At 31.8% G+C, this 144,179-nt stretch overlaps 11 protein-coding genes, 1 long non-coding RNA gene and 1 pseudogene across 16 annotated transcripts in view; 5 read left to right on the top strand and 8 right to left on the bottom strand.

The window, feature by feature from the left end:
* Window positions 1-4,152: 4,152 nt before the first annotated feature.
* Window positions 4,153-4,729, bottom strand: LOC133815716 (protein RALF-like 24). Its single transcript, XM_062248525.1, has 2 exons — window positions 4,366-4,729; window positions 4,153-4,178 (listed from the first exon to the last, which is right to left on the bottom strand). Exons 1-2 carry the CDS (start codon window positions 4,727-4,729, stop codon window positions 4,153-4,155), a joined length of 390 nt encoding a protein of 129 aa, XP_062104509.1.
* A 6,640-nt stretch (window positions 4,730-11,369) lies between these two features.
* LOC133819876 (heat stress transcription factor A-5) lies at window positions 11,370-14,869 on the bottom strand. The gene is made up of 2 exons (XM_062253249.1): window positions 14,418-14,869; window positions 11,370-12,912 (listed from the first exon to the last, which is right to left on the bottom strand). The coding sequence occupies exons 1-2, from the start codon at window positions 14,640-14,642 to the stop codon at window positions 11,680-11,682; spliced, it is 1,458 nt and encodes a 485-aa protein (XP_062109233.1). The 5' UTR covers window positions 14,643-14,869; the 3' UTR covers window positions 11,370-11,679.
* A 5,520-nt stretch (window positions 14,870-20,389) lies between these two features.
* On the bottom strand, window positions 20,390-22,489 carry LOC133819877 (probable xyloglucan galactosyltransferase GT14). The gene has a single exon (XM_062253250.1). The coding sequence runs from the start codon at window positions 22,017-22,019 to the stop codon at window positions 20,553-20,555; it is 1,467 nt and encodes a 488-aa protein (XP_062109234.1). The 5' UTR covers window positions 22,020-22,489; the 3' UTR covers window positions 20,390-20,552.
* Window positions 22,490-27,921: 5,432 nt separating this feature from the next.
* LOC133815717 (probable glucan endo-1,3-beta-glucosidase A6) lies at window positions 27,922-29,163 on the top strand. Its single transcript, XM_062248526.1, has one exon. The coding sequence runs from the start codon at window positions 27,937-27,939 to the stop codon at window positions 29,161-29,163; it is 1,227 nt and encodes a 408-aa protein (XP_062104510.1). The 5' UTR covers window positions 27,922-27,936.
* A 5,348-nt stretch (window positions 29,164-34,511) lies between these two features.
* Window positions 34,512-43,198, top strand: LOC133819878 (probable acyl-activating enzyme 16, chloroplastic). The gene is made up of 18 exons (XM_062253251.1): window positions 34,512-35,020; window positions 35,717-35,908; window positions 36,397-36,511; window positions 37,213-37,300; window positions 37,741-37,952; window positions 38,081-38,199; window positions 38,386-38,535; window positions 38,904-38,971; window positions 39,056-39,161; window positions 39,491-39,649; window positions 39,989-40,042; window positions 40,130-40,210; window positions 40,589-40,726; window positions 41,283-41,442; window positions 41,983-42,062; window positions 42,156-42,301; window positions 42,559-42,616; window positions 42,843-43,198. The coding sequence occupies exons 1-18, from the start codon at window positions 34,769-34,771 to the stop codon at window positions 42,933-42,935; spliced, it is 2,271 nt and encodes a 756-aa protein (XP_062109235.1). The 5' UTR covers window positions 34,512-34,768; the 3' UTR covers window positions 42,936-43,198.
* A 3,115-nt stretch (window positions 43,199-46,313) lies between these two features.
* LOC133819879 (pentatricopeptide repeat-containing protein At4g14050, mitochondrial) lies at window positions 46,314-48,700 on the top strand. Its single transcript, XM_062253252.1, has one exon. The coding sequence runs from the start codon at window positions 46,377-46,379 to the stop codon at window positions 48,210-48,212; it is 1,836 nt and encodes a 611-aa protein (XP_062109236.1). The 5' UTR covers window positions 46,314-46,376; the 3' UTR covers window positions 48,213-48,700.
* Window positions 48,701-49,420: 720 nt separating this feature from the next.
* Window positions 49,421-64,594, bottom strand: LOC133819882 (selenium-binding protein 2-like). 5 transcript variants are annotated; one of them, XM_062253256.1, is made up of 8 exons: window positions 64,417-64,593; window positions 62,176-62,371; window positions 61,197-61,424; window positions 60,854-61,085; window positions 60,546-60,653; window positions 59,485-59,511; window positions 59,239-59,373; window positions 49,421-50,024 (listed from the first exon to the last, which is right to left on the bottom strand). In XM_062253256.1, exons 1-8 carry the CDS (start codon window positions 64,556-64,558, stop codon window positions 49,743-49,745), a joined length of 1,350 nt encoding a protein of 449 aa, XP_062109240.1. In that variant the 5' UTR covers window positions 64,559-64,593; the 3' UTR covers window positions 49,421-49,742. The 5 variants fall into 5 exon arrangements, with proteins under 5 accessions (XP_062109240.1, XP_062109241.1, XP_062109238.1 ...); XM_062253257.1 differs by lacking the exon at window positions 60,546-60,653 and having other exon boundaries at window positions 64,417-64,594; XM_062253254.1 differs by having other exon boundaries at window positions 59,239-59,511.
* A 4,216-nt stretch (window positions 64,595-68,810) lies between these two features.
* Window positions 68,811-75,933, bottom strand: LOC133819881 (selenium-binding protein 2-like). Its single transcript, XM_062253253.1, has 7 exons — window positions 75,746-75,933; window positions 73,562-73,757; window positions 72,469-72,696; window positions 72,120-72,351; window positions 71,480-71,587; window positions 71,067-71,339; window positions 68,811-69,385 (listed from the first exon to the last, which is right to left on the bottom strand). Exons 1-7 carry the CDS (start codon window positions 75,888-75,890, stop codon window positions 69,104-69,106), a joined length of 1,464 nt encoding a protein of 487 aa, XP_062109237.1. The 5' UTR covers window positions 75,891-75,933; the 3' UTR covers window positions 68,811-69,103.
* A 3,041-nt stretch (window positions 75,934-78,974) lies between these two features.
* On the bottom strand, window positions 78,975-90,956 carry LOC133819883 (selenium-binding protein 2-like; annotated as a pseudogene).
* A 3,426-nt stretch (window positions 90,957-94,382) lies between these two features.
* Window positions 94,383-97,656, top strand: LOC133816797 (uncharacterized). The gene is made up of 3 exons (XR_009885472.1): window positions 94,383-95,646; window positions 96,339-96,417; window positions 97,132-97,656. It is a non-coding gene; the product is annotated as an uncharacterized LOC133816797 (long non-coding RNA).
* A 14,622-nt stretch (window positions 97,657-112,278) lies between these two features.
* LOC133819884 (selenium-binding protein 2-like) lies at window positions 112,279-118,187 on the top strand. Its single transcript, XM_062253259.1, has 7 exons — window positions 112,279-112,499; window positions 114,520-114,715; window positions 114,906-115,133; window positions 115,381-115,612; window positions 115,809-115,916; window positions 116,038-116,310; window positions 117,731-118,187. Exons 1-7 carry the CDS (start codon window positions 112,370-112,372, stop codon window positions 118,010-118,012), a joined length of 1,449 nt encoding a protein of 482 aa, XP_062109243.1. The 5' UTR covers window positions 112,279-112,369; the 3' UTR covers window positions 118,013-118,187.
* Window positions 118,188-140,961: 22,774 nt separating this feature from the next.
* LOC133819885 (uncharacterized) overlaps window positions 140,962-144,179 on the bottom strand; it is a 10,216-nt gene continuing 6,998 nt past the window's right edge. The window contains exon 10 of the mRNA XM_062253261.1: window positions 140,962-141,173. Within this exon, the coding sequence (XP_062109245.1) occupies window positions 141,143-141,173 (31 nt within the window). The 3' untranslated portion in view covers window positions 140,962-141,142. The remainder of the gene's footprint in view (window positions 141,174-144,179) is intronic.
* Window positions 142,909-144,179, bottom strand: part of LOC133819886 (uncharacterized) — a 1,565-nt gene continuing 294 nt past the window's right edge. Inside the window, exons 1-4 of the mRNA XM_062253265.1 lie at window positions 144,090-144,179; window positions 143,669-144,015; window positions 143,314-143,487; window positions 142,909-143,237 (exon numbers count right to left, since the gene is read on the bottom strand). The exon at window positions 144,090-144,179 is cut by the window's right edge and continues 294 nt beyond it. Coding sequence (XP_062109249.1) covers window positions 143,129-143,237; window positions 143,314-143,487; window positions 143,669-144,015; window positions 144,090-144,101 — 642 coding nt within the window. The 5' untranslated portion in view covers window positions 144,102-144,179 and the 3' untranslated portion in view covers window positions 142,909-143,128. The remainder of the gene's footprint in view (window positions 143,238-143,313; window positions 143,488-143,668; window positions 144,016-144,089) is intronic.

Genomic DNA, 144,179 nt, shown 5'->3' on the forward strand with positions numbered 1-144,179 from the left:
CTCCTAAAGAAGTTGACACTTTGCCACCACTTAATGATGTGGTTGTGCCAACCCTAGCCGATGTTTATGCTATAACAAGCTCACCTCCTAATGTTCCAGCCATGCCAATCGCATCAGTCACTAGAAGAAAGTTACAAGTATCTTTCTTTCTTAAATTGTTTCTTTCTATTGTGATCTTGTGTGAAATTTTAATGGTTGTTTTTTGTTTTATATTCTACATAGGTGAAGAAGAGTGGTCAAATAAAAGCAGGGTACCAACAATTTTCTCCATCCATTGGCTCAACTTTATCCACTCCCGAGAATGTTAATCAAGAAGGCTAAGAATAAAGAATGAACTTTAATCATGTATTTATGAACCAACAATGAATGTAGATTTGAACCAAACTTTTGTGTTGTTTGACTACTTTATTTATTTTTTTAATGTTTTATATGTTAGAAAAAAATTTATGATTGTCACAGCTATTTGGGATAACTTTTTGAGCCATATGGTGGTTAGGGTAGTTGTTTTGGATATGTACTTTTGGAGAAAAAAAAAACATCACAAATTTTAGTGTATTAAACCATATTCCAAATATATCAACTCAAATCTTTTGTACCTATTTTTTTTATTTCAGTAAACATTGACCGTTTCTATTTGTTTTAGATTTTATATTTTACCTCATTATCTATTTAGACTCTGTGTTTTGATAAATTATTTTTTATACATGTGTTTTGTAAAATAGTTCAAATAGACCCCTAAACCTGATTTTGATGAACAAAAAATTTAGTATAACAACACAGTTCTTAGGCAGAATAACTGTATTTTTGTTCTGAGTTGTTAATTTAATGAATTATTTGTGATTTTAGTTCAAAAAACTTTGAACAAAATCAAATTTAGGGATCTATTTGAACTATTTTATAAAATACAATATTTAAAAAATAATTTGTCAAAACACAAAGTCCAAATAAATAATGAGACAAAACACAGAATCAAGTATAAAACTTTTTTTTTTTTAATGAAACCAAATGTAAGCCATAAGTAATATAACTAAGCCCCGAACTAGTCAACTACCATTTTTACATGTGACTCACGACGGTTGATAGTGTTTGGGGACTACATTGTTATGAAATTAGAATTTTAAGTCCTTAATTGCTAAAATTGGAAATTAAGAGACCAAATCGTAACAACAAGTATAGTTTAGGGACCAACAGTGCCAAATAGGTACACCATTTTTTAATGTAATTTGTTGAAATATGAAGGGTAAATGAGTAAATCTGTAGCAATGATTAAGACAAGAGAATCAGCTATTTTAAGTACTTGACTAGTTCAAAGGTGTTATAATTAGGGCTATAGTGCGCAATGTGCCCAAACTTCTTACCAAACTCATCACAAAGATATCTTATGATATTTGCAATAATTTTGTGCACCAAAAGAAATAAAGAGATCTCCTTCTCTACCTCAAATCACATGCATAAAGCTAAAATAAAACTAATAGTATGTTAAGAATCATGAGTTTAATCTTTATTTTTAATGGAGTATCTCATATTTTTTTAATCGAGATACCATATTTTAATATTTACCTTAAAATTTGTCTATTTTAGCTTACTAATCTTAAACTGCCACATCACTGATAACTCTTTTTTAGTTTACTATTCGGATCTCACGTGTCTTTTGCATTATGCAAATCTCAAGCAACTTTTTTTTTTCATTCTTTACTTTAAAAAAATCAGTTTTTTTGGTTAAATGGGCTCACTACTTGCACTTAGAGTGGATAATGTTATGCTTGACTATAAAACTCTAGGGATAAATTAGAAAATACTCACTTTTAAGACTAGTTAACCAAAATTAGCCCATAAATAAATTAAGTTTAATATTACCCAGATTTATAACCACATTTTCTACAGTACCCTTACTCAAAAACCCTACTCACCTTCACGTAGATCACTGCCATTAACTTCTCCCTCTAAAATAGGAAGGATTTGGGTTGGGAAATGGAAAATGATGGGTTAGTGGAAGGATTGAGTGGGAGAAAGATTAATAAAAGGGTATAATGGATAGATTTAATGAAACATTAGGTATAAAAGTAAGAGTATTAGAAAGTAGTTAGAAATTAAAGTCTCCATCTAATTTCATCAAAAAAACTCTAATACCATATTAAGAATCAAAAGCAGTAAATTTTTATAGCTGAGGATAACATGGACCCATATACAGAGATACACATCCAAACCCTTGTGATTTTGTGATTTTTCAAGTCAGAACTTGGATATTTATATGAACCTAACATAACTACTGATGTTCTCTAGTTCAGGAAATGGCTATACAGCTTTCATACAGACCTTTTTATCAGGAATCTGTATAAGGGTGATTGAGACCCATAAGTAATTGCAATCCTATTTGTTTCTTTAAATGATCATAAGTTTTTCAGGGTGGCAATATACAAACATGTATAATTAGCTCTATAAAAAATTCCAATCATGAATATCAGAAGAGATTTCCAGTTTAGAACTAGGGTCAAAACTTAGAAAAGCTGAAGATCAATGTGACTTTGTCTAACAGTATATGATGCATGATTATCTAAGATGGTCATTGCTAAATCACCCTGCAGATTAACTAACATTGACAGTTCAATACCTCAAGAAAACCAAGATAATTCAATATAATGTTGTAGAACTCAGCGCTAATGAAAACGGTCAGTAGAAGATTCTAAAATGCAGGCCTTTTTCACTTCCAAGAGATGCTTAGGAGTGAAAGATCTGTTTGCACTGCCTGTAGATTGATATCCTTTCTTGTCATAAAAAAAAACTCCTCAAAACAGCTATAAATAGTTAATTGTAAAGAAAATTCACACCAAAGAATGCAACTGGCTAAAATGCATGATGTTATGAAGTGATAAAGTACAATGTCATACCGCCGAAATCTTAGGACAATTTGTATCCATAACAAACAAATTGAAAATTGCACCAATTGCTGAAACAAATTCTAGTACATGCATTAATTATGTCATAGAAAGAATTCTAGTTTGCTAAGGCAATTATTATTATGTTGCTTGTAATTGCATTTCCTATGAATCAAAAGTCAACCAGAGCATTTACATAAGAAGTTGCCAAACCTTATTACTATGTTATCCCCATAAAACAGCCTATAAGAGAATGAATAGAAACACAAAACTAATCAAGAAGGTACAAATCTGTTCTTCATATATGCAGCTAGTGGTAGGAGAAAGGTTTGCGATCGCATCAAACTATGGCTTGATGTTCGAACACCGAATGAAGAATGTGCCACTAGACAGTCGATACATCCTCGCATCAAAATGGCATGTGTTACCATTTACCAGGTACAAGCTATCTCATTCCTAAACAATTATCAGTCTTGTAATGAACTTTTACACATTATCAAGACAAGTTCTCGTCCATGGAGTTTTGTTCTTCGTTAGCCAATGCTGACAACTATTAGGAAAAAGGAAAAAATAGAATCCATTTAGAAGGATCAGATACATAGGAAAGTAGGATATGATAGCAGAGACATCCCAATAGGAGTTTTGTGTGTTTATAAGAGGACAAGGCTTTGCTTTTTAAGTTAGATTGACCTGAATATATAGGATAGAGGTTTATATGTTGATAAAGAGTGCTCACTTGCACTAATGCAGTCCTATTTCCATTGGGATGCTATTCCTTTCCTTACAAAACAGATTCAGATCTATCTATTTTAAGCAGGAACCTACATTTATGAAAACTCAGCTCACCAGCTTCTATTTCTAAAGTTCTAATGTACTGTTCAAACAAAGATAGAATCTCTAGAAATCCATGATTTGGTTCATACCCATTAACACTTAAAAGTTCTAATGAATAAATTCAACAAAGTAACCTTTAGAAGATAGCTAAAACAAGAACTCTATGTTAAAGAAAAGGAAACCTAGATCCCCTTTTTGAAAAAAGCAAATAAAGAGAAGGGCATACACATTCATGCTTATTTCAAGAACCACCCAAGATCTCTGCACAAATATCAAGTTTAAGCATGAGTGGATTTTCCATTACAGAGTTTGTGTCTTAAGTTACAGCCATCACAGCAAAATTCCCAGCAGCTAAACATACCAACAAAGAAAAAGAAGGGTAACCCATTTTCCATTTCATACATTATAGCATAAAACAATAATCTTTCTCAAATATTCATGCTTATTTCAAAAACCCACCCAAGATCTCTGCACAAATATCAGGTATAAGCATAAGTTGATTTTCCATTACAGAGCATGGGTCTTAAGTTACAACCAAAATCCCAGCAGCTAAATGCATCAACAAAGAAAAACAAGGCTTACCCATTTTCCATTCCATTATATATCATAGCATAAAACAATAATCTTTCTCAAGAATTTATGCCTTTGATAGTACCTCTACATCCACTGATAACCTCACAACCTCTACTATAAGGATTGGCCGGTCCAACATGACAATTGTAGTAGGGAGCACCTGGTCTACCGCATGGAATCATGTCCCTCTTTAGCGTTTCATAGCTTATATACCTCTTTTGCATAGCCAAAACTCTTCTGTTGATCTCTGAATCCATTTCCAGATCACCCAAGCAGTCTCCGACCTTCTTCTGGGAGCAAACCCTTTGGTGCATTCTATCAATTTCATTCATTTTCAGTGAGTTTAGGTCTAAAACTGTGACCCCATTAGAAACTGAGAACTGGGTTTGGATTAAAATCAGTGCTAGGTAGAGTAAGATCATGGGATAGCCTCTGAGTTTCAACATTTTCTAAGCTTTTGGTTTCTGGGTGTTTTTTTTTTTTGTGGTTAAGGTCTGTGAAAGTGAGATCCTTTTGGGGGTGGGAGGAGGAGGAGGAGGTGTCCAAAAATGGGCCACCACTACCAACATTACTTGGTTTCAATTTCTGCTTGTGACAAGCTTATATATAGTCAAAATAATTATGTTATGTAGGGATGAAAACTATAGCACATACCATGAATCTTCATACACAGATGAATTTGAAAACAACTTGAGCTAACCTAAGCTTGTGCACTTAATTTTATGAGTTCCATGTATTTATTGATAGTATATATAGAACTTCAGTGTATGTATGTATGTATGTACCTAAAAAATTATTCATTTATATACAGACACACAAACCCCTTGTGAAACAGTGTATATATTTAATAGCCAAAACCCATTACAGGAAGTACAATGCTTATAAAGTAAAACTAAAACTTTAGACTGTTTGCTTTATGTTCAGATAAATATTTGTATTAAATCTTTCATTATTAGTTCTAACATATGTGCACTATCTTTATTTGTTCTTCAAAAAAATAATAATGAGGAGGAGAAAACATTGATGTTTTTACAAGCAAGTAATTCCAAAAGTTCATTATGCTCACAATTTGATTGAATTGTGTAAATTGTACAGTAATTAACAAAAAAAATTTGAAAAATTTAATAAAATACTAATTTTCTCTAAAAAAAATTATGTTTTTACCGTCAAATGTTTTTTTTTCAATTTTATGGTTTTAAGAAAATTTTTGCATTTTCACGGTTTTGTTTATTTTGTTATTGTTTTCAAGTTGTTTTCACGTTTTTTTCTTTTTGTGTTTACACGTTGTTTTTAGATTTTTTTTTATTGATATTTAATTAGTCCAGTTAGTTGCTTTCAAGCTATTTTTCTTAAAATTTATATTTTTGTAATTATGAAATTTTGAAAATTGTATTTTTAAAACTTAAGTGCGTATTTTTTTTTTTAAAAAAGCCATAAAAAAGTAAAACAAAAAAAATATGTATTTAAGAAAAAATCTTTTATTTTTATTTTTTCTTAATCATTTATGATACAATACAAACCATAAGATAAGAATATGAATGTCACCAACCTCTCTCCAAATTTTTTTATTTAAAAAGAAAACTAAGTGATCAACTTGATAAGATTGTGGAAGGAAAAGATCATAAATGGCCAGCTAGTGACTTTTTTTTGTACACATTAGAGAAATATATGACTAAAGATAGAAATAAATGAAGAAAATTGGGTTACAGCCAAAATAAAGGAAAGGAGACATTATAGGAATAGGAGTCACACTCTCACCTACTCTACTTGACAGGTGTATGGGTATTTTTGCAATTATGGCAGGGACCAACCATCATTAATGGAAATTCTCTCAACAAGCAAACTAGATATTTATAGGAAAAAATTGGTGAAAATGATTATTTTTAAGTGAATTTGTAGTCTTACATACTTTTGATAATTTTTTCAAAATGATTTAAAATTTGATCATTTTGCAAAAAATTCGATTAGTTGTCTAAATTTTTCAATTAGTTGTTTAAAATTTTCAATTAATTGTTTGAATTTTTCGACCATCTGTCTAAATTTTTTACTTCTAAATTATGAAAGATTATTTTGTAAATAATTATTAAAATTGGACCAGAGTACAAAATAACTTTAAAAAATATGTCATTTTACCAATCATCCTATTTATATTTATATACATATTTTCTATTGGTGATTGAATAATAATAATCTTATTGTGGGTATTTTAGTGGAGAGTAATGAAATCATAGAAGGTGAGAATAAAAATAGAATAACATTAGTTTATCTTCTTAGATTAGTTTCTGTGTATCATGACTAGATTTGTTTATCTTCTTATATATAGTCAAAATAACTATGTTGTGCTTCTTTTTGTTTTATTTGTATACAATTAGATTAGTGATTGTTGGTCATCTTTTGGAAAGATCTGTATTTATTTCTTTGAACATCTTTTATTTGTATTAGACTTTGTTTCATATTAACATGTTAATGAAATATTCTTTTTTTCATAAAAAAAAATTGATTGAAAAAGAATTTTTAAATTTATTTTGTTATGCATTGGAATTAATTTTTTACCTATTTTTTTATAAAAAAATTATTCTACTAAAATAATGAAAAAAAACTATACTATTATAATTTACAACCAAACAAAACAAAGAACAAAAATAGATTTTATATCTATTCCATTATAACCCCAACAAATATATCAATTATTCATACATTAGTTTATAAATAATATGCATTATACATAATATGCAATGAGACTAGAGTAAAAAAAACATACAAACAAACTATGGAACATATATTCCTATATGTCATGTATGTATTTATATATTTATTGCAAGTTGTACTATAATGTATAAATAGAAGCATCAATTTATAACAAATGTCTCTAATTTTTACAACAACATGATGCATGTAATTACTTTTGGCCTAATATTTGCATTAAATGTCATGAATTATCTTTGGTGAGAAATTTAATTATTGGCAATACTCCTTCTAGACACCCTTTTGAAGTAGGCTTATTGTGACTTAAAGATTAAGATAATAATATTACAAAGCATTATAAAAATGATTTGCTTTTCATGCATTATATAGTTGCTTACCTTTTTGTATATACATTCTTTGAATTTAGTATTGACTATTGAGACAAAAGTTTATAAATGGAGTCTTTAGGAAGTGCTGCAAAATCCTTTTTCACACTAGATTTTATTTGGGTTATCATTAAAATATAAATATATATAATGAGATATTATACTTGGTGCATGGAATGAGATATTGTGCAGGAAAGGCTAATACTCTCATCTGAGTGGGGCTTATATGAAAATCAAATTTTGGAACTAGCTTATATAACTATTCAAAAATCGTTGTGCTAATATGATATTTTGATTATTGCGATATTCACGGCATAAATATTTAAGTTTTTGTTGTACTTAAATATCTAATTTATTTTTTTAACGGCATAAATATTTAACGTTTATTTTTTGTTATAACAGTTACTTTTTCCAGTTAAGTGGCAAATACCAAACTTTTTAATTAGGGATATTAGCGGCATAAATACATAAGTTTATGTCATTTTTGTACTTAAATACTTAACTTTCAAAAAAATCAATTCTTAAAAATTAAGTATTTAAGTGCAACATTTACATAAATTTAAGTATTTATGTCGCCAATATCCCTATTTAAAAAGGTTGGTACTTGCCACTTAATGGGAAAAAATAAAAGTTACAACAAAAAATAAACGTTAAGTATTTATGCCATAAAAAAAAGTTAAGTATTTAAGTGTAACATATTTATAAACTTAGGTATTTATGCCGCCGATATCTCTTTTATTATTTGATATTTAATTGTCTAAAACTAATGTTTTACTTTCTGAATTGAATTTTAAGATGGAAAAAAAATGATTTTTGGTTCTAATCATATTTTTTTTTCATTGTAGCCAATAATTCTACAAACATCTCTTCTTCTTTTTTTTTTACAAAATATGGATCATAAATTTTCATGTCATGTTGTTGGATGAAAAAGAACATGAAAAGAAAAGTCACTTCATTCAAAACTTACTCTGAAATAAAGGAGAATCAATTATTCTTTTTCTTCAGTGATTAACATTGTTAACAAATGCAAATGGTGTTCATGATAAAAATTGTCAGCAAAATGTATATTAACTAACCAATTACAAATCATAATTTTAGTGAGGCAAGTGTAGTATTTCAAAAGCAAAAAAAATGGGGATTTTTTTATAAATATGACTTTTATGCTATTATTGTATAAAAATATAATGATTATACTTTTTCTAATTTATATGAAAAAATTTATTAAAGAAAAAAAAAACAAAGTATGAGAAACATAATTGCTAACTAATAAAATATGAGAAACTTGATTAAGAGTAAAATTATGACATAAACTAACTTTTATAAAAAATAAGTAAAACTAAACCCACAAAATGAAAATTCTTAGACAAAATCATAGAATAACTTTTTTTTTTTTTTAAATACATATTTTTGCAAACTATATTAAAAAACCTGTAATTTTCTCAAAAAAAAAAAAATTGTCATATAATAGGTTGAGAAAAATAAACACAGACGCTTGTGGTATTTTAAAAGTTAGTTTTTTCTACCCTACTAATTAAATTGATCAATATTAGTTAAAATAGGAAGTACAAATGTACATGTAAGTCCTCTCTAAAATTTACATTAATAACAATAAGAAATTTAATATATTATATTGAAAAATAAAGTTATAGCCAAAAAAAAAAAATTATTCTTGTTATTAGTTAATTTTGATCAATTTAATAGGTGGGGGAAATTTGTTTTAATTATTAGAGCCAATTTTTTTGTCCTAATCATCTCTGTTCCACAAATGAAATATTGTGGCACCATTAAAAAATCTTCTTATATTTATTGCCAACTGATTTGTTTGAAAAGGTTTTATTATTTTGTACTGATATGACCATAATTCATTGGTAGGATAGAAATGAGACCATAAATAAGACATAAAATTAAATGTCAAAAAGAATTTTGGTTGTTTCAAATTTCTTTTCTTTCTTCTTTTTGTTTCGAGAGCTGGTATATGTTACATTAAGCTTCTCAATACAATAGGAGATGATACATTATGGTTGGTTAGCGATATCTCATAATATTTATTAAATTTATATATGTAGAATCTGATATTAGATTGCGCCAATAGCGATATGTCACCTTAGCAATTTTATTTTGTTTCCCATAAAACATTTGTATTAGTTTTTATGAAAACTTATCAAATGGAGGGGAAATTTTCTCATTGGTAATTGCCACTACCATTGTTCCTATTGAAACTCTACTTTAGACATCCAATAATAATAATTTCTCTAAAAAAAATACTTTTAAGTTGGACAATATTTCATTTACTCTGAAATTTTATAGGCTAGCTTTTGGAACTTTATATGAATTATTAAAAAATGAAGTGCCTTTTAGCTCATTCCAACCCAACTGGAAAACATTAAATTTGTGTTAATTTTACCCAAATTGCATCCCAACTGAAGTGTATAATGTGTATCATATAAGGCTTGGTATAAAATGACTTAAAGGGTGGGAAATGAAGTAAATGTTCATATTTTTAATTTTTAGTAAAATAGTCTAACAACTTTTTAGTATTACATATTACTAAATATGTCATTTAGCAAAGTTACTATTTTATTCTAAATATTTTAATATTATGGTATATGTATATTAATTTTGTTTAATTAGTTTTAATTTTAAAGTTATTTTGATTTTTTTATAGATTGTTGAATGATATACCATGCCACAAAATATATATACTGAGTTGAAAAAATAATATACTAACAAAACTTACAAAATTATTACTAAAAATTGTATATACTATGCTAACAAAATTACATGCTACCATTAAAATATATATACCATGATACAAAATTATATATGTTATCCCTGTTTTTCCCCCGGACATGTGGCACGGCACACTGGGTCCATGGGCTATTTTAAAGAGAACTAAGGCCCAAACTGAGCCCAATGGATGGGAGGAATAAGTCCTGGTGGCCCAATTACCAGCAAGCCCAACATTGTCCACTGGGCGCCCCCACACGAGGGAATCGAGACCATGATGTGGGCATAATTTGTCTTCCCGGATCCAACCTAATGCATCATCCGAGATGCGATTAAGGGTGATGGACTCAAGTCTAAGAATGGACCGGGACGATAGCGGATGAACCCGAGCTCTGGTAAACGAGCCAGGGTCCTGGTAAATGAACCCGGAGATTGTCCCCGACACTGACATCACCCCGAGAAACACGGAGTTTTGTTTCCTCAACTAACCTGCAGAAGAGGTTACATATGGAATGTACGTCGTCATTCAGAACAGTAGCACCACTACTCTGACAGATCCTGTCCCCAGGATTCCCTTGGCACCCCACGCGGACCAATCTGAAGCAACGTATTGTTGTCAGCCGAAAAGCTGAGATAGGCTCAAGCTGGCCCAATGGGCTCTGATTAGTGTATTTTATTTGATAGAATCCTTTGTATTAAGCCTTCGTTGGTGAGCAAATCATTTGATAGAATCCTTTGTATTAAACTTTCGTTGGTGAGCAAATCATGATTATATCCATAATGGGCCCAGATTAGTCCGACCCAAACCTAGTGCACCAAACTGCCTATATAAATAGGACCAGCAGTGCACTATGGGGAGTAATGAAATTTTCTCTTTTAAGCACATACTCTACTCAAACTTACAAATTACTCTATTGCTAAAGCTCTCTAAACTCTAATACAATAAACTTGTGGACTAAGGCTCTTTAACGCCTCAACCACACATAAAAACTCTTGCGTGATTATCTTTAAATCCTTTATTTTAGCTCTCTTATCTTTCATAATTCTAGTTTCCGAAAAACTCCGTAAACAATATACTTCCATTATGTATAATAAGATAGAAACTAAATATCATCTTAAAAAAATGATATACCCTACCATAAAAAACATATACAATAAACTCGTAAACTAAGACTCTTTAACGCCCCAACCACATAAAAGCTCTTGCATTATTATCTTTAAATTATTTCTTTTAGCTTTCTTATCTTTCATAATTCTAGTTTCCGAATCAAGTATCAATTAGAAAGTATTGTAGAATGGAAGTGACGGAAATACTTATATATGTCATCCCTAATCATAGAATTAAAAATTTACATCATAAATTTAATAAATTTGTACAATGCTCGTGTCAATGCTATACTTCTAAAACATTCTTCTTCTTAGTACAGTGGCAACCAGATGGCCTTGAACACAATCTATAATAGGACCAAGAAATGGATTTTAAGTTAAAAACCAAACAAATTAGGCAATGTGTTTGGCATCTAATTATGAGTGAATCTTATACGTATGAGAAGAAGTAGGAGACACCACCAATCGGTCAGAAACTCCTAATTTAGTGTTCAGAGTGTAAGCTGTTCTACGTTCTTAGAACTTCTTGATAGTCCATTACCTAATCTTCCATCGTTCAGATCATCATACGCACTTGCACGGTAATTAGAGCTTGCCTCTTCATTGTCTGAACAGCCTGGTCTTTCGGTTAGAAACTGCTCCCAGAACACGTCGTTCACTTTACCCGGAGCAGCTACTGACCCTTGATTAGTAGTTGCAGCCTCTTGGGAAGACGGTAGATTTTTTCCTCCATCGGCCACAGTTTTCTTCATCGAAGAGAATCTAGTTTCAGATTCTCTTGGATTGGCACCAAATCTTAATTCCAGGGGTTTCCTGATACCCTGACCTAGTTGGGGCATGCCAGCTGAATAAGGATGGTTGTTTACTTCAAATGGAGAAGATGCTAGGCTCAGATTTAATAGACAGGAAATTTGGCCATCGCCTTCTTCGCTAGAAGTCAAATTTGTCTGCAATGAGCGCAATCCGGGGCTTCCATTAGTTGGCTGTTTTCGTGACAAAGATGAATCCATTTTAAATCCAAACGATGTCCCTGTATCTGAAAGCTCTAATGGTTCGGGTGCAAGGAAGAGGCCTTCTGCTCTTACACGCGCACCTCTAAGTTCTGGCTCAGATATTTTCCTGTGCAAAATTTCTCCATCTTCATTGGAACTCTGGGTGCTATTTGAAACCAGGTGCATATCTGAAACAGCTGGTGATAGTTCCAATCTCAGCTTATTTGAGAAATCTTGGTGGAAAATATTCCCAAATTCGGCTCTTGAACTACTGTGGTTTTCCACAAAACCATTTTCAACAACTGGCTGTGAATATTCAACTTCAGGCAGTCGCCTTTTCTTATTATATGATCCGAAATCCATAGATTCAATCTTCTGAACAAGATAATCTACGAAAGCAGGATCTTTAACAGCTTTCTCTAAAAAAGAGTGCAAATCATCTTGCCTTTTCTCTATACCATTCACCCGCTGTGTTACGATTTCCAATTGAGGCTTTTCCATTAGCTGCTGTTTGCAATGAGAAATATTTTCCTCGAGCACAGATTTTTCACGTGAAAGCTTCTCTAATTCTTCATCAAGAGTTGCTCTTTCTGAATCGGCTAAAGAACCTTGAGGATTACTGTGGCTATGAATTGGTTTTCTTCGGTGGATATTCTTAAGAAGATGCTTTTGATCTTTCACAAAATCCTCATTCTGAAATTCCCATTTCTCAGGGTCAATCTTTCGAAACCCCTGTCACCAGAATAGAACTCATGTACTCAGCCATACAATACTGTCCACATATTTTTAAATACCAAATGAGATCAGAGACACCACAAGACCTAAATATCTTGAAAACATTTTATGTGTTTGGAAAAGATATAGAAAAGACATTTAAATGCATGAGAAATAAGTAAAAAAACAAAAACAAGAAATAGGTTCTGCTGGAAGTCTCAAGGAGAGTGGAGATACAAAGAAAAGAAACATAACAATCAGCTTTATGTATGGACAGAATGAATACAATCCAAACACAGAAAAAATAGATACAACTAAGATTTCAAGTATTGAAAAAATTAACATTTGCTTTTGTTGTTTACCGAAGTTCCATTTCATCATTTCAGTCTTGATACTACTTCAACAGAGACGCAAACACACATTTTTCATTGATTTAACAAGAACTGAAGCAGAATCTCAAGGTTACAGCTAGCATGGTAGCTGCATACAATATACACAACGAGGTTGAGTTAGACTTTAACGAGGCTAATTTAAGGCTTTCTCCCTTGAGAAGTTTCTGATTGTTCTGTGCTTTTAGTGGCTAAAGTAGTTTTCATCAGAATGCACAATAATGTCTTTAAAAATAATCCCTAGTACCAAAGTACTACATTTTTTATAATTCCTGCTACTGGTCTTAAGCCAGCTCAGGCCTTTTTGTCATCTATCATATAGCACCTTGTAGACACAAGCATTTTACATAGCTCCATATCCCACCTTATTGTTGAAGTTTACTGATGCAACAAACTTATTACTTCAGAGCCCAACTTTAGCAGCTAACATCAACGAAGCCTATTTCATAGGCATACTATGCAAGTAACAGAAACTAGAACTCGAAAAGTATCAAACAGACATCAGCTATGTCCCTCTCTTGCCAACATTCAACATTATACAAATAACAACTCGAGGGCTTTAATTAGCTTCCCTAGCAACTATAAAAGATAAATTTAACTTTGTTCAACATTCACAAGAAGTGATCACACTTCCATTCCTCTTATGTTCAAACTACAATTAAAAATAAAATAAAATATATCTTTCTTTTTTATCAAATAAAACATGATATACAATACAGTAACCTCACAATTTTCATTCCTTTCTCTAGTTCTCTTACATATTTTACATATTTTCTTCCTACCAGCCCTTTTTTCAGCCTAACTTTCTTTTAATATAGAGAAATCCCTATCAAAAAATGACTACAGAAATATTCCCAGAAGAAAATCATGTCCAATTTCATTTAACTATTTCCTATCATACACATTGTTAAGAACATCAACTCAATATCATTAACAATCCACAAAGAAATCACGGAAAACACTCAATTAAAAGCATGAATTTCATAATCAAACATTTTGAACACGAAACTAAACCTTCAAAACTCAATTCAATCAATTCTTAGTGAAAGATGCCATTAAAGCTCATAAAGCAATAAATTTCACACAAATTCGAAAAAAATGCAATCGAATCCAAAATAAAAAAAAAAAACTCACGTAGGTGTTGAGCTGACGAATGAAGCTGGAGAAATTATTGTGCTTGAAATACGTTGGAAGGAGAAGGCGACTGAACTCCGGCGGATTCCAAACCACGAAGCTGCTCTTGCTTGCGCTCCACGAAACGATCTCGTCCGTGGCAGAATCATCCACCATATCGTAAGTTTTCAACAAGAACGGCGCCGGACCACTCCCGCCGGAAGCGGCCGCCTGAGCTCCTTCCATCGCGATCGTAAGGGAAGGAGCTTGTGGTTTGGGGATAGAGTTTGAAGCGAATTTATGGTGGAAGAAAGCTTCGGAGAAGAAGAGGGATTGGGGGAAAAAGAAAAGAAGTCTAAATTGAGTAAACTCTACAGAAATGGAAGATTCCAGCTATGGGTTCCGGCAGCCATAGTTGACTCAATATCTGTATTAGTATTAGATACGGTTAGGAATGGACAGTGTACGGTTTGGTAGAAAATCATGGACAATAATCATCCCTAAATTAGAGTAAATATAAGATTTTTCTTATTACCAAAATTTATAATTAAGTACATTGGAATATTCTTATACAGGGGTGACCCTTTTGTTCGAATGGGCAATTTTTATTATAGATGCACACGGGTTAGATTTTTGGATTTTGGGTGCATCGGGCTCGGGTGGAGAAAAATAGTACAGAAATCGATCCGAAAAATTCGTGTTTTTGTGAGGTTTCGGGTTTGTTCGGGTCGGGTTGGACTGGACCTATTGAGTTTTGGGCCGAAAAATCAAATTTTGCAAAAATACTATTTTTTTTTACACTTTTTTTCAAAATACTATTTTTTTTTTCAAATTTGGGGTTTGATTTCTAGTTGAACTGGGACTATTGGGTTTTGGGCCGAAAAGCCAAATTTTATAAAAATACCATTTTTTATACTTTTTTTCAAAAATACCATTTTTTCAGATTTCGGGTTTGAACCCGAACCCGAGTTTAAAAAATTTAAAATCGAACCCTACCCGAATTTTTTCAGGTTCGGGTCATATTTTACCCGAATCCGACGGATTTTCTCAAAAAACGTGTTTTCGGGTTGCGGGTCGAGCGGTTTTACGGGTTTTTCGGGTCAAATGTTCACCCTTAATTTTTATCACCTTGAGAAATTATAATCTAATTTTTTTTTCATGATGTTATGCTAATTTTTTATAAATTTCAAATAATTTACGGTGCTGAAATCAAAATTCAAACATTGAGTTGCATGCGTGGCGAATTTTTTTATATATGCGTAGATAACAGACTATTTGAACTTTCATTTCGACAATGTAAATTATTCGAAATTTCTTGAAAATTGGCGGGATGCCCACTATAACTATCATGTATGCAGTCATACAAAAAAATTGGGTTATAATTTTTCTAAGTAATGAAAATAGAAAATGCACGTATGATATGGGTAAAAGTAATGTTAATTGTGGCTTTTTTGCTCCAATTTATATGAGATTTTTGAGGTAAAAGAATATGGGAGTGTTTGTGGTAGGGTAGTTTTTTTTACTCTATTAGTAGAGCACACTCCCTCTATGAACATAAGGGTACGTCTTCATTCAAATTTTGTTTCTTCACGAGGGTGTTCAGTGTAGTTATAATGAGTTTATTACAAGTTTTTGAGAAATTCTAAATAATTTACAGTACCGAAAATAGAGTTCAAATAGTTGCTTTTACATGCGTATAAAAAAAATAGCACGCATGCAACAAGTTGTTTAAACTTTGTTTTTTGCACTGTAAATTATTCAAAATTTCTTGAAAATTTGCAAAAAGTTCACTATAACTACAATAAACATACTCATAAAAAAAATGGAATAAAAACGCCCCCATGTACCCATATAGGGAGCATGCCATGCCGGTAGGGTAAAAAAGACTACCCTACCATAGAACTTCCCTAAGAATGGGATTTTTTTATTTTGTGAAGATTGTTTTCCAATTCAACATAGTTTTAATTTATATATATATATATATATATATATATGTGTGTGTGTCATATTACGTAGTATCACTATTTAAATAGAAAAAGTACAATTTGGTGGAATAGAAAATTCAAACCTTAAAAGCTTATCATTTAGTCTAAGCGCAATCTAAACCAATTCATAAGCAGCATCATAAATACAACGTAATATGAAGAAAACAACGGAATATAATCATTTGGTACTCTATATTTTTGCAAAGTATTATTTTGGTACTTTATGTTTTTGTAAAGTATCATTTTGGTACCTTCTGTTTTTTGCAAAGTATCATTTTGGTACTCTCTGTTTTCAATAATGCTCATATGATACCCTGTATTTTAAAATCGTACATATTTGGTACCCTAAACTCAGATTTGATAGATAAAATTTTGTCAATTTAATCAAACTGCTGTCAATTATATAAGTTACAAATTTAAATTTAATTACATAATTACAAATAACTGATGATAGTTTGATCATATTGACAAAATTTTATCTATCAAATCTGAATTTAGGGTACCAAATATGTACGATTTTAAAATACATGGTACAATATGAGCATTATTGAAAATAGAGGGTACCAAAATAATACTTTGCAAAAACACAGGGTACCAAATAAGTATATTCCCAAAATAACAATTTATAAGAAAAAAGAAATTAGAAGTCTACAACTTTGAACCAACATTCCCACAGACAAGCTAATAATATAGTTTTAATGTCAAATTTCGTTTTGTTAAAATATAGGTGTAGTTTGGTAACACTTAAAAAATTAATTTTTTATTTAATTAATTAAAAATTTGACAATTAAACATAAAATAATGTTTAGTAATTCTATTTTTATTTATTATTTTTAAAAATTTTAAATAAAAGTCATTAAATTTTGAAAATATAATTTTTTCACTTTTAAATTTTTTAAAAACAATTTTCGACTTTTTTTTTTTTTTATTCTCTTTTTCAAATCAACATCTTAACCCAATTTATATTATTAAACAAAAAATAAAAATAAAAATTAATAAAAGAATTTTTTATTTTTTATTTTTAAAAAATAAAAATAAAAATAGTTACCAAACATAATTTTATTTTTTAATAATAAAAAAACAAAAATAAAATAATATTTCTATTTTTGAGTTTAAAAAATTCAAAAACAAAAATTTTACCAAACACAACTATAGTTATAATCATTTTTAAGATTGATTTTGTAGTTTTACAAGGACAATTTCATCATAATACTTCTTTTCAAGCTACTTGTATTTTCTTTACTCTCTCACATTTTAGGAACGAGATAATTGTTTTTTTTTTTTTTATAAATCTCATTTTCTTTCAACCACTATTTTCTATTAGCATTTTTCAATTTTCTTTCCGCAATTATTATTCTTTCATTACATTTTCTTCTACAAAACAATGACAAAAGATGTTGGCATAGAAGTAAGTACATGTTACCACTTTGGTAACTAAAAAATAATAGAGATAATTCCTTGGTAGGGGCATAGAAAATGCCCCTACTGTAGGGGCGTTTTCTATTTTTGGTATTGGAAAAATTATAACCTAATTTTGTTCATGAATGTATATATTATAGTTATAACAGATATCCCACAAATTTTTAGAAAATTCAAAATAATTTATAGTGTCCAAATCAGAGTTCAAGCAGTAAATTGCACGTGTGACTAAGTTTTTTTATAGGCGTAGAAAACAGATTGTTTGAACTCTGATTTGAATACTGTAAATTATTCGAAATTTCTAAAAAATTGATAGAATGCATGCTATAACTTTAATATACACTGTTGTGAAACTAATAATTGAGTTATAATTTTCCTAAATACTAGAAACAGAAAATGACCCTACGGTTTGGGCATTTTCTATGCCTCTACTTTAGTAATAACAACTAGTTATTGTATCATATTTTTTGGATTTTAGCAAACTAGTAACCACCTTGAAACTGAAAAAATGAGTAACTAATTATTGTATCGTGTTTTTTTAATTTAAAAATAAAAAATCAATTTTATATTCAAAATTTAACTCAATATTTACTATAAGCCTTGTTTCTTTTACTATAACTAGACATTTGTTGATTATGTTCTTATACACCACAAAATTAACAAATCGCGATTGATATGAGAACATTAGTAACATGCATTCTTATTTTTTTAGCTTTGTTACAAACCAGTAACCATTTTAGTTACTACTTTGAAACTACGATAACTAATTAATGTGTCATGTTTTTTAGATTTAAAATAATAATAATAATAATCACATTCAACATTTAACTCAATATTGATTGTAAATCTCGATTCTATTATTAGAATTTCAGATTGATTGACTTTGTTCTTAGATATCACAAAATCAATGTTTAAATTATGTATTTTTTGTAGTTTGAATCTGTATAGTTATGAGAAATGCTTGTACTTGATGACAAAATATTTAGACAAAGATTATTGCCAAAAGATCATAAGGTGGAATATTGAAGTAATTTATATGCTATTACATATTTTATTTGACTAATGATAACATGTTATTATGACATTTTAACCTGATGGTTAGAGCATTGCTATAAGGCACCCTAGGGTCCAATACCCTACGTCGTGTAGTTTAGTTATCAGGTATCATATATTTTAATTTAAATTTTATTAAAATATGTGAGACCTAACAATGAGTTGCACCAATAAAAGTATAAGATGTTGGACTCTCGAGGGTGGTCTTTAGCATTTCTCTTATACTTATGAGATGATTATATAATTTTATATGAAAATTATTGTATTTGAACTCTTTTTTACATAATCCTTAGAATTCGGTAGTTCAATTACATTTAGCTTGTTTGTTGTTAAGGAGTAAAATCACCCAAGGCCTGATAATTATATGCAAGTAATGATGGGAGTTGAAATTGAAAGAGTACCCGAGTACCCCCACCCTCTATCACTATTGGTACAAATGAATATGAGATCTTGTGTATTTTAATTTAAATTAATTTAAAATAAAATATGTGAGACATGCTAGCAAATTACATCAATCACGATACATTATGCACCCTAGAGCGGAAATGAGAAAGATAAAAAAAAATTATTTGACTAGTAAGTGACTATGAATTTGCCATACTAAGGTTCCTTTCCAATAACATAATATTTGTGAGATGCCCTAAAATACTTAATTTGAATGTTGACAAGAATAGACAGTTTGGTGTGGCAGCAAAATTATCATCAGTTACTTGGGAAGTCTGTCACATTTATTGTATTTCGTTTTTCTGAAATAATATTTATTATTATTATTATTATTATATACATAGATAAAAGAGTATGTCATGTATACTAATAAGATAATTGCTAAATAGTACTATCAGTGTCCAACACTATAATAAAATGACATACTTTTATTGGTGTAATTTAATATTGGATCCTATTTATTTAAATTTTATAAGTATTATGAAGTATCGTTAACCACTCATAAAGTGTCACCTCATGTGTTATTGGACACATTAAGGAAATAAAAACCACCGCTCGTAATAATAATAATAATAAGTAGCATATATTTTTTCTGCCGACACTTGAACAATGGACACAACACAAAACACAATAATGTCAGCATGTGATCTCCGACCCCCAACACCCACCAAAGTACTAACTTAACTTAATTACATAATAAAGAGTTACCATATGTAATGCAAGGTCACTCCCTAGTGCTAGTGGCCAGTATTTTACGCCTTAAATTGTGTTGTGACTTGTGAGACTCCTCTGCCTCTACACCTTTATTATTTTCTTTTTCCAAAAGCTACGACTAAAGTGTGGCCAAACTCAGCTTTCTAAGACGACCCCCCAACCCTTTTTTGACCATTCCTTAAATCCACATTCAACTTTTCATACTTTGGTTTAGTCCAATCCCAATTCTCACGTAACTTTAAGCTTTACATAGTGACAAAAATGAATATTATAACTATAAGAAAACTAGAGAAAACAACTCTCTCTCTCTCCAAGTTTATTACACTATGATGATTCTAAAATGAGCTGCAAAGGATCAAAGTTTAAGACATTAATATGTAATGACTTATAAATAGTAATAATAACATTGAGCAAAATGACAAGAAATTTACATTTATTAGTGTGTACTCTCCACTGAAGTAATTTGTTTTTTTTTTTGTATAACTGATACAAACTTGTACTTAAAACTCATTTCTATATTATCCCACTTAACCAAATAAGCTCATTCTAAATAATGAGAAAACGTATACTTATAACTATCTTCTTCTGCAAAACCAACACTAGGATCTTTACCATCCTTAATCACTCTCCTAACTTCCTCAACTCTCTCAATCATTCCCTTAACTGATAAATCAAATGCATCTTCAAGAGTCTCCAATCTCGACCTGGGATCTCCATAAACTATGTTTGGTATAAGCCTTATGACCTCTTCTCTCATACTCATTTCCTCATCCTTGGAAATGGCAAGTAACACTTGCTCAATGCCACCTTCTTTTAAGTCCTTCATGACATCCCTGACTGGAATATACACAGAATACTTGGTATGATTCTTGGGAAAATGCCATTTATATTGAGAATAAGCGGTGCCCGGATGGAAAAAAACTGGAATACAACCAGCTAAAATGGAGTCGAAAATCGACCTTCTTGTGTATGAATCTCCAGGAGGCTGCAAGCAATAGATTGAGCTTTGAAACACTCTCATTACACTAACTGGTTTGCTACAACTATTCTCAGCAGAACCACAGTCAATGAATTTGCACGACTTTGATGTTTGGCACTGATCAATAACCTTTGCTCTGATCGAATTGGTAAGGTCTGGCCTTGGTGCACCAGCAAAGGTGAACAGATGTGGCCTTGGCCGGCTCTTCATTCGGCTTTGCCACTCGAACACCATGCTATCTTTCGAGGGATGAAAGTAAGTGGGGTATGGAATGGCATAGTCATTCCTCCATGAACTTGCTTCCACTGAAAGCATTGACATGTTCATGGACTCAGGCAGAAACCTCAGCTTGCTACCCCAATCAGTAGTGTTATCAGTTTGCCTTCTAAAGTCCCAAGAAATTCTCCCAGCCACCATGAAATGGTCTCTCCCCCACATTTTCTTCCACTCGGGTTTCTTGGAAAGACACTGAAGAAGATCACGAGCAGAAGAATCTCTCTTTGAAATGTTGGAATCCCATAAACGAAGGCTGACATCAAGACCTGCATAAAAGGGTACAAATATAGCAGAAGCCATTGAAGAATTTTTTGTCAAACACCTGTAATGCATCATCTTGTTATGAAAAATCACTTCCAACATGAACTGGTTAGTGTTAAACCAACTGTTGTTAGACAAAAACCCTTCATAATCTTCAATCAAAGGGCCAAGACCCTGGTTTTCAATGTACGGACACATCGAATTCTCTGTTCCTCTGGTTAAGAGCCTGCAATTCTTGAGCAAGTCAGAGTTGAATCTACTTGGAAGATCTTGAATATAGATGTATCGACCGGCGCAGGGATCAGAAACGGTCTCAGTAGAGGGAATAACAAGTGGGTTTTCTTGTTTGTTGACTGAAGGAGCGATGACCCTCTTGTCGGCAGCCATTAAAGTCGAGTAATCAAAGCAAGACATAACGAAAAACAGAGCAACACAAGTGATAATGGCAAACCACATTTCTTGTGACCACTTTCTTGAAACTGGGTTTTCCATTGTTGTTCTTGGTAAGAAATGGATTCTGAGAAAGAAAGAAAGAAAGAAAAAAAAACTAAACTTTGCAGAGGAAAATATGGAAATGGAAATCAACAAGGGAAAATTGGTGGGGAAGTATAAAAATTTGATTTTTTTTTTTGGATTGTTTTGGGGAGTGAAACTGTACTACATGCATAATCAATATCCCTTTTGTGTAACATTTTGAAAATAAATTTTTGGTCTTTCTATAATTGTGTCCATTGGATTGTTTGGAATGGTGAGAAAAAGTTTTACATGGAAGAAGGAGGAGAAGGAGGAGAAGGCAAAATGGTCAGTTACTTTGGGAGAAAATTAAAAGCAGTATCATTAATAAGGAGGGACACATGTCCCCTATTCATCAACCAAAATCCTCTTTTTTTTGTTGGGATTCCTTGATTGAAGAGCTTGGGATTGCCTTTACATTTTTGTACTTTTTTTTTTATTTTTTTATTATTATTATTATTTTAAAGGAGTAATTTTTCTTTCGGCATACTTCCACCCAAAATATATACTTAAATATTATACATAGTAATGCGATAGTTTATCTTAATTAATTATATTTATTAAAATTAAAATTCATTATTTTAAAAAATAGTAACACATCACTATGTGTAATATTTGGTACATATTTTGAGTGGATATATCATTACTGTTTTTCTTTAAGGAGAAAGATAAGGTAAGCGGACTGGTTTTGTATGAGGTAAGCTAGCTAAATTTTTAAAATATAAAAAAGAATGATAAAAATGAACTTTTAACATATCAGCCAAATTTCAACTATTTTACATATGTTTTACTTAATGAATAATATTACTTCATATATAAAATAATTATTCATTGAGTTAAAATTAGTTTTTTTTTCTATATTAATTATATTTTATTTTATTTTGTTTTGTTTCTTTCTCTTTTTTACTATTATAATGAATAAAAAAAATATGTAGATGATGTGGAGAAAATATAGAGAAAATGATATATGATGTAATGTAAATATTTGATGTAAAATAAAATAAAAAAATACAATTTTAGTGATGTATTTAAAAAAAAATAGAGTAAAGCATTCATTGGAAATGATAGTAGTGGGTAAAAAAAATTTGTGACCAAAATTTACACATTTAATATGGGTTTGAGTTTAATTTTAAGTTTGTTTTACCACAATATTTAAATTTTGTGATTGGAATTTGGAACGGAAATAAGGGAAGTTAGAGTTTGGGACTTTGTAGTTATGGGCCTTATGCAATTGACATGTTTCAACTGCGTAAATTATGGCTCTTTTTTTGTTTTGTTTTGTTTTGTTTTGGTATTCTAAGCAGAAAATGGAGTCAGTCCAAAACAGTGACAAGTTAAGGAAGAGATATAAATTTAATTTCTTTCTTTTTTATGGGCAAATAGTATTAAGTAAGGATATGTGCACCTAAAATATGTACTCAAACATTACACATAATGATGTGTCACTGTTTTTAAAAATAATAGATTCATGTTTTAATAAATGTGATTGGTTAGGCTAAACTGACACATCACTGTCTGTATCTGTAATGTTTGAGTGTATATTTTGAGTGCACATATCATTAACCAATAGTATTTGGGGTCTCAACTTTAACTATTATTTAGATCCTAATCTTTTTTTTAACAATTAGATCCCAATTTTTACATTTTGAGGTCCGTAATGTTATATTTTATTTAATGCAACTTAATTTATAAGGTTAAAATGAGATTTTTAACCAAGATAAAATAAAATTATTGAAATTAAAAAAAAAGAATTTAAAGAATGTCAAAAAAAAAAAAATTGAGAAAAAGTGTTAAAATTAAATGGTGTGTCTATATATATTTTTTGGGTGTAGATATAATACCCTTATGTTTTTTTATTTTTTATTTTTGTTAAAATCCTTTCTTATCCTTATAAATTAGAATTCATTTTAAAAATATAACATTGATGGGATATGAGATATGTGAAAAGTAAATGTTGGGATCTAATTACTACAAATAAAAAATAAAAAATTTAGGACCAAATTAATACAAGAATTAAAACTTGGAACTGCAAGTGCCATTTACTCTTCTTTTATTCACACACCTATGTGTATGACTATTTGAGATTTCAAAAGTGGGTTGGTCTAATCAAATCAACTCAGACACAATACAACACAACACATTTGTTGTTGATGGTGATGTCAACAGGGGAAGAACACTTGATGATGGTTCCCCATTAACATGCTCATGTCCTTGTCTTCATTCTTGATAATCTTGGGCACTTAGACCATCTCCAATACAAAATATAAATTTTGTGCTAAATTGATACAAAAAATGAGTCGGAGTTATATTTAGTTCAATATTTACAATTGTGCCACAATGTATAAGATGCAAATTAACTAAAAAATGTCAATAATTATTTAATATTTATTGATAATATATAAAAAAGTAACTATTTTTTTATTTTTTATTGTAAAAAAGTAATTATTAATTGTTAATTAGTAAATTAGTAGCAATATGGTACATAAAAAAATGACATTGATTTTTGTGTCAAACTTGTCACAACTTTTAACATGTGTCAAATTTGACACACATTTTAGAATATCATTATAGTAATAATTTTGCTAAAATGTGTTAAATATAACAATGTACCACATTTTTAGCACTCCATTGGATATGCTGTTCGTTGCTAACTTAATATTTGTTCATCCTTGTTGGTATTCTATCTAATTATTATGTTTAAAACCAGTTAGAACTCACCGTATTTTGTTACTTATAAGAAGTAAAATTATTTAGGGCCCATTTGAAGACGACTATGACTACGAAGGACATTGTAAAGACCCTTTTTTAATTGTAATGTGAATTGATTTTTATGCTTTTGCTACACCTTGAATTATGGTTGGTTATTGTTTTGTTTATCCTAGGGGGTGTTCATATAAACCATATATCGTGGTTTGGAACCCAAATCGCACCGCACCAAACTGCCAAAAATCGTAACCGGTGAAACCGTTTCTGATGGTTCGGTTTAACCAGACCACTCAACTTTAATGGTTTGGTCACAGTTTCTAATTTTTTAAAACCAATTAAACTAGGATGGACCGTGATTTTTTCTAAAAAAAATAATTTTTAGAAATGAGGGTGCAAAGATTTGAACCCCTACACTTGAATTAATATAAAATCTACCAAATTATCCAAGTCAAACAATTTAATTGTCTAAAATATGTTTTTAGTAGTATTTAATACATGCATAAGTTTCCAAAACTAAAAAAAAGATAAATGTAAAGTCTCACATTATTTAGAAAGTAAACATTTATTTTTCCTACTTCTATAAAATGATTCAAAATACTTACACTTACAACAACAAAGACAATAAGCTTCTTGTAGACTTTTATGGTCTTAAAAGTAAAGGTAAAATTATAATTATTATTTAAATACAATTATTTAGTTAATATTTATAATAAAAAAAGTTTAAATTTCAATAATTTAATAATATGTTAAAACCGAACCAAACTGATTATTTATGGTTTGGTTTTTTAATTTTAATGGTTTGGTTTGGTTTTTCGTTTTGAAAAAATCGCACCAAACCAAACCATGTACATCTTTTGCGATTTCTATGCAAAGGAAATGAATGTATTAAGAAAGTTTATTTGTCAAATTAGGTTTTTTCTTCTTAATTGTTTCACTGCTACCAAAGTAGCAAGCTGACACCAAAAAAAAATGGTGGATTTGAGGAGGCTTATGACCAACAAGGCACAAGCAGTGGAGTCAAAGAAGTTTTCTCCCATGATAACAAACAATCAATCTCAAAATTGATCAAATAGCAGGGATGTAATGAGCATCCAACATGGTGGGATTAGCTACCATTCATTTGTAAGCAAAGACATTATAGTAGTTTCAAGGGTATGAGGTGTCTGTTAAAGAGACAAAGTTGGAAGCAGTTTTCTACTGATTCCATTGAGAGGTTTGGTTGGTCAGCTTACTAATTTAAGGCAGACTTCAACAGCAAGAAACTACCAAGAACAGTTTGAAGCGCGCTTATGGCTAGAATTAGAACGTGGTGATTCCTTGAAGAAAAAAAAGTACTAATTCGAGAGTCGGTCATTATTGGATGCCTAATTAGCAAATCAAGTAACTAATTAGTAAGATAAAATTCTTATTATAGCGTGTTCAACAAACTGTTTGATGATCTTCACAAGCTCGTGTATCAAGCATGATTAATGGCCTTCTCAAATGACTATTCCCATAAATAAGTTGCCAAATAAGTCAAGTAGCTGAGCAAATTCCCATAAGATGCAACTCGAGCACTATCTTAATACAGCATTACTGATGAGATGTAAAAAATCATTGTCTTTACTACTAGATATTGTTGTCACTAGCATTTTATAGTGTCACAAGTGTCATGAGGGTTTTTTTTTTTTAAAAAATTAGTATTGCACAAGTGTCATTGTCTTTACTACTAGATATTGTTGTTACTAGAAATTGTTTTCGGTATTGTAAAGTATTCGGAATTTTTTGAAAATTTGCAGAATGTCTTAAATGATAACAATGTACACTGTCCTAAAATGGTGCAATCAAAAAGATGGCTGCACCGAAATGCTGCCCTAAAATTTTATTAATTATAATAAAGTACGAATAAAAATGTCCTCCTGAAAAAAAAAAAAAAAGATCAAAATCAAGTAAATTGTCAACTTCTGTTTGTAGATTTTACATAATAAACCCTTTCTCTCGAATTATTTGATACACATGGTCAGATCTAGTATGTAGGTAAAAAGACATGGACTAAAATAGTATTTTCAATTTTATAATAAAACAATAGTAATTAATGTAAAATTCTCTTGTTTAAAATGTTATTTTGACCCCTACTAATCATCCATTAAAAATCCAAATTTCATAGTGGAAACGCCACATATATTTTCTTCAATGACCAGCCTTTTGAACTTCTTTTTCATCTGGCTATGAAGGAGTTTAAGCCGCTGTCCAAAATAAAGAAAACAAAAAGATTTTAAGTACATATAAAACTCTAAAACTCATCCAAATAAAAGTACATAAAAATATAGCTAAATGAAATCTCTTTAAGGCTTCAAGTACTAAAAACAATCCTTTGAATGTGTTTCTAACGTACATGCAATGCACCCTTTCTACATTTGAATTTGGAATTAGATAAACACAAAACAAAGGAATCATAGAAATATAACCCTTAAAGAGAAACCCACTTTCTATGTCTTCATGTCATATTCTTTGCCTTATTCCTCTACAAATACCACTCATCAAATATTTTGTCACAATATATGACATAGAAAACATCTCACTTTCTTTTTGCATCCTTGAAAAAGAACAAGACTGGACTTTAGTAATTACCATATATTATATAGAATCAAAAGATGCAACATCTTGCATGACCATTAATCTGATATCTTTATTCCACTCATAACCATCTATATATACAAAAACTAGATATCATTCCCATTACTACTTTTTACCTCATTCAAAGATTATATCAGCAAATCAAAACTCATAACAATATTTTGTCATGAACAAGATAGCATGACCATTAATCTGATATCTTTATTCCACTTATAACCATCTATATATACAAAAACTAGATATAATTCCCATTACTACTATTTACCTCATTCAAAGATTATATCATCAAATCAAAACTCATAACAATATTTTGTCATGAACAAGATAGCACTAGCACAAATGGGTCATTTTGGTTTCTTTCTTATCATGTCTCTACTTGGTTTCTCAAGTAAGTTTCTCATATTAAGTGCAAATTATGCAAGACGTACCATTGTTTAAGCTTGTAATTAGTGAAGGCCTTACTTGTTTCTTCATTTGAACAGGTGCAAAGCTTTCGAGCAGACTCGGCATAAACTACGGCCAGCTTGGGAGCAATCTGCCATCGCCATACCAGTCCATTGAGCTCATCAAAACCATGAACGCAGGTGGAGTCAAGCTCTACGATGCTAACCCAGAAATCCTAAGACTTCTCAAGGGCACAAACTTGAAAGTCTCGATCATGGTTCCAAACCATGAAATCTCCATTTTAGCTTCGAACCAGAGAAGAGCTGACGAGTGGGTCCAAAACAATGTTCTTCCTTACTACCCACAAACTATGATTCGATTCTTACTAGTTGGAAACGAAGTCCTCAGCTACTCTTCTGACCAAGATCGACTATTGTGGTTCGATTTGGTGCCCGCCATGAACAACATCAGAAGCTCTCTTAGAGCTGTGAATATTAGAAACATCAAAGTTGGAACTCCTCTTGCCATGGACGCTCTCCAATCGACTTTTCCCCCATCGAACGCGATTTTCAGGCCGGATGTTTCTGAGTCTGTAATCTTACCCATGCTTCAATTCCTCAACAGAACCAGATCCTTCTTCTTCATCGACGTTTACCCTTACTTCCCCTGGTCCGCCAACCCAACTAGCATCAACCTCGATTTCGCGTTACTCCAAGGAAACCCCAATTCGCACTACTCCGATCCCGGAACCGGGTTGATCTACACCAACCTGCTCGACCAAATGCTCGATTCCTTGCACTTCGCCATGGTGAAGCTAGGGTTTTCGAAAATCCCTCTTTTGATTTCGGAAACAGGCTGGCCAACCGCCAGCGACGTCGAACAGCCAGGAGCGAACGTCTTCAACGCCGCAACCTACAATCGGAACTTGATTCAAAGATTGACCGCCAAACCCCCGATCGGAACACCAGCACGTCCCGGGATCGCGATTCCAACGTTCTTGTTCGCTCTATTCGACGAGAACCAGAAGACCGGGCCGGGAATCGAGCGACACTGGGGTTTGCTCCGCCCCGACGGGACCCCAATCTACGAGATCGATCTCGCCGGAATCCATCCGGCGCAGGGGTACAAGCCATTGGCGGCGCCTGATAACAACGGCAGATACAAAGGGAAGGTGTGGTGCGTGGCGGCGAAGGAGGCGACCACGGCGGAGCTTCGGTCGGCGATGGAGTTCGCGTGCGGAGCGGGGAACGGCACGTGCGAGGCGATCGAACCGGGGCGGGAGTGTTACGAATCGATATCGGTGAGTCAGCTGGCGAGTTACGCGTTCAGCTCGTACTGGGCTGAGTTTCGAAGTGCGGGAGCGAGTTGCCACTTCAATGGAGTCGCTCGGCAGACCGTCAGAGATCCCAGTAAGTAAATTAAATTCTTCTCTATATATATGAATTGAATCAACAATGATTGTCCGCGTTGGCACGTGTCGATGTACACGTGCAAGCGCGACAGCACGTGTGATTGATTTGTATATTCACACGTGATGAAAATGTAGGAAGCATAACCAATTTCATTTGCATCCTGTCATTATTCACAATATATTACTAATAAATTTTTTTTCCATTTTTAGTTAGTAAAAAAATTAGAATGATGCCATGTTAATAAATAGCTCAATTTTTTTTTTAAATAATCAATCTTTTTTTTATAGCACAGTAAAACCTTTATATAAGAAGGTTTGGGACCAAACTAATTTTATTCTAATTGATAGATTATAATTTAATAGAATTGTTAGTACAAAAAATTTCTAAACATCTAAAAATATTAACTTTAACAACAATACCAATAAAACTCGCTAATAATAACAACTATTACATATTTAAAAGTTACTTAAGTAATTCAAATATAGAATAAACTATTAATTTTGTGTACAAATAAATGACATAATATATTTATATGACTGTATATATAATTATTATGTATATTTTCTTAATGCTTGATTTAAAAAACTCATAACTAATTATATTTTAGAGATTATTTTTATTTATAACTGATTCAAATTAAGAGCAAATATTTTTATAATAAAATAGAGATTATTCTTATATAGATGTTTTACTATAAATAATTGAAATTAAGTAGTTCAAAATCTTGGAACCATAATCCACAGTATCAAATAAATTAGTTTTACTTTTAGTAAATTTTACCAACTACCTAAACCATTATATTTTTGAACACTTAATATCATCTATTAATTTTGTATGATATTTTTCTCGAATGAGTAATAAAATTAGTGGTCCCAAGTAAACTCGATTTAGTTATCATTTCCTATTTTTAATATAAACTTAGAGTTTGTATATAATTGTATTTATTGGCCATTGTGGAACCACTTGGAGACAAAGAGGGACTTTTCCTCACTTTTTTTTTCAATATAAAATTTTAAATTTATGCCCCGAAAAAAATATGTTTTTTACTTTTGTTTCTAGTGAACAAATTTGTAAGGATCGTCATTATTTACTAAAAAATAAATTAAAATAATAAATAAATATATTATTCTTTACTAGAAGAGAGAAAATAAATGAATATCTTATTGAATGATGAAAACATAGCTAATTTAAGATTTTAATTTGAGATTTATACATTTTTAGATCATGTGTTTTGTCTCGTTATTTGTTTGAACCTTATATTTTGATAAATTATTTTTTGGACCTTGTATTTTCTAAAATAGTTTAAATAGAGCCCTAAAGACGATTTTGATCAAAGTTTTATGAACTAAAATCATAAATAATTCATCAAACTAACAACTCAGAACAAAAATACAGTCATTCTGCCTAAGAACTTTGTTTTTATATTCAATTTTTTGTTCATCAAAATCAAATTTAGGGACCTATTTGAACCATTTTATAAAACACAAAGTTCAAAAAATAATTTATTAAAACACAGGGTCCAAACAGGTAACGAGGTAAAATACGGGGTCTAACAAGGTATAAACCTTTAATTTAAGTGGATTAAACTTGAAAATTATAGGATTTTGTAGGGTCAATAAGTTTTTGAGTGTTTAGTTGAAATTAAATGTTTTATGTCTTGATTTTGATATAATATGATGTGTAGAGATTTCATAATATTGTTGTATGAGATTATTAGTTATAAATGAGTGTGAATTTGGAATTAATTTTAATTTTAATTTGATTGAACAGGTCGTGGTAGTTGCAAGTTTCCAAGCGTGGTACTTTGAGAGAAATAAGCTTATAAGGATTTTTGATGCTATTATATTGCACAACCTTTTTATAGCAAGAAAAATATATATTGTCTTAGATAAGTTATTTATTTATTCATGAATAAGTAATTTATTGATAGATAAATATGTATTATTTTTTAAAGTATTTTATGTTTGAACTACTTGCATTATTTAGACCAAGATTCATTATATGAGATTAAAAAAATAAATAGAGGTGATTGGGAGTAATTATATAATATAAAAAATTATCATTCATATAATATCGTGGTGTTATTTGCATCCCAAATTTTTTTGTAGGCAAGCATTAAAATAAACAAGTATAAATTATATTATTTTTTCCATTTATTTATTTAGTTTCACTTTTTTTTATATAATTTTAATCGCAAGATTTAAACTATATAAATGTGGTTAATTTTAGAAAGTGTTATATCATATTTGGTTTTTAACATGATAAATGAGACTGTTATATAAATTAAATCTGACACACTTCGTTACAAGAAAATAACACTCATATAGCAAAATTAACCAGCATAGACTTACCAAGCTATTTACAATGATCAATAGAAGAAACCAAGCTTCTAATAAATGTGAAGTAAACTAGGTTTCCTCATATAGGCAAATGATAGATCAACCCCACCAATGACTATTAGCCAATGAACTTCCAAAAGAAAGTGAGAAATAATAGCTCCCTTATTTAAACAATAAATAAAAGATATAAAACAACGACCAACCATGCATAAGAGCCCCGACACTAAAGCTTGGGATACCACATAACACGTGATCAATAAAAAAAAAAGAACAAACCCCTGAGCTAGATCTGAAGAAGATCCAGTCGAATGTTGTCCAACATATACAAGCAGTTTAGATCTACTAAATAGGCACAACAAAGTATTGTCAAACAAGCCACAAACCTCATTACTGAGTCCGTGAGACGGTAAGTGCAGAGCACCATTATTACAAAAATCAAAGACATTGAAATATGAGCATTAAAACTAGAAAAATCATAACAAAAACATAGTAAAATCATGTCGAATCCAAACACCAACCCATCCTTGAGATCTCCTTATCTTCTGGTCACAACTACAAACCCCAGAATCTATTCTCCTGTGACCCTCGAGCCCCCACCCCCACCCATGCAGGCCCGAAATAGGGGCCCACCCATCTCATACGAGAAAAAATGAAACCCAGCCACCAGTTGTGAGAGCGAACCCACATATATGAACTAGTCAGATACAAACCCCACGCGAAGGAGCTTGGATGCACATGTCAGAGAGAACCACATGCAGGCCACCAGGATCTAAAATAACGGGAGATGCAAGCCATCAAAAGAGGGAAGGAAAGCATGGGAGAGAGGATAGATATCGCCCACAACGCCTCCCGACTAGAGCCACACCTATACCCTAAATAAGGTCGGCGAGCCCTGGCTGAAAGAAACTCACGAAAGCTGGTGGCGAAGGTCTATGAAGATGAGAGAAAACCCTAGTTTTCTCGAGAATATGAAATCCGTTAATGTTAGATAAAACTAAGCTTAAAAAATAATGCCTTATAAAATATTAAGGTGTCAATATAATGCTTCTATAATAATAATAAATTGAATCTCATTGTTTTGGTTGAACATAAAAATCTTATTTATTTTGAAAAATTAACCTAAAAAAATTAATAGAAAAATTAGTTTAATAATTATTTTTTAAAAAATAATTGTACATAAAAATAAAATAAATAATATAAATGATTATTATAAATATATATTTTTATTAATAAATATAAAAAATTATTATATTTCTTGATTAATTATATATGGTATTATTTTTTAATTAAGTATGTGTGAGTCCCACTGAGGGGAATATTTTAAACCCACCCATTTAGTAGGATTTCAAATTATCCTCTTATGAAGTAAATTGATTACCACTAAATTAACATTTCTAAGCTTACAAAAAAAACCTCATAAGAAACATGAAAATATTAAACATTACATTTCCCAAATAAAAATCACTCCATACCAACCCGTCCCTAAATGTAATTCTTACTTTGTTAAAAATTAAATTAATATATAATTCAATTGAGATTATTAATATATTAAATATATATTTTTAAAGAAATAAATGTATATTTAGGGCAAATTGCAGCAAAAATTCATAATTATTATACACATCTTTTTCTTATCCATAAAAAAATAGTACCTACACATTCAATAAAAGAAATATCTAAAGTTGATGAATTAAATTATTCAACCACTTATAGGGATGAGCATTCTCATTGGTACTTTATAACCATACTTTATTAAATATTGATGATTAAATCAAATCATATCACATCAAATCATATCATATCAAATCAAAATGATATATCAAATCATATCACATCAAAATGATATATTATTTTCTTAAAAAAAACTTACATTGTGTAGACATGTGATGTTTTTTTTTCTATTTAAAAAAGGAATTAAACCATGACACGACAGAATTAAAATTTTATTAATCATTGATTGAGTTTACTTACAAAAATTATTGAAGAATTAAATAAGACTTGAAAACGACATTTATTATTATATTAGAAATTTCACTTTCTATACTTAACAGTGCTAATTAAAATAATTGTTAGATATATTTAAGATTTTAAAATAATGTTACTTGGTATTCTACAAAAAATATTCTACAAAAAAATATTCTTATGTCTTTCCTTTTCTCATTTCTTTCTTCATTTTCTCTCTCGGTTCACTATCTCTCACCTCACGGCACCACCACTACTATCATACTAAATACTGTATTTCGAACAGATCTTGACATGATTTTTAGATTTTTTAGTGATTTATTTTTGTTCAAATCTAAAATTCTGAAATCTGCAAAAAATCGACATTGCTCGATGGTGCTCAATGCCAACTTGATGGGCAGCATACCAAAACATGTCTTAAACATGATGCATGCTTGCATTTTTGTATTTTTTTTCTTCAAATGTTACACTTCACAAATGTGCGTAAGAGCATGTCAAATATGTAAATCTTAAAAAAAAATACCCAAATTAAAAAAAATCACCCCAAATGGACACCCGAGTGAACAATTATGTGTCTTGCAAGAATCACATCGAGTCCATCAAGCTGCCATCAAACTACCATCGAACAAAGTCATTTTTATCTTCTTCATGAAAATCTTGATTTTGACGGTCCCATCGAGCTGACATTGAGCACCATCGAACCACTATCGAGCAATGTCAATTTTCTGCAAATTTTAGAGTTGAAAAAATCACAAAAAAATTCAAAAATTATGTTCAAATTCATTTGAAATATAGTATTTAGTGTGATGGTAAAGTTGGTGGTGTCGTGAAAAGTGAATCGAAAGATAGAAAAGGAAGAGAGAATTTAGAAGAGCGAATACATGAAAATATTTTGGGTATAGTGACATCAACACTATTTAAAAATATTTAATATGCCGTGCATATTTTTTAATTAGCACCTATTATTAGGTCGGCATTAATATTAAAGAATATAAATACATAAATGTAAAAAAAAAAATACATAAATGTCGTAACTACCGCTAATCGCGGTAGAAACGAGACAACTTAGGATTTAGACTCTCAGACTGTGAAACACAACACAGTTCAACAAAGCATACATCAACTCTCTCTGACTAACTCTCCATGCTATCCATACCAATACCCACTTCACCAAATATTAAGAATTTTTCTGGAAATATCCATTTTCGAAAGTCAACCCCTTAAAAAAGTCACAAGGGTGGTAATTTTGACACACAAATTAAGATCGTATCACCATCATCATCTTTGAACAAGATCACGATAGTGTCTGATGATGATGATGAACCGTAGTCTGAGTCTAGTCACACCTTCTTCTTCTTCTTCTTCACTGACAATGGAAACTGGTTCCTTGAGGTCGAACCTCATCTGGGTCGGTCACCGTCCCAATGATCGTGGGCATTCCCTTCAGTTCCTTCTTTCTCACCATAAATTCACCACCAGAAGCGTTTTCCTGGGAAAATGGAGTGGAAACGGAGATGGGTCTTTTCGTAATTGTCATTTTCGAGTTAATTGCAAAATCCAGGTGATGTCTTACACACCCTTTTGATCAATCAATTCATTTTTCGTTTTTAAGCCTTGGACGTTCGTTCCCTGGTCCTGATTTTTTTGCTGTTTAATGATGTTTTGTGCCTTGGAAATATTGTTTCTGTCTTTAGTTGTACTTGTTTCACTGCTTGAGACTGTGTTGAAAGTCTTCAAGTATATTGCTTTGACACCATACATGAATTTTAGCCTTAATGGAATTACTTCTTCATTTCGGAACACCTATATTAGGAAATACAAATGGTTGTAACTCTTTCATGTTTGAATTATTAAAGCAACATATTTTGACACATCTGATCCTTTTATGTCATTATATCATATATCAGGTTCTCATAATTTATATGAGAATGGCATTCCATTTCCCTCTGGTTCCTCATGTTTCTACTTAAGTGTGCTTTGTCTCCTGAGATAATGATTCAACTTTAGACATTTAGAAGTAGATTATTAATTATTGTGAAACAGTGGATTTATGAGATAATGAATCAAAGAGTTCACAATTGAAGATTATCATGACCATTATGATACTTTTGTAATTGATTGGTTCATTGACCTTGAGTGTATTTTATAAAAAACTGAAGATGGTTGGCGTTGAAATTATTGGTTCTTGTATGATATGCTGTAAGAGACATGGCTAAAGAGTGCTAAAATCTTTTTATGTCCAATACTTTCTGTATAGACTCAAGAAATGCAGATAAGAAGGTGTTCGCCTATTCTTGAAAGCTCATTGCTGTCACGTAATGGCGCCTTGGTGTCAGATGAGTGGAAAGCTGTTCCTGACATTTGGAAGACATCAGCTGAGAAGTACGGTGATCGGATAGCAATTAGGGATCCGTACCATGATCCGCCTACAACTTTGACTTATAAACAGGTGCAGTTTATGTTCTATATGTAAATGTTCTTTATCGACCACTCTCATTGTTTCTTTCCTTGAATGGATGTGTCGAATTATCTTTACCATAATTTGTCCTTGAGCTATTAGTTTGTGTTGAATATATTGGATTGGTAGCTAGTAAGGTGTCTCAGTAGGATATGTAAGAATCATACTTTAATAGGTTTACATCAATATCAGAACAAGGAATGGTTTTAGTTTTGGTTTTCCTTGTGTACTGACATAACCGAAACCAATTCTGATGAAATATATAGGTCAATGGAATGATTTTCTGCTAAATGGATTTTATAGCAAAACTTTAAATCATCTTCTAATTATGTTCTCTTGTTAATGTTCTGTTTAATGATCTGGAGCCACCTGTCAATTTCATTCTCGGGCCAATTTTATGGGAGCAGTAGGGTTCCATTCCTTATCTATAAGTTAACACTAATATTTGATAACTCTCTTTTGTTTCTTTCAAATTGCAGCTGGAACAGGAAATATTGGATTTCGCAGAAGGTTTAAGAGTCATTGGAATAAAACCAGACGAAAAGGTTGCACTATATGCAGACAATTCACGCAGATGGCTTGTTGCAGATCAGGGTAGGCAGATATTATCTTCCACATTGCTGTGGGGATGATTAAGGTGTTTTCGTTCGATTGCTTACATTATATGGTGTGGTGTTGTTTCATTTGTCAAATGTCTACTTTAACATACATGTGCTGGTAAATACATAAACATCTTAAATGTTAAAAAAAAAAGAAAAAAGTAATTTAGGATTGAACCATGTTTTAATCTTTCTTGACATTACGACCTTTACCACAACGATGCTGTCTATAGATCAAATTATTTAACATTTTCATTCAAATTTAAAAGGAGCGATTTAATTGGCTTGAAATTGAACTTAAATTTACATTTTGTCTTTCTTAATTACAAAGCTAAAGTGCCTCTTTATGTAGAACCTCTGGGAAATTCTTTGTTTTACTCTGTCTATATGCTCATATTTCATGCCAAAGGCTCATTACTTCTTTATGCAACGAGGATGCATTGCGCAAGTGTGTGTGTGTATAAATTGTTTCCATTTTGAGGACATTCAAACTGCTCTTTAGAAGATGCAATGTTTGACAATGAAGAAATGTTATTTTAAGAAAAATGCTCCATGATGACTTTAGTATTTAATGTATATTTATATATTAATTCATCTCGTATTTGTCTTTAAATTTTTGTTTATGCTTTAACTTGTCGACACACATTAGTTCTTGGATAAATTTAAGGCTCATTTTCTGTTCTCATATTATCCTAGGGATGATGACTACCGGAGCAATCAACGTGGTAAGAGGTTCGAGGTCATCAGTTGAAGAACTATTACAAATATATAGTCACTCTGAAAGGTTTGGAAAGATGCTGCCCTTAAGGGCAAGTTCTGTTTCTTTTACTCCCTCTATATAGTAACAAGTGTGTGATTTTTAAGCTGGATAGTCTGTTTTACACATTAAGTACTATGGACTTGATGTGGCTCGTGTTTGCCTTTGTGATTTCTTATAACTTGTTTGTTCCGCTCTTATTCTTTTTATCACTTTCATGCACGTACTGACAGTAAGTAGTCCGTAACACCTTGTGGCAGTTTCATAGTAAAACATGAAATAAAAGTTTTCAAACATGTTATTTATCTACTAATAAGCACTTCTTTTAGCTTTATATCTTATAATTATGACTTTAGTTTCTACTTTGATAAATGCAGTTTTAAGTTTGACTAGAAATCAATAAGATCTATATGGTAATGCATATTTGACAAATGATGATGTGAAATTAATGCTTTTTGTTACTACAGTGTTGGACTTGCTGTTGACAATCCTGAGTTGTTTAATCGGATTTCAGAAGCTTTCCATGCCAAGGCTAACATGCGCTTTATTATTCTGCTTTGGGGGGATAAATCAAGTTTGTCTAGCAAAGGAGTTCAAGGGATACCTGTTTTTGACTACCAACAGATTATACAATTGGGACAAGAGAGTCGTAGGGAAATCTCTGATTCTAGTGATGTTAGTAAGTCACTCAGCTCAGCTACATGTCTGAAAATTTTGAAATATTAGATAACTTTATGTCTTGTACATGTTTTGTAAAATATGACTCGAGTGATAGATGCAACTTCTAAACCAACTGTATTCCTTCAGGCGAATCCTATATATATGAGGCCATCGACTCTGATGATATTGCTACGCTTGTATATACTAGTGGAACAACTGGAAACCCAAAAGGTGTCATGCTTACACATCGGAATCTGTTGCACCAGGTTCATTTTCTTTTCGGTTTCCTCTGCATGGTTCTGGCCCTCTCTTTATTCTCTATTTGATGCTCCTGAGGTTTTGAATTGAATCTTTCTTATGAGGAAAAAACTAAATATCTTGGTCAATTGTTACGAAGACGAGATTTTTTCATTTCTATTGAAATTTCGCTTCTCTGTCAACTTTTTTTGTAGATACATAACTTGTGGGATATTGTCCCAGCTGTAGTTGGAGATAGATTTCTCAGCATGCTTCCACCTTGGCATGCATACGAACGAGCTTGTGGATATTTTACATTTACACATGGTGTTGAGCAGGTGTACACAACAGTGAGAAACTTGAAGGTAGTGATCTACTGATTTTGATTTACCATGTTCCCATGATATTTTATTTTGCATAATTTTGAACCAAGTATGAAGATTAGAAAGATCATCTTTTGTGATGAAGGTAGTGTGACCGTGTGACTCTTGTTAATTTGTGATGAAGGAACCAAGTATGAAGGTAGTGTGACTGTGTGACTCTTGTTAATTTGTGAAAAAATTAGCAGTTTAGTTTATTTTTCCCCCTAAAACTTTGATATCAACTACAAATTATGTATGTATATTTGTATATTTCGATTACATGTGTGGAAGTATATATATAAAGAGTCATTTGTTCCCTTCCTTTTTACATGAATATTAATAATTAATAATTTATTTATTTGTTTTGATAGGAGGATTTGCGACAGTATCAACCGGAGTACATAATTTCAGTTCCTTTAGTATATGAGACACTCTACAGGTATGGTCATTTTAGGAATTTTTTTTTTAAAGTAAGCTGTTTGTTTTTAGAACTTGCAAATGATTCTTTCTATTCTATATGCAGTGGGATTCAAAAGCAAATTTCTACAAGCTCAACAGCTCGTAAGCTAATTGCACTTACATTTCTAAGGGCTAGTATGGCATACATGGAGTTCAAAAGGATTTATGAGGTTCGGATTACCAAGCTATATATATTACTTATTTTATGAAGCATTTTCTATTCTATAGATTACCACATTGAATTGATTACATTTTCTATTTCTAAGGCTTCGTTTTAAATTTCATAGTGATAACTCCATTGTTTCAGTAATTAGGTTCCCTGACTTAGTTAAATGTTGTAAGCTATGAGCTTGTGTAAGCTGACCTCTGACCATCATTATTTGTAGTTCCTTCTATTTGTAGATGTATTCTAATTTCAAAACCAAGACTGGAATAAACATACTTGTTCTAGCCTCTATATGTATCTTTGAAAATTGAGTTTGCTTATATAATTTCGTAGGGAGCATATCTGACAAGGAACCCGAAGCAACCTTCATATCTTTTCTCGTTGTTTGACTGGTTATGGGCAAGAATCATTGCTGGACTTTTATGGCCAGTGCATGCGTTGGCAAACAAACTTGTCTATAGCAAAATTCACTCTGCTATCGGGATAACAAAGGTACTAATGTACTTTATGTCTTTTATTTCTGGAACATCTATGTTCCTATACTTGTGTTTGATATTTGCAATTTATTCGAAGAATAGAAGTTGTGGTTGATATCTGTAAATATATTCTGGACCGTCGAATGGAAATCTCCATAATTCTCACGATTTCTCATCACCATCTGGAGTTCTATACATTTTTGCTTGTATGCAAAAGATTGCTGCACCTTTTCAATATAATTTATTGTTCTTGCTTCCTTTATTCTTATATCTATCTTACAGACAAAATTAGAGAAATGGCTTTTGATTGGCAAGGGACTAAAAGTGACAAACTTTTGTTTTCTTACTCATGCAGGCTGGTGTAAGTGGTGGCGGAAGTTTGCCATCACATGTTGACAAGTTCTTCGAGGTTATATATACATTCCTATTTAGCTACTTCAAATGAATTTTTCTAGTTTCTTGCTTCTTACACTTATCTCCATGTTTTACATGTTAGGCAATTGGTGTGAAAGTTCAGAATGGATTTGGTTTAACAGAATCCTCCCCTGTTGTTTCTGCTCGACGACCAAATTGTAACGTAAGAGTTGTTTTTAATTGAGAAAATTGAATAATTTCTGAAACCATTACTTATTTGCTGTGTACTGGAAAAAATGTATGTGACAATACAGAATATTACACTCCTTGCCTTATATATGTGACCGAATATTATGTTTAAGAAGATGTACAAGAGGTTCCTTCTGAGATTTCAAATCTACCTGAGATAATTGAACGAGTTTTATGAAATTGGAAATCTCTTAGTCACATCAAAGTATCCCAACTTTCTTGTATTTACTACATTCATTTCTTTTGAAGTCTTTTTCTTCCCAAAGGCTTGTTATTTTTGGTTTCATTCATATCTTATTATCCACAAATTGGCACATTATATGACAATTTCATAGATGTAACCTTTCTGAAGGTTCTTGGCTCAGTTGGTCACCCAATCCGGCATACCGAGTTCAAAATTGTAGATTCTGAAAGTGGTAGAGTTCTTCCACCCGGTGAAATCGGCATTGTGAAAATAAGGGGACCACAAGTGATGAAAGGTTACTTTAAGGTATAATAATTATATTAGCAAATTCATTGAAATAATTCTTTAATTTCTGAAAAAAAAATATCAAGCTTTTGATTTATCCCCATCTACATGCTTATCATGATGTCATAACTAAATGATTGGTTTGGTTTACCAGAAAACTGTTTGAAGCCTACTTGAGTGAAAAAGAACAACATAAAAACACAAACTTGAAAAATTCCTTTTAAGGCTCACTGGCTAAGATCTGTCTAGCCAAGTCTCGTATAGTTTTAAGTGTGAGACTGCCACGAATGAAATAAACTTGTACAGCTCACTCTCGGTCTCTACTGCTTTTATGTTTTTATTTGCTTTTCCCTAAGATGTTTACTGCACTTGCTTCAAGGAGCTACATTTTTTCAATGAAATGGGTTTGTCATTTATTTGGCTAACACAAAAATGTGCCATCAAGTCTTGATTTCTGTTCAAACTGTTAACAAATTCTTCATGAAACAAAATAGAATCAATACCAAGTTTTTTTTTTCTAGTGTAATGCATTGCTAATAGTAGTATGTTGATTTCTTTATTTTTAATGTTGGAGTAGAATCCAGGGGCTACAGAGCAAGTTTTAGATAAGGAAGGTTGGTTAAATACTGGTGATATAGGTTGGATTGCTCCTCACCATTCGAGGGGCCGAAGTCGTCTATGTGGAGGAATAGTTGTCCTTCAAGGACGTGCTAAGGATACGATAGTTCTTTCTACAGGTATAATAAAAAGCTCAATTATCTTTTGTAAACCAAGTGTTGCACAATGGATTTCAATATATTTTCATCCTTGGAAACCAAGTGTTGGTATAGAATTGTTAGGCCACATCCAAATGAAATTTTTGTTATATACTATTTTGGCTAACAGATAAATAATATACAAGGATATTTTAGTAGTTGAGTCACTTTGATTCCTATTCCTAGATTGTTAGTAGATATGTGAGCACTAGAAAGAAAACTATGTTGACTCCATCCCCTAATAGATAAGTAAACACAAGAAAAAGAAATCAAATTCAGCACATCTGAAATTGACATGACAAGGTTCAAGGCTGCCATTTCTTTTTCCCAAGTGAAATGTTTAGTTTTCCACCTAAATTTTTCTCTTGTCGATTATCATTTTCTTTTTGGCGGTATCATTCTGCTCTTGCATATTTGCAAGAAATCTTTATGTGTAATTTTAAAGGCTTCTACTTCCTCATATCCAACCTTTTTCTTGGATTTTTCTGCAATGGACTAATTAAATTAGTTTTGAGAAATTAGGCGAAAATGTTGAACCTGTGGAGCTCGAAGAAGCTGCATTGAAAAGTTCTGTAATTCAGCAGATTGTTGTCATTGGCCAGGTAAAGATCAACAGCTTTGGTTTCAACCACTGGTTTGAACCTTTTTCATCTTCTGTGATAGTTTTAAATATTGCATTGCTTTAACTCATGCAGGATCAACGGCGCATTGGAGCTATAATCGTTCCTAACAAGGAGGATGCTTTACTGTTAGCAAAAGAGTTATCTATTGTAGATTCTAACACAACTGAGCTAAGTCAGGAAAAATTAAAAAGCATAATATATGACGAATTACGAAAATGGTAAAACTCCTTCTGACTCTAAATGCATTTCTATCCATCTGGAGTTTTCTACAGAGAAGTCTATAAAGAGCAACATATTTTGTTGAAGTAGAACACCATTTTTTCTAAATCTGCATTTTTCACACTCTTATATGACTGTTTGTTTATGGTTCCCTTTGATTTGTTTAACCTTGGTTCTTTGTACTGCTACCAATCCTTAAGCATATTTTTTTGGAGGAGAACTAGTGTTTTACTTAATGGATGCTTGCTCTTCACAGGACTAAAGCATGTTCATTCCAAATCGGACCAATCCTCGTGGTGGACGACCCCTTTACGGTGATGTTTTAGTGGTTTTCAATGCCATAATACTTAAATACAAATATTCTGTCTCCAAACTACACGTTTTCACCCACTTCTACTACTCGAAATTTGACAAACCAGTTATTTACTCACATATTCTATCAAATTTTAAGTGGTGGGACAAATTGACAAAGAGGAGATAACGCTTCCTTTTGGCCTCTCGGCGTGCCTGTTTTTGCTGATTAGGCCCCTTCTATTGCAGATCGACAGCGGTCTAATGACTCCCACCATGAAAATTCGGCGGGACAAGGTGGTAGCTCTGTACAAGGAACAAATAGAAAATCTCTATAAGTAAACATCTTATTCAGGATAATTAATATTTAACTTCCATAAGAAAAGAGTCAAGTTTGATCAAAGTTCTCTGCTATATAACTTTGTTTCATGCTATTATGCTAAAGTTTTCTTCTGTTGTAGTTTTGCTTAGTAGAAATAAAGGAAAGCAGTGCAAATATTTGTAAGACAGCATGCATAATTGTATATAGTTGCACAATCAAGTTTTAATGCTATGATAGATATTTCAAAACTCAGCAAATCATAAGTGGGAAATTCTATATTACATTCTATGCGCACATATGATATTTGGATATTATTCAATTATTTTATATTTTAAAAATATTATAAATTATTCGTGGATATACATGTCATTTATTGATTCAAGAGATTATAATATAGAATGCATTTCTCAATGGTCATCGGTTAGAAAAGGAGCTTGAAACTGCATCAGGCTCGACCCTAGGCATAGAGGAGTCAGACCTATGCTTAGGGCCCCCACATGAGGTCCTAAATTTTTTAAAAATACTATTTTTTTACATACACAAAGACCTCCAAACATTTGAAAAAATTATTTTATATATAATTTTTTTAAAAATAGCATATTTTGTATAGGGTCTTATACCACTCACGCTGGTCATATTCTGCATGTTTAAGTGGTTCAAAGTACAAACATCAACATCATTGCTCTCCGAAATGATTTTTTTTCCCTTACATTTTGTTTAGTTTTATAATTTCAACAATGAAAACAACTTGTATTTTGAAAAATAATTCAAGAATAACAAAAATGTGCTTGTAAAACATTTTTCAGTAATTATAGTTAATAGAGCACTTTTATATCATCTAATCATTTAATGTCTTCATTTTGTTATTAGAAAAATAAAATAAATAACACACATTTACTTAAGCATTTAATTACTTCATTGTCCATTTGTTTTCCACTCATTTTATGAGGTGTTCCCTTTCCAAAATAAATTTTTCATAAATTTCTTTTCACTTTTTAAAAAAAAAAAAAAAAAAACTTGATACAAAATTGCTTATTAGTAAATATAATAAAATAGCTAACTAAACGGATCGAATCAACTATTGTCAGAAAAGTATCATTGGAAAAAATATTATCATAAAAAAGAGAAAAATAATTATCATTAGCATATGAATCTAAACATTGAAAGAAAGATAGAAATCATTACCATACAATCCATAGTAATGAGAGACTATAAGAGTTATCACCATTAATGAACTTTTTAGGTATCTCTAACTCATAATACTATATAGAGATAAGTTAAAAATTAGCCAGTTTAATGAGTTTTTAACTAAAATTACCTCCTAAATATTTTTAGTTTAGTTCTACCCATTTTTATCATAGACAATTCCAAAAATACCTTTGACCACATGATACTCTTCTAAAAACAGTATCCACCAATTATAGAGGGGTATAATAGGTATATTGATTGAAATAGTAGGTATTATACTAAAACTTAAAAATTATAGATAATAAAGAAATGACTTACCTAAAAGTGGCTACTGAATATAATTTATACTACTTACTTTATATATGGTATTGCGCTAACACCAAAACTAAAGAATTTTAGCACTATATTTTTTTTCCATTTCAGCAATACCAAAAATTACACCAAAAAATATATTATTTATTATTATATTATTTTTTAATAAAATAATATATATATAAGATATAAATATATTTTCAAAAAAAAAGATATGATATATATATTAAAATAAGAAAAAGAAAAAAAAAACTTTTGCTAGGTGAACAGTGCACAACATATATATCGTGGCACTATTCACATACGGCTAAATGATGTATAATATGGAGTTGGATTGGAGATCATTTAAAAGAATATCAACATATATATACACTTTTGGGATTGGGTTGGAGTTGGCCTTAGCAAAACATATTCTATTTTAAATAAATAAATAAAAACAATAATATGAGGAACAATACTTTAGAATTTTGTGATAAGACTAATGTCTAGTTTGGTTGATGATAATGGAATTGAATGAAATTCATTCATTTGTTTTGTTGTAATTTAAAGCATTAGAACCTATAATGAAATGACTTATCTACTAATTTAGTATAGTCATTCTTTCTAAAAATATAAGAAAATGTCTCTATTTTCATTTCTATATGTATATTTTCATTATTCTAATCAAATGTATCATAAAAAGATCATGCAAAATAACGTACAAAATAGTCAATCGGTAGTGTACAAAGTTCTTGTGCCGAATTAAAAGATGATTTATAATTATTCAACTATAATCAATTTCTTTAGTTACCCCTTTATAAATGAACTTCACATTTATTTATACTGAAAAATAATGGTATGTTCGTGAGACTTAGAGATATTTTGTAAATATATTCATTTGTTACAAAATAATAAATATTAAATTCAACTATTTATTAAATAATATATCTTCACATCAATTTTTTGTCTCGTGTTGTTAAGCGTAATTTTTTATCACACAATAATGCCTAACAATCTTAAATTTTTCTACACATGATGATATGTGAAAATATTAGGAGAGGTTATAATATATTGGAAATTTTTTTTACAGGGACTTCACTTTACGCTTTATTGGTAGGACTTTTAGTGTTTTTCGACTCGTGAACAGTTTTCGGCGCGACCTTTTTCATGACCGTGTATATTGTAGTTATTTAGAGCATCTTGCAAATTTTCAGAAAATTTCGAATAGTTTACAATACAGAAAACTAGGTTCAAACATGTTGTTTTCCACGCGCATAAAAAAAATTAGTCACGCGTGCAACATGTTTGAACCTAGTTTTCGGTACTGTAAACTATTCGGAATTTTTTGAAAATTTGCCAAATGCTTTAAATAGCTACAATATACACGGTCATAAAAAAAATCGAGCCGGAAATTGTTCACGGGTTGTAAATACTGAGAGCCCTACCGATAGAGCTTAAAGTGAAGCACTATTGGAGAATTCCCCATAATATATATATATATATATAAATATGACAATTCTTCTACATGAGTTTCACTTTAAGCCCTACCAGTAGGGCTCTCATTGTTTTTTGACTCGTGAAAAGCTTTTGGCGCGACTTTTTTTTATGACCGTGTATATTATAACTATTTAAAGCATCCTGTAAATTTTCAGAAAACCTATAAGAGAATTCCCTTCTATATAAATATATATATAAAATTAACTAGAAAAACTTTATTTTACTATTTTTAAAACTAAAAAATAGACCAACCAACAAGAGCTTAGGAATAAGAAGTCTTATATACTAAAGAACTTTTATATAATTTATTTGAAACATTAAATAAGTGCGGATTTTGGAAAAAGAAATTTTTTTATTACACTAGTGTCTTATAATTAATTATATATATTTTTGACAAATATAAATAATTATATATATATATTTTTTCCATATGATTTTATAAATAAAACAGAGTCGTTTTTTAGTTAAACCCCAACCCGTGATGAATGCTAACTTCTCATTACCTTCACCAACTCAAGCTCTGTGCCAAAAGCCGAACCCCTTCTACCGTCAAGAAACTCCATGCCCAACTCATCAAATCAGGGATAGACTCATGGGAGCCTTTGCCCAACACCCTTTTGGATGTGTATGGCAAATGCACTCTCGTCAAAGACGCCCTCCAAGTGTTCGACCAAATGCCTCAAAGAGACCATGTTTCATGGGCATCAGTTCTCACTGCCCACAACCAGGCTAACCTTCCCATTCGAACAATCTCAATGTTTATCACCATGTCCGCCGTTGATGGATTGCAACCAGACCATTTTGTGTTTGCAAGCATTGTCAAAGCCTGTGCTTGCTTAAATGATGTTAGACTTGGAAAACAAGTTCATGGGCGATTTATGTTGTCGGCTTATTGTCGTGACGATGTCGTGAAGTCTTCATTGGTTGACATGTATGCAAAATGTGGATTGGTTGGTGATGCTTATGCTGTTTTTTGTTCAATTTCTTTGAAAAATTCAGCTTCTTGGACTGCTATGATTTCCGGCTATGCTCGTAGTGGACAAAAAGAGGATGCTGTAAGATTGTTTGAGAGGATGCCGTTTAGGAATTTGTTTACTTGGACGGCATTGATATCTGGGTTGGTACAGAGTGGGAATGGGACAGATGCCTTTCATTTTTTTATTGACATGAGAAGAGAAAGAATTGATATAGTTGACCCTTTAGTTCTTTCAAGCATTGTGGGTGCTTGTGCTAATTTGGCTGTGCTGGAGCTTGGAAAGCAGGTTCATGGCCTGGTTATATCTCTGGGGTATGACTCTTGCTTGTATATAAGTAATGCACTAGTAGATATGTATGCTAAATGTAGTGATATTTTAAATGCAAATGAAATTTTTGGTAGTATGCAACAAAGGGATGTGGTTTCTTGGACATCAATAATTGTTGGGGCTGCTCAGCATGGGCGAGCCAAGGAGGCATTGGCTTTGTACGACAAGATGCTTGTGGCTGGAGTTAAGCCAAATGAAGTTACCTTCGTTGGTTTGCTCTATGCTTGTAGCCATGTTGGGTTAGTCAACAGAGGACGAGCTCTTTTCAAATCAATGATCAAGGATTATGGAATTACTCCCTCTCTTCAGCACTACACATGCTTTGTGGATCTTCTTAGTCGATCTGGACACCTCGATGAGGCTGAGAATGTTATAAATTTGATCCCCTTCGAGCTTGATGAAGCCATATGGGCAGCTTTGTTAACTTCTTGCAAGAATCGCGGAAATACTCAGACGGGGATTAGGATCGCGAATCATCTTCTGAGTACAAAACTTGAAGATCCTTCTACCTATATCATGTTATCTAATGTCTATGCTGGAGCTAATATGTGGGAAAATGTGTCAAAGGTGAGAAAGCTGATGGCTTCTCTGGAAGTTAAGAAGAAACCAGGTTATAGCTCCATTGAGTTTGGAAAGGAAAGGCAGGTGTTTTATGCTGGAGAGACATATCATCATCCCATGAGGGATGAGATTTTCGGTTTGCTCAAGGAACTAGATGAAGAAATGAGGAGAAGAGGCTACATTCCTGACACTAGCTCAGTTTTACATGACATGGAGCAGCAGGAGAAGGAGAGGCAACTGTTTTCGCATAGCGAGAGGTTGGCTGTAGCTTACGGGCTGCTGAAGGCTGTACCGGGGACAGTAATCCGGATAGTGAAGAACCTTCGTGTTTGTGGAGATTGTCACACTGTCTTGAAATTCATAAGCAGTATTGTGAAGAGGGAGATTGTTGTTAGAGATGCCAATAGATATCATCATTTCAACGAAGGGAATTGCTCGTGCAATGATTTTTGGTGATACTACTAATAAACATAGTTGCAAATCTTTCTTAGCTAAGAATGTCTTTACTTCCATTACTTTTTCTTTGCACCCTTTATTTATGTTTTTTCTTTTCATATTTATTTTATGTTTGTTGAGGAAAACAGGGATGGATTATTATGGAAAATACAAGGGATTGAGAGGAGAATGAAAATTATGTTGTTCGGTAAATTAGGAAGAAGAAGAGAAGACAATTCTCCTTGCCTTTCTTTGGTGTTAAAAAAATGGTTGTTTTTTGGCACCACTATAAAAATTAAAGAATGTTGTATTTTACAACGACTGTTAAGAGTGCTCTAAGCAATAATATTTCTCGACACATTCATGGGTGTTTGGTGTGGGGTAAAGTAAAAGTGGGAATACGAATTTACATCACTTATTATGTTTGGTTCAAATTTTAAGTGGTAAAGTTAATAATTTGTGTGACCTCCATATGTATTTTAAGGGTAAAGTGAAAACTTTTGTACTTCCATTCTAAATTCCTTTACAATTTTCAAGACAACTCAACTACTTAAAACAAATACTCATCAATGCTACTCTTTTATAGAGGCATCCACTCAATTCAAGTGTACACAAATTTATTAAATTGTGTTCAGTATGAGCTTTTAGGATTTGTTGTCATCTCTTTAACTCAAAATTTAGGGAAAAATCCATTATTTATTTTATTTTATTATTTAAAGAGAAATTGGTGAAAATGATATCTTTTTTTAACTGATTTTACATTCTGGCTTACTTTTGATAATTTTTTGCAAAATGACATTTATCTAAAATTCGACCAGTTGTCTAAATTTTTCGATCGGCTGTTTGAATTTTTTCGATCACCTGTTTAAATTTTCGGCTAGCTGTCTAAATTATGAAAGGTCATTTTGCAAAAAATTATTGAAACTAGGCTAGAATGCAATATAACTTTAAAAAATAGGCACTTTTGCCAAATGACCCTTATTTAAAAGCAAAAAAGCACTAAGAGCTAAAACATAACAATTAGGCATACCAAGTACTACACTACACCTCTATTTCTTTTTTTTTTTTAGAGAAATTTTGGATAAAATGGCTAAAATTTTATTTTTGGAACCACTTTTGTCAACTCCACTCCATCCATACTTCTTATTTTAAGTAACATAGATTAATTTAATACTTTTTTTTACAAATATTTCTATTTATTATTAAATAAATCATACAATAAGATAAAATTTACCAAATATATATTTTTATATATAAACATTAATAACAAGTTAGGAAGCTCTCTACATGAGATAGTCCTTTTAGCATTCTCCATTTTGAGGAGTAAATATACAAAAGTTATCTTGAAGAGCCCTTGAAGATGCACTAATAGATTAGCTAAAATACATATGTTTTACACAATGCTACATCAACTTCTTCACATTTATATGTTACTATTCATTCTTTACAAACTAGAAACACTTGATTATTTGACTTTGGTAGAAAGATCAAAGATGTCAAAGTGAAGGTAACCAACTTATTGTAAAGATCTAATAAAGAGAAGTTTAGCAATTAAACCCATATATCAGAAGTGCAGTCACCTCCTGGATATCTCATTTCATGGGCAAGAGAAGGGCCATCAGGTTCAGCTCCAAAGTCCACAAAGAAATTTGGGTTGATAGCCAAACCTCCATTCTCTGAATCAACATCAAGCTGCAACATGTGTGAACCTTTCTCCATAATCTCAGGATAGAATTGGCAATCCCATGAGCTCAAAAGTGAGTTCGTCACGTAAAGTCGCTTCCCATCTAAGCTCATCTGCATCCTATGTGGTCCACCTCTCAATTTCTGTCCCTGAAGATTGTTTTGAAAAAAGAAAGAAAGAAGAAAACACCATTTTTAATGTCACTATTACAAATATAGACTTTTTTTCAACCTTAAATAAAAAGTACAGATAAAAAGTTTGAATGATTCTAAAATATCACATTTAATACCGGCCTTAAGAAAAATACTATGATATTGTGGTTTTTTAAAAAAAAAATAGGCAGTGTAAAGTTTTAATTGAGAGGCGGGGAGCACTTTTCTCTGCGACTTTTTTAGAAAAACCGCAGAGAAAAGTTTACCACCGTGGTTCTACAATCGAATACACTGCGATTCCCACCTATTTTACAGTAGTGCATCAACAACAATAAAAATGAGAATAATAGAAGTGATGATACAATATAGAAATAAAGATGATAATGTAGAGTCCAAGAACTTTACTTAGCTAGTTAGATAGTAGTATTATAGTATTAATAGTATTATCTTTATGACTGTGGATTTTTGGTTCAGACCGGGAATTATTTGGACACTCATAGTAGTACTTGTAGATTTTTTAAGTTTAATCTATAGTTTAAGAATATTAATTTTAACCTAAGGTTTGATTAATATGACTGATATTGAGGATAATATTTATTATACTATAAGGTTTAGATAAGAACCAATGGGATTTTAGCACATGTTGTGTATGGGTTATTAATGATTAAGTATTTTGAGGATTTAATTTATTAAGTTAAAATTTGAATACTATAAGGTCAGTCAGCAGCTTTGAAAACATTTAAGGGCTTAGTCAAGGCTGTTTACTCAATTCAAATTAAGCTAAAAATGTGTAATTTCGTGTTTAAATAATCAGCGTATGCCGATATATCGTAGCTATAGGGGGTGATATATCGCAGCACGTAGATACGGAAAACACGAAACGATGCACGTTTGCCTCGGGCATAATGGTCCAGGCGATATATCTCCTATAGGGGGCGATATATCGCCTCCTTCAGCATATTTTGAATGCTTTTGAATTCGTTTTCCATTCAACCATTCAACCTCTTGATAAGTCCAGCACCTTTCTGAACGAGTCTTCAGCCTCTGCTGAACGATAATTCAAATTATTTTCACTTAAAAAGCCATTATTTTTATTCAAGTTAAATTAAGATCCTTTCATTCCTAAACTCTATAAATAGGACCTAGTACCCAGCCATTATTTATCTTTTGCTCTAAGTTCAGAGGCTGCAAGTTGCTAGGTGAGTGTGAGAGTGTAAACACTTGGGTTGGGAATCATAAGCTTATCAAACACTTGGGGAAGTAAGGTTTTATAGTATTTCGGTTCGAGGTTTAGATTGGTCTACAAGTCTTCAAGGTATTTCCACACCTTAGTTCATTGGTATTATTTTATTTTAAGTTCTCATAGTCTTCTACTCAGCCTTCTAACCTTAATCTTTATTTTGGTTAGGAAATCCAAGAACTTGCACATAAGTTTTTGGTAAGTATTTTCTCAATGGTTTAGTCCTTCCATTCCTTTTATTTCTCTTCTTCACTATACTCACTCTTTTTCAAATGGTTCTTAGGAGTGTTCCAAAGTCCCAACTCTGTCCTCTTATCCCGGTAATTTTGGTAAGGAAAATAGGATAGAATTCATATGTTATATGTTTTATATGTTATCTTATGTTTTTATGTTATGAAATGTGTTATGGTATGTATGTATGAGGCTTGGGCATATGACCCATATGACTAACAAGCCCCAAACGGATTATGGGCATATGACCTACTTAGCTAGTAGGACCCCACTAATCTAATGGGCATATGACTTGTTTAGTCTATGGGACCCCAAGTAATAATGGCCATTATAGTATGTGTATGATATAAGTGTTATGTTATGTTTTTATGTTTCTTATGAAATTTATGTATATGAACTATGTGTTAGATTTTCCTTGCTGGGCATTAGGCTCATTCCTTTTTTATATGTGCAGGAAAATAGCTATAGTGGCGGGTAAGGTTCGTGGATGCTTGCGAGAATGTGTATCGGTGATGAAAGGATTCAAGGAGTCGAGAGTTCGATTTCGAGGATGTAGTCTTTTATTTATGGTTTATGTGTAATTTTTCCGCACCTATTTATGTAATTTCTTTTCATTTTAATTAAGATATGTTTTCTTTTTAAAACAATGGGATCCCATATCTTGCTTTGAGTTATGTAAGTTTAAACATTGGTACTTTCAAGTTTTTAATAAAGTATGATCTTTTTCACTTGTAAGTTCTATTAAAGATTATGGTCTATGTATAGTTTTCGTTAATGATCCAAAGTCTAGAGTAGTTGGGTCATTACAGATAAGTTCCAAAAGACCTTCTCTCCATGTTTAGTATAGTTTTACTTCTACTTCTTGACACTAGAAGAGGAGGATAGTAGAAGAAGAAAAATAAAAGCTCAATGGGATGTTTGGTATAAGGGTTTTACTTGGTGAAATTAAGAGGGCACTACACTAAAATACCCATTTTGTGTCAGTCAAACGCGCCAGTCAACGCAGTTGATTGACGCCGTTGACCGAGAATCATCATTTGTGGCAGTTGAGCACTGCTACAAATGCAAGGGCATTTGCATCAGTGTTATCGCTGATGCTGTTAATTGGCGAAGTTTACGTCAATGGGCAATTGACGCTAACGACGTGTTTGCGTCAGTGGGGCTCTGACGCAAACGGTGCGCCCAATATTAAATCCCAGCCATCGACCCTGAGTCCCTCATTCTCCCAAATTTGAAACTTAGGTTTTCTCCCAACAACCAGCGGCGCCTCCAACTTCCTAGACCCATTTTGGTGAGTTTTTTTCATTTTTTTAAAATTTTAAGGTTAAAATTGATAAATATAATATGTTTATGAACCTTATGCATAGTTTTTTTTATAATTTTTTGTATAGATTTTTTATTTTGAAGATTATTGTTTGAAAAAGCAAAACCCAAAATGTAATGCCCCAAATTTCCTAATAAGGTTTAAGACTTTGATTAGGAGGTCGGGAGGGTCATAATTGATTTATTATGCAATTTAATGATTATATGCATGTTTAGGTGTATTAAATATGCATGTGAACCAATTTCTAATTAATTGAGTGATTTTCATATTTTGGCCATTTTGGGCATATTTGGCATATATGTGATACGCGTGTGGTGCTTTGTTATTATTTGGTTATGATTGAGTTACTCAGCACGAGACGATCCTAGGAGGTAAGCTAGTGGAATAGTCACAACGAGATTTATTCTTGACTTGGGGTGAGTCAAGGGGTATTTAGCACATTACCGGGTTATTGGGTAATGGGAATAAATATTTGGTGATAAATTGGGAGTTAGTAAGATCAGGGAGAAATTCTAGAGGTTTTGACTATTTTGTCCCCGGGGGCGTTTTCGGGACCCCGAGCATTAGGATTTGTTTGAGGCTACATAAGCTTGAAGTAACCTTTTAAGAAATAAAAAGAACGTTTAAAACGTTCTCTCTCCCTCAAAGTTCCATTTTCGTCTCCCGATCGCATTTTCAAAGGAAACTTGAGTTCTAGGACTCGGATTTAAGCGAGGATCGAGGCATAGCGATCCTAGGGAAGATTAGAAGCTTATTAGTCGGAAGATTTAGTTGGGAACAACTCAATTGGAGGTAATTCAAGTTTTAAGTTCTAATTTTTTAAAGTTTTTAAGCTTGAATTGGATTTTATGTTTTGATGAGTTTTTGTTAGATTTGAGACTTGGGTTTTGGATCATGGGGATGTTTGAAAACTTTGATTTTTGAGTTTGGATAGGTTTTTGGAAGGTTTTAAAAGGAAAAAATCGGGGTTATGGCAGTTTTCCCAGGTGGGGCCGCGACCCTGTTCTTGGGTGCCGCGACTCGAGCATGGTGCTGAGGGCGGTGGCTTTGTGAGTTTTGGGGGCCGCGGAAATGGGTAAGGTGCACTGCGTCGCTTGCCCCAGGTGTTCTTGTTTTGGCTGGGGGTCGCGGCTCTTGAGGGTTTTTATGGCCAAAATGATGTTTTGAGCTTGGGAACTCAATCCTTAGGCCTTAGGATCGTTCCTACTACCTAGATTAGTGGAATTCGATATCTCGGAGGCTAGGTCTTGGTTCTGGGATTGTTCTTAGAACTTGAACTCATTGGATCACCGTTTATGGTTATGACTAGGTTATCACTAGAGGCTTGGAATCAGGATCGTGCTTGTTGCTCGTTTATTGGTAACCTATGCTTGGACCAAAGGGAAGAAAACTGCACCCTGTATATGACATGCATGGTTATTATTGAGGCATGTCGAGTGTTTAAATATGATGCATGTGATGCACGGGAAACATGTGATTAGGGCATGCCATGAATGTTGAATATGAGATTGTTCAGAGCTTGAGTCTCTGTGATTGTGCATGATCCTAATTATGCTAGCAATTGTTAAGTAAGCATGCTAATTGCCCTGTATTAAGATATTTTACATATGATATATGCTTGGTAGCATTGCTTACTTGTGTGTGGCACTGACTAACTAGTCAAAATCGGCAATGGTGTCAGATCCGTCTGTGAAGCTATGACTAACTAGTCAAGTTCACAACGATTTGAACATTGGTCGCGTGTTACTGACCTAAGAGTCAGAAACGGCATAAGCGTCATGAACGCAGAGCCAATAAAAGATTAGATCTAATCGATATCAGCATTGAATGACTCATATGGAGTATTAATGCTGGATCGACCCTAAGTTTGATGAAAATTATAAGTGCTTGACTAGTCTATGACTAGTTACTCAGAGCCAGGGCCAAAGGCCTAGGTGACTGCATTGTCACATGGCTAAGGGAGCGGTACCCATGGTTGTGACTCTATGGTCACTCGGTAGGTTTATGTTGGCGACTATTCCATCAAATGCCTACCTTGTTTAAGCTAGTGAAAGGATCACTTATTTGTAAAGCCCAGGTGACCCTATCGTCACATGGCTAATGGGGACGGAACCCACCTTAGTGACTTTTGCAACTGTCACTCTTCTATTTAGGGCTATAAGCCCCGCGTGGTTATCGGAACCACTAGTGTTAAATCACTTATCTGATTAGGATTGACTTGATAGTCATCTACTCAGGAGGGCAGGATTCCTTATCCTGGATACCCATCATTACGTGAACTTATTTGCATGCGTGATTACGACTGTTATTGCTAGGCATGCACTTTATGATCTGATGACATGTTATTATTGTTCATGAGCATATTGAGTTTTCTTGCTGGGCTTCAGCTCACGGGTGCTATGTGGTGCAGGTAAAGGCAAAAGAAAGATGAACCATCCTTGAGTTAGAGAGCTTAGGTAACGATGTGTACATATGCGGTTGCTCGACCGCCACGGCTGAGGGTTGAAAGAGGAACTAGGGTTAAACTCTGTTTTGCCTCTTAGATCGGCTGGTTGTAATTATTTTATTGTAATAAACCTTTAAATTATATTTTTGGGATCCCAATGTATACATTAAACGTTTTAGTGAAACGTTATATCTTGTCCAAAAATTTTAATCCCTAAACCGCTAATCATATTTAGTTACACGTTTATGGTCAAATGACTCGATTAGCGAGTTTATAACTGTTTATAATGTGCACCGCAACGGTCCCTGGAGTTTAGGGCGTTACACAAAAACCCTTTTCTTGATTTTTTTCTCTAACTGGGTTTGCATAGGTCATGTATGTGGCTGGGGTTGCGGGGGTCGTGGGGGGTGGCTGGAGTCACAGGGGTTGAGAGGTGGCTGGCTGGGGACTGGGTACAAGGGGGATGGGGTCACATGGGGTGGCTGGGGGCTGGGTTCACGGGGACGGGGTTCATAGCGTTTTGTTTTTGTTTTTTTAATATAACATTTGCGTCAGTGCCCAACTGTCACAAACGTGGCATTTGTGACAGTACCCAACTAACGCAAACGTGCATTGACGCAAATGTAAGGCTGATTTGCGTCATGGGATTCTGCGTCAGTGTCAAAACTGACGCAAAAAATCAATTGTGGCAATTATGAACTGTCACAATTGACATTTTTTTGTTGTAGTGGGGGTTGAGATTAAGAGAATTTCAAACTCAAGTGTCCCAAAAAAATAAACTAAAAATAGGATTCACACAAACATAAACCTTCCACTAAAAATCATACCAAATATAGATTTGGTTTCACATTCACATCTAAGAACCCAATCTTCCATAACAAATATTCCTTAAGTTTTTTAGTTATAATAATAATAATAAAAGCTTTTCAAATAAAAAAAATACTATGTTTTAATGTAGTTAATTTTTTTATTTGATTAGAATAAGAATAAAATGGTAAATCTAGTATAAAACTTAAAATAGCTTTCCATGATTTCTCAACAGATCTTCATGAAAGAAGTTGGTAGAGACTTACTAGGAAGGATTTTAAAATACAAAAAGCATTTCTGAAAAATTATTTAAACATTTTCCAAAGTAACACGCTCTAGAGGTGTTTTCAAAGTCATGCCAAATAGTAAAATAGTATGTATGACAGTGGAACACTTTTTACTAAGAGAATTGCTAAGGGTATCACAGGTGCCTAACATCTCAAGAAGGTAGCATAACGTTGTTGGTGCAATCCAATATCAAGTCCTACATGTAATGCCCCGGATTCCCTAATGCGGTTTAATGGCTGGATTAGTAGGCCGGGAGGGCCATAACTGTTTAATTATGCCATTAATTGATAATATGCATGTTTATGTGAATTATATTATAATATGATGTTATATGCATGCATGTGGGTCCACATTTCATTACAGGGGTGTCTTGGTAATTCGGCCCGTTGAGAGCATAATTGTATATTTGTATGCATGTCGGTGACATATTGTTGAGACCACATTATAATGTGGGTTTGTTCGAGCTATTCGGCATGAGACGATCTTGGAATATTAATTAGCGGTCTAGACATAATAGGTTTAAGTTCGGGGCTCGGGGTGAGTCTCGGGGTGATTTTAATGATTAGAGAGTTGCCGGGAATTAAATGGTAACGGGATGTGAATTATTGGTGTTTGAGATTATCGAGAATAACGGGAATTGGAGAGCGTTAATTATGATTAATGAGATAGGAGGGAAATACCAATTTGGCCCTTGGGAGCCTTTAGAAACCTTTAATTGACCTAGGGGTATTTTGGTCTTTTTACCCCTAGGATAGACTAAGCCATTGAAGGCTGTAGAAAGGTAATGAAAATAGAGTATCACTTGAAGCTTCTCCCGTCCCTTCTTTCCTTCAGCTCTCTTTGTGATTTTTGAGCCATTCTTGAGGATTCAAGCTTGGGAAGTAAGCCTTGGGAGTTTGGGAGTGTGTTCCACCATTGAAGAGCACCATAAGCTGAGCTTGGGGTAAGTTTCTAGCCATTGAATTCCCTGGTTTGCCTTGTTTTAGTTCTGTTTTTCAATTGAGAATTCTAGGTTAAATACTTGGTTTTGTTGGGAGATTTGGCTAGGGTTCTTATGGTTGTCATGTTTGGGGTATGTTAGGATGGATTTTGGGTTCATTTGGCACCAAAAATGGGATTTGGAAGCATTGGAAATAGGTTAGAATCGAAGGAGTTGAAGAATGAAGTTTCAGGGGAAAGCTGGTCTGGGGGTAGCGCTACAACGCCCATCCTTAGGCGCTATAGCGCTACATAGGATGGTTTCTAGGCGGTTGGGGGTTTCGAGAATAGCGCTGGGGCGCTAGGGAGCAGCGCTGTAGCACTACTCTGTTTCACCAAAGTCTCGTTTTGAGTGTTTTTAAGTGTTTTTGGCTCGGGGTTTCAATCTTTAAGGCCCAGGATCGAATCTACTCACCGTGTGGGCATGTTTCGAGGTCCCGAGAGTGAGGTTTAGGTTAAGACCCTTTCAATGTTGATTTTCATTAATGGAGGTTATAATTGGTTATGATTAGGTAACCACTAAGGAATCAAAGGTCGATCGTTCTCAGGAGTCGTTCTTGTTTTATTCTCGCTCGAACTGGAGGTAAGAAAACTGCACCCTGTGTTTATGACATGCATGATTGTTGTTGAGCATGTTGGTTGATAAATGTGGACATTGATTGCATATTAAATGCTAGCGGATATTGTTTACTTGTCTATGGTACTGACTAGTCAGGGATACTGACCTAAGAGTTAGAAACGGCATAAGCGTTCTGAACGCAGGGCTGAATGAAGATTAGATCTAATCGATATCAGCGTTGAATGACTCTAAGGCATTAATGCTGGACCGACCCTAAGGTCGATGAATCTTATAAGCGCTTGGCTAGTCTAAGACTAGTTACTCAGAGCCAGGGCCTAAGTGACTGTTTGTCACATGGCTAGGGAGCGGAATCCCATGGTTATGACTCTATGGTCATGAGATAGGTTATGTTGGTGACCAGTCATCATGCACCTATCCTATTTAAGCCAGTGAAAGGTTCACTTATCTGTTAAGCCCCGGTGACCCTATTGTCACATGGCTAAAGGGAGCTGTACCCACCTTAGTGACTTTTGCGACTGTCAATTACCTGTTTTGGGACTGAAAGTCCTGAATGATTATTATGATCATTGTTGATATTATATCATGCTATATTGTGTTTTCTTGCTGGGCCTTGGCTCATGGGTGCTATGTGGTGCAGGTAAAGGGAAAGAAAAGCTCACCCAGCCTTGAGTGGAGAGCTTAGGTGGTGATGTGTACATATGCGGCCGCTTGACCACCACGGCCAAGGAGTTCTCAGAGGAACTAGGGGGTTTATCCTATTTTTGCCGCTTAGGTCGGCAGGTTTGTAAATTTGGAATAGTAATGACCATTTTGAGTTGTAAATAACTTGTAAATATTTTTATGGGCCCATGAACAGTTTTATGCATTTAATAAAATATATCATTTCCTTTTTAATGGTTTTCCACCTTAGCCTGTTAACAACACTTAGAGCACTTTTTTTTTTAACCAAAGGACTCGGGTAGCGAGTCAAATTTCTGGTTCACCGTAACTATTCGGGGGTAACCAGGGCGTTACACCCCATATTTGAAATTAATAATTATTACGAGGGATTGCTAACCAATTATAAAGTGTCACCTCATATGATGTTGGACAGATGCCAAATAGCAACACTTTTAGAAATTGTAATAAAATTATCCAATTATAAATTGGATAAGGCTATCAAATCATCACCAATCAATCAGACAAGTACATAGAATCTCTAATTTTGCACATGTAAACAGTCTATCAACAACTCAATCTAAAGCAAGAAGTTCGAGTCAATAGTGTGGATAACAAAGTGACAGCATAAAAATTAAAATAGTTGCTAGATGCACAGACCTGGATTTTTGGAACATCGAATTGGAAAGTTTGACCATCTTCTCCCTCGGCCAAAACTGGGCTTCCCTTTTGAATTTGTCCCCCAACCCAGACTTGGCCTGTCAACTTGGGATTTTTAGGGTCCTCAATATTGTACTGCCTCACATCACCATGAAGCCAGTTCACGAAGTACAAAAAGCGGTCATCGAGTGAGATTAGTAAATCATTAATCAATCCAGGCATATCTGGAAAAATCCAGTTCTGTACCTTCAATGGTTTCACTGATATTACGACCTGGAAAACAATAAGAAAGATATGATGGCTTCTTTTTTACAAAGAAAAAATTATAACAAGAAGGAAAACAGTGGTATTCTAATCCTCACCAAACTGATCATTAAACTTAACATAGTCTCGGTTAGTTAAGTTGGTTATGTGTCAAGGGCAGTTGTGTCTTTCTATTCTCTTAAATCTTTATATTTAAATTCTTGTCATTTTATTTAATTGTAACACAGATTTCAGAAGTTGCAACTTTGTTTTTGAAACACTTTGATTGAGTTGTATGGGAATAAGATCAAGAGAGTTAGTTTTATAAGTTTCGGCAAAAGATTATTGTGACAGTCAGAATCCCGTGATCCGTAAGGGAAAAGACCGGGTAAGCTGTGCAATCCCACACCACCTGGGGAAGGTCAAGTGTAATGATTCTAAGACTGTGTAGGTATGGGACTACATAGTTGAAGAGGGCTTAAATGGATTGATGGGTACTACCTATATTAGGAAGATGCATCTTCTTTTCGGTAGCCCATTACTTGAGAACTCCATGGTTAAGCGTGCTTAGCCTGGAGTAATCTAGGGATGGGTGACCTCCTGGGAAGTTTTCCCAGGAAGTGTGCGAGTGAGGACAAAGCACGCTGGAAAGACTTGTCTTGGTTTGTAAGGCTAGTCGTCATTCCAGAAAGCAGCCATAGTGATGTGGGGCGTCACAATTATCGAGTTGTATGAGTGTTCTTGAACTGGTTTCTTTCATTTCTTGAATGCATGTACTGTGGTGTCCAAGATTGTATTCGAACAAGCAGTAACATTGACATTATTTTGAGCTAGTGGAACCCAGAGAGGGAACTGGATTAGGCTAGCCCTTTGTTAGCCGAACCAATATAAAACTCTGGTTGTGTTCTTCCTTTAGTTTCGGTTTTGCATTCTTTAGTTTGCATCTGTTGTTCTAAGTTTTGTATTACTCATTCTTGTTTGATTCTTTGTTTGAGTTCTATTGTGTTGTTAAGTTTTACAACAAAAACTATATACAAAAATATGTAGATGTATTATGTACACACCTCGTGGCTCCATGAGTCGTCTGGGTTCTTGAAAAACCTCACTATGTTACTTGTCAAGGCAGCTCCAACAAATCCAGTATCTTTCGAAGGATCGTGCAGAAACCTTATCTGTCAACGAATTGGTCGGGTATATTCATATCATAACATTCGAACAGGAAGACCTAAGAGTCTAATCGAGACTAGTAGAGAATAAAAAAAAATTATGGATGGAATCAAATATTTTATAGTTAGAGCCAAAAAGTATTCGGTTATTGCTGAAAAATCAATATAATTTTAAACTGCAAATCAAGCAAGTTTACGTCGCTCACCTCCAAAGGTATTATCCCTGTGTTACCAAGATCCAATGTTTGTTTTAGTTCACCACCAGGCCAGTTGTATACGTAAAGATGTCTCCCATATAGACCATTAGAGACATCTTCAAGATTGAAACCTTTGGTGAAAGTAGCAGGAGCACCCATTGATGAGCTGATCATTGTCTTGTGTCGAGGTTGGTACCAAAAATCATAGCCAAACTCAGGACTATGGCCTTCTTTCTCCCACCTGAAAATACACAAAATAACTAGAGTTTTGGACAATGGTTACTGAAGTGGAACTTTCTAAGGTCATTGAGGAGAAGTCTTGAGACAGGGAATAAGTTTCAAAAAATTGTACCTTCCTTTCACATTAAATTCTGAATCGAGAAGAAGAAATCCATTTCCTTTTGCATTGCCATTTTTGTCACCTAGGCATGATACCATTATTTCACCAGAAGCCAAGCAATGAGATGTGTGTGGAAATGCCAAGCCAGTCTTCTGAACGATCTCTTCAGATTCAACCACTTTATGCAATGAGGGGGCTTTCAGGTCTGTCTTTGTGTCCACCACATAAATAAGACCAGACCTGTAAAATAAGTTAAACCAGTAGGGGAAACATTAGTAACAATTCACAGAATGAATTCTCTATAGTAGATTTTATTTTTCATGGTATGGTATATTAAACAAGAGGATTGAAGATGCACATTTTCTCTATGGGACGGGTACCCGCCCCTAATGGTGCGGGGAATCCTCCTCTAAATGGGGAAGAGGGCAGAGATGGGGATAATTTTCAATGCAGGATCGGGGATGACACTCTTTATCCTGATGGGGGTCGTTTAAATTATTATATATTTTTGTAATATTTTATATGTATTTTATATATTTATTTATGTGTTATTATAGTATATTAGTATTTTAAAAAATATTATTTGGGGTAATATTTAGTATTTTAAATCATAAATATTGTGTAATATTTTAATTTATATCGAATTTACTATTTTTATTTTAAAATTGATATTTTTAAATAAATAGGCTCCCCATGGGAATTCCCCGCCCCCATCTCGATAGGAAATAAGCAGGGATGAGACAAGGACGAGGATTAAAATTATAAATGGTGATAGGAACGAGGATGAGGGAGCACTTCCCACCAATTCCCCGCCCCGTTTGCTTCACTAGGATTGGGGCACCCTCAGATGTGGCATATTGCTATTCGTGTAATTTAATAGCGGGTCTCACATATTTCAATCACACACACCTTGATTAAAAACTAAACATTTAAAGTGAAAGAAACAAAAGAAAGAAGTTTCAAACTCAAATATGGAGTGCAAGATTATTACACCAGTCCAGGTACGATCAGAAAACGCCGTTGTGCAGATGGATCTGTGTGGCAAGAACTGCATGAGTTCCATCCTGTATGATGCAACTCATCACCTAAATATGGCATAAACAGCCTGTGGATGACTGTTGAATAAGTAGGAGAAGTTGGATCAACATCCACAGTTGCCAAGTAATCAGGCTTTTGTCTTCCAGTCCCTTTATAGCATCAAACAAAGACTGATCAGCATGGCAATTTAATAGACCATTAAAAAGATTGCCATATCAAGTTATAAAAGAAGTAAAACTTATAAGAATTCTCATTTTTCTTCATGAAATCTGTAATAGACTTGGATTAGCTGTCACTTTTTTTTAAAGTGATTATACCTCTAAGACTAATTGGTGAAAATAGCCTAATTTTTGGAGTCATTTTGTACTTTGACATAATTTTGATAATATTTTGCAAAATGACCTTTGTCTAAAATTTCGATCAGTTGTCTAAAAATTTCGACTACCTGTTTGAATTTTTTGACCACCTGTTTGAAAAAATTCGACCACCTGTCTCGAGTGACGGAAATTATTTTGCAAAAAATTATTAAAACTATACTAAAATACAAAATAACTTGAAAAAATAGGTCAGTTTGTCAAAAAAACTCGTACTTCTAATTTGGGAAGCATGATTGTTCCAAAATTCCAACAATAAACAATTCAACAATAATCTAAAGGTAACAGGATTGGTGAATTATAGAAAAGAGATAATAACAACAACCTCCTCTTTGTTTTGGCTAAATCAGACAAATAAAATTGAGTTTTTGAAAATTATAAAATTCTCCCATTAGATTTTAAATTATATAAAAATCAATCCTTAATTAAAAATTTAGTCAAATCAAAATAGGAAATGACAAAAAAAATTTGCAAAATAATGATCTAATTACAGTTATCTGGCAAAAAAATTATATTCAACCAATACAAATTTAAAAAAAAAAAACTATATTACAATTATCTAAATTTTGACCATATACATATTTTTGCAATAAAATTTTGAACATATTTTGATTAAATAGATACATATACACTTTTTGTTAGGAAAGATTCAATAGATGATCTATCCACAATTCTCAATTGAGTGTTACTATCTTAAGTTGTCCAACATCACATGAGAGTGACACCTTATAATTAGTTAGTGATATTCGATATTACTTATTAAATTCAAATGTGTAGGACTCGATATTAGATTGCACCAATAGCGGTATACCTCTTCCTTATGGTGTGTTATAGGGGTGAACATTTGACCTACAAAACCCGCAAACCCGCCCGACCTAGAAACCCATTTTTTTGCAAAATCCATTGGATTTGGGTGAAATCCGGTCCAAAACCAACTTGGTTCGGGTTTCAAAATATTACACACACGAACCTAATTTAAAAAAAAATTATTCTGAAAAACCTAACCTAAAAAAAATCAATTGAACCAAACTAAAAACAAACTTTAAAAATTTAAAAAAAAAACATGTGAAAAGTAAAAAAAAAAGTGTCAAAAAAATAATATTTTTGAAAAATTTGTACCAAGACCCGTTTTCGGCCAGCCCAATTAGCCCAGCCCAACCCGAAACCCGATCCGACCAAACCCGAAACCGAACAAAAACCTGAAAAAAATCAGACCGGATTCAGTACCACTTTTCTCCACCTGAAACCCATAACTCGAAATATCTGACCCGTGTGCACCCCGTTAGGCACTAGTGGTGACGTTTAGCAATTCTCTTCTCAATTACCACAGAATATCCACTACTATTTTTAGACACATTATCTACCAACAAAGATGATGTGAAGATAAGCAAAAAATAAAATAAATCTGTGCTTATTACAATTTGGATATATAATTCTTAAGTGTGTTGCCAATTTTTTTATTTGTACTAGGAAAAAGGGAACAAATAATACCATGTAAAGACTAACTTTCTATTCCCCATGAGGCCCACCAACAATTTCAGAACCATGCAACGTACGTCCAAATATTTACTCCAATTTATTTTCCTTATTTTTTCTTTATGGTAAAAAAGTACATTAAAATCATGATCACGATTCATGAACAATCATCCAAAAAAAAAATCCAGCTCGAATTTGATCAAAAGGAGAAGATTTTAAAGAATGGTTTGACTTAATACCATTAATTTGTACTTAATTATCATTCTAGAACATTAAAAGAAGTTAAGGGAAAAAAATACATAATTGAAAATGAAAGAGGTAGAGATTGAGATAGAGATGGAAACCTGTGTAAAGACAGGTGACATAAAGGAGAGCTTCTTTGGGGCCAGCCATGGCTTCTCGAGGTGAGGCGTAACCCGGTCCCGCCTTACAGGACGATGCTTCCACCGCCGAACCATGTCGTAGAACCACCACATCAGTTGCCATGTTTTCACAACTCTTTCTCTTTGAAACTATTTGGGAAAGAATCTTGAGAATGTCTCTTTAATATATAGGGAGAAGATGAGTGTGGGTGAGAGAAGTTGGTGGGCCCCACTTTGATGACGTGGGGCATAATGACATTTTAATTTTATTAAATTCAAATTTCAATTTAAGAATATGAACAAGAAACAAAAAATAATTGTTGGATTACAACGTATCGATCGCTTCAAATTCAAATTTGATTTCCTTCCAAACTTTACAAGCAGCAGCTAGTTCAGAGACGGTGTTAATACTGACACGTGGTGATGAGTGAAGGGTAAACTGAGATAGATTACGAGCTTAGATATTACCGTAATTATGGAAGGTTAGGCCATTTACGATCAATACTCCATTTTAAATCTACTTTAACTTTAATTTTTTTTTACCTTTTTCACCTCGAATTACTAATTTAACTTCAATCACTACATCAAATTTCACTTCAACTTTTACTTCAAAAAGAAATATTTATTTTCTTAATTCTTTTTAATCATCAGTAAATAAAAATTGAAAACTAACAAAAATTAATAAAATAATAATTAAATTAATATATTTAATAAATGATATTTATATTAATTGGAGATAAGGATATATGTGTCATTTTACCCATTGCATCAAACCAATAGTGCAACATCAATAGTTGAATACCATCAAAATAAAGATAAACTTAGTGCTTCGTTGTATAACCAAATTTGGACTTTTTGAAGTTGATGTAATCCACAACACTTTCTTAAGGTAGTTTGGAAAGGTATAATGTAATTAAAAATTCAGTGTAATTTGAGATAATTACTAGATTTGATATGTTTGTTTAATCAAATAATTACATTTTAACTATGTAATGAGAAGTAATTGAAGTGTCCCAGTTACACTCCCCAATTTTCATGGCCTTGTGAGAATTTTGTGTAATTACTAAATACTATCAATTTTAAATTATTGTGTAATTGTCTGTCAAACATGACAATGAGAATTCATACATAATTACCACTTGACATCCAAATACATATTGTATTTTAAAATAACTAGTAATTGCACATTGACTTCGAAACATGACCTTAATAGAAACAAAGAAGAGGAGAATTGCATTCATTGAGTCAAAGTTGCATTTGAAAATTTAGACAACAAATCTTTAAAATAAGAGTTTATTCTTTTTTGGACCCTGTATTTTGTCTTATTACCTGTTTGGACCCTGTGCTTTGATAAATTACTTTTTGAACCCTATGTTTTGTAAAATGGTTAAAATAGAAACCTAAACCCGATTTTAGTCAATGTTTTCTTAACTAAAATCACAAATAATTTACGAAACTAATAATTCAGAACAAAAATAAAATCATTCTGCTAAAAAACTGTATTGTTATATTCAATTTTTTCTTCATCAAAATTGAGTTTAGGGTTCTATTTTAACCATTTTACAAAATATAGGGTCCAAAAAGTAATTTGTCAAAATACAGAATCTAAACAGGTAATAAGACAAAACACAGGGTGCAAAAATATATAAACTCCAAAAATAATACACTCAAAGGAGCAGTCTAAGCAGCTAAGTCTAAAAATGTCTCTCTAGGAAAAAGAAAAAATGAGCTTTCGAAATATTGGTACCTAAAAAAACAACAGGATTGATAAGTTTACCAAAAAAAAAAAGTTAAAAATTAAAACAAACAAACTCTTTCAACCGAATGAGAATCTCTTCAGCTATTTTACAAGTTTATAATAAAAATATAACAAAAAATTAAGCCATAATTTGACACTAAAATTGTAACAAAACAAAATCAAATCAAAGTTGACACAAAAAAAAAAGAAAAAAAAAATTGGCACTTTACCAAACAATTGACACATAATAACTTGTATTAAATTAATTCAGTTAGTTTTTTTTTTTGACGAAAAATCGTCATTGCTTTTACAAGAGGATATTAAATTACAATAAATAAGAAAAAATTAGGTATGGATAATCTCAGACGTGAAGTTATATACTAATACAATTAGAAATAAATTTAATAATATCAACAACAAAAAAATTAGGCAATATATATTACAATATAAATTGGTGAAGTGAAGAAACTTTATAAATAAAGAAACGTATAAACGGTTTATATTTTTTTGTACTTTGTGTTTTGTCAAATTACCTGTTTGGACTATGTGTTTTAACAAATTAATTTTTGGACATTGTATTTTGTAAAATTGTTCAAATAGACTCCTAAATTTAATTTTGATGAAGAAAAAAAATTGAATATGACTACACGATTATTATGTAGATGATTGCATTTTTGTTCTAAATTGTTAATTTGATGAATTATTTGTAATATTAGTTCAAAAATATTAACAAAAATCGTATTTACGAGTCTATTTGAATTATTTTACAAAACACAAAATCTAAAAAGTAATTTATCAAAATACAAATCCAAACAAGTACTGAGACAAAACACAAGATCTAAAAATGTATAAAATTCAAATAATTATAAATATTCTTAAAGATAAATAATGCAAATTCATCTTAGTGTTCTAGTCACCTTCTATTTCTAAGCTTAGCAACCTTTTATGCATAAAATAAAAAATGATTTAAAAAAAATTCCAAATTTCTGGAAGAAGAGAAAAAAAAAGGCCGACTAATAGAAAACAAATACTCTTTATTAGAGCAATTTCACAAAAAACATTCAAAAGTTGTTATATCACATTATAAATTATTATATATTTTATTTTATTATTATCATTTTTTTATTATATTTATATATAATAGTTTTTGTTAAAAAATAATAAATATATAAATAATCAGTTCAGAACGACGTATTCTGCTTTTTTACGTAAATAATTACGTAAATGAGTTCTTTTTTTTATTAAGTATATACAAGATATATCTAATGAGATATTTATATCACTCATTTAATAACGGGGAATTTTGAGAATTATGGGTTTTACACCTACATTTGCAAAAATATAGGGAAAATTCTTTCCCAAATTTTATGGAAAAAATTAAAAAGAAGTTAAAGAATTTATGGAAAAAAAAATGATACGCAACTAATAAAGAAAATTGAATTTTGAACTACAACACATTAATCAAGTAGGGGTATATTGGGAATTACTGTTCCAATCACTCCCACAAACCAAACGATCGTCTATGTGATCAAGCAACCAAGCAATTCGACAAAATTTTCTCCCAAAAACCAATCGATCATTCTTCAAATCTCCATTTCTGATCAAACCTTAAATTTTTGGCAAATTTTATCAAAATCCGAATACTACCAGCAAGCTCTTGAAGCTCCGATCTGTGGCAAGTTGTGATAACAAAATACTCTGATATTCACCTTCAATCTTCTCCAATCTAAGCTCCAGCGACAAGTACTTCAGAAATCGATTAAGAAGCAAAGAAAAATAATGTATAGATAGAATTGGAATAACTCTAACAATCTCCAACAACATTCAGTCCAGAAACTACATCATTGACCTAAAAGAAATAGGTAACCAAATCACAATCATAAATTCTTCATTCTTTATAATTTATAAAAGCATTGTTTAAATTAAAATTAAATGAATACACATAATCTGCCTGTGAATAAACGAAAAAAAAATGAAATGAGAATATAAAATTTTGTATTTTGAATACACATGAATTGGTAATAGAATCTGAAAACTAAAAACTAATTGCATAATGTATAGCTACTGAAACAATAAAAACACGATTTAGATTTGAGCTTTGCTTTGCTAAGATAAATTTTGTCTACGATCAGAATTTGGCCTTTGAATTGTTTTGTTGTTTTCTTATTTTAAGTAACATAGATAAATTTAATATTATTTTACAAATATTTCTGTTTATTATTAAATAAATCATACAACAAGATAAAATTTACCAAGTATATATTTTTTTATGTATAAACATGGGTAATTACTCATTTATTACAATCTATTTTATCGAAATATAGACTTGGTACCTTATGTTTTCAATAGTGTTCATCTGATACCATATAATTTGAAATTGTACATATTTAATACCCTAGACTCAAATTTGATCAATAAAATTTTATCAATATGACCAAACTACACTCAATTATGTGTTCCAAATTCAAATATAATTACTTAATTACGTATAACTGATAACAGTTTGGTCATATTTATAAAATTTTACTTATTGAATTTGAGTCTATGGTACTAAAATTGTACAACTTCAAATTACACTAGATGAGCATTATTAAAAACATATGGTACCAAGTTTGTATTTTGATAAAAAAAAACAGGGTACCAAATGATTATTTACCCTATAAACATTAATAACAAGTTAGGAAGTCCTCTACATGAGATAGTCCCTTTAGCATTCTCCATTTTGAGGAGTAAATATACAAAAGTTATCTTGAAGAGCCCTTGAAGATGCACTAATAGATTAGCTAAAATACATATGTTTTACACAATGCTACATCAACTTCTTCACATTTATATGTTACTATTCATTCTGTAAACATTTCTTTACAAACTAGAAGAAACACTTGATTATTTTACTTTGGTAGAAAGCTGAAAGATGTCAAGGTTTAATAATTAAACCCATATATCTGAAGTGCAGTCACCTCCTGGAACTCTTATGTCATGGGCAAGAGAAGGGCCATCAGGTTCAGCTCCAAAGTCCACAAAGAATGTTGGGTTGATAGCCAAACCTCCATTCTCAGAATCAACATCAAGCTGCAACATGTGTGAACCTCTCTCCATAAGCTCGGGATAGAATTGGCGATCCCATGAGCTTAAAAGCGAGTTCGTCACGTAGAGCCGCTTCCCGTCTAAGCTCATCTGTATCATCTGTGGTCCGCCTCTCAATTTATGTCCCTAAAAAAACACCCCCCACTTATAATGTCACTGTAATTACACCATTTATTGGTACAAGCTTTAGCAACAACAACAATAACAATATCAATATCAATATCAATATTAGTAGCAACCAACGATCTTTCAACAACAACAACAATAACAATATCGATACCAGTAACAACCAATGATCTTTCTTTAGTTTGATATAGAGGCATATATCTATTGTATTTTATGTCATTATAAAGTCACGTTATGTAATTCATTCATTATCAATAAAGTAGTAGAAATTATTTAAACTTTAGCTCATCTGTATCATCTGTGGTCCACCTCTCAATGTATGTCCCTAAAAAAACACCCACCACTTTTAATGTCACTGTAATTACATCATTTATTGGTACAAACTATAGCAGCAACAACAACAATAGTTGTTTGTAGACCATTATTAAACCTAGTTAGTATTTGAACCTATGCATGTTGTGAAAAAAAGTGTCTACTTAACCATCCATCCAATGACTTTATTTGTTGTGATTGGTTATAATTAATATTTAATTCTATGTAAAAATGTTCCCACAAACTAAAAAGAAAAAGAAAAACACAAAGTCACACATTATTTTTAGAGTTAAATTTGCTTTAATTCCCTTTCCCTTTTATATAATCATTTAATTTGGTTTTATCTAAACAAGAATACTTTTTTGAGACTTTTATGTTTTCATAAGTATAGTTTTTAATTTTTTAGTCAATTTTACATTTATATAATAATCTAAAAAATTAATAATAGAAGAACTATTGACAAGATATATAAGTGTAATTATAATTTATATGTATGCATATGAACCCAAATTATATATAAAAATTTGTGCTATATTTTTTTATCTTTTTAATTGTACATATGGAATGCATATGAATACAAATTATATAAATGTAGGAGCTTAAAAGTAAATTTATTATGCTAAGATTTTATGACATTGTGTACTTTTTTTAACTCTTCAAGTTTATGGATCCATGATCTTTGATTAATTAATAAAGGAATGTATCTATGTCAGAAGTTGCATGTAGCTTAAGTCATGCATCATAAAAGCTGCCCAACACTGATGCCGTTTCATAAAAGTACAAACGGATTGATAATTAAAAAAAATTAAATCACAAAAATAATATGTTTTAATGTGATTTTATTTTATTAGAATAAGAATAAAATGGAAAATATATCATTAGAAAATGTATAAAATATAAAAATTTCACTAAAACTTTTCTTGAAAAGGTTCGGTTAGAAATATGGTTTTCAAATAAGTCTGAATTAGTGGATACTGCCAAATGGAGTGGCGATGTCATACACAAAAAGGAAGAGACTCGTAGAATGGCAGAGGCAAATAGAGCTTTTGCACATTTTCATCAATCCATAAACATGATCTATATAGACACGTAGACCCAAAGAACCATACATCTTCATCGGAAAAGAATCAATAGAAAAAACATCTTTCCTTGATTTCTCAAAAGTGCTGCATGGCAAAGGCGTACTAGGAAGGACTTCCAAAATAAAAAAGCACTTGTGAACTAGTTAGACAAATACATATGATCTCTAATGATCTCACAAAGTGATCCAGAAAAAAAAACCATTTTTGCACATCTAAACAGTCTATCAACAACTAAATTAAAAGCAAGAAGCTCGAGTCAATAGTAAATAGTTGCTAAATAAACAAACCTGGATTTCTGGAACATAGAACTGGAAAGTTTCACCATTTTCTCCCTCAGCTAAAACTGGGCTTCCCTTTTGAATTTGTCCTCCAACCCAAACTTGGCCTGTCAACTTGGGATTTTTAGGGTCCTCAATATTGTACTGCCTCACATCACCATGAAGCCAATTTGTAAAGTACAAAAAGTGGTCATCTAGTGAGATCAGAAAATAAGTAATCAGTCCAGGCATTTCTGGGAGAATCCAGTTCTGCACCTTCAGTGGTTTCACTGATATTGCAACCTGGAAAAGAAAAAAAGAAATTATTAGTGTCTCCCGCGTGAGAAGATATTATAAGAGTACGTGTTACTCCACTAATCACTAATTGGTTTTGAGATAGTACAAACTATGTACAAAAACATGTAGATGTGTTATGTACAAACCTCGTGGCTCCATGAGTTGTTCGGGTTCTTGAAAAACCTCACCATGTTAGTTGCCAAGCAAGCTGCAACAAATCCAGTATCTTTGGCAGGATCATGAAGAAATCTCGTCTGTTGTCAACGAATTGGTGTGGTATATTCATATCATAACACATCGAATCAAATATTCCGTACACTTCTAAACTAGAAATTAAGAGGGTATTTGACACCTTAACTAAAAAACTGTTTTTTGAAAACAAATTGGGGTGTTTGGCATTGTTTTCAAAAAACAATTTTTAAAAACAAAGTTACAAAAAACAGAAAATCTTGAGAACAATAAAAAGTTATTTTCTGTTTTTCTCAAATTTTCTTTCCTTACTTTCTCACTTTTTATTTTTCATCATTTTTTATTTCAAATTATTTTACCTCATTATTTATTACAAATTTTTAAAATACTTTTCTCTTTGTAAGTATATTTGTTAATTTTTTATTTAAGATTTAAAAAAAATAAAACTAAAAAATTATTTTTAAAAAATATTAACCAAACACTTATTGTTTTTTAAAACTGCAAAAAATAGTTTTTTATTCTCATTTCTGATAATACAATTTTGAAAACAAAAAATAGAAAACAATACCAAACAGGGCCGAAGATTATGTCACTTACCTCCAATGGTAACATCCCAGTGTTACCAAGATCTAATGTCTGTTTCAGTTCACCACCAGGCCAACTGTATACATAGAGATGTCTTCCATAGAGACCATCAGAAACATCTTGAAGGTAAAATCCTTTGGTGAAAGCAGCAGGAGCACCCCATGATGAGCTGATCATTGTCTTGTGTCGAGGTTGGTACCAAAAATCATAGCCAAACTCAGGACTATGCCCTTCTTTCTCCCACCTGAAAATACACAAAAATAACTAGAGTTTTTGGACAATGGTTACTGAAGTGGAACTTTCTAAGGTCATTGAGGAGAAGTCTTGAGACAGTGAATAAGTTTCAAAAAACTGTACGTACCTTCCTTTCACGTTAAATTCTGAATCGAGAAGAAGAAATCCATTTCCTTTTGCATTGCCATTTCTGTCACCTAGGCATGATACCATTATTTCACCAGAAGCCAAGCAATGAGATGTGTGTGGATATGCCAAACCAGTCTTCTCAACGATCTCTTCAGATTCAACCACTTTATGCAATGAGGGGGCTCTCGGGTCTGTCTTTGTGTCGACCACATAAATGCGACCAGACCTGTAAAATAAGTTAAACCAATAGGGGAAACATTAGTAACAATTCACATAATGAATTCTCTATAGTAGTTTTTTATGGTATATTAAACAAGAGGATTGAAGATGCATATTTTCTCTATAGGGACGGGTACCCGCCCCTAATGGTGCGGGGAATCCTCGTCTAAATGGGGAAGAGGGCATGGACGGAGATAATTTTCAATGCGGGGTCGGGGATGACACTCCCCGTCTTGATGGAGGCCGTTTAAATTATTATATATTTTTATAATATTTTATATGTATTTTATATATTTATTTATGTGTTATTGTAGTATATTAGTACGTTTTTTAAATTTTATTTAGGGTAATGTTTAGTATTTTAAATCATAAAAATTGTGTAAGATTTTAATTATATAGAATTTACTATTTTTATTTTAAAATTGGTTTTTTTTTTAAATAAATGGGGTCCCGTGGGAATTCCCCGCCCCAACCTCGACAAGAAATAAGCAGGGATGGGACAAGAACGAGGATTAAATTATAAATGGGGACAGGGACAGGGACGAGGGAGCACTCCCCACCAATTCCCCACCCCATTTGCATCACTAGGATTAGGGCACCCTAGGGTGTTGGGCACCCTCTGACGTAGCATATTGCTATTCATGTAATTTAATAGCGGGTCTCATATATTTCAATCTAAAATTAATTTAAATTTAAAGATGCGTGACTCTATATTCATTTGCACCAACACCAACATAGGGTACTTCTTAGCATTTCACATAAAACATATGTGCATGCACACACACCTTGATTAAAAAACTAAACATTTAAAGTGAAAGAAATTAACAAAAGAAAGAAGTTTCAAACTCAAATATGGAATTCAAGATTATTACACTAGTCCAGGTACGATCAGAAAACGCCGCTCTGCAGAGGGATCTGTGTGGCAAGAACTGCACGAGTTCCACCCTGTGTGATGCAACTCATCACCTAAATATGGCATAAACAGCCTGTGGATGACTGTTGAATAAGTAGGAGAAGTTGGATCAACATCCACAGTGGCCAAGTAATCAGGCTTTTGTCTTCCAGTCCCTTTATGGCAATTTAATAGAGCATTAAAAAGATGTGCCATATGTATCAAGTTATATAACAAGTAATTAAAACTTATAAGAATTCTCATTTTTCTTCATGAAATCTAAATTAAAATAGACTTGGATTAGCTGCCAATTTATTTTTATTTTTTTTAAAAAGTGATTAAATCTCTAAAAGTAATTGGTGAAAATAGTTTATTTTTTGGAGTCATTTTGCACTTTCATATAGTTTTGATAATTTTTTGTAAAATGACATCTGTCTAAAATTTTAATAAGTTGTCTAAAAATTTCGATTACGTGTCTAAATTTTTCGACCACCTGTTTGAAAAAATTCAACGAACTGTCTCGAGTATCGGAGACTATTTTATAAAAAATTATCAAAATTAGGCCAAAATGCAAAATAACTTCAAAAATAGGTCATTCTGCCAAGGACTCCGTGCTTATAATTTGGGAAGCATGGTTATTCCAAAATTCCAACAATAAACAATTCAACAATAATCAGAAGGTAATAGGATTGGTGGATTATAGAATAGAGATAATAACAACAACCTCCTCTTTGTTTTGGCTAAATTAGTCAATTAAAATTGAGTTTTTCAAAATTATAAAATTCTCCCATTAGATTTTAAATTATATAAAAATCTATCCTTAAGTCAAACTCTAGTCAATTCAAAATAGGAAATGAATTTTTTTTTTGCAAAATAACGATCTAATTACAATTATCTGGCAAAAAAAATAATATTCAACAAATACAAATTAAAAAAAAACTATATTACAATTATCTAAATTTTGACCATATACATATTTTTGCAATAACATTTTGACCATATTTTGATTAAATAGATACATATATACTTCTTTTTAGGAAAGATTCAATAGATGATTTGTTTACAATTCTCAATTGAGTGTTACTATTTGGCACCTTAAGGTGCCTAATATCACATGAGATGACACCTTATGATTAGTTAGTGATATTTGATATTACTTATTAGATTCAAATGTGTAGGACCCGATATTAGATTCCACCAATAAGAGTGTACCTCCTCCTTATGGTGTGTTATAGGGGTGAACATTTGACCTACAAAACCTGCAAATCCACTCAACCCGCAACCCGAAAACCAATTTTTTTGCAAAACCCATTGGATTTGGGTGAAATCTGGTCCGAAACCGACTTGGTTCGGGTTTCAAAATATTACACACTTTAAAAATCAATTGAACTAAACTAACAACAAACTTTAAAAAAATTTAAAAAACATGTGAGAAGTAAAAAAAAAAAAGTGTCAAAAAAATAATATTTTTGAAAAATTTGTACCGATGCCCATTTTCGACCCAAAGCCCAATTGGCCCAGCCCAACCCGAAACTCGATCAGACCAAACCCGAAACCGAACAAAAACCCAAAAAATTCAAACCGGATTCAGTACCACTTTTCTCCACCTGAAACCCAAAACCCGAACCCGTGTGCACTCCTAGTGTGTTAGGCACTAGCGGTACAACAGAATACAATTTGACACATTATCCACCAACAAAGATGTGAAGATAAGCAACAAAAAAAAAACTGTGCTTAATACAATTTGGATATATAATTCTTAAGTGTTGCCAATTTTTTTATTTGTACAACGAAAAAGGGAGCAAATAATACCATGTAAAGACTAACTTTCTGTTCCCCACGAGGCCCACCAACAATTCCAGGGCCATGCAACGTACGTCTAAATATTTACTCGGAATTTATTTTCCTTATTTTTTCTTTATAGTAAAAAAGTACATTAAAATCATGATCACGATTCATGAACAATCATCCAAGATTCCAATCCAAAAAAAAAACCCAGATGGAATTTGATCAATAGGAGAAAGATTTTAAAGAATGGTTTGACTTAACAACATTAATTTGAACTTATCATTCTAGAAGATTAAAACCGATTAAAAGAAGGGAAAAAAAATACATAATTGAAAATGAAAGAGGTAGAGATTGAGATAGAAATAGAATTAGAAACCTGTGTAAAGACAGGTGACATAAAGGAGAGCTTCTTTGGGACCAGCCATGGCTTCTCGAGGCGAGGCGTAACCTGGCCCCGCCTTAGAGCACGGTGCTTCAACCGCCGCACCATGTCGTAGAACCACCACATCATCCGTTGCCATATTTTCACAACTCTTTCTCTCTTTAAAACTCTATGGGAAAGAAGCTTGAGAATGTCTCTTTAATATATAGGGAGAAGATGAGTGTGGGTGAGAGAAGCTATGACATTTTAATTTCATTAAATTCAAAATTCAATTTAAGAATAAGAACAAGGAACATAAAGTAATTGGGTAAACAGAGAAAGATTACCGTAATTATGGAAGGTTAGGCCATCTACAATCATTTGAAAATTTTCAAATGCAACTTAAATGAGACCGTGTTAAAATATAGAATGTGGTCTAAAAGTAGAAAGATGTGCATGGTAAGAAGTATGGAGTTCCATCTCAAAACTAATTGATGATGAGTGGAGTAACTCATACTCTTATAAATTGTTAAATATACGATACACTTTCCATGTGAGATATTTTCTTTAATATCCCATTAAGACGGTGGCTATTTTTGCTCATAAATTGTTAAATATGCCATACACTTTCCATGTGAGATATTTTCTCTAACAACCCCCTCAAGATGGTAACTATTTTTGCTCACCAATCTTGGACGGCTCAATCGCAAGTGGTTCGTTGGCTCTTTTAGTTTTTTGGATCAGTTTTGGATTTGGATCGGATACGTACTCGTTAGAGTTTTCTTTGGCCCTTAATATCAGGTTAGAATGTGGAAAATGGTCTAGAAGTAGAATGAGGTATATAGTAATAAGTATGAGATTTCATCTCAAAACTAGTTGTTGATGAATGGAGTAACTCATACTTTTATAAATTATTGAATATACCCACACATTATTCATGTGAGATATTTTCTCTAACCGACAGAGTTGCATTTGAAAATTTAGACAACAAAAATCTTAAAAATAATACACTCAAAGGAGCAGTCTAAGCAGCTAAGTCTAAAAATGTCTCTCTAGGAAAAAGAAAAAATGAGCTTTCGAAATATTGGTACCTAAAAAAACAACAGGATTGATAAGTTTACCAAAAAAAAAAAGTTAAAAATTAAAACAAACAAACTCTTTCAACCGAATGAGAATCTCTTCAGCTATTTTACAAGTTTATAATAAAAATATAACAAAAAATTAAGCCATAATTTGACACTAAAATTGTAACAAAACAAAATCAAATCAAAGTTGACACAAAAAAAAAAGAAAGAAAAAATTGGCACTTTACCAAACAATTGACACATAATAACTTGTATTAAATTAATTCAGTTAGTTTTTTTTTTTGACGAAAAATCGTCATTGCTTTTACAAGAGGATATTAAATTACAATAAATAAGAAAAAATTAGGTATGGATAATCTCAGACGTGAAGTTATATACTAATACAATTAGAAATAAATTTAATAATATCAACAACAAAAAAATTAGGCAATATATATTACAATATAAATTGGTGAAGTGAAGAAACTTTATAAATAAAGAAACGTATAAACCATTTATATTTTTTTAGACTATGTGTTTTGTCAAATTATCTGTTTGGATATTGTATTTTAACAAATTAATTTTTGGACTTTGTGTTTTGTAAAATGATTCAAATAGACTCCTAAATTTAATTTTAATAAAAAAAATTGAATATGACTACACGATTATTATGTAAAATAATTATGTTTTTGTTCTGAATTGTTAATTTGATGAATTATTTGTAATATTAATTCAAAAAAATATTAACGAAAATCGTGTTTATGTAGTTCACACTGTCTTGAAATTCATAAGCAGTATTGTGAAGAGGGAGATTGTTGTTAGAGATGCCAATAGATATCATCATTTCTAGGAAGGGAATTGCTCGTGCAATGATTTTTGGTGATACTAATAATAAACATAGTTGCAATTCTTTCTTAGCTAAGAATGTCTTTACTTCCATTACTTTTTCTTTGCACCATTTATTTATGTTTTTTCTTTTCATGTTTATTTTATGTTTGTTGGAGGATACAAGGGATTGAGAGGAGAATGAAAATTATGTTGTTTGGTAAATTTGGAAGAAGAAGAGAAGACAATTCTCCATGCCTTTCTTTGGTGTTAAAAAAATGGTTATTTTTTGGCACCACAATAAAACTTAAAGAATGTTGTATTTTACAACGACTGTTAAGAGTGCTCTAAGCAATAATGTTTCTCAACACATTCGTGGCTACTCTTTTATAGGCATCCACTCGATTCAAGTATACACAAATTTATTATAATGTTTTCTGTATGAGGGTTTTAGGATTTGTTGTCATCTCTTTAATTCAATTTTAAGGAAAAAATCCATTATTCATTTTGTTTTATTATTTAAAGAGAAATTGGTGAAAATAATTTTTTTTAACTCATTTTACATTCTGGCCCACTTTTGATATTGTTTTGCAAAATGGTCTTTGTCTAAAATTCGATCAGTTGTTTAACCAGCTACTTAAAATTTTCGACCGGCTGTTTGAATTTTTCGATCACCTGTCTAAATTATGAGAGACAATTTTGCAAAGAATTATTAAAACTAGACTAGAGTGCAAAATGACTTTAAAAAATAGGCAATTTTGCCAAATGACCCTTATTTAAAAGCAAAAAAGCACTAAGAGCTAAAACATAACAATTAGGCATAACAAGTGCTACACTACACCAAGGGTGCTCTCTATTTCCATTTTTACAGAAATTTTAGATAAAATGGCTTAAATTTTATTTTTGGAACCACTTTTGTCAACTCCACTCCACCCATACTTCTTATTTTAAGTAACATAGATAAATTTAATATTTTTTTTACAAATATTTTTATTTATTATTAAATAAATCATACAACAAGATAAAATTTACCAAATATAAACATGGGTAAATACTCATTTGATACTCTCTATTTTATTGAAATACAGATTTTGTATCCTACATTTTCAATAATGTTCATCTGGTACTCTATAATTTAAAATTGTACATATTTAGTACTCTAGACTCAAATTTGATCAATAAAATTTTATCAATATGACCAAACTGCACTCAATTATGTATTTCAAATTCAAATATAATTATTTAATTACATATAACTGATGACAGTTTTGTCATATTTATAAAATTCTATTAATCGAATTTGAGTCTACGGTACGAAAAATGTACAATTTCAAATTACAGGTACCAGATGAGCATTATTAAAAACATAGGGTACCAAATCTGTATTTTGATAAAACACATGGTACTAAATGATTATTTACCCCATAAACATTAATAACAATAGATTATCTAAAATACATATGTTTTACACAATGCTACGTCAACTTCTTCACATTTATATGTTACTATTCATTCTCTAAACATTTCTTTACAAACTAAAAGATGTCAAAGTTTAACAATTAAACCCATATATCAGAAGTGCAGTCACCTCCTGGATATCTCATTTCATGGGCAAGAGAAGGGCCATCAGGTTCAGCTCCAAAGTCCACAAAGAAATCTGGGTTGATAGCCAAACCTCCATTCTCAGAATCAACATCAAGCTGCAACATGTGTGAACCTTTCTCCATAAGCTCGGGATAGAACTGGCGATCCCACGCGCTGAAAAGCGAGTTCGTCACGTAAAGCCGCTTCCCATCTAAGCTCATCTGCATCCTATGTGGTCCACCTCTCAATTTCTGTCCCTGAAGATTTTTTTGAAAAAAAGAAAAAGAAAACACCAATTTTAATATCACTATTGCAGTAAAAAGTTTGAACGATTCTGAAATATCACATTTAATACCGCCCTTAAGAAAAATACTATGAGATTGCGGTATTTTTAAAAAAAAAATACGCACGGTTTTGAAAAACTGCATAAAAGTTCCGTGGTTAAACATTTCTCTGCGATCGATGCCATTTCATAAATGTACAAAAGACTCGTTTAGTATAGCTTTTACTTCTACTATTATTGACCTTCTCTCCAAGTTTAGTATAGTTTTTACTTCTACTTCCTAACTCAAGAACAGCTGGCAGTATAAAAATGAAAATAGTTGCTAAATAAACGGACCTGGATTTTTGGAACATCGAACTGGAAAGTTTTACCATCTTCTCCCTCAGCCAAAACTGGGCTTCCATTTTGAATTTGTCCCCCAACCCAGACTTGGCCTGTCAACTTGGGATTTTTAGGGTCCTCAATATTGTACTGCCTCACATCACCATGAAGCCAATTCACAAAGTACAAAAAGCGGTCATCGAGTGAGATTAGTAAATCATTAATCAGCCCAGACATATCTGGAAGAATCCAGTTCTGCACCTTCAATGGTTTCACTGATATTACAACCTGGAAAATAATAAGAAAGATATGATGGCTTCTTTTTTACAAAGAAAAAATTATAACAAGAAGGAAAACTGTGGTATTCTAATCCTCACCAAACTGATCATTAAACTTAACTTAGTCTCAGTTAGTTAAGTTGGTTATGTGTCAAGGGCAGTTGTGTCTTTCTACTTTCTTAAATCTTTCTATTTAAACTCTTGTTGTTTTATTTAATTCTAACAGAGATTCAACTTGGTTTTTGAAACACTTTGAGTGAGTCGTATGGGAGTAAGATCAAGAGAGTTAGTTTTATAAGTTTTGGCAAAAGATTATTGTAATATCCGCTTCTACTAGTAAGGGTATTATGGTAATCTAGCTTGGGTTAGGGTTGTAATGCCCAGAATCCCTAATGAAGTTTAATGGTTGGATTAGTAGGCTGGGAGGGCCATAATTGATTTATTATGCCATTAAATGAATATATGCATGTTTATGTGAATTATATTATAATATGATGTTAAATGCATGCATGTGGGTCCACATTTCATTATAGGGGCATTTTGGTAATTTGGCCCGTTGAGGGCGTGATTGAGTATTTTGGTGCATGTTTGTGATTAATTTATAAGGCCACATCATAATGTGGATTTGTTCGAGCCATTCGGCATGAGACAATCTTGAGTACAAAAGTAGCGGTTTAGTCATAACGGGATTAAGTTCGAGGCTCGGGGTGAGTCTCGGGGTTATTTTAATGATTAGAGCATTTCCGGGAATTAAAGGGTAACGGGATGTGAATTTTTGGTATATGAGAATATCGAGAATAGTGGGAATTGGAGAGCGTTAATTATGATTAACGAAATAAGTGGAAGATGACGATTTTACCCTTGAGAGTCTTTAGAAACATTTAATTGACCTAGGGGCAAAATATACATTTCACCCCTAGAATATATATGACTCAAGTAACCTGTAGAAAACTGAAACCAAAACAGAGTTCTCCTTCTTCATATGTTCATCAACTTTCTCCTTTCTTCCTTTGGAATTTTTGAAGCCAACTTGAAGAAAGAAGCTAGGAAATTAAAGGTTTGAGCTTAGGATCTTGGTTCATCCATTGAAAAGGACTCAAAACCAGCTTGAGGTAAGGAATCATCCATGAACTTTAAGCTTTGCTCTGTTTTTCTTATAGTTTTCAGCTTATAGATTTTGATGTGGATGGTTGGAAATTAGTGGAAGTTTTTTAGTTTGGTTGCTTGGGTTTCGATGAGGGTGTGATGTAGATGAAGTTTAGGGGTTGAATTGGAAGTTTTGGTAATGTTTGGGATTGGTTTGGAGAGTTGGTTTCAAGGGAAATCTCAAGGAAGGAAAACCAGAAATTTTTCTGGTCTGAAGCTGGCGCCCTAGCGCTATGCAGGGCAGGGATTTGTGCCTCTCTACCTTGGGACAACGCCATTTGGCAGCACCCCAGCGCTAGGCCAACTTCAGAAAGTCTCATTTTTAGGGCTCGGGGGTTGGTTCCTTTACCCCATTTGAGTAGATTGAGAGTCTTGAGAGTGTGGGATTGGTCCCGAGAGTGAGGTTTTAGATTGTGAACCTTTTTATTGATTTACTTTATTAATAGATTCCAATTGGTTATGACTAGGTGACCGCTAAGGAACTAAAAGGTTGATCGTTCTCAAGGGTCGTTCTTATATTATTTCTCGCTCGAACCCGAGGTAAGAAAACTAGACCCTATGTACATGACATGTGAGGTTAGTATAGAGGCATGTTGTTTGTTGAATGTGGATATTGATTGCATATTAAATGCTAAGCAAATCTTGCTTATTTGTGTATGACACTGACTATTCAGAATCGGCACTGGTCGCGTGTTACTGACCTAAGAGTCAGAAACGGCATAAGCATCATGAACGCAGAGCCGATAAAAGATTAGATCTAATCGACATCGGCATTGAATGACTCATATGGGGTATTAATACTGGACCGACCCTAAGTCCGATGAAAACTAAAAGCGCTTGTCTAGTCTATGACTAGTTACTCAGAGCCAGGGCCAAAGGCCTAGGTGACTGTTTTGTCACATGGCTAAGGGAACGGAATCCCACGTTAATGAGTCTATGGTCACTCGGTAGGTTTATGCTGGTGACTATTTCACCAGATACCTATCTCGTTTAAGCTAGTGAAATGATCACTTATCTGTAAAGGGTATGGAACCCACCTTAGTGACTTTTACAACTGTCACTCCTTTATTTTGGACTAAAAGTCCTAAATGGTTATTAAGATCATTGTTGATATTATATTCATGCAATATTGTGTTTTCTTGCTTGGCGTTGGCTCATGGGTGCTATGTGGTGCAGGTAAAGGGAAAGAAAAGCTCACCCAGCCTTGAGTGGAGAGCTTAGGTGGCGATGTGTACATATGCGGCTGCTTGACCACCACAGCCATGGAGTTCTCGGAGGAACTAGGGGGTTTACCCTATTTTTGCCGCTTAGATCGGCCGGTTGTAAATTTTACACAGTAATGACCATTTTGTATCGTAAACAACTTGTAAACGTTTTTATGGGCCCATGAACATTTTTATGTTTTAAATAAAATATATCATTTCCTTTTGATTGGTTTTCCACCTTAACTTATTATTAACACCTAGAAGCACGTTTTTAACCAACGAACTCGGTTAGCGAGTTAAATTCACGGTTCAACGTTCACCGTAATGGTCTTGGGGTAACCAGGGCGTTACAAGGGTATTATGGTAAATTGTATGTTCTTATGTGTTTAATTATACGAACTATGATATGCATGATTTACTGTGTATGTTTATTTTATGTTTTCTAGCAGGCAATTCACACACATTAGTTTGTTCAAGTATTAAAGGCCAAAGTGCGATAGAAATTGAATTATGGGGGTCAAAGTAGAATTGTGGATTTTGTGATAGAAAGTGTAATTACGAGAAGTTAAAACTATTAGTATCCCATGGAAATAACAATAAAGGGCTTAAGTAATTATTAAGGAAAAGTTAGAGGTTGGGGATAGTAGTGTAATTTGGTTTTTACATGATTTAAATCAGATTAAATAATTAATTAATAAAAGAATAGGTTTAGATGTCGTACAATTCTTTCAAACTTCTTGTTTTGCGATATACGAAAGGGGAAATAAACCAATAACAATCTCTCGTTCTTGATCTGAGTTTTGAAGCCTAAGGTGCTGGAGGAGATCATTAGTTTGGATTTTTTAAGGGCTAGGAGATCTCATAAGGAGCAAGGATTTAAGCTTTGTGCCTTGGATTTTGTTTGTAAGTGTTCAAACTTTACTGTTTAAGTATTTTGTCAGATCTAGGTTTTTAAAGTATTGAGACTGTTTTTATTGTTTCTAGGATTATGAATGTTTACTATAGGTTTAGGATTGTTAATATCTGGGTTCCAAGGTTAGAAACATGTTAGGATAGTTGTTTTGGTGCAAGGTTTTGAGTCCCCCAGTGTTTTGGGATGTTTGGGGTCTACTCCAGTGGATGAGAGCCGCGGTGCAAATGCATCTCATTTAGGCTCCGAAATGCTCTCTGACTTCGGTAGCACCGCGGCTCAAATACATTTTTTATTCTAATTTTTGGGTTTCGTATTTTGACCATAACATTTGACCTATGGTTGAAAAGCTTGTGAAAAGGTCTAAAGTCCTAGAACCTAAACCAAGTTTATATGTTATTATTTTGGAGTCGGAATTAAGAACTAAGTTTGGTATTAATTGATTTTGATCGGTTTTGTTTAGGTTTGGCTAGAGACGCTTGAACAGAATTACACTTGGGTTGTTTTATCAACTAAATTGCTGGAATTCAGGTAAGAAGAATAGATACCTGCACGCAAGGTGTACGCTCGACGTACTTATGTATGGTAAACTTTGTATGCTATGAATTATATTTTGAATTATGTTGTGAACTTTGTTAAGAATTATGCTATGAACTATGATGTGAATTATGTTTTAAGTTACATTACGAATTATGCCATGCGTTATGTTTTGAGGTATGTTATGGGTTATGCATGTTATGTGTGAATAAGTTGTATGTTTGTGTGGCATGCTTACAATATGAAAATGCATGCTCACGTCACGACAAATTGCATGCTTATGTTATGAAAATGCATGATTATGGTAATTCGTGCTCGGTTGCACAACTGACCAGATTAGCACTGGTTTACGGCCGGAGCAACACCGATAATACGTGTTATGAATGTTTTGTGATATGCTATGATTGTTGTATGTTATGTTATGCTATGGTATGTAAAGTAAGGCTGCGAGAATGATACGTTATAATATTAATTATTGCAGAACTTTATAATTTATGTAAGGTTATAAGTTAGGAGTAGTATAAGTTTTAGGTTGTGATTATATGAGTTAGTTTATGTCTATGTTTTGTGTTTTATGTTTTACGCTTTATGTTTTTTTTTATGTATCTCATATTGTTGTGCTTGGGAATTGTGTCTTATATGTGGCTCTTCTTGTTGGGCGTTAGCTCACGGGTACTCTATGCTACAGATAAAGGTATAAGCATAGTTGATGAGGCGATGAGTTGGATCCGGCTCGGTCAGATGTGTGCATATCGTGATTGGTTGACTTGGGGGTCAAGGGGTTGCTACTTATGTATTATTGTTATAAAGGTTTTAACCTTTGGTTTATGTTGTGTCTCAAACGTGTATTTTTACATACGTCGTGTATGTAAAATATGATTTATTTAAAATATCAAGATCTCAAGTTGCATATTTTGTAAAAGGTATTAATTCATGTTTATTTCAATAAAAGTTTTGTTTTTCGTATAGATATTCATGTAAACATTAATTTACTTAAATATGGAGTATTTAATAAATTAATGGGTTTAAGTCGGGTCGTTACAATTATCAGGTTGTATGAGTGTTCTTGTTTCTTTCAGTTCTTGAATGCATGAATTGTGATGTCCAAGATTGTATTCGAACAAGCTGTAACATTGACATTGTTTTGAGCTAGCGGAACCTAGAGAGGAAACTGGATTAGGCTAACTTTTTGTTAGCTGCACCAATATAAAAATATGGTTGTGTTCTTCCTTTAGTTTCGATTTTGCATTCTTTAGTTTGCATTTGTTGTTCTAAGTTTTGTATTACTGATTCTTGCTTTGGTTCTTTGTTTGAGTTATGTTGTGTTGATAAGTTTTACAACAAAAACTATATACAAAAACATGTAGATGTATTATGTACACACCTCATGGCTCCATGAGTCGTCTGGGTTCTTGAAAAACCTCACTATGTTACTTGTCAAGGCAGCTCCAACAAATCCAGTATCTTTCGAAGGATCGTGCAGAAATCTTATCTGTCAACGAATATCATAACATTTGAACAGTAAGACCTAACAGTCTTATCGAGACTAGTAGGGAATAAAAAAATATTTTATAGTTACAGCAAAAAAGTATTTGATTATTGCTGAAAAATCAATATATTCTTAAACTGCAAATCAAGTTTATGTCGCTCACCTCCAAAGGTAACATCCCTATGTTACCAAGATCCAATGTTTGTTTCAGTTCACCACCAGGCCAGCTGTATACGTAAAGATGTCTCCCATATAGACCGTCAGAGACATCTTTAAGGTTGAAACCTTTGGTGAAAGTAGCGGGAGCACCCATTGATGAGCTGATCATTGTCTTGTGTCGAGGTTGGTACCAAAAATCATGGCCAAAATCAGGACTATGCCCTTCTTTCTCCCACTTGAAATTACACAAAAATAGATAGAAGTTAAATTTTGCCAATTCTAGAATCGATGTGTTCATATATCATTCAACTACATCTAAGACCATATCAAATGCAAGATGTAAATTTTATACCAAATTCGATACAAAAAATGAGTCAATGCTATATTTTGCTCAATCTTTACAATTGTGCTCTAATATACAAGATACAAATTAACTAAAAAAAAGTCAATAATTCATTTAATATTTATTTATAATATACAAAAAGTAACCGTTTTTCTATTTTTTTATTGTAAAAAAAGTAGTCATTAATTATTAATTAATAAATTAGTAGTAATATGGTAAATAAAAAGTGATATTAATTATTGTGCCAAATTTGATCTATACTATATTTTGTATCAAATTTAGCACACATTTTAGATCAGTGATAATTTTGCTAAAATGTGCTAAATAATAATGCACCAATACTCTATTAAAGATGCTCTAACTTTGCCAATAGTATTTAACAAGCTGGCAACTAATGTCAACATTAAATTTTAGAAAAAGTGAATATGGAATTAATGGTTACTGAAGTGGAACTTTCTAAGGTCATTCAGAAGTCTTAAGGCAGTGAATAAGTTTTAAAAAAACTGTACCTTCCTTTGACGTTAAATTCTGAATCGAGAAGAAGAAATCCATTTCCTTTTGCATTGCCATTTCTATCACCTAGGCATGATACCATTATTTCACCAGAAGCCAAGCAATGAGATGTGTGTGGATATGCCAAACCAGTCTTCTCAACGATCTCTTCAGATTCAACCACTTTATGCAATGAGGGGGCTTTCGGGTCTGTCTTTGTGTCGACCACATAAATACGACCAGACCTGTTAATTAAGTTAAACCAGCAGTAGGGGAAACATTAGTAACAATTCACATAATGAATTCTCTATAGTAGATTTTCTTTTTCATGGTATGGTATATTAAACAACAGGATTCACGATGCACATTTTCCCTATCGGGATGGAATCCGTTCCTAATAGGGTAGGGAATCCTCGTCTGAATGGAAAAGAGGGTAGGGATGGGGATCCCCGAATGTTAAATGGGGCAGGGGCGGGGATATCACTTCCCTCACCGACATGGGTATTTAAATTATTATATATTTTTGTAATATTTTATATAGTTATTTATGTGTTATTGTAGTATATTAGTAAGCATTTTAAATTTTATTTGGGATAGTGTTTAGTATATTAAATCATAAATATTGTGCAATATTTTAATTTATATAGAATTTACTATTTTTATTTTAAAATTGATTTTTTTTAAAATAAATTATTCCCCGTGAGAATTCCCCGCCCCATCCCGACAGGAAACAAGCACAGATGGGGCAAGGACGAGGATTAAAATTATAAACGGGGATAGGGACGGAGACGGGGATGAGAGAGCACTCCCCACCAATTCTCCGCCCTGTTTGCATCACTAGGATTGGGGCACCCTAGGGTATTGGGCACCCTCAGACATGACATATTGCTATTCGTGTAATTTAATAGCAGGTCTCACAAATTTCAATCTAAAATTAATTTAAATTTGCACCAACACCGATATAGGGTACTTCTTAGCATTTCTCATAAAACATACATATGTGCATACACACACCTTGATTAAAAAACTAAACATTTTAAAGTGAAAGAAATTAACAAAAGAAAGAAGTTTCAAACTCAAATATGGAATTCAAGATTTTTACACTAGTCCAGGTACGATCAGAAAACGCCGCTATGCAGAGGGATCTGTGTGGCAAGAACTGCATGAGTTCCACCCTGTGTGATGCAACTCATCACCTAAATATGGCATAAACAGCCTGTGGATGACTGTTGAATAAGTAGGAGAAGTTGGATCAACATCCACAGTGGCCAAGTAATCAGGCTTTTGTCTTCCAGTCCCTTTATGGCAATTTAATAGAGCATTAAAAAGATGTGCCATATAAATCAAGTTATATAACAAGAAATTAAAACTTATAAGAATTCTCATTTTTCTTCATGAAATCTATAATAGACTTGGATTAGCTGCCAAATTTAATAATAAAAAAAAGTGATTATACCTCTAAGAGTAATTGGTGAAAATGACATATTTTTTTGGAATCATTTTGCACTTTGACATAGTTTTCATAATTTTTTGCAAAACGACATCTGTTTAAAATTTCGACCAGTTGTCTAAAAATTTCGATTAGTTATCTGAATTTTTCGACCATCTGTCTTAAGTGTCGTATGTTATTTTGCAAAAAATTATCAAAACTAGACCAAAATACAAAATAACTTCAAAAATATGTTATTTTGCCAAGAGACTCATGCTTCTAATTTGGGAAGCATGATTATTCCAAAATTCCAACAATAAACAATTCAACAATAATCAGAAGGTAATAGGATTGGTGGATTATAGAAAAGAGATGATAACAACAACCTCCTCTTTGTTTTGGCTAAATTAGACAATTAAAATTGAGTTTTTCAAAATTATAAAATTCTCCCACTAGATTTTAATTTATATAAAAAGCAATCCTTAAGTCAAATTTTAGTCAATTCAAAATAGGAAATGAAATTTTTTTTGCAAAATAATGATCTAATTACAATTGTCTGGCAAAAAATAATATTGATCAACAAATACAAATTAAAAATATATATATATTACAATTATCTAAATTTTGACCATATATTGATTAAATAGATACATATACACTTTTTTTTGGGAAGATTCAATGAATGATTTGTTTACAGTTCTTAATTGAGTATTATTATTTGGCACCTTAAGGTGCCCAAGATCACATAAGGTGGCACTTTATGATTGGTTATCGATATTTCATATTACTTATTAAATTCAAATGTGTAGAACCCGATATTAGATTATACTAATAGCGGAAGACCACATTTTAGCAATTCTCTTCTCAATTACCACAAAATATCCACTACTATTTTCACACATTATCCTCCAACAAAAATGTGAAGATAAGCAAAAAAATCATGTGCTTATTACAATTTGGATATATAATTCTTAAGTGTGTTGCCAATTTTTTTATTTGTACTAGTAAAAAGGGAACAAATAATACCATGTAAAGACTAACTTTCTGTTCCCCATGAGGCCCATCAACAATTCCAGGGCCATGCAACGTACGTCCAAATATTTACTCTCAATTTATTTTCCTTATTTTTTCTTGGGAAATTTACAAAAATGCACTAAAAGTTAAAAAAAATCTAAAAAAATACGGTACCTTACAAAAATACGGAATTTTTGGATAAAAACATGGAATGGCAAAATTGTAAATACGGAGTGGCAAAATCATAAATAAAAGCTGTAAAATACAATTTCTTGTGATCAACGTTTACAAACTAGTAAATATATGTTACGAACTTGTAAATAATATTTACAAAATCAGTTATAGAATTGTTGATTTTTTTTTTGTAGATAAAACTTACAAACAAATTCGTAACTAAATTTTTTATTTTTGTAACAATAATTTACAAATCTAGTTTTACAACTAAGAAAAATATTTTTATAACTAATATTTACGAAAATATTTTATAGTTAAGAAATCATAAACAAAATATACATAAAATTATTATACTTTTTCATATTGTTACAATATTGTACCAAAAAATTACATGAAACATCATATTTATGCTATACAACTTAAAAATATAAATTTAAGATATTCATTATTTATAAAACACTTTATTGAATATAGTGGTGAAATACAATATTTTTCTTTAAACAAGTTTTACATTTTTGTAACAACAATTTACAAAACTAATTTCACAACTAAAAAGTTTATTTTTGTAACTCACATTTACATAAATATTTATAAATTAATTTAACATGATTATTACAAAGATTTACAAAACTAATTTTTTAACTTTAAATATATTTTTGTAACAAAACTTGAAACTTTGATTAGATTATGATTTTGGTTTAACATAGAGTGTTGAGACTTGACTAGCTATGATTTAAAAAATATATATAATATTTTTATAAAGAATAATAATATTGTGATTATCTTTAACTATATATTGTAACATATAGTTATTAATGTTAATTTTAATTAACAGTATATTTGTAATTTGTATAAATATTTATTTATTTTTTGAGTAATTGTATAAATATTAATAAATATATTTATTTTAAATAAAATAAACTACTCTATTTTATTTTATTTTATTGAAGGTAGTAACTATAATTATTATTACTTTTATTATTATATTATTTGATATGCCTAATTCTTATTAAAAATTGAAATAAAAAAGTAAAACAAAGAGTTAATATATATATATATACACGGGTGGACACGGGTGGTAGGTAGTGAATGCCGTATTTTTGTAATTTGTTAACATTACCGTATAAAACGAATTTTTTTTTAGATTACGGTAGAAGATGTAATTAACCCTTTTTTCTTTATAGTAAAAAAGGTAAGTAATCATTTGGTACCCTGTGTTTTTGCAAAGTATCATTTTGGTACCATTTGTTTTCAATAATGCTTATATGGTGCCCTGTATTTTAAAATCGTACATATTTGGTACCCTAAACTCAAATTTAATTAATAAAATTTTACCAATTTAATCAAACTGTTGTCAATTATGTAAGTTCCAAATTTAAATTTAATTACTTAATTAAATATAACTGATGACAGTTTGATCATATTGACAAAATTTTATCTATCAAATCTAAGTCTAGGTATCAAATATGTATAATTTTAAAATACAAGGTACCATATGAGCATTATTGAAAACAGAGGGTACTATAATGATACTTTGCAAAAACATAAGGTACCAAATAAGTAAATTCCCTAGTAAAAAAATACATTAAAATCATGATCACGATTCATGAACAATGATCCAAGATTCCAAGCCAAATAAAAAAATCCTTATTTTAAAGAATGGTTTGACTTAACAACATTAATTTGAACTCATTATTCTAGAAAATTAAAAACGATTAAAAGAAGTTGAGGGAAAAAATACATAATTGAAAATGAAAGAGGTAGAGATTGAGATAGAAATAGAAACCTGTGTAAAGACAGGTGACATAAAGGAGAGCTTCTTTGGGACCAGCCATGGCTTCTCGAGGTGAGGCGTAGCCTGGCCCCGCCTTACAGCATGATGCTTCAACCGCCGCACCATGTCGTAGAACCACCACATCAGTTGCCATGTTTTCACAACTCTTTCTCTCTTAAAACTCTCTGGGAAAGAAGCTTGAGAATGTCTCTTTAATATATAGGGAGAAGAAGAGTGTGGGTGAGAGAAGCTAGTGTGCCCTAGTTTGGTGACGTGGTGGATTCATAATGACATTTTAATTTCGTTCAATTCAAAATTCAATTTAAGAATAAGAACAAGGAACAGAAAGTAATTGTTGGATTACAACGAATCTGTTGCTTCAAATTCAAATTTGATTTCCTTCCAAACTTTACCAGCAACAGCTAGTTCAGGAACGATGTTAATACTGACACGTGGTGATGAATGGAGGATAAACAGAAATAAATTACGAGCCTGGATATTATCATAATTATAAAAAGTTAGGCCATCTATAATCATTTGAAAATTTTCAAATGCAACTTATATGAGACAGAGTTGCATTTGAAAATTTAGACAACATATTTTAAAAATAATACACTCAAAGGAGCAGTCTAATATCACTCCCAATAGAAGAGGTAAAATGTCTAATTCTTTATAATATAGAGAAAAAAATTATTAAATAGTCTTCCAATGGGTGATGTAAACTTATATTTTTTTACCTAAATGAATAGTATTTCTCTATATGTAGTGAAATACTATTAATCAAGCTATAAATATTTTATTATTTTTTTATAAACTTTTGTATATATGTGTGTTGAGGGTAAAAATGTGACGGGATCGCCAACAGCCGTGAGTAACCTTTTCGCATTAGTTGTGGAGACGATAGACGATGGTCTGAGCGGTGAGTGAATGAAAAGTTTGGGATTGAGCTTGAGTTTAGGGTGTATTCTCTGTAGAGAGTTCGGGTCCTCCTCTCAAGTTGCCTACGTACCCTTATATAAGGGATCAAATCCCATCGTAGTTCAGTCGGAGGGTAGAATAGTCATTCCGCTCCATGATTCAAATGTTTAACCTATCATTGTGGGCTGTACGCCCACTTTCCCGCAGATATCAATCCGCGTCCTAGAAGAGTGGGAGTAGTTGTAACCGTCTTGGAGTAGTGTACTCCACAAGTCGTGTCCATAACCGTTATGAGGCTAGACTTGGTTTTAATGGGCTGTCCACGTGACTCATATGAGCCCTCATGCACTTGGGCTTACCACCCCTTGGACCATATCGGAGGTCTAAGTATGTCTAAGGAATTGTTGTGGGTTGTACAACCCATAATCAAGTGGGCTTGTATGGTTGGTTGTACAGACCATATGCATTGCAATTTGACTAAAGCCTATTCTAAGATTTGGGCCCCTGGGTTCTCTTGTGCAGCCCACGGAGGGAGTGGCTTGTACAGACAACCTAGCGTTCAACATCCATAGTTTATGGGCTCATTGAGTTGGGCCAAGACCCAATTGAGATTTTTGCCTATACAATATGAGTTTGATATTATTATATTTAATTATTTTATTTTTTTAAATGAATAAAATATTTTTTAAAAATATAATATTTAAATGATGTAGATAAAAAATAGAGAAGCTGATATATGATATAATGTAAAAGCTTGAGGTAAATTATAAAAAAAATATGTTTTAGTGATGTACTTTGTAATACACTTTCTCTATAATATTTAGATAAAACTCACAAAAACATCTTTCATCAGCTTCTTTATACATATACTTATAATAGATATGCACAAACTCCAATTAATTCATATCTACATTTACATAACATTTATATAATATTTTAATATTATTATTTATATAAGCTTTCTCTCTCCTATTTAGTATATATTTATTATTTCTTTTTTCTTTTTCAATTATTTTATTTTACTTTAATTAATAAAATATGTTTAAAGATATTATATTTAAATAATGTAGAGAAATATATAGAGAAGCTGATGTATGGTATAATGTAAAACTTAGAGGTAAAATAAAAAAAATAGGTGTTTTGAGGAAATATTTTAAAAGATGGAGTAGAACATCCATTAAGAGTAGCAGCTTGGTCTAAAAATGTCTCTCTAAGAAAAAAAAAAAGGAACTTTCGAAAGATTGGTACCTAAAAAAACAGGATTGATAAGTTTACGCAAAAAAAAAAAGTTCAAAATTAAAACAAACAAACTCTTTCAACCGAAGAGAATCTCTTCAGCTATTTTATAAGTTTATAATAAAAATTTAACAAAAAATTAAGCCATAATTTGACACTAAAATTGTCACCAAAACAAAATCAAATCAAAGTTGACACAAAAAAAAAATTGGCACTTTACCAAACAGTTGACACATAATAACTTGTATTAAATTAATTTAGTTTTTTTTACCAAAAATCGTCATTGCTTTTACAAGAGGATATTAAATTACAATAAATAAGAAAAAAATTAGGTATAGATAATCTCAAACGTGAAGTTATATACTAATACAGTTTAGAAATAAATTTAATAATATCAACAAAAAAAATTAGGCAATATGTATTGCAATATAAATTGGTGAAGTGAAGAAACTTTATAAATAAAGAAACGTATAAATAGTTTATATTTGTTTGGACTCTGTGTTTTGTCAAATTACTTATTTAGATCATGTGTTTTAACAAATTAATTTTTGGACATTGTGTTTTGTAAAATGGTTCAAATAGATCCTTATTTAATTTTGTTGAAAAAAAATTGAATATGACCACACGATTATTATATAGAATGATTATGTTTTTGTTCTGAATTGTTAGTTTGATGAATTATTTGTAATATTAATTCAAAAAAATATTAACAAAAATTATTTTAATGAGTCTATTTGAATTATTTTACAAAATACAAAATCTAAAAAGTTATTTATCAAAACACAAATCCAAATTATAAAAATGTATAAACTCAAATAATTATAAATATTCTTAAAGATAAATAATGCAAAGCCATCTTAGTGTTCTAGTGAGTAGTGACCTTCTATTTCTAAGCTTAGCAACCTTTTATAAAATATAAAAAGATTTAAAAAAATTCCAAATTTCTGGAAGAAGAGAGAAAAAAAATGCCGACTAATAGAAAACAAATACTCTTTATTAGAGCAATTTCACAAAAAAACATTCAAAAGTTGTTATATCACATTATAAAATACTATATTTTATTTTATTATTGTCAATTTATTCTGTTGATTATATTTATATATAACAGTTTTTTTTTTTAAAAAATAATAGATATATAAATAATCAGTTCAGAACCACGTATTCTGCTTTTTTACGTAAACAATTACGTAAGTGAGTTCTGTTTTTTATTAAGTATATACAAGATATGTCTAATGAGATATTTATATATCACTCATTTAATAATGGGGAATTTTGAGAATTATGGGTTTTACACCTATCATTTGAAAAAATATAGGAAAAATTCTTTTCCCAAATTGTATGGAAAAAATTAAAAAGAAGTTAAAGAATTTATGAAAAAAAAATATGATACCCAACTAATTATGAAAACTGAATTTTGAACTAAAACACATCAATCAAATAGGGGTATATTGGGAATTACTGTTCCAATCACTCCCACAAACCAAACCATCGTCAGCAAACAAGCAACTCCACAAAAATTTCTCCCAAAAACCAATTGATCATTCTTCAAATCTCCATTTCCCATCAAACCTTAAATTTTATCAATATCTGATCACTATCAGCAAGCTCCTAAAGCTCTGATCTGTGACAAATTGTGATCACAAAGTACTCCGATATTCACCTTCGATCTTCTTTGATCAAAACTCCAACGACAAATACTTCAGAAATCGATCAAGAAGCAAAGAAAAACAATGTATAAAAGGAATTGGAATAGCTCTAACAATCTCCAGCAACATTCAGTCCAAAAACTACATAATTAACACAAAATAAATAGGTAACCAAATCACAATCATAAATTCTTCATTCTTTATAATTTATAAAAGCATTGTTTAAATTGAAATTAAATGAATACACATAATTTGTCTATGAATAAACGAAAAAAAATGAAATGAGAATATGGAATTTTGTATTTAGAATATACATGATTTGGTAATAGAATCTGAAAACTAAGAACTGATTGTATAATGTAAAGCTACTGAAACAATAATAACATGATTTGGATTTGAGCTTTGCTTTGTTGAGATAAATTTTGTCTAGGGTGAGAATTTGGGCTTTGAATTGTTTTGTTGTTTTCTTCAGGTATTGATGTTTGGAAACAATTCTATATTTTCTCTGTAACTATTGCTTGGGTAGCTTACGGTAGTCAAATAAAATTAGAAGCTAGTATGTGATTTACAATTCTTGTTTATTATATACATTTTTCTTGTGACAGTGAGTTTCATTCTTTACTTTTGGGCACTTGCTATTGGATTTCTTGGTATGTTACTTGCTCAAAAAAACAACTGTAGAAATTAGATTCAGTAGCCATTTTTAGGTAAATCCTTTTTTTTTATCTACAATTTTTAAGTTTTAGTATAATACCCACTATTTCAATCAATATACCTATTATACCCCTATAATTGGTAGATACTGTTTTTAGAAGAATACCATGTGGTCAAGGGTATTTTTGGAATTGTCTGTGATAAAAATAGGTAGAACTAAACTAAAAATATTTATGAGGTAATTTTAGTTAAAAACTCATTAAACTGATTAATTTTCAACTTATCCCCAAAAAAACTTTGTTCGTCATCTTTTCCATGTTATAACTTCTTTATATATATATAAATATCGTAACTAGTAACTTGTTCTTTTTCCTCCCACCTTCAACCATCATACTACATGCAAGCTTTAGAAGGAATGAGAAACTGGCATTTAAGGTAATAATTCATTCTACCAAACTTAACTTTGAATCTTTGATAATGATGATATTGGTTCTTTGCCATTATTTATTTGGTTTCTAATGTGTCAGTGATAATGATGAAGCATAGCCTTTAATGGCAGATATGCCTAATAATGTAAACTTTAATATGTAGTTATGTTTGCTCATATACAATTGGAGGGTCATATGGTTGTTGATCAAGCGGTATTCCCTCAAAACTCACTTGATTATTGACATGGTATTCCTTAACTTTTATAGTATAGTATTAGAAATTTGGGGTTGTGCTATATTTATAATTTGATAAAGATTGTGCTTAATGTTATTTCATTGATCTTGTCAAGTTTTAGGAACTGGGCATGGTTTGGGAGCTACACTAAATGATTGTACTCATCGGCTTGCTATATTGGCTTTTAATGCTAATATTTATGGGGACTTATCATTAGTTGACATCTCTGAGAACATTTTGTGTAATCATGTTAAATTTTAGTGTAATGGCTTTTCAATGAAGAATAGTTTAAATTAAAAAAAAAAAAAAGTTCAAGTTAGGTTCAAGATGTCTAATTTTTGTATGCTATGTTGAATAAATTACACTTTTACTTGATGAAAGTTGTTGTAACGCTATTCCAATTACACTTAATTTGAGTGCTTGATTATATGTAATCACTAAGACTAATTGATTCATTTTTACAGATGCTTCTTTTAAGGATGGATGTGCTAGTGTAGCTGCCATTACTATCAAGGATAACCACTTACTTGTATTTATTCTAAGGTAATAGATGTCAAGTTTTTATAATGGTAACAGGTCACCTTGATGGAGTAATTGGTTACCCCTACAATAATAACTGGTTACCTTGTTACTTTCCCGTTCTTTGTGTGTATATTTTTTGGGGTAATTGGTTACCTTCATGTTCTGGTGTGTGTGAATAGTTCTAGGTTCTTTATGGTAACTGGTTACCTATGTTACTAAAATCATAGTTACTTCTTCTTCCTTTTTTAATGAAGTGTTCTTCCTCTTTTTCTTTTAAATTTGATGTTTCTTTTCATATTTAATATGTATAACTTGTCACCCCTCTTATGGCAGAAAGTTACTTCTCCCCGGGTAACTGGTTACAATCCTGGTACATGTTATTTAACCTAGCTCTAGGTTTTTTTTTACATAATTGTCAAATATTAATCAAGTAACTGGTTACCTTACCCAGGATTTGAAAAAAAGAAACATACAATCTAAAAAAAGGAAAAAAAAATGTTTATAATAAATAAAAAAATAATTTTAAACACAATTCATATTATAAAAAAAAAAGAAAAAAAAAATTGCAAAACAACCAAAGAAAAATTTATTATTGATTAGTGCTAAAAAATGCAAATTTATTGGTTTTAAAGTGTAAAATAAATTAAGTTTTAATAAATATTTTTATGAATTTATTGTAATATATTTTACAATTAAAAATATTAATTTTAAATTTAATTTGTGTTTAATTTTCAGAAAATAAATTGCATTTGGACATTAATAAAAAGAGAAAACAAATAATAGTTAAAACTGAAAAAGAAAATGAAGAAAGTGGGAATTTTTGAGGAATTTGGCCCAGTCCTGAAGGCCCAAACCAAAGGCCCAGCTCTTCCTTCCTCTCTGCCCAGCCGCCACCTGTCGACCCCATGCTGCGCCACTTGTCCGCACTCTAGCCTCCCTTCCTAGCGCCTCAACCAAGCAACTCCTCCATCTTTACCTCCTTCAAAGTAAACGAAGGCCCAAGTGCATATGAAAGCCCAACTCGGCCCAGCAAAGCAACTCACGTCCAAGTGCATATGAAAGCCCAGCCGAGTTCACCTCTTCCAGCAAGCAGACCCAACGTTGGCCCAGCAATCCCAGCCGCCTACGTGGCACATTTTCATTGGTTGGAAATGGGTCAAAACCCTCTTGTGTCATCAGCCATGCTAATAGTATATAGGATTAGTCATGCTATTTCTATGTACTTCTAATTAATAAAAATAATATTGATACCTAATTTTATGTCTAATATTCTATTGCATTATTGTCTTTGGGTATTTTGTCATTTTTAGATTTTTCATAAGATTAACATTGTGTTTTTAAAGTAAAGAACTTTATATCTCAAATGAACTTTTGTTAGAAAAGAATATGGACTTTAATGTTAGATTTTCCAAGTAAATGTTGGGATGTGAACTATTTACTTGTGTATTTTTGTAAATCAAGTAACCAAGTAACTAAACAAGCATATGGATGATTCTTGAAACTTTTCATTTTCTCAAACTCTTGATTACATCTTACATTTATTTCACTTATCTTATTTTATCACTTTATCAAAAAGACAATACAAAAATCTCAAACCTCTTTCCATCTTTTTATTTATTTCTTGTTACTAACTTTTTGTGTTATTTTCTACTAGTCTTTTGATTTTAGGTTACCTTCTTGTGGATCGACCGTCCAATCTTACTACAACTACCGCTTAGTGGTAGTCACATTTTGAGCGTTAAACAATCATAAAATTAGTTATATAATAATCAAATTACAAACATATCCTTCCAAATTAATAAAACTTGATTACGAGTAAAATTATGACATAAACTAACTTTTATACAAAAATATGAGAAAATAAACCCATAAAAGTGAAAATTCTTAAAAAAAAGCCACAGATTAACTTTTTTTTAAAAAAAAAAAAGCCATATTTTAGCACACTTTATTAAAAATCTCATATAAAATGTAATTTCCTCTTTAACAATACCAAATTGAGTAAGACTCGGTCTCGACCACTTCACCACTGTGATGTTGCTTCCCCGGTGACATTGATGGACGTTAGAATCATTGGAAAAAGTCTGATGTTGATCGTATGGATCCCTATATAAAATATGTTATTTTAAAAAAATTATATATAAAATATTATTTTTCAAACTTTTGGGGGACTTGTGTATATAAAAAATGGCATTTGTAAAAAATTTGGGGCCTCATTATGTAGGGGCCCTAGGCACAGGCCAGGCCCGCCTGCGCCCAGGGTCGGCCCTGTATTGATCGTTCTGTAAAAAATGAGAGAGTCACCTCTCCACGATTGTGCACCACTGTTGACCACTGACAAAGTCCATGCTAGAGTTTTCTGGCTGGGATAAGCACAGTGAGGCTTCGCAATAATGCCCAGCTCACTGTGTTGAGGAAACCAGCAACCATGGCTGCCTTCTTAAGGTGGACCAAAGTATCACTTGGCCTAAATGACTTTCTTGAAAGTACGTTGGTCCAAATGGTATTTCTGAACTACAATAGGGCCCAATGTTAGTTTTAAATATATAAATATAAGAAAAAAATTACACATAGCACTGTAAATTCTTTTAAAAATTGAAAAATACAGAATTTTACAAAAATTATAAAAATATGAATAACAGTTTGCTACAATTTTGTAATCGTCTCTTACAATTTTCTATTTAGTATGTAAATGTTATTTATCAAATTATAACATATGATTACAAATTTGTAAACTTTTGTTACAAAAAAAATGTATTGTTACAAATTTGTAAATTTTGTTTACAAAAAGAAAAAGCTCTGTATTTACGACTATCCCCTCCATATTTTTTGTAATTTTTTCCAAATTCCGTATTTTTAGTATTTTTTTTATATCTGAAGTATTTTTGTGAATTTCCATAAATATAAGATCTAAATGCTATTTTTGAAATACCGAAGAAAACCTAATGTTATTTTCGAAATAATTATTGCCCCAACATTAATTTTGACAAAACTCAAGGCCTATATTTATTTTTAAAATATGTTAAAGGCAGTGGTATTTCTGCAATAAATTTTTAAAGATTAGTATTTAAATGCAATAGCATAATTATATTTTAACAATTTTTAAAATTAATGAGTTTGAATCATTGGAATAGGGAGTATAGGAAGCTCAAGAATCATGGAGAAGAAATTAAAGACTCATTTTTGTAATGATTTAGATTTTTTTTTTATGGGTTGTAATAATATTAGGATTAGCAAGCTAGTTGAGTTTTGTATTAGCTGTTTGCTTTTCAACTAATTCTGTTACAAATTGGTTTAGACTCTAATACAAGTTAGTCTTAGGCACTACTAAAAAGATGTCATTTCTCGACGGGCAGAGCCCGCCGAGATCTCGGCAGGCTAGACCCGTCGTAATTCTTATCAAAAATTCGATCACTACCAGCAAGCTCCTGAAACTCTGATATGTGGCAAGTTGTGATCACAAAGTACTCCGATATTCACCTTCGATCTTCTCCGATCAAAGCTCCAGCAACAAACACTTCAAAAACTGATCAAGAAGCAAAGAAAAACAATGTATAGAAGGAATTAGAATAGCTCTAACAATCTCCAACAACATTCAGTCCAGAAACTACATCATTAACGTAAAAGAAATAGGTAACCAAATCAAAATCATAAATTCTTCATTCTTTATAATTTATAAAAACATTATTTAAATTGAAATTAAATGAATACACATAATTTGCTTATGAATAAACGGAAAAAAATGAAATGAGAATATAGAATTTTGTATTTTGAATACATATGATTTGGTAATAGAATCTGAAAACTAAAAACTGATTGCATAATGTATAGCTACTGAAACAACAATAACATGATTTGGATTTGAGTTTTGCTTTGCCGAGATAAATTTTGTCTAGGGTGAGAATTTGGGCTTTGAATTGTTTTGTTGTTTTCTTCTGGTATTGATGTTGGAAAGAATTCCATTTTTTCTCTGTAACTATTGCTTGGGTAGTCAAATAAAATTAGAAGCTAGTATGTGATTTACAATTCTTGTTTATTATATACATTTTTCTTGTGACACTGAGTTTCATTCTTTGGCTTTTTTCTGTTGGTTTTGTTGACAGTACTTTGGGCACTTGCTATTGGACTTCTTAGTATGTTACTTGCTCAAAAAAACTTTGTTCTTCATCTTTTCCATGTTATAACTTCTTTATATATATAATAATTTCCTTAAACATCAGTTTCTCATTCCATCTAAAGCTTGCATGTAGTATGATGGCGGAAGGTGGGAGGAAAAAACACAAGTAACTAATTACGATATAAATATTGTTGGATATTTTTTTGAATGAAAAAACCAATTGGTTTTTGTCCCACATCTTTTGTGAATAAAAGTGTGTCTCAAAGAATAGCCTATATATAGAGATTAGAGGCCTTAGTTTCTTTTATACCAAAACTTATGTTGTTATATATATTTGTCTTCCATTGGAGATTAAGATATATATATTTTCAATATTGTTTTTTCCTTTCTACTCTTTAGAGTTCTTAGATCTGTTCTAGTGTGATAGAGTTCGGGTATATTTGGTTCGGGTATATTTGGTTCGGCGAAGTAATTGAGTTACTTGTCGTTCACCGTTACTTGTCGTTCACCGTTGTATCCTGGGAGATAGACGTCGAAACCTCGTAAAGGCGGTGAATCTGTTTTAAGGAAACTGTGTGTTACACAGGCCTCGGCTTTTAATTTTGTTCTTTATAATTGTTGTGTAAATTAATTATAATTGCTATTTATATTATAGTTATTTATATATTGTTATTTATAATTATAATATTATATTGTTATATATATTATAAGTTATTTATAATTATAATATTATATTGTTATATATATTATAAGTTATTTATAATTATAATATTGTTATTTATATTATAGTTATTTATATATTGTTATAATATTATATTGTTATATATATTATAAGTTATTTATAATTATAATATTGTTATATATATTATAAGTTATTTATATTGTATTATTTATAATTATAATATTTATGTATCTTTAATTTAGTAGATATAAATATTGTATTTATCATATTGCGTTTATTCAAGTATTATATAAGTTATGTTTTTCCTACAATCTTAAAACAGATTATTGTTTAAATATAATATTTGAATATATCAGTGATATTTCTATATCTATATATTGAAAGATATTGTTATTGCGAAAAGTTCGTTTGAACTTAAATCTCACTAGAGAAGTTCTGGGAACTGAATATTTTCAAAGAAACTAGACTGCTGAGGCAGGGGCTAGACCCTTCTTCTAGTGTTCTTTGGAAATTATCTAGTAGAGATATTTGAGGCTGGATAAATACTTAATAGAAATATTCTACGAGAGGCTAGACCACGAATGGTTGGGTTTTTTACCCTTCCAGGCTAACCTAAGAATTTTCTTTAAGTTTGATCTAATAAATCTATCAGCCATGGTGTCTGAGATAAACCTAGTCAATTCCAACCCAATGGAGTGGTGGATTGATACTGGTGCCACTCGGCATGTATGCTCAAACAAGAGTCTGTTCAAATCTTTTGAACAGGTAGATAATGGCGAGAAGATTTTCATGGGAAATTCTGCCACATCTAAAATTGCGGGTCAAGGAAGTGTGATCCTAAAAATGACTTCTGGAAAGGAGCTGACTCTGAACAACGTACTGTACGTACCAGAGATCCGGAAAAACCTAGTGTCTGGTTCACTGTTGAACAAACACGGATTCCGAATTGTATTTGAGTCAGACAAAGTTGTTCTGTCCAAAAGTGGAATGTTTGTGGGAAGTGGTTATGTAACTGATGGGTTGTTTAAACTCAGTGTAATGGTTGTTAAACCAATTATCAATAAAGTTAATAACGCTTCTTATTACTTGCTTAAGTCTTCCTATGTTTGGCATGGTAGACTAGGACATGTTAATTTATGACACTTTGTGTAGATTAATTAACTTGAATCACATGCCAAAATTCCACATTGATTCAGAATCATAAGTGTGAAACCTGTGTTAAGGCAAAACTAACAAGGTCATCCTTCAAAACGATTGAAAGGAATAATGAACCCCTAAAATTAATACATAGCGATGTATGTGATTTTAAATTTGTTTAAACAAGGGGAGACAATAAGTATCTTATTACTTTTGTCGATAATAGCACTAATATTGCTATGTGTATTTGCTAAAAAGCAAAACCGAGGCTATAGAGAAATTTGTTCTCCATAAGACCGAAGTTGAGAATCAACTTAAATTTATGTTAAAGGAACAGATAATGACTATGTCAATTTTTTTTCTTTACGTAAATGACATGCTCATTGTTGGAAGCAGTGATAAAATGATCAAATCTATCAAGAGTATGTTGAACTCGAAATTTGACATGAAAGATATGGGCCTTGCAGATGTCATTTTGGGGATTCAAATCTCAAGAACATCTGATAAGATCATTCTAAGTCAGTCACATTATGTGGACAAAATTCTTGAGAAATTCAACAAAGAAGATTCTGGTGTCTTCAGAACCCCTGTAGATTCGAGTCTACATTTGTTCAAGAACAAAGGGGAGAGTGTCTCTCAGGTAGAGTACTCTAGAATTATTGGAAGTCTAATGTACTTAATGAGTTGTACAAGACCTGATATAGCCTACGCAGTTAGTAAACTAAGTAGATACACGAGTAATCCAGGGTCTGACCACTGGAAAGGAATAACAAGAGTACTTAGGTACTTACGATTTACTCGTAGCTATGGGCTGCACTATACTAAATATCCAGCAGTACTTGAAGGGTATTGTGATGCTAATTGGATATCTGATATGAAAGACTCAAAGTCTACGAGTGGATATGTGTTTACACTCGGTGGTGCAGCTGTATCATGGAAATCTTCTAAACAAACAGTAATAGCTAGATCCACGATGGAATCTGAGTTTATTGCCTTAGACAAGTGTGGCGAAGAAGCTGAATGGCTTCGTCAATTTTTAGAAGATATTCCAAAATGGCCTAAACCAGTGCCAGCTATTGGCTTACATTGCGATAGTCAATCTGCAATTGGTAGGGCGCATAATAATATGTATAATGGTAAGTCTAGACATATACGTCTTAGCCACAATACCATTAGACAACTACTCTCAACTGGAGTTATCTCTATTGACTATGTGAAGTCAAAGGATAATATTGCGGATCCGCTAACCAAAGGGTTAAATAGAGAGTTGGTTGAAAAATCATCGAGGGGAATGGGTCTAAAGCCCATGAATGAATAAAGTCAATACAGTAGACACCCCACCTAGTTGACTGGAGATCCCAAGATCTAGGTTCAAAGGGACAACTAAAACTGTAAAGCCTATGTTGGATCACTGTGGGGGTTATCCTCATTGTCCATTTCTATGATGAAACAGTGATAACCGTAAGGAAAAGGTTAAGCTATGCTTATAATGATTTCTTATGCGTCGAAATGTCGAGCAGAGTAATACGGGTTACTCTTAATTAAGAAAATCACCTATGTGAGAGAGAAGATGGGCCGCTTCTATAGGGATTGAATAAGGGCTCAATTCCTAGAATATCTCTTGCAGAACCAGGGAAATGTTCAGGGCCAAAACGAACATAATCTTGAGAACCAATATATGTCAGGAAGATTCTTGTGTGTGGTATATCATCGTTTACACGAACGGCAGAACAGTTCAAAGACATCGCGTCTACTGATCAGCCAGTAAAGTAAATATACTTACACAAGGGAAGGTTCAAAGGGTAACACCTACCTATCCTATGCGGGCTTCTACCGTTGAACTCTATCACCTAGGTCTAAACCATCTATTGGTTATTCTTGAGTCAGTTTTTCCATTCATGTGGGGGATTGTTGGATATTTTTTTGAATGAAAAAACCAATTGGTTTTTGTCCCACATCTTTTGTGAATAAAAGTGTGTCTCAAAGAATAGCCTATATATAGAGATTAGAGGCCTTAGTTTCTTTTACACCAAAACTTATGTTGTTATATATATTTGTTTTCCATTGGAGATTAAGATATATATATTTTCAATATTGTTTTTTCCTTTCTACTCTTTAGAGTTCTTAGATCTATTCTAGTGTGATAGAGTTCGGGTATATTTGGTTCGGCGAAGTAATTGAGTTACTTGTCGTTCACCGTTGTATCCTGGGAGATAGACATCGAAACCTCGTAGAGGCGGCGAATCTGTTTTAAGGAAACTGTGTGTTACACAGGCCTCGGCTTTTAATTTTGTTCTTTATAATTGTTGTGTAAATTAATTATAATTGCTATTTATATTATAGTTATTTATATATTGTTATTTATAATTATAATATTATATTGTTATATATATTATAAGTTATTTATAATTATAATATTATATTGTTATATATATTATAAGTTATTTATAATTATAATATTGTTATTTATATTATAGTTATTTATATATTGTTATAATATTATATTGTTATATATATTATAAGTTATTTATAATTATAATATTGTTATGTATATTATAAGTTATTTATATTGTATTATTTATAATTATAATATTTATGTATCTTTAATTTAGTAGAAATAAATATTGTATTTATCATATTGCGTTTATTCAAGTATTATATAAGTTATGTTTTTCCTACAAATATATATATATATATATATATATTGTAATGATGAAGCATAGCCTTTAATGTCAGATATGCCTTATAATGTAAACTTTAATATGTAGTTATGTTTGCTCATGTACAATTGGAGGGTCATATGGTTGTTGATCAAGCAGTACTCCATCAAAACTCACTTGATTATTGACATGGTATTCCTTAACATTTATCGTATAGTATTAGAAATTTGGAGTTGTGGTATATTTATGATTTGATAAAGATTGTGCTTAAGGTTATTTCATTGATCTTGTCAAGTTTTAGGAACTAGGCATGGTTTGGGAGCTACACTAAATGATTGTACTCATCGGCTTGTTATATTGGCTTGTAATGCTAATATTTATGGGAACTTATCCTTAGTTGACATCCGTGAGAACATTTTATGTAATCATGTTAAATTTTAGTGTAATGGCTTTTCAATGAAGAAATGTTTAAATTAAAAAAAAAAAAAAGAGTTCAAGTTAGGTTCAAGATGAAAGTTGAATAAATTACACTTTTACTTGATGAAAGTTGTTGTAACACTATTCCAATTACACTTAATTTGAGTGCTTGATTATATGTAATTTATATGCTATGTTGATATGCTATGTTGAATAAATTACACTTTTACTTGATGAAAGTTGTTGTAACACTATTCCAATTACACTTAATTTGAGTGCTTGATTATATGTAATCACTAAGACTAATTGATTCATTTTCACAGATGCTTCTTTCAAGGATGGATGTGCTAGTGTAGCTGCCATTATTATCAAGGATAACCACTTGTATTTATTCTAAGGTAATAGATGTCAAGTTTTTATAATGGTAACGGGTTACCTTGATGGAGTAACTGGTTACCCCTACAATAATAACTAGTTACCTTCTCGTTCTTTGTGTGTGTATATTTCTGGGGGTAACTGGTTACCTTCCCGTTCTTTGTGTGTGTATTTCTGGGTTCTTTATGATAACTGATTACTTATGTTACTAAAATCATAGTTACTTTTTCTTCATTTTTTAATGAAGTGTTCTTCCTCTTTTTCCTTCAATTTTGATGTTTATTTTCACATTTAATATGTGTAACTCGTCACCCCTCTTATGGCAGAAAGTTACTTCTCTCAGGGTAACTGGTTACCCCTCCTGGTACATGTTATTTAACCTAGCTCTAGGATTTTTTTTTACATAATTATCAAAGATCAATCAAGTAACTGGTTATCTTACCCAGGATTTTAAAAAAGAAACGTACAATCTAAAAAAAATATTTATAATAAATAAAAAATAATTTTAAACACAATTCATTTTACAAAAAAAAAAAAAAAATTTGCAAAACAACCAAAGAAAATTTAATATAAAATTAGTTATATAAAAATAACATAAAAAAATAATAATCAAATTACAAACATACCCTTCCAAATTAATAAATTTTGATTAAGAGTAAAAATATGACATAAACTAACTTTTATACATAAATATGAGAAAATAAACCCATAAAAGTGAAAAATTCTTAAAAAAAATCCATAGATTAACTTTTTTTTTTTATTTTTTTAAAAACCATATTTTTGCACAATTTATTAAAAATGTCATATAAAATGTAATTTCCTTTTTAATAATACCAAACTGAGTAAGACTCGGTCTCGACCACTTCACCACTATGACGCTGCTTCCCCGGCGACGTTGATGGACGTTAGAATCATTGGGAAAAGTCCGATGTTGATCGTATGGGGCCCTATACAAAATATGCTACTTTTTAAAAAATTATATATAAATAATATTTTTCAAATTTTTGGGGGCCTTGTGTATATAAAAAATGGCATTTTAAACAAATTTGGGGCCTCATTATGTGGGGGCCCTAGGCAAATGCCTGGCCCGCCTGTGCTCAGGGTCGGGCTTGTGTTGATTGTTATGTAAAAGGCGAGAAAGTCACCTCTCCACGACTGTGCACCACTATTGACCACTGGCATAGTCCTTGTCTTCTAGCTGGGATAAACACAGTGAGGCTTCGCATTAATGCCCAGCCCACTGTGTTGAGGAAACCAACAACCATAGAGGGGATTCCCCGCCTAAACGTGGAACGAGACGGGGGCCATTTTCTAACCCCGAATGTTAAACGGGGCGGGAACAGGGATAACACTCCCCACCCTAACGAGGCCTTGTTTAATTTTATTTATTTATTTTATAATATATTTTTCTTTATTTTTCATGTTTCTTTATGTGAATTTGTAGTATATTAGTAACTTTTTTAAAAAAAATTAATTTTATTTTGGAGATATTTTAATACTTTGAGTGATTAAAATAGCGTAATATATATTAATTTTAGGTAGTATAATTTTATTTATTTTATTTTTAAATAAATGGGTACCCGCAGAGATTCCCGCCTCCAACGGGGATTCCCCACCCCTCCCCCAATGGGGAATATGCGGGGATGGGAGTAAGGATTAAAATAGTTAACGGGGATGGAGGCGGGGGGTGCTCTCCTTGCCAATTACCCGCCCCATTTCCATCCCTACCCAGACATCCTAACAGCAAGCAAGTTCTCATTAGAGAACATCTTAGTAGCAAATAAGCTCTCCTGGACATCCTAATAGCGAACAAGCTCCCCCAAATGTCCTAGCATGCTTTTATAAAATGTCCTTGCAACAACCCCTACAAGAAGACCTAGCAAACTCTCTCAGATGTCCTAGCAACAATCCATCTAGGAAGACTTAGCAAGCTCTCTTGTACATTCTAGTGAAGAGAAAGCTTTTACAAATGTCCTAGCTCTTCTCATATATAGAAATTAAATAAATAAAATAACAAGTGGCAAGAAAGCAAACAAAGAATAAGACTAAGTGTTATATTATTTTATATAATATAATGTTAGATTAAATAATGTGACAAAATGAGCTTGTTACACTTTGTAATATATTATTGAGAGTTACAAATAAATTTGACAAATGTGTGTGTCCAAGTTTGTAATATGCCTTTAGGGGTTACATATCTTACAGAATCATTAATTATTTTGCAACTCCCAAAAGATCACCCAAATAATGTGTAGATTGAGAGAGTTACACATTTCTAAAATTGGATTTCATGAGCTAGTAAGTAACATGGATGTTGAAGATATGATTTTGACTGTCATTAGGTGTTGGAGGTTACAAAATCGATTGGGAAATGTTTGAAATGTTTTTGTGAAAATATGCAAAATTTGGAGGTTACAAAATACTATAGGTCGCGACCTAGAGTATCCCAGGCCGCTGCTGGAGTGTTAACAACCAAATCCCATTTTGCACTTTGAGCAAATTTGAACGTTTTGAACAGTTCAAGTAACTCCAAAATCTTCCTTTTAATTTCATAAACACTCAATTTAACATTGGTAATAACCAAGAGGGTTGGTGAAAATTTAAAATTCAAATGGTGTCTCAAAACTCTATGAATATGAGTCCAGTGCTCACTTGTAAGACACGCTGTTTTAATCAACAATAGCACTTGGCTAAAAATTCACCAAAGACCTTCCAGAGAGATATTTCCATTTTGAGAGTTCCCTTAGTGATTAGAGAATATTAGTAAATAAGCTTTTTGACAAATGTCTTGAACATTGTTAATCAAGTTGGTGATCCCCACTACTCTACACTTAAAAGTAGTGTGAGTGTAAGGGTGATCTTATTTATTATGTTTTATTCTTTTATTCATTTTGTTCTTATTTCTTTCTTTAAGTCTACTTATTTATTTGTATTGTTTATGTTTTGAGTTGTATTTTCTTTATATATATTATATTCTATTTCTATTTACTTATATTGTTTATGCTTTGAGTTGAATATTTCTTCTTCTACATCATCATTCTTTTCTATTTATTTGTATCTTTTGCTATTGAGTTGTAACAATTATTTTCTCAATCACCTTGTCCATTGTATTATATTGTCTAGAGTTGTATTTGGTTTCCATTATTTCCATTGGAATAATATATTTCTCTAACACTAATGTGTCGTTTGGTTGGATAGAATGAAAATTAAGAAATAGGAATGAAAGTGAGAAAATGAATAGGAATGGAATGAAATAAAAATTAATATTAAAAAAAATTAGCCATTTCAATATTGCGTTGGAATGGTCTTTCTTTCTATTTTTAAATAGAATAGTCATTTCACCAAAAAGATGGAAAAATAATTCTATTGGAATGACATTACAATACTCGCCGAACAAATGAATGAAATGAAAATTGATTATTTTCTATTCTATTACCTCCGACCAAACATCACCTTAGTGTGAATTAAGAAGAAGAAAAAATAGTGAGATAGAGAAGCAATTTTTTTTTTCAATCTACTTTCTTTTCTTTTCCAGTATTCATAAAAAATATGTGTGGTCGAAACTCTAGTTAGATATTTTTTCCACAATAATAGAGCCCACTAAAATGACTTCTTACAATTGTCTTTTAAACTATTTGTCTCAAATATTTCTCCACAACAAATTGAGGTAACCACTAAAATATTACCCTCCATTATAAAGCCAAATAACATAAATAAGATGACAATATTTTTGAATAACATGATAAAACATCAATATTTATCTTTTTCAACAATAGTTATCTATAAAACCTCGACATGGCTTAATTTCTGTCACAATAAAATATTATTAAGTTTTGGTCACGAGTATTTTGACTTATATTTAATATATAAGTACTGATATGTGCACTAAAATTATGCACTAAAATATTACACCAGCTAACATGACAATTTCATTTAACCAAAATTATGCATGTTAGTCCCGTGTATTGCATGGTATTTAAATATTAGTTTTTTTTTATTTAAGATAAGAGCATCTCCATTGCTGGCGACGATGCCAATTTAGGAAAAATGCAAAATCCAATATTTTATTTAATTAATATAATTTTAACTAAAAATAATAAAAGAAAAACAAAGCAACATTGTTAATAGTGGACAACGTTACCAAAAAATAAAGTTGAATATGTATTATTTTGTTGACTTTAGGACCCACTTTAACATAAACACCACTTTTGACAACCGCCTATTGCTCTAAGAATCCAAGTTAGAAATGAAATTATTTAGATGTAGCAAATGAATTTATATTATTATTATTATTATTATTATTATTATTATTTATTAATTCATACGTACCTCAAAGAGTGGATCCCACGTGCATAGAAATTGATTTTGCTCATTAAGTTTTATTTTATTAGGTTTCATATAAGAAATTATAGTGACATGTAGAACATATCCATGAATCCATATATATGAATATTGTAATTTTAATTATTGCTTATATTATAATAAGATATCCCTTTAATTTCATATGATAAAATAACATCAAAGAATCAAGTCTCCCACCAGCTACAAATCTATAGTTCCAAACTAAATCCCACTTCTTTCGTTGAAAAGACAATAATAATAATTTTTGCAAATAATAATAATAATGAAAAGTATTTATTTGACAACGACGAACTTATCTATTTTCAAGCTCCACACATGTTCCATAATTCCATTGGTCAAGATTTCTTAAAAAAAAAAAAAACTAATAAAGCACTTTAGAAAAAGGTTTACGTCTTTGACAAATCATAGGACAAATATATAAATATACATAAACAAATATGTAAATTTAATAAATAGTTAATTTGTTAAATTGTAAGCAATATAAATAAATTGTTGCTTTCTAAGTACATAACAAAAATTAGTCACGCGTGCAATAAAATATTTAAATTTAGTTTTTGGTACTGTAAAATATTCAGAATTTTTTAAAAATTTGCAGGATGCTCTAAATAGCTATAATATACATGATCATAAAAAAAAAATTATATCGAAAACACTGAGAGCCTCACTAATAGGGCTTAAAGTAAAACCCTTATAGCAGAATTTCCCTATAAACAAATATGTAAGTTTAATAAATAGTTAAATTGTAAGTAATATGAATTAAATATATAATTTTGAAAGAGAAATTTTTTATTTTTAACGTTTTTTTTTTCTTGTAAAGGAAAGTTTTATTTTTGGTCTCACAATTAAATTTTTTATAGATTATTATTTATGCATAAAAATATATCTAAATAAATATGTCACTAAGTAAATTTATGTAAATAGTTGATTTATTAAATTTTAATTAATAAACTTATGAAAATTTCTACATTAGGGCTTCAAAAGAGCTTTACTGGTATGGTTTTTTTGTATTCTTGACCAGTAAATAATTTTCTGTGCAATTTTTTTTTATAATCGTATATATTGTAGTTATTTAGAGTATTTTACAACTTTTTTAGAAAATTCCAATTTTTTTTTTGGTCTCACTATTAAATTTTTTATAGATTATTATTTATACATAAAAATATATTTAAATAAATATGTCACTAAGTAAATTTAAGTAAATAGTTGATTTATTAAATTTTAAATAATAAACTTATGAAAATTTGTAAGTTAGGGTCTTCGAAAAGAGCCCTACAAGTGAAGTTCTTTTGTGTTCTCGACTCGTAAACAGTTTTTGCTGCGATTTTTTTTATGACTGTATATATTGTAGTTATTTAGAGCATCTTGCAAATTTTCAGAAAACTCAAAGTAATTTACAGTGTCAAAAACTAGTTGAAAAACAAATTGTTGCACGTATGACTAATTTTTTTACGCGTGTGGAAAATAACATATTTGAACTTAGTTTTCAGCATTGAAAATTATTCGAATTTTTTTAAAAATTTATAAAACACTATAAATAACTACAGTACATACAATCATAAAAAAAAATCGTATTAAAATTTATTCACAGATTGATAAAGCTCGTTTTTAAGCCCCTATAATATAATCCTCAAAAACTTATAATTTGACAGAGAAAGACCATAGAACCAGAGTTAGACGGCAAATGACTATCAATTTAAAAAAACAAAATTATTACATTTACAATAAACAATCATAGAAAAAAAATCACAACAAAAACTATCTGCAGTCTACCTCCACTTATAATTTAAGGGAGAAGATTTGTATTAAGAAACTTATAAAATAGTATTTTTTTTTTCAAACCTCACACACCCCGATGAGCAAGCTCCCATAATTTGGCATTATCCGACTCGTGATCTAGCTCAGCGTACGGTCCACTCACCGCCACGTGTCATCACTCAACACCGTCCGATGAAGTATGGCTGTGAAATTACAGATTCATCCCCCCTGGACATGCTCACGAGACCCTCATCAGGAAAATTCAAAGGTCATTATGAATCCGCCACGTCATCGAACCGGGCCCCGCCATCTCCTCTCACCCACACTCACCTTCTTTCTATATTTATATAGACATTATTCACAAGCTTCCAACTCTCTCAGACTCAGACTGCTTCGATCGTCTTCTTCTTCTTCGCCGAGTAGAGAGAGAAAGTTTTAGAGAGAGAGAGAGAGAGAGAGAGTTGTGAAAATATGGTTGAATCAGGGAAGAGGCAGAGCAATGAAACGTCGTGCTGTAAGGCTGGGCCGGGCTACGCCTCACCTCGAGAAGCCATGGCTGGTCCCAGAGAAGCTCTGCTTTATGTAACCTGCGTTTACACAGGTTACTATTTCTATCTCTATCTCTTTCATTTTCATTTTTATTTATATATCTTTTTTCCTTTATTTCTTTTAAATAATCGTTTTTTTTTTATTTTCTAGCACGATTAGCCATAATCTTTGATCGAATTCTAGCTGGATTTATTTTTGTTTATTTTTTTGGTTTGGGAAAATCTTGATGATTATTCATGAATGATGACCATGATTTTTACATGTTTTTTTTTTTATTTTTTTAAGGAATTTACTCATGTGCTATCTATGATTTTGTAATTTTTTTTTTTTTTTTCAATAACGCTCGTATCTAATTTTTAATAATGGCATTTTGTATTTTAAAATTATACATTTGACAGATTTGATAAATTGTCAGTATATTAATTAATTAAATTTAAATTTAAAACTTATATGTTTGATTAAATTATTAAAATTTTATTAATTAAATTTTAATTTAAGAATGAAATATATACCATTTTAAAATATAAATACCATACTTATCAAATAATTACCTTTATTTTAATTATAATGATTAAAAGCAAAAATATAATATTTTTGGGCCTGCTAGTAGTGCCTTAAATTTTTGGTGGGCATCATGGGGCCCAGAAAGTTAGTATTTTTCTTGGTCAGCTGGCATGTGTTGTTTGTCCTATATAAAACAAAGTTGACAACACACTTAGTTATTATCTTCACATCTTTGTTCGAGTATAATGTGTCTGAAATAGGAGTGGAACTTTTGTGGTAATATAGAATTATAATACTAATTCTATCTAGGAAGATAGATTGTCTTTATAGGTGGGCACATTTAAAACAATGAAGAATGATAAGGAAAGAAAATTTAAATAAGACAATAGTCAAAATACTACTCATTTATTTACTCCAATCTTATTGTTTGTTAGGCTACTAACAAAATATATTTTTTTTGTCTAAATTAGACATTCCATCTTATGTTTTTCAAAATATTATCAAAATTTAAATAAGGACAAAAATATGCTTAGTTAAAACATTTATCAAATCTAAAGTTAAGTATAAAATGTGAATGATAATTGTGATATATTTTTTTTAGTTTGTATTTATTGAATTTTATTTTTCCATTGGATTAAAAATAGGGAAATATATAAACTCAACATTTCATTAGTTTGCAAGATATTTTTGCCATTTCCAATGTTGCATTAGACTACATTTTGACTTAATAATTGATTTTTATATAAATTAAAATCTAGTGGGAGAATTTTATAATTTTTAAAAACTCAGTTTTAATTGTCTAATTTAGCCAAAAACAAAGAGGAGGCTGTTGTTAGTATCTCTTTACTTTGATCCACCAATCCCATTACCTCCTGATTTTGCTGAATTGTATATGATTGGAATTTTAGAATAACCATGCTTCTCAAATTAGAAGTATAATTCACATTTTTTTTAAAAAAAAATTGGCGGCTAATTCATTTCAATTTTAGACATCATAAAGAAAAATGAGAATTCTTATCCGTTTAACTTATTATATCACTTGATTCTGCCAAATCAATTTTAATGCTCTATGTTTTGTATGTTCAACCATTACCTATTGTCTACTGAGTTCATCTTTTTGCCAATTTTTGCTCTTAAAAAAACAAAAAAAGTAGAACTCCTTTATATATTTTTTATGCTTTGATTGGATCTTAGATTTTACCAAGGATAAATTTTGTGAGAGAAAAGAATAGGAAAACGATTGTGGAAAATATTTTCCTAAAATCTGATATGAGACTTTTCTTGAATATATTTATAAACATTCTAAATTTTATAAAATTAATAAAATTGCACATATTTTGTTTTTCTAAAGAAGAATTTTTTCTTCTTAAAATTCAAATATGAGAAAATGAAATCTTTTGGAATTCATTTTTTCCCCTCATAAAATCCAAGATCCAATCAAAGAGTTAGTGTTTAATACAATATATTGCATGGAACACCCTTTTTTATGTAGTTGGTTCTTTCTCTAATTTTGGGAATGGTTACTACTTTTAGATTGCCATGCTCACCCTTTCTTTGATGCTATAAAGGGACTGGAACACAGAAGCCTGATTACTTGGCCACTGTGGATGTTGATCCAAATTCTCCTACTTATTCAAAAGTCATCCATAGGCTGTCTGTGCCAAATTTAGGTGATGAGTTGCATCATACGGGATGGAACTCATGCAGTTCTTGCCACGGAGATCCATCTGCAGATCGGCGTTTCCTGATCGTACCTGGACTAATGTAATAATCCTACATTCCTATTTGAATTTGAAACTTCTCTCTTTTGTTTCTTTCACTTAAAAGTTTAATTTTTGATCATGGTGTCCTTTGGTATGCACACTTTTTTTATACCAAGAAAAGGGAATTCTACTGTAGAGAATTCGGTGAATTGTTACTAATGTTTCCTCTTCTGGTTTAACTTATTTTACAGATCTGGTCGTATTTATGTGGTTGACACAAAGACGAACCCGAAAGCCCCCTCATTGCATAAAGTGGTTGAATCTGAAGATATCGTTCAGAAGACTGGTTTGGCATATCCGCACACATCTCATTGCTTGGCTTCTGGTGATATATTGGTATCATGCCTAGGTGATAGAAATGGCAATGCAAGGGGAAATGGATTTCTTCTTCTCGATTCAGAATTTAATGTGAAAGGAAGGTACACTTTTTTAAAACTTATCCAATGTTTTAAGACTTTTTAACGGCCTTAGAAAGTTCCACTTCAGTAACCATAATTCCAAAACTCTTCTTTTAACGGCCTTAGAAAGTTCCACTTCAGTAACCATAATTCCAGCATGTTAAACACTATTGGCTATCATAGCAGTAAACACTTTACCACTTCAGATAAATCGTTTGCAAACAGAATTGACAATATTCAACTTTTAGCTACTTTTGTGTCTTTTCAGGTGGGAGAAAGAAGGGCATAGTCCAGGGTTTGGCTATGATTTTTGGTACCAACCTCGACACAAGACAATGATCAGCTCATCATGGGGTGCTCCCACTGCTTTCACCAAAGGTTTTAGCCTTCAAGATGTCTCTGATGGTCACTATGGTAGACATCTTTATGTATACAGCTGGCCTGGTGGCGAACTGAAACAAACATTGGATCTTGGTAGCACAGGCATGATACCCTTGGAGGTGAGCAACATAAACTTGATTTGCAGTTTAAAAGTACATTGATTTTTCACTTTTTCAGCAATAACTGAATACTTTAGTCTGTAATTACGAAAGATTTAATTCCATCCATAAATTTTATTCCTATGAGGTCTGGTTTCAATAAGACTATTAGGTTTAACTGTTCATATATGAATATACCGCACCAATTCGTTGACAGATAAGGTTTCTGCATGATCCTTCCAAAGATGCCGGATTTGTTGGAGCTGCCTTGACAAGTAACATGGTGAGGTTTTTCAAGAACCCAGACGACTCATGGAGCCACGAGGTTTGTACATAATCTTCTACATGTTTTTGTATATAGTTTTCCTTCTTGTTATAATTTTTCATGCTATACATACTGTATTCTCTGTAAAAAAGAAGCTATCATATCCCTTTTTTTTTTTCAGGTTGCAATATCAGTGAAACCATTGAAGGTGCAGAACTGGATTCTTCCAGAAATGCCTGGACTGATTACTGATTTTCTAATTTCACTCGATGACCGCTTTTTGTACTTTGTGAACTGGCTTCATGGTGATGTGAGGCAGTACAATATTGAGGACCCCAAAAATCCCAAGTTGACAGGCCAAGTCTGGGTTGGAGGACAAATTCAAAAGGGAAGCCCAGTTTTAGCCGAGGGAGAAGATGGTAAAACTTTCCAGTTCGATGTTCCAGAAATCCAGGTCCGTTTATTTAGCAACTATTTTCATTTTTATACTGCCAGTTGTTCTTGTTGTCCACTCTATCAATTGGCTCGAAGTTCTTGCTTAAGATTGAGCTGTTGATAGACTGCTTACATGTGCAAAAAATAGTCTTTTTTCATCACTTTGTTAGAATTCTATGTATTTTTCTAACTGGTGATGCTTAGATTACCTTATCTGGTTTATAATTGGAGAAGTTAGCCGGATTCTCTAGTTGGCCATATTCTTATTGCAATGTCTAGAAATGGCCTATCTATAAGTAAATTAGTAAAAAGTGGCCCAGAGTCATACTGGTTCTCTGGTTTGCATGGCTTTGAAAATACTTCCAGATCTTAAAAGTTACTTCGGAGAATGTTTTGATAATTTTTCAGAAAAAAACTTTTGTTTTTGGAAGTCCTAAACTTGTTCAAGTGCTTTCGAGAAACCAATTTCTAATATTAGAGTTTCCATATATAGGGAACGACTACAACGCATCTTTTTTCTATTTCGGCACCTGGATAGATATAATTCCAAATTTTTTTATATGACGGTGTACATTATACGTATTTAGAATATCCTGCAAATTTTCAAGAGATTCTGAATAGTTTATGAAGCCGAAAACAGAATTCAAACTGTCAAATTTTACACGCGTGCAACACACAGTTTAGACTCTGTTTCGGTACCATAATTTATTCAAAAAATTTTGAAAACTTGTAGGATGTTCTAGATAGCTATAATGTACATCATCTTATAAAAAAATTTGGAATTATAACTATTCAGGTGCCGAAATAGAAAAATAATGTACTCGTGTTGCAAAAAAAATAGATGCATTGTAGTCGCTCCCATTATTCTAAGTAGATAAAAAAAATTAATTGCTTCAAAACATATTTTCCCGATTTGAAAGTTATTATTACTATCCAAACAGTAGCTTTTTTTTTTCTTCTATGTCAAGAAATAGAAATAAAACTTATGCTAACGAATCTGTTGTACATTTATGAAATGGCGTCAGTGGTGGGCAGCTCTTATGATGCATCAAGCTACATCTTTATTGTATTATTACTTATCTTTTTTTAGTGTCAAGAAGTAGAAGTAAAGGCTATACTAAACAAACCTTTTGTACATTTATGAAATAGCATCAATGGTGGGGGGCAGCTCAGCTTTTATGATGAATCACTTAAGCTACGTGCAACTTCTGACATGGATATATATATATATATATACATATACCTTTATTAATCTAAGATCAGTCAATTCATAAACTTGGAGAGAAGCTCCTTTGAAACCTATCATCTTTATTGTATGATCCATTGATAGGCACATTTAATTGCCACCGACATTGTTGTTGCTGTAACTGTTGAAGTTTCTACCAATAAATGGTGACATTAAAAGTGGTGGTTTGTTTTCTTTTAAAATAAATTTTCAGGGACATAAACTGAGAGGTGGACCACAGATGATACAGATGAGCTTAGATGGGAAGCGACTCTACGTGACGAACTCGCTTTTCAGCGCGTGGGATCGCCAGTTCTATCCCGAGCTTATGGAGAAAGGTTCACACATGTTGCAGCTTGATGTTGATTCTGAGAATGGAGGTTTGGCTATCAACCCAAATTTCTTTGTGGACTTTGGAGCTGAACCTGATGGCCCTTCTCTTGCCCATGAAATGAGATATCCAGGAGGTGACTGCACTTCTGATATATGGGTTTAATGGTTAAACTTCTCTTTATTAGATCTTTACAATAATAAGTTGGCTAGCTTCACTTTGACATCTTTGATCTTTCCACCAAAGTCAAATAATCAAGTGTTTCTAGTTTGTATTCTATGTGTATGCTTCGAACCTCTTTCGAGGGAAATAATAAAAATCCATTATGTTAGAGCACTCATTCTAATGTCGTCTCTATTTACTTTTTTAAATATAAGGTTTATATGTTTTTGGACTCGTGTTTTGTCTCATTACTTGTTTGTTTGGATCTTGTGTTTCGAAAAATTACCTTTTAGACTTTATATTTTGGTTAAATTGTTCAAATAGAATTATAAATACGATTTTGATTAAAGTTTTCTCAACTGAAATCATAAATATTTCACCAAACTAATAATTCAGAACAAAAATAAAATCATTTTACTTAAAATCTGTATTGTTATATTCAATTTTATCTTCATTAAAATTAAGTTTAGAGATCTATTTGAAATATTTTACAAAATATAAGATTCAAAAATGAATTTTTTAGAATACAAGTTCAAACAGGTAATCAGAAAAAACACAGAGTCCAGAAAAATATAAATCTTAAAATATATCACTAAAATTTCATTTTTTTAGTTTATATCTAATCTTTATAATATTTCATACATCAACTTTTTTTATGTTTGTTTACATGTAAATGTGGAGAAATTAATAGCATTATGTAAAAAATGTGTATTTGAAGAAACTCTTCAAAATTGCTTTTTAGTTATAACAGGGAGTGGAATGAAAATAATAGATCTCTAACTATTACTTATTTACTCCTCACAATAGAGTGCCAAAAGAGTTATGGAAAGTGGACAATGAATTGGCCGGTAGTGTTTTCTTATCCCCGGTAACTATTTTAATTCATACTCCCACTTGGGCTCATTTATTTAAAAATAAAAATTAAATTATAAATAATTAAAATTAAAATTAAAATATTACACGGTTGATAATTTATAATATTAAACATTATCCAAAATTAATTAAATAAATTTTTTAAAAAGTTATTAATATACTTCAAAAACATGTAAATAAGAAAACTAAACAGGACTTCGTTGGGTTAGAGAGTGTCATCACTATCTCCGACCCGTTTAACATTTGGATGAAAAATTATCTCTATTCCTACTCTATTTAGGTGGAAAATCCTTTCATCCCTATGTAAAATATAAAGAGCTCCCTAAATTGTTTTGTATAAGATTTTTGTTTGACAATTGACTATTATAAGAATTATTTAATAATAGATAGAAATTTAAATTTGTAAAAAAAATACTAAATTAATCTATGTCGCTCTTAGACCATCTCTGATGAGATATGTAAATACTAAATATTGTGCTATATTTGGTACAAAAAGTCAATATGTGATTTATTTGGCACAATTTTTAGCACAATACTCTAATGCACAATTGTAAAAGTTAATGCAAAAATCAATCTTTCATTAATATTCATTTGATATTTATTGAAAAATATACAAAATGAATATTTTTCTTTTATATTTTATTAGCATTTAATGCTGATAGATAAAGATAATACTAGAATAATAAAAATGACATAAAAGTAAATAAAAAAAGTGTAGCATTTATAGTATATTGTATGTCAAATTTGTCACATCATTGGAACATATATTTTATAAAATAAGCTATATTTTAGCAATGTATTACCAATCTGACATTTTATTGGAGATGCTCTTAGTATGTCTAATTGTTATATTTTGGCTATTACTGTTTTTTTTTGTTTTTTTAAATAAAGCCAATAATGAATTTTCCCCTAAAATTTAATTAAACAGAAGATAGCACAAATCTTGAAGCTCATACATAACACATTGTCATTAATGTGTTATAATATGCTTGAATTGAATGGATGGCCTATATATAAAAAAGTTAAAAGAGTATTAATACCATGATTTTACAAATTTCAGCTCATGAAATGACTACCATAATTAATAGTACCATATATGAGAATTTAATTAAAATTTATATTGATTAGTGTATAAGGGCACCATTTCATTTTTCATAAAAAAAAATCATTGAGAATTGTGTTCAAACGAAAATATGTCTTTTATTTTCTGCTAAGAGACAAATAGAAGAAAACGAAAAATAAAAACAAATCCAGTTGTAAATATCATACAATTTGAATGCTTTATTCGTTTTAATTCGTCATATGTGTAAATATTTTTCCATATAAAAAGGACAGCGAACTGATTTTTATGCAATTATTGATGGTACATGTCATATTAGACTTACAATAAGTTTGCTAGAGAAGAAAAAAAGTGAAAAGAAAAAGAGAAAAATGGCTTGTTTGGTAGAAGTGAAAAAGGGGACAGAAAAATGGGAGAGAAAATATTGAGTGAGATTTGTTGAACTTTTTCTATTATGAATTGGAAAGAGAATTAAAAAGAAAGTTTCAAACAAACAAATAAAAGTGAAGTTTTAGACTAAAAAAAATTTTAACACCGAAAATTTTATATTAATAAGTTAAGGGTTATATAGTAATTTTATAATAAATAATTTTTTTTCTTCTAATATACCGGACAACAAAATATGTACCACTCGTTACAAGTAACACAGTATCACTCGTAATAAATTATGTGGTTAAAAATGTAATTGTGTGTATATTTTGTATTAAAAAAATTATAATTATAATGGTGATAGAACTACTCAAGTAGATACAAATCTTGCAATTAAATACTTATATAAAAATTTTGACGATAAAACTACTTAAGTAGTTACAATTCTTTCAATTAAATACCCATATAAAAAATTTGACGGGAAAATTACTTAAGTAGTAGATTTTCTTGCACTTAACTTCATACCATACCATTATTAAGTAAACTACTTAACCATATGTGATACGTGACAACCTCCAATTCATCTAATTTTTACACGAGTATTTAACTGCAAGAATTGTAATTACTTAAGTAGTTTTGCCATCAAAATTTGTATGTAAGTATCTAACTGCAAAAGTTGTACGAGTATCTACTTGAATAGATTTTCCCCATTAGCCCTAAAAAAAAGTATGTCCAACATTGTTGGGAAGAAATCCTTCTAATTTTCTATTCTCCTAATTTATTTACATTCCTAAAAAAATGTAATCGTGTGTACATTTTGTATTAAAAAAAATTATAATGGTGATAGAACTACTCAAGTAGATACAAATCTTGCAACTAAATACCTATGTAAAAAATTTGACGGCAAAACTACTCAAGTAGTTACAATTCCTGCAATTAAATACCCATATAAAAAATTTGACTGGAAAACTACTTAAGTAGTAGATTTTCTTGCACTTAACTCCGTACTATTAAGTCAACTGTTAAAACTAACTTTATGTGACACATGACAGCCTCCAATTCATCCAAATTTTACACGAGTATTTAACTGCAAGAATTGTAACTACTTAAGTAGCTTTGTCATCAAAAATTTTATATAGGTATTTAACTGCAAAAGTTGTACCAGTATCCACTTGAGTAGTTTTTCCACCATTATCCCTAAAAAATATTATGTCCAACATTGTTGGGAAGAAATCCTTCTAATTTTCTATTCTCCTAATTTATTTTCATTCTACCAAACATAGTGTTAACCAAACATAATGTTAGTGTCACATTATTTTTTTTTTCATAAAAAAGCAATAATTTAAGCAAAATAAATTCTAATTCTAACTTTATAGCAGCAAAAATCATAATGAGTAAATGACTGTCATAACTTGTGCAGTGTGCATGGTCCTACAAGGGGCTATAGTACACTACTATTACTACTGCATGTTCATAAAATCATTCATCTATCTATGAATGAAAAACACTTTCCCATTCCCCCAATTTTAAAAACACAAAAAATCAGAGACCTTAAAACAAATGGTCTCATCAACTCATTATTATTGTTATTATCATTCCCAGCTTCTTCTGATTCTAATTATAACAATGATAGTAATGGTGGATGCTGCTGCTGTAATGGGTGTTAGTTCAGTGGTCTCTAGTGAGCTTTGCAGTGTGGATTTTGGTGAAGAAATGGAGGTGAAAACGACAAGTCGTAGAAGAAGGTGTCTTCAAGGTGGAAAAAAGAAGCACATTTCGCCGGGAGTTCTGAGAAGAGATGTGCCGATTTGTGGGAAAGGTGGTAATAGTGGATTGCCTTATGCCATGTCTTGTCTTCCTCCACCTTCTAATCCTCACCAAAATGGTTGCCTTAAGATCTATAGGTGTAGACACCACTAGTTATTATTATTATTATTATTTCTCTTTTTATCAATTATTATTTCCCATATATATTCTTAGGGCACCACTTCGTTGCAGCCAAACACAGGTGAAGCTATTTTACTATTTCGCTACTTAAAATTTAAACATTGTTTTTGGTATTATAAAATATTTTGAATTTTCTTGAAAATTTGTAGAATGTCTTAAATGACTACAATGTACACTATTATAAAAAAACATTAGAAAAAAATATCATTTAGGTGCCGAAATAATACCCTATTTGTTGCAACGAAGTGCTCCCCTGTATTCTGATTTTAAAAAAAAGAACAGAAATAAAAAATAAGATTTAAATGTGTGCTTTTATTGTTAGTTTATATGATTTATTATGCAAGTAATGAGAGCATTATCATCCTCAGCAGCTAACATAATTTGCTTTTCTTTGCTTTGGTTTTAAATTTTAGTTTCTTACTGATTTTAAAGAAATTATAAGGTATAAAATATAAATGTTAAAAAATGAATTTTATGTTTACTTTTCTGTTTCCAAATTTCTCTCTTTCATTACTTAAAATTTGGCAAATTAATATCTATAACATATTTATTTGATGATTTGTTAAATTTTTAAGTAGTAAGGTAAAAAAAAAAAGACAAATAATTTAGAGATAGAAAAATTTCATTCTATTTGCATCTATTATTGAACATGATAGAACATGTTATGTTTGGAATAATACTACAAAAAGTCAAAAAAAATGGTAATGACAAAACATTCTATTGAATGGTTCCAATAATAACAATACATATATTTTTATCCACCAATTCTAATTTTTTTTTTATAATTAATTTGTATTTGACAAATAAAGCCTGGTTTTATTAATTATGTTCCATATCATTGTTACCCTAAAGATAATTATTTAGTGGTGTTAAAGCTTTTCATTTCATTGGTAATATGCTATGAGTCTTCCGAGGAAAAGAGATAATGATTTTTCCTTGAACTTTCCACTTATTATATAACTTTTTCAGAAATGTCACTTTTTTTTTCTTATTTGAAGTTGTATATGGTGACATAATTGTTATTAGTAGAATAAACCAAAAGTTCCAACAGTATCCTCCCGTGAAGAATCTAATAATCCAATAATATATTTCCTTCATCAAAAGGAACTTTTTTTTTTCAACTCCATAGATAGAGAAGATGACAAAGATATATAATTACATCCTTTTGTACATATACAAAGCTTTTTATAACATTATCAGCTTGAATTGTCACATCTATCTCTCACACTTTTTATATTCTTGAAAAGTAAATGGTAGAAATTTCATAAACTATCTTTAATAACAAAAATTAGTTATCCATTTATAATTTTACAAAATTAAAATATTAAATATATACTTAACACACATCTCTTCTTTTGAACACAATTTCTCATAAACACTAAATTTACATTTATTCTTAATTTATCTTGAATTCTAATATTAAAATCATCAAATAAACTTTCAACCCTAATTCGGCCAGGAAAATTATCAAATATATTACTTCGGTTAGTTATTCCTTCCTACTTGATGGTGAGATTATAGGGAAGATTATCTCTTAAAGAAGCCTTAGACAAAGAAATCAACTCTCTCTCATTCTTATTTTTGTTTTGTACTTGTCGAGGAAGAGAGAGGATTTCATGGCCTTGTTTTTCGTTGGCGATAGCCTCATCATCCTTGAGGTTAAGAAGTTGGAAGGTTCCCTTATTCTCTATCGAGGGGAAATAAATTATGATCGAGGCAATCATGTAAGCAATCCCAACCTATTCTACGAGCTATTTTAGATTCCCCAATAAGTTGATTCAAAGTCTTCGTGGACTGGTTGCTAGGTTTTGGAGGGTTCTTCGAAAAAGAAGAGGAAAATGCATTGGTGCAAGTTGTCGTATCTTTGTAAACCAAAACAGAGTGGAGACCTTGGATTTAAGGATTTGGAGTTGTTCGACCAAGCTTTACTTGCAAAATAAATTTGGAGTTGCATTAGAAACCCCATTTCTCTTTGTACTAAAATTCTTATGGGGTGTTACTTACTTAACTATGATATCCCTGAGGCCAAATGTGTTCCAATTTATCGTTGGTTTAGAGAAGCCTTATTTTGGGGAAAGAGAACATTCTTAGAGGTATTAGATAAAAGGTTGGTGATGGAAATAAGATGAGGGTTTTCAAGGACCCTTGGATCAACCTTTTATTTATTTTAATTTGTATGTAGTTGATCTCAAATTGAATAATGTGTGTTGGGATGAGTACTTCATTAAGAGAGTTTTTAATGAAGATGATACTAAAATGATTTTGAGCATGCCTAGTGAAGATTGGGGGTTAGAGGATAAATTGTTATGGCATTTTTCTAAGAATGTTGAGTATACTATCAAGAGTGGTTACAATGTGATACCAAAAAGTAACCTATGTATTAAATTAAGAAAGTAATGGCCATGTCTTGCTAACAGTCAAATTGTATCATGGTGATGTCTTCATTGGCGTTGAAGTGTATATTTTCCTAAAGAAATGTGTAATTAATCATTTGGTTAATAAAGTTATATAAGAAAAGTAGTAACGGCTGTGAGCAATTTGGGAAAGTTTATTATTATATTAAATCAAATGTAATCTGTTATATATAATAATAAATAATATGCTTTGGATATATTATTTTATTCTATTAGTATACAAATGTAAAGTACCCAAATTATGACCCACTTCTAGGCCCTTATTTTTTATTTGCTAAAAGAAAAGTAAGGATGGGCACCACTTAAATATATTTTAAGAAATATATTTAGTACTTAAGGAACTAATCACTAAGTTAAATATTTTTTTTTGTTTAAATTATAGTTTCATTTATTTTTATATGTTTTTCAACAATATTTAACACACATTTATATTAAGAATTTATAATTATTAATTATTTGAATTTGAAAACCTACTAATAAATACTAAAAAATATTAAAACAAATTGATATAGTTTTAATTTTATATTTTATAACTATTTTAATTATTGGACTATATATACTTAAAGTTATGTTAGACTTTTATCTTCATTTTACTTTCAATATAATTCATCAATAAATATTTATTTTATTATTAATGTAAAATTATCAGATATAATTCGTGCTTTTTCTCATGTCATACTTTCAAACTAGTCTGTTTGTTTTTACCTGTCGTGTCTTTGGGCTTGTTGTGCATTCGAGATCAACTTAGGCCCAACACGGTCCACAACTTCGTGTCTTAGCTTACTCATATTTTTCGTGCGAGAGTCGTGCCATGTGAAAAAAAACTCAACCCACATTTACACCTCTAGGGTTGTCTCATTAACTAATGTAACTTCATTTTTAATATTAAAAAGTGGATATCAATGCAGAAGTTCAATCATCCATATTTTTTTTTATTACAATTGTTTAATTATGAAGTCTTTAAAGCCTAATTAGTACTTCTAATTTCAAAATATGTGTTTTGCACTATTTTTAGAGGATTAATTTATTTTTCAGCTTGCTTAATTAAATATAATAGATGTTTTCAATCAATGTGTATTGTTCTATTTTTAAATATATCAACATTACTTTTTACATTTTGTTAATCACTTATTCTTATACTTATCATAAAATATTTTATTTATGGCGTGTTTGGAAACAACTGCTTAATTATTAAGTCGTGTAATTACTAGGTAATAATTACATATTTGAGTAATTACACTATATTTTAAAATACAATGTATATTTGGATGTCAAATGATAATTACTTATGAATTCTTATTGTCATGTTTGACAAATAGTTAGTAATTACACAGAAAAAAATATTATGTAATGAATACTATTTAAAATTGATAGTAATTACACCTAATTCTCATGGGGGTTATAAGAATTGGAAAGTGTCATTGGGACCCCTCAATTACCTCAAATTACATAGTTATTTTGTAATTACATGGTCAGACAAACACGCTAAATTAAGTAATTACTCCGAATTACACCAAATTCCAATTACTGGGTGGCTTTCCAAACACACCCTTAAGCATTTTAAAATAAAAATTTATTGAAATTCAAATTAATTGACAACTAAATTATAAATAGGGTAGTCCGTGAACTATTGGAGGCACAAGAATTGTTTTTGTTATTTTTATAATATTTATATATAAATAGTATTTTTGTAAATTTTGGAAGCCTTTTGTATTAGAAACAATGGCATTTTCTAAATTTTAAGCCCTTGTTGGGCGCCTAAGCATAGACTTGACCCACTTACTACAAAGTTAATTAATTATAGTAAAAACCCTTAATTTATATTGTATTGTTACAAAAAATAGTAAATTGTGTTTTGTTAATAGAGAGCAAGTTTGGCATTTTATATAAACAAATTACATTTTTACACTAAAACTCTTGAAGTTGTGTTTATTTGAAATATATCTTCAAATCAAATAATTGTAAATTAAGTATTAAAATAGTATAAATTTTACACCATTAAGATTTTATAAGGAAATTTATTAAATAATATTGATATATTATAAAATTAAGTAAAAAGTGTTTTGTTTTTTAATATATGATAATATCCATGATTTGAATATTATTGTAAAGTCATTATAATTAAATCCTTTATGTTTAAATGCATTTGAAACTTTGGTATTATCTTAGAGATTGTATCTAAATAATATTAATTTATAATTAATAACAATTCACAATCATTCAAATATATGTAAAGAAAGAAGAAGAGTTAAATTAAAAAGGTAGGTTTTTTATTTAGTATTCATTACAAAACAAAATAAAAATATAATAATATTTAATGAAATTCCAATGGTAATTTTTTTATGACTTATTTTATAAAATTTTATTCTAAATGAACATGATTTTTGGGGTTTTAGTGTAAAACAAAAAAATATATATAAAGTGTGATTTAATTGAAAATACCAAATTTACTATTTTATTACTATTTTTTTTTTTTTGTAACAATACAATTTTAGTTTGATTTTAGGGGTTTTAATAAATAATTTACTTTATCAATTTCTTTGACTTCAAAAGTTCTGCTATTAAAAAAAGCCTTTTATTTGTGATAGTTATGGTAAAACACTCACAAATAATTAAGTCAGGTAAAGAATTACAAGTCATTAATAATACTTGTAACTTCTAGTGAAGTTTGAATTTGAATACTAAAAAAAATCATTCACCTTAGTGAACTACCCTCAATAAAATTAGTCTTAGAGTTCAGAATATATGGGAAATTATGACTCATGCTACCGACATGACAAACTAAGAACTCTCCATCACTATTATTATAATCTTCTCAAGACTAATGTAATATTACTTGGGAAAGTTCTTAGAATCAACACATAATAATAATAATAATAATGACACCATTGAACAAGTGGGAATGTTAGGACCAAAATAAAGAAAGTGGGTCGGTGAGTGAAGAGAACATGTTTAGTGTTTAGACTTAATTAACATAATATTGTAAAACTTATAAAAAGTTTAAAGATGTGATAATGAAAATACCTAAGCATTACATTTACAAGAAATAAACACATTTTTACAGGTTGTGTTGGCCCAAGTTGGTCCCCCTTCTTTCTATATTTTTATTTTTCTAGACTACTCATCATTTTTACCCATCAACTTTCACCCTTTTGCTTCTTTCATTTTCCAATGTAATAGGTTGATCACTATTGCATATATGCCTTCAGATTATTATGCTAAGTGTCTAGTTTAAATACATAATTGGGTCATATATAAATTATAAAGTTATAATCAACTACATTTCATCTATTCATATGAATAGTTTGTAACTTTATTGTACACATATAATGCAAAATGCAACATGACAAAAGTAATATTTTGATAGATCCTTTGTTGTTTCACTAACTAAAGTTACAAGATCTATCTTGTCCCCATTCTTTCCTACTAAGCTTTTTTAAAAGATGAATGTATATTAAATGAAAGTTAGTCTCTATAGCTGTTAAAAAATCCATTACATCTTTGTTTATATAGGCCAAGGATGAAGTGTAGTTATTATAGTTATTGTATCAAATGCATAAAATGATGTATCAAATAGAAACAATTATATATTTGATAAAAAAATTATAAATTTAAATCTCATTTCAACAGTTAAGATTATTGACTTGACTATAACGTATAGTTAACTATACAACATTCTTGTCATATATATGGAAATTTCACTTTTTATACATAGGACAACTACGTAATAATTCTAGCACTAATTACAATTTCAAATTGATGCTAAACATTTTCCTATTTCCCAAAATACCCCTCTCATTTTTCCACACCCAAAAAAATCAATATCTCACTTCTCTCTCTTTCTCCCACTCTCACAAAAAACCAAGAGACGTTCAACTCCCACCTCCATCGAGCCCCCACCTCTGTCGAAACCAAGATCCACTCTCCCATCTCTCTGTCAGAACCAAAACCCACGGCGATTACGAGACCCACGTCGACCCATTTCCTCCAAAGTTTGACAATCAAAGGTAAAATCTCGAACCCATTTCAATTTTTGATAGAGCATAATGTTGAATCTGTGATCTGTGGATTGTGTTCATCATTTTTTGGGGATTTTTTTTTTCTGGTTTTGCACTAGTAGCTCGATAGGTTCGAGTGATCTTGGGTAATAGATAAAACAAGCTCGATAGTGTAGGTTGAATGGTTCGATAGTAGTAGGCTTGATATAGTTAGGCTCGATGGAAGCTCGATATGAGATTGATGGTATACTAAAGATTAGGTTTAATAGTGGCTCGATGGAAGTTCGATGGCAATGTTTATTTCGGTTTTTGATTATTTTTTTCATATTCTGTTTGACAATTTGTTTTCTTACCAATTTTTTTTCATGTGTTGTTGTAGATGCCTAAGTTGCTTGTTCCGTTCAGTAATCACTTTCCTGGTCGAGTGACATATCGGGGTAGTGGCACTTTAAATCACATTAAGACTAAGTTTGTGGAGCTCGGGCTGCTTGAAAGGGCTAAGGAATCCCCTTTCAAGCAGTTCTTTTTGGCTTCGAAGTTTAATTTCTCTGGAGTCTTGGTGCATCAACTGTTGTTGAGGAAAATCGCAAGCAACAACGAAGATGAGGTTCATTTCTTCTTGGGGTCGAAGTCTTGTAGATTCGGCATGGGAGAGTTTGCCCTGGTGACGGGGTTGAATTTTAGTACCTTCCCGTCACCAGAAGAGTTGGAAGAGCGTAATCTCAGCGACCGGTTGATAAAGGAGTATTTCAACGATGCTGAGAAAGTAAAGCTCTCACAGGTGGACCATGCTTTCAAGACTTGTACTGTTGTGGAAGATGTGTACAAACTTGGTCTATGTTTGTTGGTTGTGGGGGTTCTGAATGTCATAGAGGGCAAGTTGCACATATGACGAGATATTCTGAAAATTGTTGAGGACGTAGAATACTTCTTCAGCTATCCATGGGGGAAGTACTCTTATAGGAGGCTATTGCAGTCTTGTAAGAAGGACATGGTGAAGCAAAATGTCAATGATGACAACAAGAAGGATGCCAAGGTGCAGCAAGAGTCCAAGTACAGTATGTATGGTTATGCCCCGACCTTACAGTATTGGGCATATGAGACTATCCAGTAGCTTGCGACGGAGTTTGTTGTGAGCTCGGGAAACATGGTCCCGAGGATGCTTAGTTGGTCGCATCGAAGGAACAAGGATTTCACCAAGTCTGTCATCTCACCGATGTTATCGAAGAATAATGTAAGTTATATTTGATTGACATTAAACAATTATTTTTTATCTTTTATGATTATTTGAGTTAACCAAATATTTTATGTTGTTTGCAGTTATCGTCCTTCCGACGTTGAAGCCTCGACCGGCAAAAAAAAACTATTATTTGTCGTTGACAAAGAGAGATCTTCCTCTTTATCCTGGGCTTGGCCAGGATCCCTCGGAGGCTGATGAGGAGGAAGATGCGACTTTTGAGAAAATCGCGGAGATAGTTTCTCAAGCAGCCAAGATATTTGATGATGCTGCCCCGGAGAAGGAGGTTGCAGGTCTCACCCCTCTTATTGCCCCAGCCTCATCCGACTTGATTGAGCGGTTGGACAGAGTCTAGGGTCGATAGGAGACCCTTCTGAAGAACCATTCAGTGATCCTGACGTTTATCAAGGAGAAACCGAGGGTATCCAATGAAAATTCAGACTCAGAGTCATTGGATATTCCTCTGTACTATGTTGATGATCCAACCACGCCTCCTACCATCATTGTGACCCCTGATGGGACTCCGGGAGTCGTTATTGTCAACCCTGAGGATGTTGCTGGGGTTCAGTTTCAGAGGACTAGACTGTAGAGTCCAAGAACTTTACTTAGCTAGTTAGATAGTAGTATTATAGTATTATCTTTATAACTGTGGATTTTTGGTTCAGACCGGGAATTATTTGGACACTCATAGTAGTACTTGTAGATTTTCTAAGTTTAACCTATAGTTTAAGAATATTAATTTTAACCTAAGGTTTGATTAATATGCCTGATATTAAGGATAATATTTATTATACTATAAGGTTTATATAAGAACCAATAGGATTTTAAGCACATGTTATGTATGGGTGATTAATGATTAAGTATTTTGAGGATTAAATTTAATAAGGGTAAAGTTTGAATGCTCTAAGGTCAGTCAGCAGCTTTGAATACGTTTGAGGGCTTAGTCAAGGTTGTTTACTCAATTTGAATTAAGCTAAAAATGTGTAATTTCGTGTTTAAATAATCAGCGTATGCCGATATATCGCAGCTATAGGGGGCGATATATCGCAGCACGTAGATACGGAAAACACGAAACTATGCACGACTGCCTCGGGCATACTGGCCCAGGCGATATATCGCCTCCTTCAGCATATTTTGAAAAGTTTTGAAATCGTTTTCCATTCAGCTCTTCAACCTCTTAATAAGTCCAGCACCTTTTTGAACGAGTCTTCAGCCTCTGCTGAACGATAATTCAAATTATTTTCACTTAAAAAGCCATTATTTTTATTCAAGTTAAATTAAGATCCTTTCATTCCTAAACTCTATAAATAGGACCTAGTACCCAGCCATTATTCACCTTTTACTCTAAGTTCAGAGGCTGCAAGTTGCTAGGTGAGTGTGAGAGTGTAAACACTTGGGTGGAGAAATCATAAGCTTGATCATCATAAGCTTATCAAACACTTGGGAAGTAAGATTCTATAGCATTTTCGGTTCAAGGTTTAGATTGGTCTTACAAGTCTTCAAGGTATTTCCACACTCTAGTTCATTGGTATTATTTTCTTTAAGTTCTCATAATCTTTTACCAGCCTTCTAACCTTATTCTTATTTTGGTTAGGAAATCTAAGAACTTGCACATAAGTTTTTGGTAAGTATTTTTCTCAATGGTTTAGTCCTTCCATTCCTTTCATTTCTCTTCTTCACTATACTCACTCTTTTTCAAATGGTTCTTAGGAGTGTTCCAAAGTCCCAACTCTGTCCTCTTATCCCGGTAATTTTGGTAAGGAAAATAGGGTAGAATTCATATGTTATATGTTTTATATGTTATCTTATGTTTTTTTTTTATGTTATGAAAAGTGTTATGTTATGTATGTATGTTGGCTTGGGCATATGACCCATATGACTAACAAGCCCCAAATGGATTATGGACATATGACCTACTTAGCTAGTAGGACCCCACTAATCTAATGGGCATATGACTTGTTTAGTCTATGGGACCCCAAGTAATAATGGTAATTATAGTATGTGTATGATATAAGTGTTATGTTATGTTTTTATGTTTCCTATGAAATTTATGTATATGAACTATGTGGTAGATTTTCCTTGCTGGGCATTAGGCTCATTCCTTTTTGTTTATATGTGCAGGAAAATAGCTATAGTGGCGGGTAAGGTTCGTGGATGCTTGCAAAATGTGTATCGGTGATGAATGGATTCAAGGAGTCGAGAGTTCGATTTCGAGGATGTAGTCTTTATTTATGGTTTATGTGTATTTTTCCGCACCTATTTATGTAATCTCTTTTCATTTCAATTAAGATATGTTTTCTTTTTAAAACAATGGGATCCCATATCCTGCTTTGAGTTATGTAAGTTTAAACATTGGTTTTTACAAGTTTTTAATAAAGTATGATCTTTTTCACTTGTAAGTTCTATTAAAGATTAGGGTCTATGTATAGTTTTCGTTAATGGTCCAAAGTCTAGAGTAGTTGGGTCATTACATAGACGCAAGCCATATTGGTTTGAGGACTACACCGATCCCACAAGGAAAAGACCTCGCACTGATGCAGCTGCACCAGCAGAGGAGGCTACAAAGGTGCTGAACCCTCTCAAGAAGCCAGATCGCAAACAGTATAGGACAATGTCCAAGTGGTTGCTTGGAGACATCCCCAACAAGACCCCGAGGGATGTAAAGACTGGGAATCACGGTCCAGCGTGGTTTCTGACGTGGAAGACACCCCCGTCGTGGCTCAATGATGGGGTAGGACATTTATACCTAATGACTCGACAGTGGTAGAAATTATGTTTTGTTTTCAATTTTACAAATTCTGTTTTTATTGACTCGATATGAGCTCGATGATAGCTCGATAGGAGCTTGATGGGGGGTTTCCAGGATCGATATGAACTCGATGTGAGCTCGATAGTAGTTCGATATGGATCGAGTTCATATCGATCCTGGAAACCCCACATCAAGCTCTTATCGAGCTCATATCAAGCTATCATCGAGCTCATATCGAGTCAATAAAAACAGAATTTGTAAAATTGAAAACAAAACATAATTTCTACCACTGTCGAGTCATTAGGTATAAATGTCTTACCCCATCATTGAGCCACGACGGGGGTGTCTTCCACGTCAGAAACCACGCTGGACCGTGATTCCCAGTCTTTACATCCCTCGGGGTCTTGTTAGGGATGTCTCCAAGCAACCACTTGGACATTGTCCTATACTATTTGCGATCTGGCTTCTTGAGAGGGTCCAGTACCTTTGTAGCCTCCTCTGCTGGTGCAGCTGCATCAGTGCGAGGTCTTTTCCTCGTGGGACCAGTGTAGTCCTCAAACCAATATGGCTTGCGTCTTTAGCGTCTAGTCCTCTGAAACCGAACCCCAACAACATCCTCAGGGTTGACAATAACGACTCCCGGAGTCCCAGCATCAGGGGTCACAATTAGGGGTGAACATTTGACCCGAAAAACCCGCAAACCCACTCGACCCGCAACCCGAAAACCCGTTTTTTGGGAAAACCCGTCGAAATCGGGTTAAATCCGACCCAAACCCGACAAAAGTCGGGTCGGGTTCGGGTTCAAACCCGAAAATCCAGAAGAAAAAAAATGGTATTTTTGAAGAAAAAAAAAGTGTAAAAAAATGGTATTTTTGCAAATTTTAGTTTTTTGGCCCAAAACCCAATAGGCTCAGCCCAACCCAAAATCAAACCTGAAATCTGAAAGAAAAAAAATGGTATTTTTGAAAAAAAAAAGTGTAAAAAATGGTATTTTTGCAAATTTTGGCTTTTCAGCCCAAAACACAAATGGCCCAGCCCAACCCGAACCAAACCCGAACCCGAGTAAAACCCGAAACTCGAAAAAATCTGAAAATTTCGGATCGGTTTCGGTACTATTTTTCTCAACTTGAAACCCGTAAAACCCGAACCCGATGAGCCCGAAACCCGAAAATCTGACTCGTGTGCACCCCTAGTCACAATGATGGTAGGAGACGTGGTTGGATCATCAACATAGTCCAGAGGAATATCCAATGACTCTTAGTCTAAATTTTCATTGGAGCCCCTCGGTTTCTCCTTGATAAATGTCAGGATCTGACGGACTACGTCCAAGATCACTGACTGGTTCTTTAGAAGGATCTCATGTCGACCCTCGACTCTGTCCAACCGCTCAATCAAGTCGGCGAGCTCAAGGGCTGAGGCTGGGGCTGATGTTGGTGTTGGGGTTGAGGCTGGGGCTGAGGCTGAGGCTGGGGCTGAGGCTGAGGCTGGGGCAACAAGAGGGGTGGGACCTGCACCTCCTCCTTCGGGGCAGCATCATCAAATATCTTGGCTGCCTCGGCTACCTGAGAAACTATCTCCGCGATTTTCTCAAAAGTCGCATCCTTCTCCTCATCAGCCTCCGAGGGATCCTGGCCAAGCCCAGGATAAAGAGGAAGATCTCCCTTTGTCAACGACAAATAATAGTTTTTTTTTTGTCAGTCGAGGCTTCAACATCGGAAGGACGATAAATGCAAACAACATAAAACATTTGGTTAACTCAAATAATCATAAAAGATAAAAAATAATTGTTTAATGTCAATCAAATATAACTTACATTCTTCTTCGATAACATCGGTGAGATGACAGACTTGGTGAAATCCTTGTTCCTCCGATGCGACCAACTAAGCATCCTCAAGACCATGTTTCCCGAGCTCACAACAAACTCTGTCACAAGCTGCTGGATAGTCTCATATGCCCAGTACTGTAAGGTCGGGGCATAACCATACATACTGTACTTGGACTCTTGCTGCACCTTGGCATCATTCTTGTTGTCATCGTTGACCTTTTGCTTCAACATGTCCTTCTTACAAGACTGCAATAGCCTCCTATAAGAGTACTTCCCCCATGGATAGCTGAAGAAGTATTCTACGTCCTCAACAATTTTCAGAATATCTCGCCATATGTGAACTTGCCCTCTATGACATTCAGAACCCCCACAACCAACAAACATAGACCAAGTTTGTACACATCTTCCACAACAGTACAAGTCTTGAAAGCATGGTCCACCTGTGAGAGCTTTACTTTCTTAGCATCGTTGAAATACTCATTTATCAACCGGTCACTGAGATTACGCTCTTCCAACTCTTCTGGTGACGAGAAGGTACTGAAATTCAACCCTGTCACCAGGGCAAACTCTCCCATGTCGAATCTACAAGACTTTGACCCCAAGAAGAAATGGACCTCATCTTCGTTGTTGCTTGCGATTTTCCTCAACAGCAGTTGTGCACCAAGCCTCCGGAGAAATTAAACTCCGAAGCCAAAAAGAACTGCTTGAAAGGGGATTCCTTAGCCCCTTCAAGCAACCCGAGCTCCACAAACCTAGTCTTAATGTGATTTAAAGTGCTACTACCCCGATATGTCACTCGACCAAGAAAGTGATCACTGAACGGAACAAACAACTTAGGCATCTACAACAACACATGAAAAAAAATTAGTAAGAAAACAAATTTTCAAAAAGAATATGAATTTTTTTTTAAAAAAATCATCAAAAACTGAAATAAATACTGCCATCGAGCTTATATCGGGCTGTTATCGAGCCCTATCGATCCCTATCGAGCTCAATCAATCTATTCATCGAGCCTCTATCGAACTTCCATCGAGCCACTATTAAACCTAATCTTATATCAAGCTAATGTCGAGCTTCCATCGAGCCTAACTATATCAAGCTGACTATCGAACCATTCAACTACCCTATCGAGCTCATATTGAGCAAGTATCGAACCATTCAACCTACACTATCGAGCTCCTATCGAACCATAATCGAGCCTATCGAGCTTGTTTTATCTATTACCAAAGATCACTCGAGTCATTATCGAACTTGTATTGAACCTATCGAGCTACTGGTGCAAACCCAGAAAAAAAAAATCCCCAAAAATGATTAACACAATCCAAAGATCACAGATTCAACAATATGCTCTATCAAAAATTGAAATGGATTCAAAATTTTACCTTGATTGTCAAACTTTGGAGGAAATTGGTCGACGTGGGTCTCGTAATTGTCGTGGGTTTCGGTTCTGACGAAGAGGTGTGAGGTGGGTCTTGGTTTCGCCGTGGGTCTTGGTTTCGACGGAGGTGGGCTCGACGGAGGTGGTGACTCGATGGAGGTGGGCTCGACAGAGGTGGGAGTCGCACATCTCTGGGTCTTTTGTGAGAGTGGGAGAGAGAGAGAAACCAAGAGAGAAGAGAGATTGATTTTTTTGGGTGTAGAAAAATGATGGGTATTTTGGGAAATAAGGGAATATTTAGCATCAATTTGAAATTGTAATTAGTGCTAGAATTGTTATGTAATTATCCCTATTAGTATGTATAAGTGAAATTTCCATATATATATATATATATATATACTTCATATGCTCTTTCTTATTAAAAACATCATCAAAAGCTATTCTAAAGGGTACCAAAAAAAGATCCATGATATTAGGTGATGATATGGAATCGAAATTTAGTATTTGTGTGATGCATTTTTTGCTTTTTCAGATTTTGTTTACAGCCTTATGTCACATTTAATAAATTGTAATTAGAATCATAATAGTAGATTAAAGAGTGAGAATAAAATAGAAATGGAAGAGAATCATATATATTTTGTTGTTTACTTAAATTGACCGAAAAGAAAAACAAATTATTTTATGTTATTTACATAATAACGAAATGTTATCAAAATACTTTACATTCACTAAATTGTCTTTTTAATAAGAGAAATATAGTATTTTGATCAAATATAATTTTAAAGAATAAGATTGTCTTTTGATTTTAAATTATAATAAATAAAATATAAAATATACAAAGAAAGAAATAAGTCATTGACGGTGGCATTTCTTAGGAAATTGGGAAAGTATTCTCTTTCCTTTCCCTCTCATTTATGTGAGAGTTTTGGGGTAATAATTCTCATTCACCCTAGGGAAATCATAAAAAAGTGTAGTTTATACACATTTAGGAAAAGTATTCAACCTTTTTACAAATAATAAGTTCTAACCTTTTTAAGATGTAATTGTGTGTCTACTTATGGTAAATGGAAATTATTTAAGTGGTAAAGATTTTTACCAAATATTTACTAAAATTTGGAACGAGAGAATTAAATAGGGTCCACATAAAATAACAAAAAGAAAATATTTATCCCCAAACATAAGGAATGTCATTACTGTACAGAATTCTTTCTATTTTATTTATTTTTTTATATTTAAAAATTAAAAGACAATTTTGTGATTTTAAAAATTTATGTCAGCAAATTACCATTCTTTATTTATTTTTAGAAAAATAGCAATTTAATCAATTTAAAGAATTTCGATTAAGTTTCTTAATTTTGTATACAAAATAAAATAATTCTAATTCTTTTTCCACTCAATTTAAATAAACAACCTAATAAAAATAATAAGTCTCATTCATTTATGTAGAAATTACATTTTATATGGGTTTTTTATTCAAATTTACAAAAAATGACCATTTTTTCAAAATAATTCTTTTATGGCTTTTTTAAATTATTATCACTTTTACAGTTTTTTTCCCCATAATTTTGTTACAAATCCTTATTATGCCATATTTTTATTACTAATAAGCTTTTGTTAAATTAGAATGATAGTTATGTTAATTTCATTTTAATTATTTTATATTACCTTTTCACTAAAAAAGACTTTACATTTTCTCAATTCACTTTACCAAAACCGACTATTCTTCTTCTTCCTTATTGTGATTTTGGTGTTGCTATTTCTGCAACTTTGGTGAACCTGAACGACTGTAAGCTTGGTGAACGAACTCGAACGACAGCAAGTGTGGCGTGGCTAGCATTATTTACGGCGAAAGTAATTTTTCTTTCATTCATGACATCTGTTTTCTCTTCTCAACATGTTTGAGTTTTTTTTTTTTTTTTGTATTTTGTTTTTGGCGATATTAACTGTGATGTCGAGCTATATTATTATTATTATTATTGTTGTTGTAGTATTTTGAATTATGAGATACATTTGCGAGTTAACGATTGTTGCATTAGTTTGGATTTTGAGTTATTATCTATATAGTGTTTGGATTTTGCCATTGATATTTCTATTTTAGTATTTAGTTTAATGTAGTAATGTCATAAGCATATTGTTCCCAAGTCATTCTTTGCATTTTTACTTGCCATCTAGGTATTTTTGGGTGGGCGAGTTTTGAAGTTTTTTGCTTGATCTATCTCTTATGAATTAGATTGATTTATATTTATTAGGTTTGCTTGATTTTTTTGTGTATTAGAAATGGTTAAAAAGGGAGATAATGTTGGTCCTTCTTTAAATTTGCGTCGTTCTTCTCAAACTCCGACACCTGTAAATAATGAAGCACCTAACATTAAGGTATTTTGGATTCTTTAGCTTTATTCGTTTTACTTTTGTTTTTGTAATATTTGTTTGTATTTTGGTTTAGTTATTAGTTTGTTTTTATTAATTAGAATTATTCTCAGGGAGGTAATGCTGGTGCTTCATCGTCATGTTCTGCTGATGGTTTGTGTTCTTCACCCGAGGTAAAGAGTCATCAAATTTCAAGAGCACAACTATTGGGACAAAAAAAGGTCAAGGAAGTAGAATTAAGGTACTTAGTTACTTTGATATGGTTTTCCATGTTTATATATATGTTTTTTTTATAAGTTTCAAGTTTCTATGTGTTTGGTAGTGTTTTCTTATGCGGTCCTTAGTTACTTTATATGGTTTTACGTGTTTATATATATATATATTAATAAGTTCCAAGTTCTTATGTTTTTGGTAGTGTTTTCTAATGCTGTCCTCGGTTACTTTATATAGTTTTCCATGTTTATATATTTGTTTTTTTATCAGTTCCAAGTTCTTATATTTTTTGTAGTGTTTTCTTATGCAGTCCCTAATTATCTTGAATTGCTTTACTTTACTTATATATTTGTTATTTTAATTAACTAGGTCCTTTATGTTGTCCACTGTTATATATATATAAAAAAAAAATTGGCTTTATAAGTACACAGTTACTTGATGATGTTTAGTGATTTTATAGGTATCTAATTACTTTGTTGTATTTTTTGCCTTTATATGTACACAGTTACTTAATGATTTTTAGTGTTTTCTCATGTGGTCTCTGGAATTGCTTTGCTTTACTTATATGTGTTATTTTAATGTTAAGTAACCATGTACTTTATCCTAACCATTGTTAATTTTTTGGCTTTATAGGTATAAAGTTACTTAATAATGTTTAGTGTTTTTTTAGATTCTTATTTACTTTGAAATGGTTTTACTGTTTATTTTATGCTTTTTCAATGATACTTAATCAATTACTAAAAAGTTGTCATGTCCTTTATACGATGCTCATTTTAGAATTAAACTTGAGAGGGAATTTGGGAGTAAAGTCCAACAATGGAATAAGACTAGTGTTATAAGTGAGATTAAGTCAGTTCTAATTTCGAAACAAAAAGCGATGTTTCGAAGAACACCATTTGATCATTTCTTGATATTAAATTTTAGGCTCAATTATTTCACAGTGTTTTGATGATGGATGTTCCTAAAAAAAATGAAGATTCTGAGTTTTGGTTTAAGTTGGGTTAGGCTTACAATTAATGAGTTTGCCTGAAATGTGTGGGTAGTGTTGATTTTAGCATTTTTAAAGAGGCTGATTTCGGTCTTAGGAAATTTCTTTTTCCTTTCTATGAAGGTAAACCTAGGAAATAAGAGAAATTTAGGAAAGATGAGGTTGCATTTGCTTTCAATGATAAAGAATTGAAGAACAAGGGTGATGAGGTTGTTGTTAAGTTAGTCATTGTTCATTTACTAGACAGTTATTTGTTTGGAACACAGCCTGAGACTAGGGTTGACAACTCTTTTTATGCTATGGTTGATACTGATTTTGCTGAGTTGAAAAAGTTTGCGTTTGGGAAAGTTTTGTGGCAACAGACTAGGTGTGTCATGCGATCAATTTTGAAAAATAAGAATGTCATTTATAATTCTATCCCTAGGAAAGCAGATGTGTCACTTGATAATTATAGTTATAAGTGTTATAATTTCCTTATAACAATGGTTATCAAGAGACTCATCTGCTTTCTTAGGAATAAAATCATAAATGACATTCCTATCTTTCAAGACTAACTTGACGCACATAGTCCGTTGCCACAAAACTTTCTCAGTCACAAACTTTTTCAACTCAGCAAAATCAGTATCAACCATAGCATAAAATGAGTTGTCAACCCTAATCTCAGGTTGTGTTCCAAATAAATAACTGCCTAGCAAATGAACAATGACCAACTTAATAACAACCTCATCACCCTTGTTTTTTAATTCTTTATCATTAAAAGCAAATGCAACCTCATATTTCCTAAATTTTTCTTTTTTCCTAGGTTTACCTTCATACAAAAGAAAAAGAAATTTCCTAAGACCCAAATCAACCTCTTTAAAAATGCTAAAATCAACACTACCTACACATTTCAGGTCAATAATAAAGGCAAACTCATTAATTGAAAACATAACTACTTTACCACCCAACTTAAATCAAAACTCAAAATCTTCATTTTTTTTTTATGAACATCCATCATCAGAACATTATGAAATAACTGAGCCTGAAATGTAATATCAGGCAAATCCAAGAAATGACCAAATGGTGTTCTTCGAAATATCGATTTTTGTTTCAAAGTTAGAACTAACTTAATCTCACTTATAACATTAGTCTTGTTTCATTATTGCACTTTACTCCCAAATCGCCTCTCAAGTTTAATTTTAAAATAGGCATCGTACAAAAGACATGGCAACTTCTTAGTAATTGATTACTTATCATTGAAAAAGCATAAAATAAATAGTAAAATCATTTCAAAATAAATAGGAACCTAAAAAAACACTAAACATTATTAAGTAATTGTATACCGATAAAGCCAAAAATTAAAAATACAACAAAATAACAGTGGACAACATAAAATACCTGGTGACTTAACATCAAAATACCACATATAAGTAAAGCAAAGAAATTTACATAAGTAAAGCAAAGAAATTTAAGGTAACCAGGGACTGCAGAAAAAAAACATAAGAACTTATAAAAAAAAAACAAATATATAAACACGCTAACCAAGGACAGCATATGATAACACTACCAAAAACATAAGAACTTATCAAAAAGTGACCACTGGTTTGTTTGACAAAATGAGCTGAAAGAAAAAGTTAGTAGTGGAGAAATCATTGCAAAGGGTCAGAATGACATATTAACGCAAGTTTTAGGGACACCTGAGCACCCAAGGCATGTTAGAGCACTTGGGTATGATATTATTTTTTATTTGTTGCATTTAACTTCATTCTATAATATTTTAGTTTTTAAATAAATTTGGTTCATTATTGTAGGTCGTTTGCGAAGATTTCGTCCGTCTTTGGAAGAAAATCAAAAATAGCAACAGAAATGGCTAATGTTGTTAGTAAGAAAGATGCAGAAATTGCGAGGCTCAGAGCAGAACTTAAAGCTTTAGAGGAGGAAAAAGCTAAACAAGCAGGTGGGATAGATGATATGAATGAACACGACAACGATGACGAGCAGAACGACGAAGAATATCACACACCGTACATGCAGGATGTGTTACTTTATTCACATAATATTCATAATGTGGTGGCAGAGGGTGTTATCATTGATGGGGTGGGTCCACTGACTATTCATGGTGTTCAACTGACAGACGAATACGCGAGTCACCAAAATGTTACAAGAGGATGCTGAAATCCCATGTTCTGTTGGGGAGATACGCTATGTTCGAGATACTTATGACGTATTCATTCCTAGGCCAAAATAATTAGTTATGACTGATCAGGTATAAACGAATTCTATAATTTGTTACCTATTAAAACATTCGTTGGTCCATTATTTTTACTTGATGTTGCGTAGGGTCTTCTAAAAAAGAAACCTTCTATGTCAAAAAGTTCATCCAAGGATAAGACGAACCATAATTCTCTGACTAGCCCACATCTGTCATCAGCTGGGTCTCACGTCAATCCAGAAAACACTCTGACCGAAGGCCAACCATTTGCCGATCACATCATGAATTGCATCCATATTAGCCTTCAGTTTATGGTGAGAGAATTTTGCAGAGTTAAGGGAATGAACACAGTCGTCTCAATTCCAGTGGACCCATCATTCATGAATCGCGAGTCAATCTTTATAACTTCAAAGGATGTGGAACAAGTTGCTACTTTGCATATGATTGGAGGCTCAGCAATGATATTCGGATTAAGGTATTCCTTCAACTAATTCTTTGGAATGATATGAAATTTAGAATGATTATGAGTAATGTTCTGTGATCTGTTGCAAATTTTCATAGTAAATTGAATATTTACAGGTTTGGGTAGTCTTATTTTTAGAGGAAGCTCTGCCGAAATTTTTTAAAAATATTTAACACTTGAGAAAATTTTGCAGATGCATTTGGGAGTCCCTATTTCCAAATCAGCGTGTCTTTTACAAGTTTTTTGACATTGAGCGTCTTAGCATTAATAATGTAGAACGATCAACCATTGACTTGGCAAATTGGTTGATGACCATGGATAGAGTTTGTCAACTATACTTTATACCTTGGAACATACGGTAAGAAATAGTGTAAACATTTCTTATTCATATATTAAAAATTTAATTATTTTATTTAACATGCTTCTTATTTTAGAGAACATTGGATGTTGGTGATTGCTATGCCAAAAAAAAAAAATCGTGTTCTTGGATCCACTGAAAGCACACAAACGTCCTGAAAAAATTGATTCAAAGATAATGAGGTAAGTTTTAAATTTTTTAAAATATTTCTTAATATGCAACAACTATTACATGTTACTGCATTTTAATAACTTTTGTTAATTTTCTTTTTAAATAGTGCATATTATAAGGCTTCCTCCAATGAATTACTCGGCAATTCTACAAAGATATTCAATGTTTCATGTCCAAGACAACCACAAAGTCATGAATGTGGTTTTTACGTGTTGAAGTACATTAGAGATCTTGTTCGGACATCAAATGCAATAGAAACCACATTAAGGTTAAATAATATATTGCATTTGATGCCCGAACAAGATCTCTAATGTACTTCAACACATAAAAACCACATTCATGACTTTGTGGTTGTCTTGGACATGAAACATTGAATATCTTTGTAGGATTGCCGAGTAATTCATTAGAAGAAACCTTATAATATGCACTATTTAAAAAAAAATTTAACAAAAGTTATTAAAATGCAGTAACATGTAATAGTTGTTGCATATTAAGAAATATTTTCAAAAATTTAAAACTTACCTCATTATCATTGAATCAATTTCTTCAGGACGTTTGTGTGCTTTCAGTGGATCCAAGAACACGATTTTTCCTTTTGGCATAGCAATCACCAACATCCAATGTTCCCTAAAATAAGAAGCATGTTTAATAAAATAATTAAATTTTTAATATATGAATAAGAAATGTTTACACTATTTCTTACCGTATGTTCCAAGGTATAAAGTATAGTTGACAATCTCTATCCATGGTCATCAACCAATTTGCCAAGTCAATGGTTGATCGTTCTACATCATTAACATTATTAATGCTAAGACGCTCAATGTCAAAAAACTTGTAAAAGACACGCTGATTTGGAAATAAGGACTCCCAAATGCATCTGCAAAATTTTCTCAAGTGTTAAATATTTTTGAAAAATTTCGGCAGAGCTTCCTCTAAAAATAAGACTACCCAAACCTGTAAATATTCAATTTACTATAAAAATTTGCAACAGATCACAGAACATTACTCATAATCATTCTAAATTTCATATCATTCCAAAGAATTAGTTGAAGGAATACCTTAATCCGAATATCATTGCTGAGCCTCCAATCATATGCAAAGTAGCAACTTGTTCCACATCCTTTGAAGTTATAAAGATTGACTCGCGATTCATGAATGATGGGTCCACTGGAATTGAGACGACTGTGTTCATTCCCTTAACTCTGCAAAATTCTCTCACCATAAACTGAAGGCTAATATGGATGCAATTCATGATGTGATCGGCAAATGGTTGGCCTTCGGTCAGAGTGTTTTCTGGATTGACGTGAGACCCAGCTGATGACAGATGTGGGCTAGTCAGAGAATTATGGGTCGTCTTATCCTTGGATGAGCTTTTTGACATAGAAGGTTTCTTTTTTAGAAGACCCTACGCAACATCAAGTAAAAATAATTGAACAACAAATGTTTTAATAGGTAACAAATTATAGAATTCGTTTATACCTGATCAGTCATAACTAATTATTTTGGCCTAGGAATGAATACGTCATAAGTATCTCGAACATAGCGTATCTCCCCAACAGAACATGGGAT

The sequence above is a fragment of the Humulus lupulus genome, chromosome 2 (assembly GCF_963169125.1).
Source record: "Humulus lupulus chromosome 2, drHumLupu1.1, whole genome shotgun sequence".
Lineage (NCBI taxonomy): Eukaryota > Viridiplantae > Streptophyta > Magnoliopsida > Rosales > Cannabaceae > Humulus > Humulus lupulus.

Bases quoted from the DNA above. Each gene is read 5' to 3' on its own strand.
- LOC133819882 (XM_062253254.1), bottom strand. From the start codon at position 64,558: ATGGCAACTGATGTGGTGGTTCTACGACATGGTTCGGCGGTGGAAGCA. The intron at 61,425-62,175 runs GTAATAATCTTG...CTTATTTTACAG, and splicing joins CTGATCGTACCTGGACTGGT to GTCTGGTCTTATTTATGTGG. The intron at 59,512-60,545 runs GTGTGTACATAA...ATTGTTTTCCAG, and splicing joins ACGACTCATGGAGCCACGAG to GTCGTAATATCAGTGAAACC.
- LOC133819884 (XM_062253259.1), top strand. From the start codon at position 112,370: ATGGTTGAATCAGGGAAGAGGCAGAGCAATGAAACGTCGTGCTGTAAG. The intron at 112,500-114,519 runs GTTACTATTTCT...GATGCTATAAAG, and splicing joins TGTAACCTGCGTTTACACAG to GGACTGGAACACAGAAGCCT. The intron at 116,311-117,730 runs GTCCGTTTATTT...ATAAATTTTCAG, and splicing joins TCGATGTTCCAGAAATCCAG to GGACATAAACTGAGAGGTGG.
- LOC133819881 (XM_062253253.1), bottom strand. From the start codon at position 75,890: ATGGCAACGGATGATGTGGTGGTTCTACGACATGGTGCGGCGGTTGAA. The intron at 73,758-75,745 runs GTTTCTAATTCT...ATTGCCATAAAG, and splicing joins TGTCACCTGTCTTTACACAG to GGACTGGAAGACAAAAGCCT. The intron at 71,588-72,119 runs GTAAGTGACATA...CGTTGACAACAG, and splicing joins CTGGGATGTTACCATTGGAG to ACGAGATTTCTTCATGATCC.
- LOC133819879 (XM_062253252.1), top strand. From the start codon at position 46,377: ATGCTAACTTCTCATTACCTTCACCAACTCAAGCTCTGTGCCAAAAGC.
- LOC133815717 (XM_062248526.1), top strand. From the start codon at position 27,937: ATGAACGCAGGTGGAGTCAAGCTCTACGATGCTAACCCAGAAATCCTA.
- LOC133819878 (XM_062253251.1), top strand. From the start codon at position 34,769: ATGATGATGATGAACCGTAGTCTGAGTCTAGTCACACCTTCTTCTTCT. The intron at 39,650-39,988 runs GTACTAATGTAC...TTACTCATGCAG, and splicing joins CTGCTATCGGGATAACAAAG to GCTGGTGTAAGTGGTGGCGG. The intron at 40,211-40,588 runs GTAAGAGTTGTT...ACCTTTCTGAAG, and splicing joins CTCGACGACCAAATTGTAAC to GTTCTTGGCTCAGTTGGTCA.
- LOC133819876 (XM_062253249.1), bottom strand. From the start codon at position 14,642: ATGGAAGGAGCTCAGGCGGCCGCTTCCGGCGGGAGTGGTCCGGCGCCG. The intron at 12,913-14,417 runs GTGAGTTTTTTT...TTCTGGTGACAG, and splicing joins TTCGTCAGCTCAACACCTAC to GGGTTTCGAAAGATTGACCC.
- LOC133819877 (XM_062253250.1), bottom strand. From the start codon at position 22,019: ATGGAAAACCCAGTTTCAAGAAAGTGGTCACAAGAAATGTGGTTTGCC.
- LOC133815716 (XM_062248525.1), bottom strand. From the start codon at position 4,729: ATGTTGAAACTCAGAGGCTATCCCATGATCTTACTCTACCTAGCACTG. The intron at 4,179-4,365 runs GTACTATCAAAG...ATATTTGTGCAG, and splicing joins GGTTATCAGTGGATGTAGAG to AGATCTTGGGTGGGTTTTTG.